The sequence below is a fragment of the Pinus tabuliformis genome, chromosome 2_1 (genome assembly GCF_031772625.1).
Source record: "Pinus tabuliformis cultivar Carrire ecotype Pingquan chromosome 2_1, CPIR1, whole genome shotgun sequence".
Classification (NCBI taxonomy): Eukaryota; Viridiplantae; Streptophyta; class Pinopsida; order Pinales; family Pinaceae; genus Pinus; species Pinus tabuliformis.
In genome coordinates, this window is record NC_142299.1 from 366,209,009 (window position 1) to 366,353,187 (window position 144,179).

Genomic DNA, 144,179 nt, shown 5'->3' on the forward strand with positions numbered 1-144,179 from the left:
TAGTTTATCAGAGTGATGAAGTATTTCAGGTTGTGAAAGAATAGTCCTTCAAGGAGAAAGAAACTTCACATGAAATATATTTGCAGCAAGAGGTTTATCTTTGTGATGTTAGCATGCAAGGGTTGACAAAATTGCAAAGTGTAGAGACACCAAGGCTTCTTTGCCTCTTATTTAATCTATTGATCATAGGAAAAGTAGAGAACTCTTTAAACTGTTGTTCTAGACTTAGCTACTAGTCTAGGGGTTTAAGTTTTTATCTGTAGACACTAAAACTTCCCAAAACAATGCCATTGTTGATTGGTCAATGCCCAAGATCGTCATTTTGATAAGAGGTTTGTTGGGAGAAGTCCAATGTTGGAGGAGAGTTGTTGTTAACATTGCTTCTTTCGAAGCTCCTTGGCATGCATTTTCATGTGTGTGCAAAGTATTCCAGTGGGGAGGAAAAAAACCAAGAGGCATGTGTTGCTTCAAAGCAAAAGATTAGTTCAATTAATTTTTATTCTCTTTCAAAATTGAAAGGTTCATTTGAGTTTCAGGTTTTTGCAAACAACTTCACCATCTTATTTCATCCAGAAGATTTTCATGGTGTAAAGATTAAGTTGCAGCGATCCATGCACATTCATTGGATGGATACTTGTCAAAATTTTCACTTGGTGTGAAGGTACAAAAGAGGTATAAGCATCAAGTTTATTGTTATACTTTCAAGATGTACAATCAGGCTTGAGTCATGTAAACCAAGTAGTGAAATTTGTCATCCATTTGCATTGTATTTTTTTTGTCGTCATGGTAAGAAGGATGTTTCTTTTGATGGCAACATGGATAAAACCATGAGTTTCTATGAACAACTGAAAATGGTGCAACAATTAGTGCAAAATCAACTTGAAAAGGGTAAAGACAAGTACATGTATTATTTCAATTACAGGTTTCAAGTTGATGGTGCAAGCTGGTGTCAGTTTTGAAAAAAGAGGCTTCAAGTTGTTGAACAAAGAGAGAATGTTCAGATTTCACATTTTGAATGCATGCCTATAGAATTTCTGATTCAGTTTCAACAAGACGCCATCCATGACAAAAGAACGGGGTCCTCAAGGCAAGTGAATATTGATTTCCTTATGGAGGATCTCAAGGAAACAAATTCATCAAAATCTAATTGGATCGAGCTTGGAAAGGTGAGGGAGTTGTACCCTCATCTACTTGTCAGATAATAGTGACCTTTTGGGGTCCAAAAGGCCTATAGTGGGGAGGAATGATCAGGTGCTCAGTATTTAGCTCAAAATTAAAAGTTCTCATATTGGCTCGAAATCTGTATGACTGTGTCTGTCTCATCAAGACGATCACAGCGTAATTCTTTTCATTGAAAACCAAGTCTGGACAAAGGAGAAAAGGCCTACTATTTGTTTTCCTAAACATCTAAAAAAATTGCAAAACAGGACAGAATGATGACATGGTAGTACAGTCAGGATGATGGGAATCTTCTTCAATTTTTTCCCAATGAGGCTGTGACAAGTGTCACTTCAAGATTCGCTAGTTTGGTTGTGTGAAGGTGAAAATTGCCCAATGTCCTCCAAAGTGGAATTATGAGTTCATTATGAATATTATGTGGAAATTAATTTTTTTTAGATATATATATATAAACCTAATAAATATTAAATTCGCATATATCTAAACAAACCATAGTTTCGAACTATATTAAACACCATGAAAGGTTTGAATATGGCATAGTTATAAATCTGCATACATATTAAAGACCATGAAATATTTGAATATGGTATAGTTATAAATCTGCATACATAAATATTTGGTGGGCAAAATGTGTAAGGAATGGGCGTAGGGTGGGTTGAACTCGTGACCTCCCCCTCCCAACTCCACTACAATACCATCGAACCAAGCACGTGTCTTGTTAAACCATAGCCACTAAACCATATTTAATGCGACAATGTATGATGAAGGTGGGAGAGGAGGGAGCCATCCCTGCGGGCCAACCCCCTCTCCATACGAACATGCTTTAAAAACCAACGGCCAGCGCAAACCATTAAGTGGGATTAGCACCCCTAATCATGCTTAGCATTAATTAAACCATTGTTAAGGTTGGCGACAGATTCGGAAGAGCACCAAATTTGGTGGGACTTCCAGTTTTGGTGGTGCTAACTAGAGTCTTCTCCAGTTTTAGCTTGGTTTCCTAGGGAAAAATTGAATGAAGCATATATTGAGAAATTTTTCAACCAAATTGAGCTCAAAAGGAGGTGTTCTTGGCTAATTTGTACCTTCTAAACTCATTGGTACAGGTTGTAGAGATAATAGAAGACTTCTACAGGTGATTTTTCCACAAGGAAGTTCAGGGAAGCCGAGGGCCACCAGGGAAGGAGGTCATGCCCAGATGAGCGAGAGTCAGTTTTCAAAGATCTAATAATCATTTTTGGCTAATTGGGACATTCTAAACACATTGGTGTAGGTATTAGGAGCCATAGAGCTTTGTAAACAACATTTTTTCCACATTGATCTAATACAGAGGCCCAGGCCATGGAAGCTAGACCAATGAGATGTAGCCCAAGAGGGGTGAACTCCTTCATCAAAACACTATGTTATTGTGTCTCTTTGATGGTTTGTTGCACTGTACATGTTTGTTGTTTAGTATTTGTTTTTGAAGCTATTTTTCTCATGAATGTCTTTTAAAACTTAAGGAAATTTACCTGAATGTATGCACAACAGCTCATGAAACCTCAGCACAAGGAGAAATAAGCATGCACATATTTATAAATCTGTAATTGTTATTAGCACAAAAAAACTAATTATACAAAAACAGATCAAACACTCCCTCGCAACTAGGGATAATTCCACTTGTATCATGTTAAAAAAAGTTACCAATCAAATGAAAACTATTACCTCAAAACGAGAACTCTAGCCATTAAAACACAAAAAAAACATGAAAAAATAAGCTGAAAACAAAAAGTGTTGATGTTGGAATAACATTTTTTTTGAGGTAAATTTTCAACATTTCTTAAAAATGGTAGAAAAAACCATTTTTTTTTGTGCTAAAGACACCTTGAAAACAAAAAGTGTTGATGTTGGAATAACGTATTTTTTTTCACAGTAAATTTTCCACATTTTATTTTTTTCAGGTTAATTTTTCAACATTTTTTAAAAATGGCAGTAAAAGCCATCTTTTTTTTTGCAAAAGACACTGAAAACGAAAAGTATTGATGCTAGAATAACATTTTTTTTATTTTTTTATTTTTTTCCATGGAAATTTTTTAACATTTTTTAATAATGATGTTAAAAATAAAATATCATGACACTAAAAAACTTTAAAGTTCCAACAATTTTCAAGCATGACATTAAAGATAAAATATCATGTCTTTAAAAAGCCTTAAAATTCCAAGAATTTGTAGGCATGACATTAAATATAAAATATCACGTCTTTGAAAAACCTTAAAATTCCAAGAATTTTTAGTCATGGTGTTAAAGAAAAAATACTTATAATTGTTTTCAACAATACCATTTGATGAGCCTCATCATTGGGCAATTATATGGGCCTTAATTCACCTCCTAACTTAGTCAAACCAGCTATTATCACAACTTATTGCATACTTTTGATTATATTTTGCTTATGAGATGAGTTAAAGTTGGATATGTTGCTTTGTGGTCTAATGTGCATGTAATGCAGGATTAAAGGATAAAAGAAAGAAGTTTTAGCAAAGACCTTGGTCAAAAATCGAATGGGACAAGGGAGAGGAATTATAGGAGGTAAATCCTCCTCATTTACTACCCCTCCATTCAAATATTCCTTCATCAGCTCGGAGTGCAACCAGCCAAATCATGAGGACTAGAAGGCAGTCGAGCAAGTGAAAGTCAAAGCACCAATTATCTCGAGTTTGGGAGCCAAGCATCCCTAATTTTAAGGAATTCATTGGATACTTCAGTCGTATAAGTAGAGAGGCCTAGGACCTAAGTAGGATTCGGGCTTTTGATTGTAAAATGCTACTTTAATTTCGAGCTGCAAGACTTGTCACAGTTTTTTATGTAATCCACTGTTTTGATAATAAGAATGAGTTTTGTTTTGAGCCAGCAATGAGTTAACTCAGAGGGTTGAAGCTCTTGGGTTAGGGCCCAAACCTAGCAGTTAAGGCTTCTCTTTACTATACATGTATGCTAGCGTAGATTCATGGTTTAATCGTTCATTTGCTTAAGTAGTTGCATTTCCATTATAGCAGTGTAGAGTAGATTGGTTATGTTTCAGATTTCTAGTTATCGCGTGAGGTTTGGAGTTTGCTGTCTTGATTCAGTACTTCGTTCATTTCATTGTTATCGTCTTCAATCGCTCTCTTTTTGTAATAGATTGCACTCATACTCTCATTTCCTACAGCACGAAATGCTTAAACGCGAGCTAATAAATCACATTGTAATCGGATTATACCTGTAGATCTCCTTACCGTCTGATCCACAACAAACCTGACCAATCACCATCTGATTCATTTCAATGCTTAACCTTATGAGCTCCAGATCTCCACTGTCAATCTATCTAGCTTGATCCAACGACTATCATGAATTATTCCACCTACTTTATGCACTTCAAATCTCCACCGTCGATATGTTGTGCCCTCAATCCAATGGCTACTGTGTCACCTGATCGTCAACTAGTGTGGCCAATCTCCACTATTGATCAAACCCGCATGATCTGACGGCTATCACGCAATCTTGCATGGATTCTTGCATGACCGATATCTGCCCGAGAGCACGTGAGAAAAGTGGTTTTCTCGTGCTACGTTTCACCCAGTTAGGCTAATCGCGCAAAATTTTGGAATTCCTCCTATAGCCTTGAAGGCACGCGAGAAACTGTTTACCACCTATGGAAACCCGCTCCATCATTCCGCACATTGTTTTACCCTTCTGTCACCACGTGACTTGATGATATCCACCCATCTATTCACTTCATCTCCCCGATAAGATCTCCGTCATTCATCTCTCATTTAACCCTGTTCATTCATCTACTCACTTAACCTACGCGATAAGATCTTCGTCACTCATCGTTCGTTAACCCTGTTCGTTCATGTTGGACACCTAATCCTCTATGGGTTAGTGTGGAAGCGGAAAAGACTAAGGAAGTCCAAGAGACCTTTGGATGTGGAACCCAACGGTCAAACCATGTACTATAAGTGTATATCTCTTGTTAATAAAAAAGTATTCTCATGTTTTATCCTTCAGATTATGTTGCTTCCCATGTGTGTTTGACATGGTATCAACGCAAGCATATTCCTGCCCTGCATAATTATTTTGAGCCATTTGTTTTATGGCTTTTATGTGTAGATCATTTCTACCATCAATTCTGCATTTCATGAATATTTTCTCAGCGAAATTTTAGCTGCAACCTGTCATTTCTCCAGCGCCATTTTTATTCACCTGCATATAAAAGCACTACTCCTACTTTTCTCTGACATATAATACCCTGCTGGTATGCTGCCCATAACGCTACTGGTATTTGCTCTTCTCTGACCGGTTTTTTATAATCCTGATACATATAACGCTGTGCTGCCCTGATGCTGTTTCATATAATCCGTTGTTCATTACTATTCCTATATTGTCCAGCGCTACCTCCTAAGAATGCCTTGAATGCCTCTCCTCCCAGGCTGCGCTGCTCACCTCTGCCATATGACTGTGTTTAATACATTTTTATACCGGTTTCAGAGAATTTGTCAGAACAGAGCATTATATGCATAACGCATCAACATTCCCTTCATCGTAAGTTACTCCTCTCTGCCTCAAAAATGCCCATCAAGTACTTGATTGTGTTGTAAGGATTGTTCATATTCTTCTTTGACTGTAATGTATTCCTGACTATGACCTCTGCGCATTCCTGAATTCAAATGTTCTCTCTGCCCCTATTCCTTCATAAAAAAAAAAAAAAAAAAATCTTCCATCAAATAAAATATTTGAGAATTGGGGTACAAAATCCGATGAACGATAAGGAATGACGTGATCAGATTCCATCGAGGCGGCCTCAGATTTGGTCTAAGCATCCAAGGATTCCCATTTCAAGCTCCTGTTCCTTCGTCAAGTTTGCTTCGACCCATGTTCGAAACCTGTGGCGGGTCAACTATGGTTTTACAGACAGTAGCAAGTGCTATCTGGGCAAATTTGTTTTGGAGCTTCAAACAGAGCTCCGACCCCATTTAGGTATAACGAATAAGTTTTCTGCTTCATTTGGAATCGAGTTTCAGTATTTTTATAAACCGTTTGGGAACCGTCGAAATGATTTACGGACAAAGTTTTTCTATGTGCCTGACTGTGCGTTGAAATGCTAGTTGTGCATTAAAATTGTAAGTCATTCTCTTTACTGGTGGATTTCCAAGTTAGCAGAAGTCGAGTTTCCTTCCTCTCTGTACATTCAGAGTTTATATGTGGATTTAAGAGTGAGGTTATGGTATCTCTTCATTGAATAATGGCATGTTGGAAACTCATTTAGGAATATCGTTATATGTTGACTGATGTACGTTGGAAATCGTGTGTGAAAATTGGGTGTGCTGTCACGAAAACATATTCCTAAAAGGCCGATATATGCAAACTCTATTGAAGCTGTGAAAAATAAAAATAAAAAAATTGCATTATATACAGATCATTTGAAGCATTGAAAAGTTTGAATTGTGCATTGGACTATGCATATGCCTGAATGGTATGTTAAAGTCGAGTTTTGTATGCCTCTGCACAGAAAATAATATACGTTGCAGGTAAATATATTATGAAAATCGAATGTTTTGAAAAAAAAAATACGGTGTTGGCTGCCATCGAATGCACATAAAAAAATTTCGTTGGATTGTGGTACTGGAAGGTGTATGCTCTGTGTTTGGGAGAAGACCGTTTGGTATTCTATGATGAGATGAGTTTTGGGCATGAGTGATTGATGAAGTCATCGATGAATGAACTTCAACAATATTGCATGGCTTTTCTGAACATGGTCACTATTTCAGAAGAAGATGTGTTGGTTATATGAAACCCATGAGGCCGTGGTTTCTCACTGCTGAACTGAAGATCTATAGTTTCATGATTATTTCCTAGTTCCGAGGTTTATGAGATTATGTAGATTATCTTCCGGATACATTGCATTAGGTTTCTTTTTTTATCAACGTTTCGAACCAGAAACGGTGGTTCATCATCAGGATGTGAAATATTATTGAAAGATCGTTCTCATTGTTTAAATTCTGAACATGTATTTCAGTGAAGAGTGAAGAAGTTTGTGGTTGCTACACTTGTTATTAGTATTATTTATGTTTGTTGGGTCTAAATTTGAAATTAAATTAATATTTTGAAGTTCTTCCACAATTATTTGTCCCAGCATATTATGTATTTACATGAGCCAACAACAAGGAATGCACCTACAGCATTTGATACACAAATTGTTTTTCAAAATACTACAGTGGACCAAACCATACAAACTCAGGACTCTTTGTGGTTTTCTCTTAGTTATTCCGATTGGGTTTCTTACAGTGGACTATTGTTTTCTTTGAAGAAAGTGGAAAGATCAGAGAATATTGATATATGAGCATTCAAGTCCTGTCCATGACATGGTGCTATAGTTGTCGAAGTTTTGATAGCCATCATTTCTGCTTTGAAAGTGAAGGAGTATTTGAAGGATCCAAGCAAGTTTGTAGTTGCTGCTGCCCCAATTGTGGCATTGTATTTAAAACTCATTATAGTTTCTGTCTACATATATATGCATTGATTCCTTGATTCGACTGCTGCATAAGAGTTTGGTGGGCTGTATAAAGGCTGTGATTGTTTTGACAAATAAAAGTAATCTTTTGTGGAGAAAAGTTTAGTCGGTTGTATTGTCAGAACATAATGTTGGTCATGAGTAAACTCTTATTTTTATGTAATTGATTGTAATTGGTGCTTGCTGGTTGCACATTGATCATTTGCTGCACATTTATAAAGGATATTGATGTGTACTATGTGTGGGTATTACTTTTCTGCATTGAGTAGTAGTCATGATCAGTTTTTTAAGGTGTAAATCTGACATTGAAGAAAAAATGGCCAGAATCAATGAAGTATTAGAGTTCCTCAAAACTCTCATATTGTCTACTAATCATGATACATTAAAAGTTAGAAAAGTTTCTCTCATAGACATTCAGGTCTGTCTACAAAATGCATCAGAGAAAATTGATTTTTTACAGCTCGAAACTCAGCTACAGCAAGAAGAATTAAAGCAGAGGAGACATTCTGAACATGTTTCTGTTCAGAACATTGAGACTGCAACCCATCAGAAGCAAGTCAATAATGTTACAGTTGGTTTAGATTTAGTACCCAATAAAGTGGCAGCTGTACATGCAAATGCAGAAACACAGTCTGCACTTCCCAAGCCCATCATCAGACCTTGGAAACAACTTGTCCACAACAAGCACAGAACTGGTCTTGGATATGACAAGGATGTGTCCTTTCATATTCCAGACTACTCAAAGCCCATTATGTTTCAGAGTGCTGGATTCCTTCATGACAGTTCACCTCCCGCTGTTCTAGATTCTGCCCCTCTTCCACAGCAACAACAACAACAATAGATTGTGAAATGCCAACACTGTGACCGAGTTGGCCATTTGAAAGATCACTATTTTGATCTTCATCCATGTAAGCACTATCATAAAACTAGTCATTCTTCAAATAGCTGCTTCAAAAACAAGTCTCTTGCAAGAACAAAGATTCATCCAGGATGGATCGCTTCTTGGCAATGGGAATCAACAGCCAAGAAGATATTTCAGTCACATGTCAGAACTTGTTCCAGAGTATTGAACAGTCTTGTAGTTGAGTTTTCTCCATCATCTCACCTTGTATCTGACAGGGGGGAAATGATGCTCATCTACAAGCTTCAAAGCCACATCAAGCGAGCCTAAGCCACAACCTGTCACACCAGTTCAGAGTTGTAGCTAGAAACAAAGATGCCCCTAAACATGCCTTCAGTTGGTAATCTAGGGCACTTCCTCTAGCAGAAGACTTCAGCTTCTTGTCAGTTTCAGAAGAATTCCAAGAACAAAATTGAGAACACTTCCTCTAGCAGAAGACTCCAACTTCTTTCCAGTTTTGGAAGAGTTCTAGGAATTGCATTAAGCATTCCAGAGTTGTTGGTCATCCTTAAACCATCACAGGTTGAGACTTCCCTTTTCAAGTTGAAGTTCTCCCTTTTATGCGGGGTGAGACGTCCCTTTCATGGTTGAATGTTTCCCTCTTCAAAACAATAGGAGCACTTCCTCTAGTAGAAGACTTCAGCTTCTTGCCAGTTTTGGAAGAGTTCCGGGAACTGCACTAAGTGTTCTAGTGTTGGCGGTCATCCTTAAACCACTGCCCTTTATACCAACATTTCAGAGAGCACATTCAGCCTAGTGCTACCATGCATTTTTGCACATTTTTCATTACAACTCTCTTCGTGGACGCATACATAACCCTTCAGATTAAGGGGGGGATTGTTGGACACCTAATCCTCTATGGGTTAGTGTGGAAGCAGAATAGACTAAGGAAGTCCAAGAGACCTTGGGATGAGGAACCCAACAGTCAAACCATGTACTATAAATGTATATCTCTTGTTAATAAAAAAGTATTCTCATATTTTATCCTTCATATTATGTTGCTACCCATGTGTGTTTAATAGTTCATCTATTCACTAAATCGCCTGCTATAAGATCGTCGCCATTCATCTTCTGATTAGTCCTTTTCATCAATCTCTTCACTTAACCTCCCACGATAAGATCTCCGCCATTCATCTTCTGATTAGTCATGTTCGTCCATCTCTTCACTCAATCTCACGCGATAAGATCTTCGCCGCTCATCATCCGTTAACCCTGCTCGTCCATCCATTCATGTAATCTTTTGTGATAAGATCTTCGCCACTCATCTCTCATTAATACTGTTCCTGATCGATCCAACAGTTCCTATGCACTTCTATTTCGTTACATCTTCCTTTCACTGATTTCGATCTTCATTTGATCTTCCACTTGACTCCTTGCATGCTTGTTTTACCAAAACACCAAAAACGTGAAAACAGACTTAGTTTAGTCTCCTTGCTTACACATTAGTTTGGTTTAATGCTCTTTACTTCTGTAATTTAGATAGCAGCATTAGGGTAGTGTTGATTTAGCAATTCTGCTTAGTTTAGCTATTTAAATGGTTAATTAGGATATAGTGTGATTTAGCATTACATGTTGTTTTCTTCATTACTGCAGTAGAGTGAGCTCTCTTAGAATAGATTTGCTCTTCTTCCATCAAAGAATCAAGCTTCTTCTAACTCTATAGAAGTCTGGCTTGGAACCCCCGGGGTCTCTTGCCAGATAAACAAGTGACAATAGCCAGGACCTTCACCTCTACTTGTACATATAACATTGTCACCTCCAAGTTTGTACGAACCCTGAGTTGATAGGTAAAGTTGGTAGCCCATGAGTTGCAACATCCTTACTGCAATACTGGCACTCATCACTTTCTGGTGTTTTTTCCAGGGAGGTGTCAGAGTAGAATGTGATTACTGCTTTCTTTTCTTATATTTATAGTCTGCTTTCTTTTCTTCTATTTCTAGTCTTCAACTTTCTTCCATTAGTTTATTTCTACAAAAGTAATCTAGTAGCTTCCTTCCTTTCATTTGTCATTATCTGCTTTCCTTTCCATTCTGCAAGTAGAATTTCAATTCAACAAGTAACTTTTCTTTATGTCAGTAGTTTTTATTCAATCAGCAATTTCATTCCACTTTCCTTTCCATTCTGCAAGTAGAATTTCAATTCAGCAAGTAGTTTCCTTTTGTCAGTAGTTTTCATTCAATCACCAATTTCATTTCTGCAAAGTACTTTCTTGCTAAAAAATAAAATCTTATAAAAGCCCCCAAAAACATTTCCTTTCATGCCTCGTAGGAGTAGGGAAAATTTAAGGAAATTCTTGCCAATTACCCCCACTGCATCCAATAGCCAACCTTCTCTCTTCTTCGGTGGATGTGAACTGGAGGAAACCTTACGTGAGCAACCTGACATATTTGAACAACCTACAAGGGAAGAAGAAGAAGAAGAGTAACCCATTCCTACTAAAGCAATGGATGAAAACCGAAATGAAAGAGGGAATAGAGAGAGAGTTGAGGGTGCCTTCCCCATTAGGGAAACCAACGGGGACACTAAGATGAAGAATATAAGCCCCTCTGCTCTACATCATTTCCATGGCCTGACCACAGAGGACCCTGACACTTTCCTATTTGAGTTTGTTGTTATATGCCAAACCTATCACTATAAAGATCATGAGAAAAAGTTAAAATTGTTTCCATCTACCCTCAAGGATGCAACATTGCACTTGTTCATGGGTTTACCAAGAGATAGCAACACAACTTGGGCTTAGATGTAGCATGAATTTAACAACAAATATAGGGACTACTGTAGGTCAAAAGATACTAAAGAAGAGATTTTCAGGATGACCATGGGCCAGAATGAATCCTTAGAAGTCTATGAAGAAATATTCCAGCTCACTTACAAAAGGGCCAAGTGCACACTTGACCCTGAATCACTAAATTTGGTCCTGCTCAGAGGAGTAAGGGAAGAACTTCTGGATAGCTTACACTTGTTAACCAGAGGAGATATCTACCAATTACCCTATGAGGATATCAAGACTGTCTTTAGAAACCATTATTGGGAAGCCAGAAAGAAGGGTAGGAGAAGTCAACCTATGGCCAGTACTGTTGGCATTATGACACAGGTTTGGAACAGGTTTGGCTCTATGACATAAGTGTTGTCCTTGATGGCAACTCACTCAAATGGCAGATCACAGTTCAGGCTCTCAAAATGAAAGAAAATGAGGTATACGCAGGTTCCTCGTAACAAAGTCGCGTATACACGTGGGTGTACCAATCAGAAGGCGCGTATACGTATGCACGCACTTTCATGCAAAGAAAAGCACGTACATGTGGGAAAACTTATGGTTGGTCCATGGTATTTAGTCTGACATATTTGAACCTATGGTTTTGGTCCTTGGTATTGCATTTAAAGTGTTGAACCCAAGTATTGGGTCCCTAGTATTAGTTCTCAATGGTTTTGGACCATGGTTTGAGTAAGGCCTAAGACTATAAAAAGGGAAGGAGATCATTTGGCAAGGGCATTGACTTATGTGTTGAATATCTTGAGAGGAGCAAGATCTGGAATACTGGTGATTGGTTGGTGAGTTACAACTGGATCTGAATCAAGGAGGAACTTGAGCATTACACGATGGTTAAGATCTATTGATGGGTCGAGATCTCAAGGCTTGAATAGTAGTATCATTGTGTGATTTTGATCTATTATATTTGGCGCATGATTAGATCTATAAATCTAATAATCTGGGTATAACTGATGTCTAATTAAGTAAAAGGATAAATTATCTTTTATAGATCTGTACGCAGGTTCGACACAGCGGAGGCACATATACACGCAGGTTAAGCAAGTGAAGACTGCGTATACACTGGTTGGCTTTGGCATAGCTGTGTACGTATGCAGGTTTCTATTGGTGAAGTAGCGTACGTCTCTTGAAATATGTTTTAGCTGCTTCTATTTATTGCTGCAATGTTCTGGGTTCAGAATTGGTGTCTGGTTACTGGTACTGTTTTATGGTTATAGCATTCTGAGAAGTTATTGGTTGATTCAATATTTGTGCAAAGGAGATTGGTTGTTGCGGATCTACTTGATGTTTGATTGATATTCATGGATCCAGTCTGAAAATTTATGAAACGTGGTCCCTAGAAGAATAAAGAAGGTTGTAGCCTTCTGCAGGTTGAATCCTACGTGCTGGTATAAGACTGCACCAGTACAGAATCATTGTGAAAATAAGTTTCTAATTGAAAGAAGATAGAGACATATTGTAGCAGGTGGTTTTCACCCACATTGGGTTTCCACCTTATATCTTGTGTTCTTTTGTGTGACTGTCTGCTCTACTTTTCTGTTCCTGCTTACTGTTATATGGTTCTGACACACAGATTAATGATCAACATCTGAAGAATAAATTAAATTCTAAGTCTGGAAGTTATACGCGAGTTTAATTAGTCAGAGTTGCATATACACGCTGTTTTAATTAACTGAAGTAGCGTATACAAATCTTTGTATAAATTGAAAAAGAATTTTACTTAATAATACTGATTCACCTCCCCCCCCTCTCAGTATTATTTTCAACAATTGGAATCGGAGCAGGTCCTTCAGGAGAAGATTGATTGCTTGAAGGAAGATCTATCATCATGAGCAACTACGAAAAGGAAGCATCAATCAGGCCACCAATTTTTGATGGGAGCAACTTCATCTATTGGAAGGTAAGAATCACTGCCTATCTTCAATCTCTTGGTACAGAAGTTTGGGATATTGTGGAAACAGGATACACATTTCCTTCAGTAACTCCTACAAATACGGCTGGTAAGAAGCAGTATGAAACAAATGCAAAGGCTATCAATACCCTTTTAGGGAGTCTATCTCAATCAGAATTCGTCAAGGTTATGTAGCTCAAAACCGCAAAAGAAATATGGGACAAGATCGTTTTGAGCTATGAAGGAGATGATCAGGTAAAACGAGCAAAACTTCAAACTCTCAGAATTCAGTATGAAAATCTTAGAATGTACAATGATGAAAGTGTGGCTAACTATTTCCTTCGTATAGATGAGATTGTTAATTGTATGAAAAACTTGGGTGAAGAAATAAAAGAAGTTGTTTTGGTTGAAAAGGTTCTAAGATCTTTGTCTCCTAAGTTTGATTCAAAAGTTTCTGCCATAGAAGAAAAGAAGAATCTACAAAGCCTTACCATGTCACAGCTGCACGGAATCCTAACTGCTTACGAAATGAGAAAAGGTGGACCATCAGACAGGAGAGAAGTTGCATTCAAAGCCTCAGGAAAAGGAGATTACAATGAGTCAGAACATATGTCAGAAGAAGAGGAAGAATCTAATTTTGTCAAGAACCTTCAACGGGGAACTGGAAGATTCAGAGGTAAGCTGCCTTTCAAATGCTTTGCTTGTGGGAGAGTCGGTCATTATGCTGCCAAATGTCCTCATAAAGATAAACTTGACAAAGGTAAGGAACCAGTTAGATGGAACAGAAAACAGAATGTAAGTAAGAAGAGCTATTATACACATGAAGACAGTGATGGATATTCAATTAGTGATGAAGATGAACAATGTAATGATTATAGACTTTTGATGGCTTTTGAAGATGATGATTTCTTGGATGCTATAGATGAAGAAGGTCTCTATGAAGAAATTTCTAAACTCAAAATTTGTTTAGAGGAAAAGAATATGATTATAGATACTCTGACATTCCAACTTGCTGAAAGAGAAAAACACAATGAAAAGTTAGAATGTGAAATTGTGGGACTTAGAAAAGATATTGAGAAAACAAAAGCTCTTAATCTTAAATTTGCTAAAGGATCTGAAACTTTAGATGAGATTATCAAAGTACAGCGTTCTCCTCTAATCAAGACAGGTCTTGGATATACTGAAGAAGCATCTCAAGCACAGAAGCAAGCACAAAATCCATCCACCTCCAAAAGTTATCTTGATGCAGCAAGGAGAAGTGAACAGGTTGACAATCCACAACAAAAGCATAATGCAGATCACCACGTAAGTCAGGGACAATTTACCTCAAGAATGAACAAAGACTACAAGGTAAATTGAGGTCAATCTACTTCAAGGATGAACAGAAGCTACAACCAACCACAGGTAAATCATTCTCAAATTGCCTCAATAATGGATGTCAATAGAAACTACAATCATTTGGTTGGTAGATTTGATAATCGCAAGAGCTTCTTCAATGGCCAATGTTTCTCTTGTCATAACTTTGGTCACAAAGCAGCTCAATGTGTTGCCTACAAGACAATCATGACTAGAGAAGCTCAAAAACAAAGGAGTATGACTGGGATCATGAAAAGGACCTACAATAATTTTTCTGCTCTTGAGAATGAAGTAGAATGTTCTATTTGTAACAACTTCGGTCATGAAGATTCTGAATGCAGGAGCAGGTTTCGGCAAACAACTCAGAAGGAGCAAGTTTCATTGAGTCCCAAAACATGGAAAAAGAAAGAATCACAACTAGAAAGATGTGGGATAGCCTTATATGCAGAAGGACAGGAAAATTAGTGGTACATCGATAGTGGATGCTCAAAACATATGACAGGTGATAAAGATAAACTTCAGTCATATAGTGCCTTAGAAAAGGAAAAGAAGGTCTCATTTGGAAATGACACCCCTGCACTCATAAAAGGTAAAGGTTCTGTTCTTTTGAAAGAAAAGGTCAAGGCTGGAAATGTTATGTATGTTGATCGCTTAAAGCATAATTTATTAAGTTTTAGTCAAATGTGTGATCAAGGAAATGAAGTAATATTTCGATCAAATGGATGTATTGTTCATGAGCTTGATACAGGAGAAATAGTGATCAAAGGCATAAGAACTCAAAATAATTTATATATACTCAAGGGAGGACAACAACAATGCTATCTAAGCAAGAATGATGAACACTGGCTATGGCATGGAAGATTGGGGCATCTAAGCTTCTCACAGATAAGGAAAGCATGCAAATATCAGGCGGTTCGTGATCTACCTGACATCAGAATTCCAGACAATACAATATGAAAATCATGTCAATTTGGTAAGCAAACTAGAACTAATTTCCCTGAGAAGGAAGGATTAGCTAGCAGGCCAATTGAACTTGTCCATACTGATGTATGTGGTCCATATAGGAAAAGGTCACCTCGAGGAGAAGAATACTTTATATTGTCCATTGACGACTTTTCCAGGATGTGTTGGATAGGACTTATGAAGCATAAAGATGAAGCTTTCGAAAAATTCAAATCATTCAAAGCCTTGGTGGAGAACGAATCAGATCGCAAAATCAAATGCCTCAGGTCGGATCAAGGAGGAGAATTTACCTCAGATGAATTTTTTTATTTTTGTGAAGAAAATGGAATAAGAAGGGAATTCTCTACTGCGAGGACTCCTCAGCAAAATGGAGTAGTGGAAAGGATGAACAGAATGGTTCAACAAATGGCTTGTGCTATGCTTGATGAGTCTGGAACTCCCGCAACCTTCTGGGGTGAAGCCGCATTTGCTGCAGTTACTATTCTCAACAAGAAAAATATCCGGGTAAACAGTGCTCAGACTCCTCATGAACTTTGGTATGGTAAGACTCCCACGGTAAAATACTTCAAAATTTTTGGAAGAAAATTCTACATCAAGAAGACTGATGAAAATCATGGCAAGTTTGAACCTAGAGCAGAAGAAGGCATTCTCCTTGGTTACTCTCCCCACAGCAAAGCATACAAGTGTTACAATAAAAGACTTGGAAAAATTGTTGAAAGTATTGATGTAGTGGTTGATGAAGAAGGAAACACTCCTAGGCAGGTAAAATCTGAAGATTTCGAAGATGATGAGGACAATCCATCAACATCAAATCAGATTCATGATGAAGAAGAAACCCATGAGGCACCAGAAAAATAGATAAGGATAGAAGAAAAGACTCCATCCAGGTACGTTCAGAAGAATCATCTAGAATCTCAAATTTTGGGGAAGAAAGAGGCAGGTGTACAGACAAGAAGAACCATTTCAGAAGCTTCAAGCTATCTAGCATTTATCTCCTCCATTGAACCACAAAATGTAATAAAGGCATGCAAAGATGAATGCTGGGTCAAGGCCATGGAGGAAGAGCTTGAGCAGATTGAAAAGAATAACACTTGGGAGTTGGTTCCTAGACCAAAAGATAAGAATTTCATAGGAACAAAATGGATATTCAAAAATAAGCTGAATGAAAATGGAGATGTGATTAGAAACAAGGCCAGACTTGTTTGCAAAGGGTATGCTCAACAAGAAGGGATAGACTTTGAAGAAACTTTTGCACCAGTTGCTAGACTTGAGGCCATAAGAATGTTCCTTGCTCTTTCTAGCTTTCAGAAGTTCAAAGTATTTCAAATGGACGTGAAGTCTACCTTCCTGAATGGAGACTTGGATGAAGAAGTATATATTGAACAACCAGATGGGTTTATTCTTGGAAATGATCCAAAACTTGTATGCAAACTCAAAAAGGCTCTCTATGGCCTTAAATAGGCTCCAAGGGCTTGGTATTATCGGTTGGATAAGTACCTCCATCAACAAGGTTTTATAAAAGGATCAACTAATAGCAATCTATATATAAAAATTGACAATGATAAGTTGCTAATACTTGTTGTGTATGTTGATGATATCATCTTTGGTAGCAATGAAGAAGACATGAGTCAAAATTTTTCCTTGGTGATGCAGAAAGAGTTTGAAATGTCCATGCTTGGTGAGCTCACATATTTTCTTGGTTTACAAGTCCAACAAAACAAAGACGGAATTTTTCTATCACAAACCAAGTATCTCAAGCAGATCTTGAAGAAATATGGGATGGAGGATTCGAAACCAGTATGTACCCCTATGGTGACAGGATGCAGCCTCAGCACAAATGATGAATCGGCAGCAGTACATCAACCAACCTAGAGATCCATGATTGGTAGTCTGCTCTATCTAACAGGTACCCGACCAGACATTATGCATGCAGTGGGAATAGTTGGAAGGTTTCAGGCAAATCCAAAGGAAACTCATCTTCAGGCAGTTAAGAGAATTTTCAAGTATCTTCAAGGAACTCAAAACTATGGCTTATGGTATCCTAGAGGTACAGATCTCACACTTCATGCATATACAAATGCGGATTGGGCAGGAAGCGTGGATGATAGAAAAAGCACTAGTGGTGGTGCATTCTTCATGGGTCCTAGATTAGTATCTTGGTTCAGCAAGAAACAAAGTTCTATTGCATTATCTACAGCTGAAGCAGAATATGTAGCTGTTGCATCTTGTTGTACACAACTCCTTTGGATGATGCAAACATTGCAAGAACTTCAAATCACTTGTACTCCACCTATCTCCATTTTTTTTGATAATACAAGTGCAATCAGTATTTCAAAGAATCCTGTCATGCATTCAAAGACTAAGCACATACCGATCAAGTATCATTTTCTCCGGGAACAAGTGCTTGAACAAAAGGTCAAATTGGAGTATGTTCCCTCTAAGGAACAAGTTGTTGATATCCTCACCAAACCACTGCCCAGGGAGACATTTGAATACCTCAGACAGAAGCTGGGGGTAGTTGATGCATCATCTTGCTTTTGAATCTTGTCTGTTTCATAAAAGAGTGGTGGTATGCGAATTGAATGAGGAGGATCCTCATACATACACCGGTTTATTAAGGTACAGTCGCGTATATGTTGGTTTGAAGAAAAGTAGTGGGGCCAGGCTCAGGATGAAAAGAGTCTGATATGGGTCTGACAGAGACCATCTAGCACAGGTTCAGGGGGAGCATATATTCTTCTAATAATGCATTGTTGGCATTATCTTAGAAGATCTTGGTTCAAATTCACAGTTGGTTTGATTTCAGGTGGAACAGGTGCAGAAGGAGAACATGGGTGCTGGTCTGAATAATGATTGACAAATGCTGCTGATGTTTGTTGTTGATAACTGTCAAAGTCTTGCTGTAGATATTTTGTCTCTATGTCTTATATTTCTTTTATCAAGGTCATGTAACGGCCTATTTTGGTTTCCCCACTATGCCTGGGATGAATGATGTAATGTTCTTATTTTATCATGTATCCCCACTTGGTTGGGTGGATGAGTCAATACTGGTATATTCCCATTTGGATGGGAGATGGATGTATGTATGAGTCTTTGGTGATAGGAAGGTCATTATAAAGTCATGTTTCTTTTATAGAACATCTTCTTGCAGACCTTGCCTACAAGTCAGGGGGAGCTTGGACAGCACAGCAGAGTAGAAATTTCAGCATGGACTCAGGGGGAGCATAACCCTTTGCCCTTGATGTCAAAGGGGGAGAATGACTTTGAGTGACTTTGGGTTGCCATCAAGTCCAAAGGGGGAGATTGTTGGCATTATGACACAGGTTTGGAACAGGTTTGGCTCTATGACATAAGTGTTGTCCTTGATGGCAACTCACTCAAATGGCAGATCACAGTTCAGGCTCTCAGAATGAAAGAAAATGAGGTATACGCAGGTTCCTCATAACAAAGTCGTGTATACACGCAGGTGTACCAATCAGAAGGCGCGTATACGTATGCACACACTTTCATGCAAAGAAAAGCACGTACATGTGGGAAAACTTATGGTTGGTCCATGGTATTTAGTCTGACATATTTGAACCTATGGTTTTGGTCCTTGGTATTGCATTTAAAGTGTTGAACCTGTTATCACAAAATCACACACTGAAGGCTGCCAATCAGCAAGATTATGTGTAACTATTTCAAACCAAGCTTTGGACTAAGGCTTAGCCTCCTTAGTCTGAGAGGGCTCTCTCACAGATTATGAATATTGATTAATGACAAAGAAAGATGGCTAACTCTTATAAGACACATGAAGAAAATATGCTGGCTGGACAGAATTGCTTCCCATTGGGCTTATGGAGTCACTAATATCTCAGTAAACAACAACACTATCTTTCATAGAAGTCAGGGCACTTTACATCTAAATGTTCAAACAAAACTTACATGAAACCACAGTTTGCAAAGGCATACAGGAAGTCAGAGCATGATCCATGAGTTCTGAGTGATTATGCATTTACCAAACTGTAAAAGAACATCAAAAAAACTATACCATCACACATTTGAACAAGAAGATCCATTGTGAATCCTAAGAAGAAAAACAGTCCTCTGTATTACTAAAACTCTGTTTACACACAAGCCAAAACAGTCTTCAAAATATCCAACCCCTTTTACATTCATCTTTCAGCTCTATATAGAATGCTTACTCTACCTGATTCGAGCTCCCTCCTCCAACGTGAAGGGAGCTCAATAATTACTTATGATGACACCTACTAACTTTTAACTAACTAATAATTACAGCTGACCACTAATTGGCAGCGCTGGAATCCTAAAACAATTAAAACTCTAATTCTTCATCATGCTGGAAATAGCATTTATTACAACCAGGATGGTGCTCCTACGAAAAGAAGGAGAAAACAGGCTCATTCTCTGACAAATGGCTTCTTTTAGTTTGGCTGTGATAGGTGTTCGTAGTTACTTACTGGCCTTTAATGTAACATGTTTTCCAATACCCTGAAATATAGGAAACTGCTCCTGTTTGTCGGTCCTTGGTTTGCCTTAAAATATTCGAATCCAAAGAAGTACGCTTTTATCCTTTAATTACCAGGTTTCCATGTCCATGATGTGCTGGCCATTTTTATGTGTGAAGACAACACCTTTTAAAGATTTGCTGATTTGTCAATCATAATGATTGGCTCAACTGAAACATGCAGCTACAGCAGTTTTGTAGCGCGCTACGAAACTGCTGTGTAATTTCATCATACACAGTCTCATCACTTCTCTGCATTCTTGTTATCTTCTCCCCATAGCAGCTGCTTCTAACAACACTGAAACCACTACTGTATAGCTAATGCAATGACCAAGATACCAATAATGTACTCTAAAGCATATTAAGAAAACTCTGTATATCTCAGTCACAAACAAGACAGCAAATCGACTTTTGAGAAGCTCAAAGCCATATAATCATGCTTCAATACCCACTTCAATACCATCCACATAAGCAAACTTATAAGACCTCCGGACATACTCATCTACCTCTAGGCCTGCTCCATGAAAAAAAACAATCCATAACATGTGTGTCTCTGTCCATTTTCAAGAGTCCTTCATCAAAAGTCTTTAGATGTTTGATCTGTACATTTGTACCATCTTTGCTATAAACTTCAGGAAAGGACATGCCGAAGCATGTTATAGACAAGGCAGTAGAAGCTGTGAAGCTGGATTTAGTTGCATAAAATGATGCCACAGATAAAAGGTCTTTGATTACCAACATGGCATCCTTCAACTCACTGATATTATATTTATCTGCAGAGCCAACCTGTGTGCAATATAAATCTTATCATCTTCGCCCTCATAGATGTAGTTCATGGCTAGCAAGCGATTTTGACCAGCATTCTGAGAGTCTGGATCAATTTGCAAACACCGTTTATATGCCTCTATCGCAAGCATGATATTACCTGCATCCCTGTGCAAAATCCCTAGATTATTATAAGCTTCTGCATATGCAGGATTTGCCATTATAGCCTTTTCAATCATGCTTGCAGCAGCATCCATTTTACCCTGGACAGTGTAGACCACACCAAGATTATTAAGAGACTGTGAAAAACTAGGTTTGATCGACAAAGCCATCTGGTAGCACTCCACAGCTTTGTCAAGATTATCCCTGTCTTTATAAATGACTCCTAAATTATTGCATGCTTCCGCACAATGTGGATTGAAGTGCAGGGCAAGCTCATACATCGCAATTGCCATGTCAAATTTTAGTAGTTCACCATATGCGACACCAAGATTATACATAGCATCTGTATAGTGCCAATTATAAAGCAATGCCTTCTTGTAATGAGCTATACCCTGATGTATATCTCCTTCAAGCTTCACCTTTATACCAAGGTCTGTAAGGGCTATAGCCATGTTATTCTTAGCAATTTCAAAATTTGGAGATACAGCCAAACACCTCTCATAACACGCAATGGCTGCATCCAAATCTCCACGGTTCTTATATATCACACCCATGTTGCAATATGCTTCAGCATACATAGGCCTTTGCAATGCATCTTTTTCATAGCAATTAAGTGCCATATCATATTGCATCATTTCCGAATAAACCACCCCCAAATTATAATAAGCAAGAGCATAGCGGCTATCTACTTTTAGAGCTTCATAGTACTTCTGAATTCCTTCATGGACATTTCCTGCAAGTTTCGAACTGGTCCCAAGATCTGTCAAGACAATTGCCAAGTACTCCGCAGCAAGCTTGTATGTAAGATCCACTACAAGAGCCTTCTGATATGCCTCTGCTGCTTCTAGCAAGTGCCCTTCATCCTTGTACAAAACTCCACAGCGCGTGAGAGCACAAGCATTCTGAGGATCAAGCGCAATAGCTTCTGCAAAGCATTCAAATGCCTTCGGAATAACACTTTGCATTTGGAGACAAATTCCTTTTCCAATGTGAGCCTCGACATTGGTAGGCTTCGTTGTAAGATTTCCTTCAAAAGTTTTATAGATTGTGATACGATACACATTTATATCATCCACAAACCATATAATTTGGTTGTTGAAAATCTCTCCATAGTTTTGAGATGACAAATACGGTTCTGTTGGCTCCGAAGAATAAGGTTGCAGGCCCTTTCTTATGCGCTCCCTTAACACATACAAGGCAGGATTTGACTTCATTATTTTATTCATAGCTTGGGCCAAAAGAGGCTTTGAACCAGGAAACCAATTACCAAATGCAGAATGTAAATTGTAAGCAAGATCGATTGCAATCATAACACCAGTGGGTGATGTATAAATTGACATATTATCTGTTGTATAGTCTAAGAATTTGGCTCTCGTATACCGTTCACGGTCATGAGAATCATAGTCTTCCCACCGAAGTTGCACATCAATCCAATATTTATTACTTGCCTTCTGATCAAAAACATCCTTAGACTCTGCCACAAGGCTGGGCTTGCATTCTCCAGAAGACCGAAGGAATTGTCAATCAAAACATGCCACTACGCTCCCTGCCAATCATTCTGCGCACTAAAATTAGCACCATTTCCATTTCCTTGAGGATCCAATCCATCAAGATACCGACTATGTGGATGCATATAGATCAACCAAATGGGAAACCCTATCTCCTCCAGCGCCATTTGTATTATCACTTATGTTGGTGCCATACAAACGACCTGGAATTGCGGTTCCTATTAAAAAGTGCATTATGTCCACTTCATGACCACCGCAACTTTTGCTTGTACAACTGTCAACCGTCTCTTTGTAAGCACCCATATTATGACATGTTGCATTACCGCCACCTTGGTACATGAGTGATACAGAAGGGCAACTCATTTCCATTCCTTACACATAACGATATTCCCCGGTACTTTTAGCAGAAAATGTTGGCCGAATGCTCTTCCTTTCCTGGAATATCTTGCTAAAAATCTTGATCTTGGAAGTACTTTCTCGAACTGCATATTCTCCATCTGAGGCCCAAACAAATTCGAGTGCAGATCCAAAGGATCTATTCCTCCATGCCAGTGCCGTATAAATTATGTATTCACCATCACCACATACAACAACAAATCTTCCATTTGGATTAATGTTACCAAAAGGGTCTAAATTTTCCCATCAGAGATTGGAGTAAGGCGAAATATATCATTAAGGACACTAGACCTGTTCTTCCAGCAATTCCAAACTGCTCACATGCATTTATAGTAAATGACACTGCTCGCAAGGCTGGTGGCAAAAATGGCATATATCTCAACATAACTTGGTTGAACTCAATGAGTCTTTCCATTGGCCAGTTTGGATCAACACAGGAATGCCCCTCCAGTTTTTTCGGAAAAATATCCATGTACTGTTGTACTCTCTCAACTAAAATCATTTCCTTCTTTACCTTCAGATATTTCAGTTGCACATTGAACTAACAGCTGTTTGGAAGAGCTCCCTGTATGAACATTATCTTGCCGGTGACCAATTGATGCGTATGCTTCTTGTGAGATTCTCACTAGATGCTGATTTCTTGAGTGTAATAGAACTCTTTTCAATAGGCATGCTAGGATTTTGACCTCTACTGAAAACTCGAACAAATCCCCAATTTCGTAGCACGCTACGAAACCACCTAAACATGTAGCGCTGCGAAACTGCTAAAAAGGATTCATGCGCTGCGGAAACACTTTGTCCTTAAGCTAGTCTGAAAAATTTTGGCAACAGAATTTTCAGTGATAACAGTGGCTCCACTTGGGATAGTGTGCCCTTGTGGTACACTAAGAACCTGCAGTTCCAGTGTCTTATAAAATTTTTTTGACAAACAGAAATTTGCTTGACCAGCATGACTGTAGGAGAAAGAAAGCTATTTCTACTGAAAGATGCTCAGTTGACCTTGAGCTTATTTTGCATTTACCTCTACCTACCTACCCTAACAATTTCAACTTCTTTCTGCTCAATCAATATGAAATTTCCAATGTAGCCAATCCTCTGTTTTATCTGATATTTGATTTCTTTGACTGCATTGGAGTTCAGAGCCAATCTGATAGTGTGATGACCGCTGCCACTGAAATTGTCTCTGATCTTTATAGGAAAACTGAAACACTGAAGAGTAAAACTCTTCCATGTAATCAGCTATAGGATCCCAGAATATATGATCAGCTTGATGATTCTTGTAACTTTCAGGTTGTGCAAACTGATCTTCAACAACAGTGTTCAGTTCCTCAATCGTGAAAGAGAAAGGAACCAGCATTGTCTCCTTGCGTTCTGCCATAGAAAACTTCTGAAAATAATGATCATGATTATGAAAACTGTATGCCTGAATTTGACCTTCTAAACCTTCAATTTCTTTCTCAATGTCCTCAGCAACTTCATCCAAAAATCTCATCTTATCCTCTGCTTTACAGTCAAATGACTTTAGATACGAGGACAAGGACAAAGAAAAATTTTCACCTATTTCTTCATTAATATGATCACCATTCCATTGTTTGAAACCCTCAACTGAAGGAGAGTTTACCACCACCTCTGACCTATCTATCCATTCCTCCAAAAACATAAGCCATAAGTCTTGAAATGACTTAACGGATTTGATAGGAAAACTTTCAATCCATTGTTTGCATTTCCCTTGAAGTGAATCATAAAATAACATAATGCAAACATCCTCATGTTTGACTCTAAGAAGCTCAGCAAAATGACAGAAATCTGAGATATGCTTCAGAGTTAAACTCAAATCTTCTCCATTAAATTTGGGACCATTCCTTAGAAAATATGCATCCTTGGGAAAATGATTTGGGAAACCATGAATTCCTGAAAAATCTATGCATGCATACCTTGAACTAAGAATGGTAGCATCTGGGTCCCTCATAACTCCAGTGGAATCACCATGAATCTATGAATTTCAAATTCTTCAACAATGGAGTCTCCAAGGTAGTTTTGCAGCCTCAAAAACCTTTTGAGCTCCTGCTACCTTCAGAAGTTCAGCTTCATAATTTCGGGAAAGAATAATCTTCAGGCTCCCGGCAGACGCACCAAAATGTTATCACCAAAATCACACACTGAAGGCTGCCAATCAGCAGGATTATGTGTAACTATTTCAAACCAAGCTTTGGACTAAGGCTTAGCCTCCTTAGTCTGAGAGGGCTCTCTCACAGATTATGAATATTGATTAATGACAAGGAAAGATGGCTAACTTTTATAAGACACATGAAGAAAATATGCTGGCTGGACAGAATTGCTTCCCATTGGGCTTATGGAGTCACTAATATCTCAGTAAACAACAACACTATCTTTCATAGAAGTCAGGGCACTTTACATCTAAATGTTCAAACAAAACTTACATGAAACCACAGTTTGCAAAGGCATACAGGAAGTCAGAGCATGATCCATGAGTTCTGAGTGATTATGATGTTGGCATTATGATTCAAGTATTGTCCTTGATGGCAACTTACTCAGAGGTTGGTACAGGTGCTCAGAGGTTGGTACAGGTGATGGCAACTTAATCAGAAGGCAGATCTCTGTACAGCATGCCAAGGAAGCTCATACACGCCGTTTCGTTAAGCCCAAGTCGCGTGTACACGCTAGTTCGATTCAGAAAAAGCGCGTGTATGTGGAAAGGTTCCTTTGGTCCATGGTGGTTAGTCCTTGGAAGTTGTGCCTATGATTTCGGACCATTATGTCTCGACGGGCGTGTCGATCCCTAGTTTTAAAGTTGATGGTATTGTGTTACTATGGTTTTGGCTCTTGGTATTAAGCTAGGCCTAAGACTATATAAGGAGAAGAAGATCATTAGGCAAAATCATCTTTTCGACAAGGCTTGAATATCTAAGAGAGAAAGAGATCTGATATGCAGGGTTCGGGTTGCTTGATATGAGCTAAGGAGAGATCACATCGGTTGATGGAAGACTAGATCTAAGGATAGATCGGGATCTAATGGTTTGAAATGCACTATCATGATATGGTTGATTATGCGTATTTCTAGATCTGCATATTGTCGCAATGTTACGTTCTGGGTCTAACTAATGTCTGGTACAGCTGCAAATTGAGAAAGTCTATTTTTAGATCTGTACGCAGGTTGGCTTCGGTAAAAGCGCGTGTATACGCGGGTTTTGCTCATTGAAGTAGCGTATATCTTTTGAAGCTTGATTTTGGGTTTACAGTGGGGTCTGACTGTTATTGCAGAGTTCTGTAGTCTGCTCTGTGTTCTGGTAACTGGTGATTGACAGGGTTCAGTGGTTCAGTGATTCAAAGTTTGGTTGTCTTATGCTTCAATGATCTGTTGTGGAAATTGAATGAATTGTGGTCTTCAGATTGTAATGTTGTGCTTCAGGAATATCCAAGTCTGAAAATGTATGAAAAGTGATACTTGAAAGAAGGAAGATTGTAGGTCAGCATCTACGTACTAGTATCTTGGCTAGTACAAGAGCAAAGGGGGTTGGAGCTCCCTTCCAAGGAAGTTTGGAGAACGAGAGAAGGTTGTAGCCTTCTGCAGGTTGTAGCCTGCATACTGGTATAAGGCTGCACCAGTACAAAAGATTGTAAACTGAAGTTTCATATTAAAGAAAGATAGAGACAACTTGCAGCAGGTGGTTTTCACCCACATTGGGTTTCCACCTTATATCTTGGTGTTCATGTGTGTGGCTTTTTATCTGTTCTGTTATACTGCACATGTTTACTGTTAATGTGGTGAATAATGTCCTGATGCACTTAATTGAAGAATAAGCTAACTAAATTGTGAGTTTTCTTCTTATACGCTGTTTTACTTCGTCACAGTAGCGTGTACACGCTGGTTCACTTAACTGAAGTAGCGTATATGTTTCTGAGCATTTAAAAAGTTTGATTAATCTGATAATACTGATTCACCCCCCCTCTCAGTATTATTTCCAACAATTGGTATCAGAGCAGGTCCTTCAGAGAAGCTTGATCGCTTGAAGGAAGATCATTCATCATGAGCAACTACGAGAAAGAAGCATCAATCAGGCCACCAGTTTTTGATGGAACAAATTTCAATTATTGGAAGGTAAGAGTTACTGCATATCTTCAATCTCTTGGTACAGAAGTTTGGGACATTGTAGAAACAGGCTATGCTTTTCCTTCAGCTACTCCTACAGATCCAGCTGAGAAAAAGGCATATGAAACAAATGCAAAAGCAGTCAGTACTCTATTAGGAAGTATATCTCAAACAGAATTCATGAAGGTCATGCACTTCAAATCAGCAAAAGAGATATGGGACAAAATGATCACTAGCTATGAAGGAGATGAACAGCTACATGGAATTCTAACTGCTTATGAAATGAGAAAGGGAGGTCCATCAGACAGAAGGGAAGCTGCTTTTAAGGCATCAAGAAAAGAAGATTACTATGAAGCAAGCCATGTTCCAGAAGAAGAGGAAGAAGAATCAAATTTTGTCAGAAATCTTCAAAGGGGTGCTGGAAGGTTCAGAGGTAAGCTACCTTTCAAATGCTTTGCTTGTGGAAGAGTAGGTCATTATGCTGCAAAATGTCCTAATAAGGATAAAGGAAAAGAACCTGCTAGATGGAATAAGAAACAAAGTGCAAATAAGAAAAGCTACTACACCCATGAAGATAGTGATGGCTTATCAAACAGTGATGAAGATGAACAAGGTAATAAATATAAGCTATTAATGGCATTTGAAGATGATGATTATGAGGATGCTGTAGATGTGGATAATCTCTATAATGAAATTACTAGACTCAAGAGATGCATAGAAGAAAAGAGTGTGATCATTGATACTTTGCAATTTCAAATTGATGAAAAGGAAAAACATCTTGAAAAACTAGAAGGTGAAATTGTTGGTCTCAGAAAAGAAATTGAGAAAACAAAAGCTATTAATCTTAAGTTTGTCAAAGGATCTGAAACTTTGGATGAGATTATCAATGTGCAGCGGTCTCCTCTAAACAAGACAGGTTTGGGCTATAATGGAGAAACCTCTCAAGCATCCACCTCAAAAAGTTATCTTGATGCAGCAAGAAGAAATGAGCAGAAGAACAATGAAGATAATCAGGTAAAGCAGGGACGAATTACAAACAGAAACTATCAGGGACAATCCTTCTTAAGGGTGAACAAAAGCTACAACCAACCACAGGTAAAATCTTCTCAGTTTGGCACAAGAATAGATGAAAATAGAAATTACAATCAGTTGGCTGGTAGATTCAATAACCGCAGAAGCTTCTTCAATGGACAATGCTTCTCTTGCCATAACTTTGGTCACAAAGCAGCTCAATGTGTTGCATATAAAACAATCATGACTAGGGAAGCTCAAAAACAAAGAAGTATGACAGGGATTACAAAGAGGACCTATAACAACTTTTCGGTTCTTGAAAATGAAGTTGAATGTTCTATTTGCAATAATTTTGGTCATAAAGAATCTGAATGCAGGAGCAGGTTTCAGGAGAAAAAGGAACAAGCCAAGAGCACCAAAAAATGGAGAATAAAAGAACCTCAGACAGAAAGATGTGGGATAGCGTTTTATGCAGAAGGACAGGAAAATCTATGGTACATTGACAGTGGATGTTCGAAACATATGACAGGTGATAAAGAAAAACTTGAATCTTATTCTACTTTAGAAAAGGGAAAGAAAGTTTCTTTTGGAAATGATACTCCTGCAACTATAAAAGGAAAAGGTATTGCTCCTTTGAAAGAAAAGGTCAAGGCTGGAAATGTTTTGTATGTTGATGGATTGAAGCATAATCTTCTAAGTGTCAGCCAGATGTGTGATCAAAAAACCGAGGTTATTTTCAGATCGAATGGATGTCTTGTTCGTGATCTTGATACAGGTAAAACAGTTCTCAAAGGCAAAAGAACTCCAAATAATCTGTACATATTTGAAGAAGGACAACAACAATGCTATCTTAGCAAGGATGAAGAGCACTGGTTATGGCATCGAAGGTTGGGACATCTAAGCTTCTCACAAATAAGGAAAGCATGCAAATATCAGGCAGTTCGCGATCTTCCAGATATCAAAATTCCAGACAACACCATATGCAAATCTTGTCAGTTTGGAAAGCAAACCAGAACTAACTTTCCAGAGAAGGAAGGATCAGCTAGCTTGCCTCTTGAGCTAGTCCATACAGATGTATGTGGTCCATTTAGGAAAAGGACACCTCGAGGAGAAGAATATCTGATATTATTCATTGATGATTTCTCAAGGTTTGTTTGGTTAGGGCTTATGAAGCACAAAGATGAAGCATTCGAAAAATTCAAATCCTTCAAAGCATTGGCTGAAAATGAATCAGGACACAAAATTAAGTGCCTCAGATCTGACAGAGGTGGGGAGTTCACATCAAATGAATTTTTTGATTTCTGCGATGAACATGGGATAAGAAGAGAATTCTCTACAGCTAGAACTCCTCAGCAAAATGGGGTTGTGGAAAGAATGAACAGAACTATCCAACAAATGGCTCGTGCTATGCTCGATGAATCAGGTACTCCTGCAACCTTCTGGGGTGAAGCTGCACATGCTGCTGTTATCATTCTTAACAAAACAAATGTCCGAGTAAACAGCACTCAAACACCTCATGAGCTTTGGAGTGGTAAAACTCCTTCCGTGAAGCATTTCAAAATCTTTGGGAGCAAATGTTATATTAAGAATACTGATGAGCAACTTGGCAAACTTGAACCTAGAGCAGATGAGGGCATTCTTCTTGGTTATTCTCCACATAGCAAAGCATACAAGTGCTACAATAAAAGACTTGGCAGAATTGTTGACAGTATTGATATAGTGGTTGATGAGAAGGGATATATTCCTAGGCAAGTTCATCATGAAGACATTGAAGAAGATGAAGGTTACTCTCAAAGGCGAAATGATGAAGAAGAAGAACCTCAAGAAGAAGAAGAATCTCAAGAAGAACCAGAGGAGCAGACAAGAATAGAAGAGAAGACTCCATCCAGATATGTCCAAAAGAATCATCCAGAAACTCAGATTGTGGGGCAGAAAGAAGCAGGAGTACAAACAAGAAGGACACTTGCAGAAGCTTCAAGCTACTTGGCTCTACTCTCCTCCATTGAACCACAAAATGTGAAAGAAGCATGCAAAGATGAATGTTGGGTCAAAGCAATGGATGAAGAACTTGAGCAAATCGAAAAGAACAACACTTGGGAATTAGTTCCTAGACCAAAAGATAAGAATGTAATAGGAACAAAATGGGTCTTCAAGAATAAGTTAAATGAAAATGGAGAAGTAATTAGAAACAAGGCCAGACTTGTTTGTAAAGGGTATGCACAGCAAGAAGGAATAGATTTTGAAGAGACCTTTGCTCCTGTGGCAAGACTAGAGGCCATCCGAATGTTCCTTGCTCTCTCAAGCTTTCAAAACTTCAAGGTATTTCAAATGGACGTGAAATCAGCCTTCCTGAATGGAGACTTAGAAGAAGAAGTATATATTGAGCAGCCAGATGGGTTCATTCTTGGGAATGATCCAAACCTTGTATGCAGATTGAAAAAGGCACTCTATGGGCTCAAACAAGCTCCAAGGGCTTGGTACTATCGGTTGGACAAATATCTTCACCAACAAGGCTTTTCAAAAGGATCAGCAGATAGCAATCTCTATATAAAAGTTGAAAATAACAAATTGCTAATTCTTGTTGTTTATGTAGATGATATTATTTTTGGCAGCAATGAAGAGACCATGAGTCAAAACTTTGCCTTGGTTATGCAGAAAGAATTCGAAATGTCACTTCTTGGAGAATTGACATATTTTCTTGGATTGCAAATCCAACAAAATGAAGGAGGTATCTTCTTGTCTCAAACCAAATACCTCAAGCAGATCTTGAAGAAGTATGGCATGGAAGAGTCAAAGCCAGTATGTACACCCATGGTTACAGGATGCAGCCTCAGTGCAAATGATGAATCAGCAGCAGTTCACCAACCCACTTATAGATCCATGATTGGGAGTTTGCTTTATTTGACAGGTACTCGACCAGATATTACACATGCAGTAGGAATGGTTGGAAGATTTCAAGCCAACCCAAAGGAAACTCATCTTCAGGCAGTCAAAAGAATCTTCAAATATCTTCAAGGGACCCAAAACTATGGCTTATGGTATCCTAGAAATACAGATCTCACTCTTCATGCTTACACAGATGCAGATTGGGCTGGAAGTGTGGATGATAGGAAAAGCACAAGTGGAGGTGCTTTCTTCATGGGTTCCAGATTAGTATCTTGGTTCAGCAAGAAACAAAGTTCGATTGCCTTATCTACAGCTGAAGCAGAATATGTGGCTGCAGCATCTTGTTGCACACAACTTCTTTGGATGATGCAGACCTTGCAGGACTTTCAAATCACTTGCACTCCACCTGTCTCTATCTTATGTGATAATACAAGTGCAATCAGCATTTCAAAGAATCCAGTCATGCACTCAAAGACCAAGCACATACCAATCAAGTACCATTTTCTTCGGGAACAAGTGCTTGAGCAGAAGGTCAAGTTGGAGTATGTTCCTTCTAAGGAGCAAGTTGCTGATATTCTCACAAAACCACTGCCCAGGGAAACTTTTGAATATCTCAGACAAAAGCTGGGAGTAGTTGATGCTTCATCCTGTTGTTGAAGTTTGTTTGTTCTACAGAAAAGTTGGTATACGCAGGTTACGGAAGGGATATGCGCGTATACACGCGGTTTCATGATGGGTAAGTCGCGTATATGTTGGACGCTTGTTGCAGAAAGTATATCCGCGTACATACGCTGTTCTATACAGGAAAAATCGCGTATATGATGTTCTGAACAGCAATGGGAGTGTCAGAATTCTTCAGGCACAGTTTCAGGGAGTGCAACAGGCACAGGTTCAGGGGGAGCAGATAATCTTCAAATGATGCATTGTTGGCATTATCTTAAAGCTTTTGGTTCTAGTTCACATTTGGTGTTGATTTCAGGAGGAACAAAGGCGAAAGGAGAACAGAAGGATCTCTTGGTTGCTGATCTGAATGGTGATTATCAGATGCTGCTGGTGACTTTCATAAGTCTTGGTCTAGTTATTTCGTCTCTATGTCATATATCGCTTTTGTGGTATCTCTTTCATGGTGTCAAGGTCATGTAACGGCCTATTTTTGGTTTCCCCACTATGCCTGGGATGATTGATGCAATGTGATTGGTTGTCATCTGTAAATTTTTGATGTATACCCACTTGGTTGGGTGGATGAATCAATTTTTTGTATATCCTCACTCAATTGAGAGATGGATGTATGTATGAGTCCTAAGTGATAGGAAGGTCTTTTATGATGTATAGAGTCATGTTCTTCTTGAAGAACATCTTTTGCAGATCTTGCCTACAGTCAGGAAGAGCATGTACAACACACCTCAGCGGTACAGAGACTCAGCATGTACTCAGAGGGAGCATGGACAGATTGGTACACCTTGGCATATACAAAGGGGGAGATTATTCAGAGATTTCAGCAGGTACTCAGGGGGAGTATGGGCAGTGTGATTCAGCAAAGGAAGAGAATATCTTGGTCCACCCTTTGCCCTTGATGTCAAAGGGGGAGAATGACTTGGTGTGGTGGTTGCCATCAAGTCCAAAGGGGGAGATTGTTGGCATTATGATTCAAGTATTGTCCTTGATGGCAACTTACTCAGAGGTTGGTACAGGTGCTCAGAGGTTGGTACAGGTGATGGCAACTTAATCAGAAGGCAGATCTCTGTACAGCATGCCAAGGAAGCTCATACACGCCGTTTCGTTAAGCCCAAGTCGCGTGTACACGCTAGTTCGATTCAGAAAAAGCGCGTGTATGTGGAAAGGTTCCTTTGGTCCATGGTGGTTAGTCCTTGGAAGTTGTGCCTATGATTTCGGACCATTATGTCTCGACGGGCGTGTCGATCCCTAGTTTTAAAGTTGATGGTATTGTGTTACTATGGTTTTGGCTCTTGGTATTAAGCTAGGCCTAAGACTATATAAGGAGAAGAAGATCATTAGGCAAAATCATCTTTTCGACAAGGCTTGAATATCTAAGAGAGAAAGAGATCTGATATGCAGGGTTCGGGTTGCTTGATATGAGCTAAGGAGAGATCACATCGGTTGATGGAAGACTAGATCTAAGGATAGATCGGGATCTAATGGTTTGAAATGCACTATCATGATATGGTTGATTATGCGTATTTCTAGATCTGCATATTGTCGCAATGTTATGTTCTGGGTCTAACTAATGTCTGGTACAGCTGCAAATTGAGAAAGTCTATTTTTAGATCTGTACGCAGGTTGGCTTCGGTAAAAGCGCGTGTATACGCGGGTTTTGCTCATTGAAGTAGCGTATATCTTTTGAAGCTTGATTTTGGGTTTACAGTGGGGTCTGACTGTTATTGCAGAGTTCTGTAGTCTGCTCTGTGTTCTGGTAACTGGTGATTGACAGGGTTCAGTGGTTCAGTGATTCAAAGTTTGGTTGTCTTATGCTTCAATGATCTGTTGTGGAAATTGAATGAATTGTGGTCTTCAGATTGTAATGTTGTGCTTCAGGAATATCCAAGTCTGAAAATGTATGAAAAGTGATACCTGAAAGAAGGAAGATTGTAGGTCAGCATCTACGTACTAGTATCTTGGCTAGTACAAGAGCAAAGGGGGTTGGAGCTCCCTTCCAAGGAAGTTTGGAGAACGAGAGAAGGTTGTAGCCTTCTGCAGGTTGTAGCCTGCGTACTGGTATAAGGCTGCACCAGTACAAAAGATTGTAAACTGAAGTTTCATATTAAAGAAAGATAGAGACAACTTGCAGCAGGTGGTTTTCACCCACATTGGGTTTCCACCTTATATCTTGGTGTTCATGTGTGTGGCTTTTTATCTGTTCTGTTATACTGCACATGTTTACTGTTAATGTGGTGAATAATGTCCTGATGCACTTAATTGAAGAATAAGCTAACTAAATTGTGAGTTTTCTTCTTATACGCTGTTTTACTTCGTCACAGTAGCGTGTACACGCTGGTTCACTTAACTGAAGTAGCGTATATGTTTCTGAGCATTTAAAAAGTTTGATTAATCTGATAATACTAATTCACCCCCCCTCTCAGTATTATTTCCAACATATGCATTTACCAAACTGTAAAAGAACATCAAAGAAACTATACCATCACACATTTGAACAAGAAGATCCATTGTGAATCCTAAGAAGAAAAACAGTCCTCTGTATTACTAAAACTCTGTTTACACACAAGCCAAAACCGTCTTCAAAATATCCAACCCCTTTTACATTCATCTTTCAGCTCTATATAGAATGCTTACTCTACCTGATTCGAGCTCCCCCCTCCAACGTGAAGGGAGCTCAATAATTACTTATGATGACACCTACTAACTTTTAACTAACTAATAATTACAGCTGACCACTAATTAGCAGCGCTGGAATCCTAAAACAATTAAAACTCTAATTCTACATCATGCTGGAAATAGCATTTATTACAACCAGGATGGTGCTCCTACGAAAAGAAGGAGAAAACAGGCTCATTCTCTGACAAATGGCTTCTTTTAGTTTGGCTGTGATAGGTGTCCGTAGTTGCTTACTGGCCTTTAATGTAACATGTTTTCCAATACCCTGAAATATAGGAAACTGCTCCTGTTTGTCGGTCCTTGGTTTGCCTTAAAATATTCGAATCCAAAGAAGTACGCTTTTATCCTTTAATTACCAGGTTTCCACGTCCATGATGTGCTGGCCATTTTTATGTGTGAAGACAACACCTTTTAAAGATTTGTTGATTTGTCAATCATAATGATTGGCTCAACTGAAACATGCAGCTACAGCAATTTCGTAGCGCGCTACGAAACTGCTGTGTAATTTCATCATACACAGTCTCATCACTTCTCTGCATTCTTGCAATCTTCTCCCCATAGCAGCTGCTTCTAACAACACTGAAACCACTACTGTATAGCTAATGCAATGGCCAAGATACCAATAATGTACTCTAAAGCATATTAAGAAAACTTTGTATATCTCAGTCACAAACAAGACAGCAAATCGACTTTTGAGAAGCTCAAAGCCATATAATCATGCTTCAATACCCACTTCAATACCATCCACATAAGCAAACTTATAAGACCTCCGGACATACTCATCTACCTCTAGGCCTGCTCCATGAAAAAAAACAATCCATAACATGTGTGTCTCTGTCCATTTTCAAGAGTCCTTCATCAAAAGTCTTTAGATGTTTGATCTGTACATTTGTACCATCTTTGCTATAAACTTCAGGAAAGTACATGCCGAAGCATGTTATAGACAAGGCAGTAGAAGCTGTGAAGCTGGATTTAGTTGCATAAAATGATGCCACAGATAAAAGGTCTTTGATTACCAACATGGCATCCTTCAACTCACTGATATTATATTTATCTGCAGAGCCAACCTGTGTGCAATATAAAGCTTATCATCTTCGCCCTCATAGATGTAGTTCATGGCTAGCAAGCGATTTTGACCAGCATTCCGAGAGTCTGGATCAATTTGCAAACACCGTTTATATGCCTCTATCGCAAGCATGATATTACCTGCATCCCTGTGCAAAATCCCTAGATTATTATAAGCTTCTGCATATGCAGGATTTGCCATTATAACCTTTTCAATCATGCTTGCAGCAGCATCCATTTTACCCTGGACAGTGTAGACCACACCAAGATTATTAAGAGACTGTGAAAAACTAGGTTTGATCGACAAAGCCATCTGGTAGCACTCCACAGCTTTGTCAAGATTATCCCTGTCTTTATAAATGACTCCTAAATTATTGCATGCTTCCACACAATGTGGATTGAAGTGCAGGGCAAGCTCATACATCGCAATTGCCATGTCAAATTTTAGTAGTTCACCATATGCGACACCAAGATTATACATAGCATTTGTATAGTGCCAATTATAAAGCAATGCCTTCTTGTAATGAGCTATACCCTGATGTATATCTCCTTCAAGCTTCACCTTTGTACCAAGGTCTGTAAGGGCTATAGCCATGTTATTCTTAGCAATTTCAAAATTTGGAGATACAGCCAAACACCTATCATAACACGCAATGGCTGCATCCAAATCTCCACGGTTCTTATATATCACACCCATGTTGCAATATGCTTCAGCATACATAGGCCTTTGCAATGCAGCTTTTTCATAGCAATTAAGTGCCATATCATATTGCATCATTTCCGAATAAACCACCCCCAAATTATAATAAGCAAGAGCATAGCGGCTATCTGCTTTTAGAGCTTCATAGTACTTCTGAATTCCTTCATGGACATTTCCTGCAAGTTTCGAACTAGTCCCAAGATCTGTCAAGACAATTGCCAAGTACTTCGCAGCAAGCTTGTATGTAAGATCCACTACAAGAGCCTTCTGATATGCCTCTGCTGCTTCTAGCAAGTGCCCTTCATCCTTGTACAAAACTCCACAGCGCGTGAGAGCACAAGCATTCTGAGGATCAAGCGCAATAGCTTCTGCAAAGCATTCAAATGCCTTCGGAATAACACTTTGCATTTGGAGACAAATTCCTTTTCCAATGTGAGCCTCGACATTGGTAGGCTTCGTTGTAAGATTTCCTTCAAAAGTTTTATAGATTGTGATACGATACACATTTATATCATCCACAAACCATATAATTTGGTTGCTGAAAATCTCTCCATAGTTTTGAGATGACAAATATGGTTCTGTTGGCTCCGAAGAATCAGGTTGCAGGCCCTTTCTTATGCGCTCCCTTAACACATACAAGGCAGGATTTGACTTCATTATTTTATTCATAGCTTGGGCCAAAAGAGGCTTTGAACCAGGAAACCAATTACCAAATGCAGAATGTAAATTGTAAGCAAGATCGATTGCAATCATAACACCAGTGGGTGATGTATAAATTGACATATTATCTGTTGTATAGTCTAAGAATTTGGCTCTCGTATACCGTTCACGGTCATGAGAATCATAGTCTTCCCACCGAAGTTGCACATCAATCCAATATTTATTACTTGCCTTCTGATCAAAAACATCCTTAGACTCTGCCACAAGGCTGGGCTTGCATTCTCCAGAAGACCGAAGGAATTGTCAATCAAAACATGCCACTACGCTCCCTGCCAATCATTCTGCGCACTAAAATTAGCACCATTTCCATTTCCTTGAGGATCCAATCCATCAAGATACCGACTATGTGGATGCATATAGATCAACCAAATGGGCAACCCTATCTCCTCCAGCGCCATTTGTATTATCACTTATGTTGGTGCCATACAAACGACCTGGAATTGCGGTTCCTATTAAAAAGTGCATTATGTCCACTTCATGACCACCGCAACTTTTGCTTGTACAACTGTCAACCGTCTCTTTGCAAGCACCCATATTATGACATGTTGCATTACCGCCACCTTGGTACATGAGTGATACAGAAGGGCAGCTCATTTCCATTCCTTACACATAACGATATTCCCCCGGTACTTTTAGCAGAAAATGTTGGCCGAATGCTCTTCCTTTCCTGGAATATCTTGCTAAAAATCTTGATCTTGGAAGTACTTTCTCGAACTGCATATTCTCCATCTGAGGCCCAAACAAATTCGAGTGCAGATCCAAAGGATCTATTCCTCCATGCCAGTGCCGTATAAATTATGTATTCACCATCACCACATACAACAACAAATCTTCCATTTGGATTAATGTTACCAAAAGGGTCTAAATTTTCCCATCAGAGATTGGAGTAAGGCGAAATATATCATTAAGGACACTAGACCTGTTCTTCCAGCAATTCCAAACTGCTCACATGCATTTATAGTAAATGACACTGCTCGCAAGGCTGGTGGCAAAAATGGCATATATCTCAACATAACTTGGTTGAACTCAATGAGTCTTTCCATTGGCCAGTTTGGATCAACACGGGAATGCCCCTCCAGTTTTTTCGGAAAAATATCCGTGTACTGCTGTACTCTCTCAACTAAAATCATTTCCTTCTTTACCTTCAGATATTTCAGTTGCACATTGAACTAACAGCTGTTTGGAAGAGCTCCCTGTATGAACATTATCTTGCCGGTGACCAATTGATGCGTATGCTTCTTGTGAGATTCTCACTAGATGCTGATTTCTTGAGGGTAACAGAACTCTGTTCAATAGGCATGCTAGGATTTTGACCTCTACTGAAAACTCGAACAAATCCCCAATTTCGTAGCACGCTACGAAACCACCTAAACATGTAGCGCTGCGAAACTGCTAAAAAGGATTCATGCGCTGCGGAAACACTTTGTCCTTAAGCTAGTCTGAAAAATTTTGGCAACAGAATTTTCAGTGATAACAGAACCCAAGTATTGGGTCCCTAGTATTAGTTCTCAATGGTTTTGGACCATGGTTTGAGTAAGGCCTAAGACTATAAAAAGGGAAGGAGATCATTTGGCAAGGGCATTGATTTATGTGTTGAATATCTTGAGAGGAGCAAGATCTGGAATACTGGTGATTGGTTGGTGAGTTACAGCTGGATCTGAATCAAGGAGGAACCTGAGCATTACACGATGGTTAAGATCTATTGATGGGTCGAGATATCAAGGCTTGAATAGTAGTATCATTGTGTGATTTTGATCTATTATATTTGGCGCATGATTAGATCTATAAATCTGATAATCTGGGTATAACTGATGTCTGATTAAGTAAAAGGATAAATTATCTTTTATAGATCTATACGCAGGTTCGACACAGCAGAGGCGCGTATACACGCAGGTTAAGCAAGTGAAGACTGCGTATACGCTGGTTGGCTTTGGCATAGCTGCGTACGTACGCAGGTTTCTATTGGTGAAGTAGCGTACGTCTCTTGAAATATGTTTTAGCTGCTTCTGTTTATTGCTGCAATGTTCTGGGTTCAAAATTGGTGTCTGGTTACTGGTACTATTTTTTGGTTATAGAATTCTGAGAAGTTATTGGTTGATTCAGTATTTGTACAAAGGAGATTGGTTGTTGCAGATCTACTTGATGTTTGATTGATATTCATGGATCCAGTCTAAAAATTTATGAAACGTGGTCCCTCGAAGAATAGAGAAGGTTGTAGCCTTCTGCAAGTTGAAGCCTGCATGCTGGTATAAGACTGCACCAGTACAGAATCATTGTAAAAATAAGTTTCTAATTGAAAGAAGATAGAGACATATTGCAGCAGGTGGTTTTCACCCACATTGGGTTTCCACCTTATATCTTGTGTTCTTTTGTGTGGCTGTCTGCTCTACTTTTCTATTCCTGCTTATTGTTATATGGTTCTGACACACAGATTAATGATCAACATCTGAAGAATAAATTAAATTCTTAGTCTGGAAGTTATACGTGAGTTTAATTAGTCAGAGTTGCGTATACACGTTGTTTTAATTAACTGAAGTAGTGTATACAAATCTTTGTATAAATAGAAAAAGAATTTGACTTAATAATACTGATTCACCCCCCCCCCCCTCTCAGTATTATTTTCAACAAGTACATCATCTTCCAACTCATCCATCAAGGGTGAAATTGGAAATATGCTGGAAGATTTCAAAAGTGAGATGTTGCAAACCCTTGCCTTGCAATTGGATACCATGAACATCAAAAGGAAGCAAGAGGAAGCAGAGAGAGCCTTGGCCATCTTTTGTCCTAGGTGCACCAGGAGGCATCCTAGGAATGAATGTCCATTGAACTACATTGAGATTTGCTCGGTCTATGAAGAAAACCACTCCACAAACAAGTGTCCTTCTTTACTCAGACTCAAAGATGTATATCAAGAGCTGAAGGGTTCACTGAGCAGCTTTGTTACATCAACCAAAGGAGACCTCCTGGGCCTAGACCACACCAGCAGGGTATGCAAGGGTCATCCCATGCATATTACAACCCCAACCAAACCTCAGCTATACCTTCTTAGGGACCCCCTGCTCATCCTTCCTGGTCTACACCCCCTCCTTGGTCCTATGCATCTCAGTATCATTCCCAGCTAGCCAACCAGTCATTTCAACCTTATGTTCCACCACAACCTCAGTGGAATACCCCACACCAGGGGTGGAGGCCCCAATACAACAATGCTCCAGCTCTATTGCCTCCACCACCTACCCAACCACAACTCCTACACTCTGCTCCACCCAAGCAACCCCAGATGCCTACCCAGCCAAATCCAAACCCAAACAATAGGCAGGCTCAACAAGTATACAGTGGAGAGACATCATACCCAGCTTATGTTGTAGAAATCTAGGAGATCAACCTAAGATCTGGGAGAATTCTCCCAGATAACCAACCTCCCTCTCCACATAGGGAGGTTGAGGAAGAAAGAGAGGAAAGCAACCTTAAAGTAAATCCACCCTTTCCTGAGAGATTAGCCCAACCAGTCCAGCCTACCCAAAAGAACTTGAACTTCTAGGAGAATTGAAAAATCTATGTGTAAAGATCCCCCTTCTCCAAGCAATAAAAGATGTTCCCATTTACAATAAGTTGATTAAGGAGAAATGCTTCAAGCATCTAGGAAGAAGAAAAAGGGATGCCCCTACCATTAATTTCATTGGGCAGCTGTCTGACTTAATGCTGGGGAAGGTAATATGTCCAAAATATTTGGACCCTGTAAGCCCTGTAGTAGATGTGCACATCAATGGCACATTTGTCCCACACACTCTGATTAATCTGGGGGTTGCCATTAATGTGATGACCAAGGATACCATGCTCAAGCTCAACCTCCAAGGATCATTGAGAAAGACCACAACAGTGCTACAACTTGCAGACTGTTCCATAGTCACCCCTGAGGGAATTGTGGAGGATGTGATGGTCTCCATCGACTCCTGGGAGTACACTACAGATTTCCTAGTTCTCTAGCCTAAGGCTAAGCTTACTGGTTACCCTCTCATCCTTAGGAGGCCATTGTTGGCCATCGCTGATGCTTACATTAGCTGCATAGCTGGTAATATGACCATCAAGAATGGGCATATGTCCAAACAGTTAGTCCTATACCCTCCTACTCAACCTTCTCTAGAGCATGATTTTCCTTTATGGTTGGAGGAGGAGGAAGAAGACGAGGCTTACTCAACCCAACTTTATGCTTTGGAAGTAACCATAGGAGGAGGACAGCAAGATGAGGATGACTTAATTGAACACCTACTCCAAATTCCAACTCCTAGATCGTTACCATTAGAAGAAGAAGTAAAGGAAACCCAGAACAATCATCCAATTGACTTATGCTTGGCCAATTCCAACCCAATCTGTGTCAAAACCATAGAATTTGGCTGAGAGAAAACTTTGAAAATTAATCCATCTCTTCTGCTCTTGAATAGAAAAAGCTATGCAACATGTTGAGAGAAAACCTAGAAGCCTTTGCTTGGAGTTACTTTGAAATGAAGGGAGTACACCCCTCAATGTGTACTCACCACATATACATCAAAGAAGGTTGCAAGCTAGTCCGGAAACCACAAAGGAGGATGATTCCAACTCTTAAAGATATAGTCAAAGAAGAACTGCAAATACTGCTAGATGCAGGATTCAGTTACCCTATCTCCGATAGTGAGTGGGTCTCTCCTTTGGTGTTAGTTCCAAAGAAAAATGGTAAGTGGAGGATTTGTGTGGATTATGGGAGTTGAACAAAGCCACAAAGAAGGATCATTTTCCCCTACCCTTCATTGACCAAGTGCTAGATGGCCTGGCAGGGAAGAAGTTTTTCTCTTTCCTAGATGGATTCAGTGGGTACAACTAAATCCAAATCTGCCCAGAAGACCAGGATAAGACCACACTCAGCTATCCTTAGGGTAATTTTTCCTATAGGGTCCTTCCTTTGGCCTATGAAATGCTCCTACCACTTTCCAGAGATCAATCTTGAGTATTTTGGTCTATATGGATGATTTTACACCTTATGCCTGTGATTTTCAAGAAGCCCTGACTAACCTGGGCAAAGTATTGCACAAATGCATTGAAATGAACCTATTTCTCAGTCCAGAAAAATGTGAATTCTTAATGACTAAAGGGACCGTGCTAGGTCATTCAATATCCCAGCAAGGACTGCAGGTGGGCCCAGACAAAATAGAAATCATCCAAAGGGTCCCACCTCCTCAAAAGTAGAGGGATGTCAGGAGTTTTTTGGGGTTAGCTGGATACTACTAAAGGTTCATAAAGGACTTCAACAAGTTGGCCTCTCCTTTATTTGGGTTGTTGGCCAAATATTCTGAGTTTATATGGTCAAAAAGCTATCAAGAGTCCTTAAACATCTTAAAGGGTAAGTTAAACATTGCACCAATTCTTTGAGGCCCAAACTGGGCCCTCCCTTTTCATATTCATGTTGATGCCTCACACAAAGCAAAAGGAGCAGCCTTAGGCCAGGTAGAGGATAAATTGCCCTATGCCATCTATTTTATCAGTAAGAACCTGTCAAAGGTTGAGCTAAATTATACTGTGACCGAAAAGGAACTCCTGCCTGTTGTGCATTCATTAAACAAATTTAGGCATTACATTACAGGCTACCAAACATTTGTGCATACTGACCATAGTGCAATCAAATATTTAATGAACAAACCAGATGTGAATGCTAGGATTATAAGATGGTTGCTTTTATTACAGCAGTTTGATCTAACTATTGTTGATAAGCTTGGTAAGGAAAATGTTGTTGCAGACTTTCTATCTAGGATGAATCTGCCTGCAGGTGAAGAAGGAATGGTGGATGACCAATTACCAGATGAGAATTTGCTTGCTATTTCAGTTCTCTCCCCATGGCTTGTTGATATAGAAAACTATTTGGTATCAGCACAGTTCCCACCAAACTTTCCCTCCAAAGAAAAGAGCAAGATAGTCAGGAAAAGCACCCCTTCACCTGGATTGAGGGCAATATTTTCAAAATTGGCACAGATCAAATCTTAAGAAGGTGTGTGAGGGAAGAGGAATTTTTTGACATCCTTCTAACATGTCACGATGGGCCCTGTGGAGGTCACTTTGCAGCAAAGAGGACAGCATTCAAAGTGTTACAACTAGGTTATTATTGGCCCACTATTCATCAGGATGTGAAAAAGTACATTAGTCAGTGTGATCAGTGCCAAAGGATGGGAAAGCCTACTCCAAGAGATGAAATTCCCCTACAACCTCAAGTGACTTTCGAGCGATTTGACAAGTGGGGCATGGACTTCATTGGGCCTATCAACCCTCCTTCAAAGCAAAAACAATACATTATTGTGTGCACTGATTATTTGACTAAGTGGGCTAAAACAAAGGTGGTTAAGGTAGAAACAAAAGAGAAGGTGGTTGAGTTCCTAAGGGAGAATGTATTCTACAAATTTGGTACCCTAGAGAGCTAGTCATAGACCAAGGTAGCCAGTTTACCTCCAACATGATTGAAGAACTGCTCAGCCATCAAAAAATCAAGCATAGGACCTCCACTCCTTATCATCCACAATGGGTAAGTGGAGGTGACCAACAGGGCACTGGAGAGCATCTTAACCAAGGTAGTGAGTAGCAGCAGAAAGGATTGGGCAGAGAGACTAGTTGAGGCCACCTAGGTCTATAATACAACATGGAATACCACCAATGGATTTACACCCTATGAGCTGGTCTATGGGAAAAAGGATTTGTTGTCCATTGAGTTTGAATATAACACATTGAGGATGGTAGCCCAACTAGATTTGGAACTCAGTCATGCATAGAAAGAAAGATTGTTCCATTTGAATGGCTTGGATGAATTCAAAATGTAGGCCCTCCTACATACAGAGATAGTTCAGCTTCAGAGGAAGATCTGGCATGATAAACATATTAAGGAGAAACAATTTCAATAGGGCGATTGGGCATTGTTATATGATTCGAGGTATAAATACTTCAAGAGCAAGCTAAGGACAAGATGGCTCAGACCTTATGTGGTGGAAAGATGCCATGATAATGGTTCAGTCCAAATCAGAACTATAGATGAAGAAACCATTCCATTGCTTGTTAATGGACACCGACTAAAAATGTACAAGAGGCCTTTATAAAAACAAGAGTTCATTGACAATATCAATAAGACAGTGATGATGGTGGAGCAAGTTCTAGCTCCTGCCTCATCAGTTCACTGAAAAAATAAAAAAGTAAAAGAAAAGAATAAGGATTCAGGTGAAAACCTCCATGAGGCACCTGAGTCCCATCTTTGGGTTGAAAACCTCGTGAGGCGGCCCAATGATGAAAAAAAACAAAAATGAAAAAAAAGAATAAGAATATCCCTAGGTGAAAACCTTCCTTGAGGTGCCCAGGGAAAATATCTAGGGTGAAAACCTCTCTGAGGTAGCCTAGGTGTTTCTCCAAAAATAAAAAATAAAAATAAAAAAGGAGATAAAAAGATTTAATTTTTATTTGCAGGTGGATGAGAAAGATAATCAAGGAGAAAAAAGAGGATCTAAAGGGCACCCTGCCTCACACATATCCATCTCCTCCACTCCTTACCATGCATCACTCCATCATTTATATCGTTTTCCCCTCCATTGTTTCTATTTAGGAAAAGACTATGTTTTCTACAGGATCCCCTGTATTCTTGTAGCAGCCTATTCCATAGAATATCAATCATCAGCTACAAGTCTTCACTAGGATGATCCAGGGGCTCCAGACAACAGACAATAGATAGCAGAGGAGGAAGAAGAATGACCATGCAACAAATAAATAACGCAGCACATCTAATCTTTGACAACTGCAGCATGGCATTGAGACCACGGGTAAGTATCCCGCCCACTCACTCATATGCATCATTTGATCAAAAGTTGTAAAGGTTACGAGGTAGTTGGTTTATAGCGAAAAGGTGTCCAGTTAACTTGGCCACCTTCATTCAATCATCACATACAAAATTGGGTGTCCTCTCACACATGGCCACAATCAACTCAAAGACAGAGGAGGAGTAGGACAAGAATTGGTTAACTACGTGTCATGCGGAAAGAGTCATTTTTGCGGACAAAACCGACCTCCCTAGAAGCTAAGGCTTTCTAGTGACAAACAAAACAATCAAGCACTATCTTTCCCTAAATATGCATTTAAAATACAAGCAACCAGGTGTTTAAAGCATACCTTTAGTCCAACGTTGTTTGTAGCAGTCCAGCCTCTCCGATTCAGATGAGCTCCTCCTTCTCTTTGAAACCTGCATTCACAAACAAGCAAACGATTACATAGCACCTAAATAACTCATATAATAAAACATATTCATCATAAAGACCAAGGAGTATATGAAACAAATTATATATAACAACTTGTTGAGAAAAATGAACTTAATTGTATTAATTGGAAACAAAAGAAACCATTACAACCAGTGCCTTGGTGTTGTGCAGGTCCCTCCCAGGGTCCAGCAAGAGTTCTCCTTTACTTTGATCAGCTCACCCACTTCCAAATGAAGCTAAGAAAGGATGGGAATCTCTCCTCTCAAGCTCTATAAGGGAGTCCTAATTTCAGCAGCATCTACCCTTAGGAATGTTCAGCTTTCAACCTCCTCTCCCTCTGGCCCAATGCCTGTATTTATAATGCTTTGGAGGAAGTTAATCAGGTCCACCATGAATGGGATAAGCCCCTCTTTCAATGGGATAGCTCCCCTCTTCATGGGATAAGTTCCTCTTTCATAGGGATGCATGAACCATCTGGAGGCGCTCAATACACGTCAAACCATCTTCTAGAATGCTCTAGATTCGACCACAAGTAACTTTTTTGAAGTAAAACTCGCGCCTTTTGACCTTTACAGGAGTACGCACCCACCCCTTTACAGACAGAGCGTACAAGTACGCAGGTATTGTGAACTTGAGGTGCGTACACGCAGGTAAGGTTAAGAGAAACTGCGTAACCAGAGTTAATTGACTTTTTAAGGACTTTCTCTCTTTCTTGGAGTTTGACATGAGGAGCAGAGGTATAAGACTTGCCAAGGAGGACAGTATGACAGTTGATGGAGCCATACTGACTGCAAATAGTCATGGTGACAAATTTTAGTGTAACAGATTGCCCCCTAAAGTGCGAAGCCTGTAGTAGATTAGGGTTTTATATCATCTAGGAAGGGTGAAGCACTTTATCATTTCAAGGATTATCTTGTGGAGAGCCCAGTCGGAACCTGCAAATATTCAACACAAAATACATATATAAGATCATATCATCGCTGAGGTAGGCATTCCCATACTCAGATTGAAAACTTTAACTAACAAACTAACTACTGCTCTGATACAGGAATGATTTCGCAGTACATCATAATCATAGACTCATGTAGACACAGTATGGACGCAGCCATCTGTTTATGATTAGTCTACTATATAATGAATACAAAACTCCTCGCAGCCTGGATGGTGGAAACTAGATCCAGGGTCTTCATTTCTACTTCCCGAAATAGTACGATTCTATCCATGCGAATAAATGAGTTGATGTCGAACATGGTAGAAACCACTTGATTACCAGTCGATGATGTAAACTGTTAACAAGTGTGAGAGAGACCACCAGTGATGTCAATGGTTCTCAAAGTACCCAGTACAATCCATGAGATGTGAATGAATGTGTTGATGTCGAACATGTCACGGAATCCTTCGATCGAAAGTCAATGATGTAAACTGTCGTCAAAGGCGAGAAACCTGCCATTGATGCATGCAGATTTCAAGGTACTGACGATTTCTAGGTCATCTTTCTAGATAATGTGCTGATGTCGATAGAAAGCGACCCGTTGCAGGCAAGCCCACAACACGAAATCATAGATCAAGTTGAAGAAATGTAGCTGTAAGGACTGACTCAGGGATGGTCAAAATGGATGACAGGTATTTTGCAGATGAATGGTTTATTTGCAGTGACCTCTTGAACACATAACGACACAACAGATGGCTTGGTGACAATTGACCCAAAGTTAATACCTGGAACCGGCTGAAGATTTTCAATGTGGTTTGATCAACTGTTAGGCAAAGGATTTCCCAACCCAGGTGAATGAAAAGTGTCGTGTTCAAGAGTGGTGATAAGGTTTCTTCTGAGACAAAGGATAACAAATAGGCTCATTTTCTCTCTTTTCCCCCACCATTTCTGGCAAGTACCTCTTTATTTTTTACAAGCTTGAGGAGGATAACATATGCTTGATTATAAGCTCATCCTTCGGATGAGTCCAACTTAGTTTAGATTCGAACCCTAAGAAGGAGTGGTTCGTTCCTGTTTGTAATCGAACAGGTCCTTTACTGTGAAATTTTAACGAGTCCAGTATAGGAGAAACTCGGCGTTTTTCAATTTTAGAGAGTCTGAAAAAACTTAAGAAGACTCCAGGGTTGACCTTTTTCGTAAATTTGTGTCTCCCAAGCCCGAAAAAGTATAAAATAATACTTGAGAGAACCGCTTGATCTTTACGACCAAGGAGTACTTTCATGATTAGTGTCTTTGACCTGAAAAGTAAAAAGCGATCAAGGACACGTCGTTTTATTTCCAATATCGAATTTGAAACGACAAAAATCCGGCAATCTTTTCATGTTTTTACGGTCAGAAAAGGGCTATAAGAGGACCGTCTTTTAATTCCGTTTTAACGAGTGTAAAAGAAACGCTCGGCAATCTTTTCATGTTTTAGGAGTCAGAAAAGGGCTTAAAGATGACTCTGATGTTTTTGTTTGTAAAAAATGACAATTTTCCCTGAAAATCCTTTATCCTGCACAAAAACCAACACATTACTCATACCTGTTTAAAGATAGATAAAAATACTTTGAAAAATACCTTTTCATGGTGAAAAATAAACAAATTTACCATTTATTTACCCAAAAAACCTATAAAAAGGGCTTTTACCAATTCATTTTTACCATTTTACTGTTGAGGAGAGAAAAAGGGCTTTTGGCAAGAAACTTCCCGTGGACATTGCGGAGAATCCGACCGTCGAAATCGAACGCCGTCTCTTTCAGGTATTCTACAACATCCTCCTCTTCATTTTCATCCATTTAGAATTTGTTTTTAGGCCCTAGATTTCATTTTTTGGAGGCTTTGGGGTTTCAAGATCCGCCTTTCGGGGTACGCAGGTGCCACACTAGGGACCTGCGTACCCCGACATTTTCTCAGTTGGGAAAATGGTGGGCGTACGCACCTTGCCTTAAAGGAACCCGCGTACCCACGCTCTGTTCCTAAAGGCGGGGTGCGTACTCCGCAAAGGGTTTACAAACCCCAAATTCTCCAAATTGGACCAAAATTTTTGATTTCATGGATTCTAATGGATGTTTTCTGGTGTGTAGATTGCCCACCATGCTTGATTGGCGCGAGAGAGAGCACGAAGATGTTGATTTGGCCGCCATTAATCATCAACCGTCCATTGATGCTTTGAAGGCATGCGGCCTTTACAAATACTGGGCCATACCTGGCATGAGGGCCCAGGTGCGCTTTCTAGAGTGGCTGGTAGAAAGATGGAACGTTCAGGACCAGTGCTTTTACATTGGAGGGCACCAGCTCGAGATAGAGCCCTCAGATATTTACTTCCTCACTGGTTTGCCCAAGAGAGGCGAACACTTGACTCTGTTCGGGACTAGGCCGGGTGGCCAGTCCATCGCTAGTCTCCGACTAGAGTGGTGTAACACTCAGTCTCAGGAGAAGGGGATAGAGATCAAAACTATATCCCGACCTGAACTTATGGTGATTGCTTTTACAGTTACCAGACTTTGCGGGGCTGCCGCTTTACACATTGCCACTGGATCCCAGATGCGGATGGCGATTGATTGCTATCGAGGCACCATTTTCAACTGGTGTGATGCTGTGTTGGCCAATTTAAAGGGCCAACTGACTAGAACCAAAAACGGACAGCTAAAGACTTTTGGTTATGGGCCTTTAGTTGTGAGTTTTGCCTTAGAGAGGGTTCCGATGCTGATCCCACAGCAGCTCACTGTTGAGGTTGGGCTTCCCGAGAGCCTAAATTGATGCGATGGGTTGCGGTTATGGCCCGTCATCCTGATGAGGGCACGGAGGTTGTCCGATTTACTCCGGAGTACTTTCACTGGTTAGAGGACCAGGTCTTTTCTATACAGGATTTTCCTTATGCCGGAGTTGATTTTCGTGGAGATCCGGACATGGTTCTTCCACCGGGAGAACAATGGGATGACACAGGTAATTCATTTTTCACAAGTTTTTAAATTATCTATTTTTTTGTTTTTTATATCGTCTCAAAACTGACAGTAATAATTTTCAAAATGCAGATGTAGGCCCACGTCGTCCAGCCAATCTCCGGCCTTTCGAGAGGAGACTACCAGTTGCAGCGGCACCGGCCCCACAGGACGAGGCCACAGAGACCTTAGCTGAGTTGGAACAAGACCTAGAGCGTCTTACAGCAGATATACCAGAGACTACTATAGATGATATTCCTATCAGGCTTCAGCGCTATGTAGTCGCAGTCCCAGGACCTTTTAGGAGGTTCTTGTGTAGGGTGGCTCGTGCAGTGGTGTCGTATAGAGAGCATCACCAGTGATTGGATGGTCGTTTTGTAGACACATGTGACATTTTGGTTTTTTGTACTTATCATTTTTGCCGATCATAAGGTGTTTTTCAACCTATGATCGAAGACGATGTATTTTTTGACACACTCCTATCTATATATATCATTATTACCGGCTTATCTTGTTAAACATGTGTGATGAAATGTTTTTAAATTTACATGTATGATTATTGCAAATGTCTATTTAACATTCGAGAAGCAATTGCATCTGCTAATGTATTTAAAGACCTTGGAATATGCTGATATTCAATGTAATCAAATTCACGTTCCAAGAGACGCACTCTCAAAAATAACCTTAATAACACTGGATTTCTAATGGCATACACTCTATTAAGCTGTAATACAACGAGTTCAGAATCTAACCTCACTATCAAACTCCGAATCCCAAATGAAATAGATTCAGACAATAACTCAATCACTGCACTGTATTCTGCAATGTTGTTTGTTGTTTGACCGAGGCTCACCCCATGCATAGAAACTAACTCGTCAGAGGGCGAATAGATAACCCAAGCTGCGGAAGAGATATTCCGTGTACTACGACAAGCACCATCAGCAAATCCAATGTATGTTTGGAGAGGCATCGACATCTGCAACATCAAGAGTAAAACCAAGATAAGCAGAATAACGACGAAAAACACACTCTCTAAGCTAAGCACACTGTCTAAACTAACAAACACACCAGCTAGAAAGAAAAACCTAACCTAACTAAAATCTCCATACCCATCATTTAAGCATAATACCTCTTTAGGTAAAGTCCATTTCTGGGTTTACCCAAAGAGTCCCCGTCAAAGTCTACCAGCTCATAGGCCCCTTTTGCTAGCTTTCGCTTGACAATATAGGGCCCATGCCACATAGGAACGAATTTTCCAGCACCTAATTTATCATTAGCTTGATCATATAATAGCACTAGGTCTCCTTCCGAAAAATTTCGAGGGGTCACATTTCGATCATACTGAGCTTTCATACGTTTTGCGTGAGTCTCGATCGCCAATGCAGCATCACGTCGAGTCTCATCTAATTGAGCTAAGTATAATAAACGCTTCTCCTCTTCGGAAGTAGCTGGAAGTAATTCGATGGCCATTTGCAGTGACGGGATTTCGCATTCAATGGGCAGCACAGCTTCCAAACCATAAACTAGTTGGAAAGGAGTGAACCCTGTTGATGTTTTCACTGAGGTTCGGTACGCCCAAAGCGCTGAAAATAACATGTTGTGCCAATTCGACCGATGAATACCAATGATTCGTCGGATCATGATAACTAAAACTTTGTTGATGGACTCAACCAGACCATTCGCTTGTGGATAATAAGGAGTTGAGCTATCGTGACGCAAACCAAGCTGGCCTGTAAGTTCTGTCATCATAACGTTTCGAAAATGGCGCCCATGGTCAGTGATTATCGCTTGTGGGACACCAAACCTAGCAATAATGTGATTGAATACGAAAATTGCAGCTGTCTTGCCGTCTGCCTCGAATGTAGGCATCGCCTCGGCCCACTTAGTAAAATAATCTACCGCAAGGATGATATACGCATGCCCCCCGGCCGAGTGAGGGTTACATGTAATAAAATCGATACCCCATTTGGCAAAAGGACCAACGGCAATTATAGGGTGGAGAGGAGCAGGTGGAGCGCGCATCTTGCGATCAAACACTTGACAGTTGTGGCATTTCCGGACCGCAGTAATACAATCTTTAAACAAGGACGGCCAGAAGTAGCCAGCGCGCAATATCTTTTGGGCTGTGGCATACCCAGACATATGACCGCCACACGCTCCAGAGTGACAGTCATTCAGAACCCTTTCAGCTTCCTCGTGAGTTAAGCAACGTCGAAAAACCAAGTCCGCCCCACGGCGATAAAGAGTATCTCCAATAATTTTGTACTGTTGGGACTGGAATCGAATTTTCCGACGTTCCGACTTTGAAACTTCGGGCCGAAAGGATTGGGTCTGGAGATAGACGATGATATCCCCATACCACGGATCTAAAGTGCTGATTAGAAACAAAGATTCGTCCGCAATGGGCTCCTCTGCCACAGTTTCCGTGTCAGCACGCGGGAAGTCACACATTAACTCTGCAAAAACTAAAGATTTCTTAGACTTAGATTTCTCAAACTCCAAGTCGAACTCCTGCAGGATAACAATCCATTTAGAGTACTTGCCCCCTAGCAATTGTTTAGTCAAAATGTAGATCATAGGGTTGCAATCCGAAATGACTGTAGTTTTACGGAGTAAAATGTAGTGACGAAAACGTTGGACAGCTTGAACGGCTGCCAATGCCAATTTCTCCACATGTGAATATTTGAGCTCAGTTGGATTTAACGTCCGACTAAGGTAATATATCACATGTTCCGTTCCGAATTCATCTTCCTGAACTAAGACCATTCCAATGGTGGAATGAGCGGCGGCGAGGTACAAAAAGTAATCCTGGTTGTAGTTGGGAGGATGCAGCAACGGTGCATGGGTCAACGCGTGCTTGAGTGCATCAAAAGATTTCTGAGCTATCTCATCCCAAGAGAATTGAGCGTTCTGTTTCAACAACCGGGTAAAACCCTTTGTAACCTCGGCGTAGTTAGGAATGAATCGTCGTAAAAAGTTTGCTTTCCCCTGCAAACTTTGGAGTTGGCGAAGACTCGAAGGAGGAGGCAATTTGATGATAGCTTCTACCTTCGAGGGATCGACGCGAATGCCGGCTTTCGAAACTACAAATCCCAGCAATCGTCCCACTTCTATACAGAAGACACATTTGTGTGGGTTCAACCGAATACGATAATGCCTACACCTCATGAAGATTGCTCGTAAATGGACAAGGTGATCAGCTCGATGTAATGAATGAGCAGGCAAATCATCGAGATACGGTTGCACAATGTGTTTGATGTCATGAAACGCATAAGACATCGCCCTTTGAAAAGTGGCTCCGGCATTCTTAAGCCCAAAAGGTAATTTGCAATAAGCAAATGTCCCCCATGGACAAATGAAAGCCGTTTTTGGTTGATCGGCAGGTAGAATATTGATTTGATTGTAACCGGAAAAACCGTCCATAAAGGAAAATATTTCACTGCCGGCACAATCATCAATTATTTGATCGATATAGGGTGTTGGGTAGTTGTCCTTTGGACAAGCTCGATTAATGTCCCTATAGTCGATGCATATTCTTATTGTTCCCTGTTTTTTGTTAACCGGAACAATATTCGATACCCAATCCGTTAACGGGATCGGATAAATGAAACCTGCTTTCAACAGCTTCTCAACTTCTGCTTTAATTGCAGCCGCTTTTCGTGGGTGAATCTGACGCAAACGTTGCCGGACGGGTTTAGCGTCCGGGTAAGTCTTGATCTCATGGACAACAATCGCGGGATCAATTCCTGGCATTTCCTCATAGGACCAGGCAAACACGTCGCGGAATTCTTGAAATAGGGCCTTGTATGTCTGAATTTCGTCATCTGTACACGAGGCACCTATATGAATGTGCTCAACAATTCCGGGCTTGACTGAAATGTCAATGGGAATAGTTCGAGAGATGTTTCCCAAATTCAGCTCTGAATCAGGATGTTTCATTGGATTCTGAGCTTCTTTGACATATTCAGCTGTAAAGATTGATGAGAAATCATTTTCAAAACGATCATCCTCAGGTAAAAACGAAGATCTGTGATGGAGATCTTCCCATGGTAAATCGTCTACACACAGGACTTCACGAAGTTGCTCGTCAGATGACACAACTTCGGGAAACGCTATTAACTCCGAGGTTGACGTGAAAAGTGATTCCTCACGGACCACATTCATTTGGTCGATTTTGGTTGAACGCGGGTCGGTAAAAGACTGCACGGCTTCATAGGCAATTTCATATGGACTCAAAGGCATAGCATCACCAAATGAGTCTATCTCAGATTCAGAAGGAACGATCCAAGGATCGTCATAAACAATGGTGTCTGATGTAATCATATGAATGGATGCAAATGAAGACAATGCGTTGATTGGAGGAAAAGGAAAAGTTCCCAGTAAACCGGCATCTTTAACTAATCCTACTCCAACATCCTTATAAGGGATAGTCGTTTTACCGACATGCTGAATACTCTCTGAAGAGGCTGGGTCGGATGAAAAGTAAGCCAGCTGGTCTATTGTTACGATCTTGCCATTATGTGGAAACTTTATTACTCGGAAGACCGATGAAACGACCGCTGTCATAGCGTAAGACCAACTTCGACCCAAGAGAAGGTTGTAGTCTAGAGGGGCATCAACCACCTCCACATCTAGACTAACGGTTTTTCCTTCAACCCCTATAGGCAAATCCTGTAGAATGCCAAACGGATGAAACCCACGGCCATCAAAGGCCTTAAGAATTGTCGGGGATTGATTTAGTGAAGGAGAACCAAGCGATCTCCAACACTGTATCGACATAATACACGTGGAAGCTCCCTCATCAATTACAGTCCGATGAATAGGCCTGTTTTTGACTATCACTGGGATCTGGAAAGCCATTTGATGAGGTAAACGCGGTGTACTATTTTCTAGATCAAAGATTATTAGGTTCGGGTCCTGAACATCAACAGCTCCTATAGCCGACAAAAGTAATTTGCGTTGTGCTGGGCATGATTGCAGCACTTCCAAAGCCGACATTGCTGAGGGTGAAACAGCTAAGTCCTCAACAATGTTGTAATTCTGGGCCGCTCTCGCATGTGGATTGAAAGCAGACCTTCGAAGTACACCCTTGGCGGGCGGTTTGATTACTAAGTCCGGGTTAGGTTTCTCGATCTGTAGTGGATCGGAACCGGGAGCTGAGGTTGATGGATTAGAATGAGAAGATTCTGCTTCTTTGCCATCAACAGGACTTTTACTACCATAATCTTGCGATCGAGTCGCAATCCTTACATGAGACATCATCAATATGGGTTCTTCACTGGCACTCGAGGAAGAACCTATCATCTTACTCTCCTGCTTTGGAAATGGATCTTTCAAAACAGCAGGAGTTGGGGAACCCTTGACGATTTTCACAACCTCTGCCCGATGAGGGCAATCTCTTGTAAAATGATCCTCTTCACAAATAAGACAAGGATATCGAGGTTTGCGCTTTTCGTCATTGGTTTCCGACTTTTCAGTTTTCTCCTTTGGAGTTTTGTCTGCTTTATTCTTCTTCTTACCTTTCTTTTTCCCACCGGATTTTGATTTAGCCGTAGATGACTCTACAGCGTGAATATCGGCGGAAACTTCAGCAGAAGAATCTCCTGTCGGGGAGTCTGGTAAGGTTATAATAGGAGAAGAATTCTTTGAGGACTTCTTCTTACTTTTAGTATTCACCGTACCAATCATGCCATCAGCGGCATGAGACCCCGAAGGAGCAGCAGCGATTTGATTTGACTTAGGAAGATCTGGGATCTTTTCGTGTAACGTACCTGACTGAGTATAAACTAAGTCAAGGTACTGCGCTTGAGCAATCACTTGCTCCTCAGTAACTACTCCGGCCTTAGCTACGTCTTCAGTAATCTTCGGTAACAATGATTTAACAAACCATTCAGCTAAGATTTGGTCCGGGATAAAAACTTTCACTAACCGCCTTCGACGTCTCCATTCATGAATATGATCGGAAATATAAGTGGACGTCGATTGTTTTAATGAAGTTAGTAACTCCGTGCCATTATCATATCTGACCGGCAACTGAAAATGAGTTAAGAACGAGGTAGCTAACTGGCTAAAATTATAAAAAGAGGCCCGTGGTAACTCAATGTACCACTTGGCCGCGAGACCAATGAGAGTACGCTGGAAAAGACGTAAGCGGATCGAATCATCCGAGATGGAATTAGAGGCACACCAGAGGTGGTAAGTCATCACATGATTCGACGGGTCCTCTCCAGACTTACCTTCGAACTTGGGTATGTCACTGGGCAACTTATTTGGCATTGGCGGCCAAAACGGAAGATAATTTATTGGATCGTTCGTTAGGCGCGACAAGTCTGGTAAATCCAAAGTTGCGATAAACGGTAATTGCCGATTAGGATCCCTAAAACTCTGGGTCACGAGACCAGTCCCAGGAGGAGGATATCCAGGATAACTTGGAATAGGAATCGCGTTCGGGATATTGTATCCTCCCGGAAAACCAGGATTAACCGGACCGTACTGGGGTTGTTGTGGTTGTTGATAAGTGTACCCAGGATACGGTTGATACTGGTAAACTGGCTGCTGGACAGCAGGACCGTATTGGTACTGTCCCTGGTACGGTTGATAAGTGAATTGTGGTTGACTTGTGACAACCGTACTTAAACCAGGTTGTCCTACAGGCATCTGAACCGTAGTTTGAATCGTGGATCCAGACGATGGTAAAGATGTCTGAGGAGTAGTTACAGAGACAGTAGAAACCGGAGCTGTCGATACTCCAGAAGTAAGTGGGGTAGATTGAACAGATGTTGCGGTAGTTGCAGCAGTCGTTTGAGATGGAGTACTAGGTGCAATAGGCCCAGACTGAGAAACTACCGAAGGTACAGAAGTTTGAACATTAGACTGGACTGGTTGCTGGGGTGAACCAGAAACTAAGGGTTGTCCAGTTTGAGATGACAACTGTACACTTGGCTGCAATACCTGTTGAACTTGCGATGGATCCCACACTATGTTCATTCCGGGGTATTGACCCATAACAGGTTGAGGATATTGAGATCCATAACCGGATTGAGGGTAGGATTGATAATTGAAAGGTACATTTCCCGTACCTTGAACATAAGATTGACCTTGGGGTGGTTGGTAACCTTGACTCGAGTACTGACCTTGGGGTAGATACCCTTGAGGTAGGTACTGATACTGGGGTTGACCTTGAGGTATAAATTGATACTGAGGTTGACCTTGGGGTACATATTGAGGCTGGGGTTGACCTTGAGGAATGTATTGCACCACGGGTACATACTGTCCTTGAGGTTGCCCCCCAGACGCAATTTGTGTACCTTGAGGTTGCCCCCCAGGCGTTAATTGAGGCTGCCCCCCAGGCGGTAACTGGCCACCTTGAGGTTGAGAACTGGGAATTGAACCTGACATCATGTAAATGTCTCCTACGCTCAACGGTTTATTACCATTGTTTCCAGTTAATAACCCATGTTCAATGGGTTGAGGAGATGCTCCCGCAAAAGTACCAGAAAGTGACTGATACCCAGAGGGAACAGAAGGACCGCCGTACAAAAAAGATTCAGGCGATTGAGTAAACATGGACGACTGACCTGACATATTTACAGGAGTATAAATACCTCCAGGTGGATAAGGAGCACGAGGTGGAGAAAAACTTAACCCTGAGTTGTCCAAATAATTAGTTAAAGAAAGATACCAAGTAGTACTTCTAGGTGGACTGTAAAAAATGGATTCACGCTCCCTTAGATCAATAGTAGGTTGATTTTCAGGGATAGGGACGCCTATTTCTTCTTCTGGAGCAAGTTCTTCAATAGCTATCAAACCAGAAGGAAGATTTTCGGTGATGACTCTTTCTACCCTAGGTGAATCAGGAGCACTAGAAGTTGGAGTAACAGGTTCAGATATCTCAGGTTCTTCGCCTATATCACTAGTAGATGAAAAACTACCAGCAAGCTCGGAAACTGCAATAGCTTCAGGATTATAACCTGTTTCTAGACTTTGGTAATCAGGATGAACTACCAACGAAGACTCTCCTTCTTCAGGTGAACCTACTTTACTGCCACTAGGAGTTACAAGGACTTTCAAACCTTCGTAATGACCCGGGACGTCTTCAGGAGGTTGGCCCCGAAGTCTACGGGACTTCCTCAACAAATCGGCCACGGTTACAATCTCAGGAGACTGGCCCCGAAGTCTACGGGACTGTCTCGGTAATTCAGCCACAGTTAAAAACTTTTAACTACTGCACACGCAAACAAAGTAAAATCTCAAAGCAAACCGCCTAAAGTCTCTAAAGAACCAAACAAATTCGAATCACACGCCTAAAGAATCTAGGGCGTCAAACCATACACAAACAGTAGCCTTCCGGACCGAAAACACTAGTTGGTGATGAAATCCAACATCGCCGAATTCAGTACAGAAGTGGCGGGTGGAACAGTTACCCCGGCAACCTGCTTAATGAATAGACTGGCACAAGTTCCTCCACTTTAACCGTCTCGAGTGAAGTGAACCCCCCAGAAAATCCAAGTGAGTCTAGCCGACGTCTGCTCCAGGTACAGTGGGATCTTCCCTCCACCGTCACCTTGGGTAGAACCCTAAAGATAATGGTCACTAAGGTCACCAACAGCAACAAATATACCTGGGGGAACAGTCTACGATCCGATAGCACGCAAGGGCAGAGTATCAAGCTCAATCCCCTTGCCGGCTCCTTGACAATAATCCAAGGTTTACCGACAAGTGACCCCAGGCTCCTCGACAATGGTCAATCCGAGGTTTACCGTTTGTAGTACGTGCGTATCTGGCGTCGTTCCCAATGAAGGAGGATTGATCCCCTCACTGGTTCGGACACGATCTCGTGCTTCTCCTTTAAGAGGAGCTTTCCCAGAGCATAAATGTAACAGTTGGATTTATCCTACCACAAGATGAGCTACTTGTTTGGTTTTGCTGTCTTGGAGAGTTAATTACTCTCCTACTCCAAGACACTAGCCTGATCTATATTGGTGTTTCAGAGCCCTAGTAAATAAAAAGTTACTAAGTAAATTTTACTTTAAGCGTTAATTTTTATGGCTTTTCTTTAGGACAAAAGGTAGTGGAGATGAAACTGATGGTGTGTAGACTCGACTCAAATCCACTAAAAAGATGCACCTAGGATGATTTATACTATCTTTCCTTTTCAATGAATTCCCTAGCTAAGAGAGTTGGAGAATGCAAAATTGATATAAAGACAACTTTCTTGGCAATGAAAATCAAAGAAACAATCTCTTTATCTTTTCCAAAGCATACAACACATGACCACTAATTATTTCACGAAAATTCCTTTCTCTTTTCAAAGACTTCAAACGCTACTAAAACAAACTTTTTCAAAAGAGATTTTTGTATTTTTCCCTATATTAACAAAGCATGTAAAACTACTTAACAAAAATCAATTTAAAAAATCTATGAAAATCAAATCAATTTTACCTAAAAGCAAATCTAAGAGAAATTTACCTAAAAGCAAATCTAATGAGGTAAAAGCCTACAAAGTATAATTCCAGGATGTTTTACTCAGTTACAATTCAACCAAGGACTAGTTCATGCAGAATCATAAACCAGTCAAAAACAAAAATCAAAATCTTTTGTTCTTTTTCTTAAGAATGAAATTCACAGCTTAACCAACAAGCTTTCTCGAAATTCCGCAAAGAGACAACACAAAGGTAGGTTTCTCACAAAGGTGGATTTTATGAAAGGTCCGACTCCTAAGAAGACTGAAAAGACCAGGGATATCCAAGGTTTTACAACTTCTAAAGCCAAAGTCACTACAAGACCAATGCAAAAATCAAACCTAGGGCTAGAACTTCTATGAACTTCACTAAAACCCTTGATACTAATGAAACAAGCTTAGATGAAGACTTCTGACAGGTAACCAGTGGATCTGGGCAGCAAAAAACAAATTATAAACAAAATCTAAGAGGCAAAAAGGAAAAAATGGAATTTTCTCAACTTTTGACAGGGTACGCAGGCAGCCTGTTTGCACAGGTGCGGCCACGCTCTGTGTACAAAGCTGCAGTGCGTACAGGTACGCACTGTGCTTAACGCAGAGGGTGCGTACTGCTAGCAAAACCAAGAAAAATAAAAACTAATTTAACCCTAAGCTATTCCACCCAAATTCACAGTCAATCAGTCAAAAACCAGAAAGAAATCGACTTTTCTCAAATCAAAGTATCAATCAAAAGAGAAATCAATCAAATCCATGGATTCCCCAGTATGGTCGCCATTTTGTCATGCGGAAAGAGTCAATTTTGCGGACAAAACCGACCTCCCTAGAAGCTAAGGCTTTCTAGTGACAAACAAAACAATCAAGCACTATCTTTCCCTAAATATGCATTTAAAATACAAGCAACCAGGTGTTTAAAGCATACCTTTAGTCCAACGCTGTTTGTAGTAGTCCAGCCTCTCTGATCCAGATGAGCTCCTCCTTCTCTTTGAAACCTGCATTCACTAACAAGCAAACGATTACATAGCACCTGAATAACTCATATAATAAAACATATTCATCATAAAGACCAAGGAGTATATGAAACAAATTATATATAACAACTTGTTGAGAAAAATGAACTTAATTGTATTAATTGGAAACAAAAGAAACCATTACAACCAGTGCCTTGGTGTTGTGCAGGTCCCTCCCAGGGTCCAGCAAGAGTTCTCCTTTACTTTGATCAGCTCACCCACTTCCAAATGAAGCTAAGAAAGGATGGGAATCTCTCCTCTCAAGCTCTATAAGGGAGTCCTAATTTCAGTAGCATCTACCCTTAGGAATGTTCAGCTTTCAACCTCCTCTCCCTCTGGCCCAATGCCTGTATTTATAATGCTTTGGAGGAAGTTAATCAGGTCCACCATCAATGGGATAAGCCCCTCTTTCAATGGAATAGCTCCCCTCTTCATGGGATAAGTTCCTCTTTCATAGGGATGCATGAACCATCTGGAGGCGCTCAATACACGTCAAACCATCTTCTAGAATGCTCTAGATTCGACCACAAGTAACTTTTTTGAAGTAAAACTCGCGCCTTTTGACCTTTACAGGAGTACGCACCCACCCCTTTACAGACAGAGCATACAAGTACGCAGGTATTGTGAACTTGAGGTGCGTACATGCAGGTAAGGTTAAGAAAAACTGCGTAACCAGAGTTAATTGACTTTTTAAGGACTTTCTCTCTTTCTTGGAGTTTGACATGAGGAGCAGAGGTATAAGACTTGCCAAGGAGGACAGTATGACAGTTGATGGAGCCATACTGACTGCAAATAGTCATGGTGACAAATTTTAGTGTAACACTACGGATCTACGAGGTGGGAGCGGATTATGAGGAGTGGGAAACAAAACATCGTTTGCATGCATTCCACCTCCTCGAAACTCCCTCACTCAAATCGCGCTTGTAACTCTGGCCACCCACCGGAAGCAAGGATCCATCGTTCTACAAGAGAATTTCTACAAGAGCATGCACAGGAATTCCTACAGGAACAATCTACAGGAGCAGTCTACAGGATACACAGATGCAGTCCACAAGATAGGCAGAGAGGGGTTCAAGAGGGAATATCACAAGAACTGTCCACTGCCACCATTCTAAAGAGGTAGGATCTGAAAATCCATCCCCATTTACAAGAAACCTCTCATTTCCTCCTCAAGCCTCACAAGAAATATGACAGGGGGATTTAATAGGAGAGAACCCACAAACACTGTGAGGATGCAACAACACCCCTAAGTGCTTGAAACCTTTATAAGACACCAATGGATGGGGTTTTTCGAAAAATTCACAGGGTATGATGATGAGGTGGCTCAAGAATTTTCTCATTCCCTCACTCCACATAGTAGAATCCATGCCACTTTTATAGTTAGAGGGCTCACTATAGATCTCACCCCAGAGCTCATCAGTAGGGTCACCACATTTCCTCTAGGAATTCCATGGAGAAAAGAACACAAAGGAGACAGTCAGGTGGAAAAAGGGAAATTCTTTTTACAAGGTGAAGAACCCATAGAGGATAAAAATGGAGTAAGGAGGGATAGTATGCCATACCCATGGAGTGAGGTAGTTTATCAACTCATCAAAGATATCTCATGTGAGGGTAGATATAGTGATGTTTATGGCTACCATTTTACAATGCTTGAAGAATTAAGATTTGGGGTAGAAACACCAGTTCACCAAAGACTCAGCATACCCTATTTCTTGATGCAATCACTGATAGACTCCAGTAGCAAAGTAAAGGAAGGGAATTCCCAACAATTAGCTCACTATGGGTTGATCAGGATCCTCATTGAGGATGCCCTCCAAAACCTTAGGATCCCTATAACATGGTTAGTCTTTAGAGACTTACCAATAGAGGATGACATCAAAACCCTCACCTATGATGTTAGTCCTTCTATCAGTGAGGAGGAGGCAAAACAAAAAGAAGAAGATACAGAGCTAGATGGGGATGAGATGGATGAAGAAGAAACTAATGCAGAGGAACATGATGAAGGAGAAGAGAAGGAGGATGATGCTGAAACAGAGGAGGAAATGAAGGAAGAAACTGATGGAGATGAGAAAGAATAGCAAGAGGAAGAAGATAAGAAAAACAAAGAGCTAAGTGGCTTAAGGGATAGAGAAGCAATAATGAGAGATCAACTTGAGAGGGAAATTGCATGGCTGAGAGTTAAATTGCAGGAAATGGAAAACCAACTAGCATGTATGGCCAGCCTCTCCTTGGAGGCCATCCAATGTAGGATGCTAGCTAAATCCTATGCTCTTTACCTTAGAGAACAATGGCTGCAATTTCAGATTAAAACACTAGCACAAAGGGGCACCATGCCATTTCAGGACTACATGCAGTTTATTGATCTTTGTGATCAAAGTACACTAGAGGATAGGGCCAAAATGGCTGAGTTTTACTTGCACAACATGGCCCTCACAGACATGAATGTTTGGGATCCTAATGTTGAGCTAGGAGATCTGCAATTAATGGCTTTGGCATCATGGATGAACCATGAGGAGTCAAGGGTTGCAGAGATGAAAATAATATTGGCCAGAGAGCAGAATGAACCTCTTTTCATCAGAGTTGAAAAATCAAATCCCAAGGCCCTAATCAACACCCATAATCTAATTGCAAATGATCCTCAACTGGCACCTAGATATCTTTCTGCCCAAGAGCAAGAAATTTCACATTTTGAGGATATGTTTAGGCTGCTAGGAGATGATAGTATACATGCCTGCTCAAGGAGATGGAACACACTGCCACACAGCTTGAAGATCAGAGAATATCACTCCCCTCAAAGGTTGAGAGAGGCACTCAATAGGACACCTATGTATAAGCAATCAATGCAAAGGTTTAAGGTCAATTGGATAGGCCTAAAACTCATTCCACCACTACTACTAGGGATGCTAGAAGGGAGAAAAGTAGAGGAGGAAAAGAGGTAGTGGGAAGAAGTAAAAAAGAAAGTAGGCTTCTATGCACAAGAAGAAGATACCACAATAGAGGCATGGTATGTCAGAGAGGCTACCAGAGCCATGAAGGACATGGACATTGACTAAGTTTCTCAGAGGATGAGCAACACTTTCAATAGGGGGGTGATGATGAGCCTCATCATTGGGTAATTATATGGGCCTTAATTCACCTCCTAGCTTAGTCAAACCAACTATTCTCACAAGTTATTGCATACTTTTGATTATATTTTGCTTATGAGATGAGTTAGAGTTGGATATTTTGCTTTGTGGTCTAATGTGCATGTAATGCAGGATTAAACTATAAAAGCAAGAAGTTTTAGCAAATACCTTCGTCAAAACTCGAATGCGACAAGGGAGAGGAATTATAGGAGGTAAATCCTCCTCATTTACTACCCCTCCATTCGAATATTCCTTGATCAACTCGGAGTGCAACCATCCAAATCATGAGGACTACAAGGCAACTGAGCAAGTGAAAGTCAAAGCACCAGTTATCTCGAGTTTGGGAGACAAGCCTCCCTAATTTTAAGGAATTCGTTGGAGACTTCAGTCGCATAAGTAAAGAGGCCTAGGACCTCAGTAGGATTCAGACTTTTGATTGTAAAACGCTACTTTATTTTCGAGTTGCAAGACTTGTGATAGTTTTTGATGTAATCCATTGTTTTGATAATAAGAATGAGTTTTTTTTTTAGCCAGCACTGAGTTAACTCAAAGGGTTGAAGCTCTTGGGTTAGGGCCCAACCCTTGCAGCTAAGGCTCCTCTTTACTATACATGTATGCTAGCGTAGATTCATGGTTTAATCATTCATTTTCTTAAGTAGTTGCATTTCCATTGTAGCATTGTAGAGTAGATTAGTTGTGTTTCAGATTTCTAGTTATCGCATGAGCTTTGGAGTTCGCTGTCTTGATTCAGTACTTGGTTCATTACATCATTATCATCTTCAATCACTCTCTTCTTGTAATAGATTGCACTCATACTCTCATTTTCTTCAGCACGAAATTCTTAAACACGAGCTAATAAATCACGTTGTAAGTGGATTATACCCGTAGATCTCCTTACCGTCCGATCCACAACAAACCTGACCAATCACTGTCTGATTCATTTCAACGCTTGACTTTATGCACTCCAAATCTCCACCATCGATCTGTCTAGCTTGATCCAATGGCTATCGTGAATTCTTCCACCTACTTTATGCGCTCCAAATCTCCACTATCAATCTGTCGCGCCCTCCATCCAATGGTTATTGCGTCACCTGATCGTCAACTATCATGGCCGATCTCCACCGTTGATCAACCCCGCATGATCTGACGGCTATCACGCAATCTCGCGTGGATTCTTGCACAACTGATATCCGCCCGAGAGCATGTGATAAAAGTCATTTTCTTGTGCTACGTGTCACCCAGTTAGCCTAACTACACAAAATTTTGGAATTTCACTTACAACCTTGTGGGCGTGCGAGAAATTGGTTATCGCCTACAGAAACCTACTCCATCATTCCGCACGTTTGTTTACCCTTCTGTCACCACGTGACTTGATTTGATCCACCCATCTATTCACTTCATCTCCACGATAAAATCTTTGCCATTCATCTCTTGTTTAACCCTGTTCGTCCATCTACTCACTTAACCTACGTGATAAGATCTCCACCGCTCATCGTTCATTAACCCTGTTCATTCATCTATTTGCTAAATCGCTCGCAATAAGATCTCCGCCATTCATCTTCCGATTATTCCTATTTGTCCATCTCTTCACTTAACCTCCCACAATAAGATCTCCGCCATTCATCTTTCGATTAGTCCTATTCATCCATCGCTTCACTCTATCTCACGCGATAAGATCTCCACCGCTCATCCTCCGTTAACCCTGCTTGTCCATCTATTCCCGTAGTCTTTTGCGATAAGATCTTCATTGCTCATCTCTCGTTAATACTGTTCCCGATTGATCCAATTGTTCCTATGCACTTCTGCTTCGTTACGTCCTCCTTTCACTGATTTCGATCTTCACTTGCTCTTCCGCTTGACTCCTTGCATGCTTGATTTTACCAAAACACCAAAAATGCGAAAACAGACTTAGTTTAGTCTCCTTTCTTACACATTAGTTTGGTTTGATGCTCTTTACTTCTGTAACTTAGATAACAACATTAGGGTAGTGTTGATTTAACAATTCTGCTTAGTTTAACTGTTTAAATGGTCAATTAGGATATGGTGTGATTTAGAATTACATGTTGTTTTCTTCATTACTGCAGTAGAGTAAGCTCTCTTAGAATAGATTTGCTCTTCCTCCATCTAAGAATCAAGCTTCTTTTGACTCTATAGAAGTCTGGCTTGGAACCCCTGGGGTCTCCTTCCAGATGAACAAGTGACAATAGACAGGACCTTCACTTCTACTTGTGCATATAGCATTGTCACCTCCAAGTTTGTACAAACCCTAGGCTGATAAGTAAAGTTGGTATCCCAGTAGTTGCAGCATCCTTGCTGCAATACTGTCGCTCATCACCATTAAAGATAAAATATCATGACTTAGAAAAACATTAAAATCTTGACAAATTTTTAACTATGGAATTAAAACCAAAGATTATGACTACAATTTTTTTTAAGTTTTCAAAATATCTCAAACATGACATTATGGAAAAAATTTATGACTAAAAAAACTTTAAAAATGAACACTTGAATGAAAGAGTTATTATACCAAGAGTAATCTATTTTTTAAATGCTAAATGTATAGTGATTTTAAAATCTTAGCCTAAGACAACTTGATACATTGCAACAAAAAATTTTAAATCAACCATCAAATTGACACGCAGTGTAGGTGAGCTCGACCCACTCTAATGAAAACTTAAAGACCAATCATGAAATTGACACATTGTGGGGGCAAATCGATTCATTATAACAAAATGTTAAACTCAACTATCAAATTGCACATAATGGGATCGGGTTGTTAGTCGAGCATCGACACAGACATTGCCAAATAATAATAATAATAAATAAATAAATATGAAAAAAAAATCAAACATTAAAAAAAACAAAAACAAAACAAAAAATTCAATTTTTTTTAAACAATAACAAGTAATAAAACATCAAAAATAAACTAAAAAACATGACAAAAAAAAAATAAAAAATAAAAATATATATATATATATATAATCTTTCAAGTGTGGATTTCTCTTTTTAAATATTGGTGATTTTCATGTTGGTAATAAAAAATTAAAATTAAAATTAAAAAGCATGACAAAAAAATGCCATAAAAATGTTAAAAAAAAAAAAAATACTTGTAAATAGATATATATATAAAGTTTTTTTTTTTAAACACGTAATTTAAGGGAAAAAAAAAAAAGTTAAAAAAAACTGACATAATTAAAAATAATAATAATAATAATTTAAAAAAAAAAAATTGGGCTTGGCGGGACCTAGGTCGATTACCGAAATCGACCTTGTTAGCCTCGGCCATGCTTGCCCAGGCCGAGGGGCCTTGGGCCTGGGCAGGGCGACGGTGCAGCGCCGCCCCACTAAGGCCCGAGGCCCAGCGGCCCGAGGCAACCATTACCGAGCTCGGCCATGGCTGCTGAGGGCCTCAAGTCACGCTGCCTTGTGGCCCCTGGGCAGTTGAGGCCGAGTGCGGCCTAAGTTGTCCAGGGTCGTGGGGCCTCAGGCTTGAGCGAGGTGGCCCTAGGCGGCCAAGTAGATTTCGAGAAACAACCTTGGCCCGCCAAGGCCAAAAAATTTAATTTTATATATATATATATATATATGAAAATTGAAATTTTAAGTATTTTGAATTGATTTTTTGAATTGATTTATTTATTATATATTTTTTAATTTTAATTTTTTTTTTCAATTATGTCAGTTTGTTTTTTTTATGTTTATTTTTTGTTTAATTTTTTTCCCTTAAATTATGTGTTTTCTTTAATTATTTCTCCATTTTTATTTTTTTTTATATTGTTTAATTTTTTTTATTTTTACAAGGTAATTTTGTTTTTTTTACATTTTTATGGGTTCTTTTTCATTTTTAATAAATTTTTTTATATTTGATTTCTTTTTGTCATGTTTAATTTTTTTTATGTTTTATTACCAACATGAAAACCACCAACATTAATCCACTGGGCTTTGGATTGACAATGAATGGGAGCACTGTTAAGGCACTCCTTGTAATAGGCCACTGGTTCAAATCCCCATATGGGTGCTTACCTACCAAAAAAAAAAGAAAATCACCAACATTAAAAAAAATTATCCACACTTAATACATTAGAAAATTTAAAGTGTAAAAAATAAGCCCTTTAAACAAAAAGGGTTTATGTTGCATCAATAGTTTTCAAAATGAGCGTTCAAATCACTAAGATTTTAAAACAAATGTTCATACTTGACACATAAAAAAATTTAAAGTGTCAAAAATAAGCCCTCTAAAAAAATAGGTTGATGTTGCATTAACACTTTTCAAAATCAAAGTGAAAATCACTAACATTTAAAAAAAAATGTTACATAAGAAAATTTATAGTTGCAAAAATATGCTCCAAAAAAGGTGTATTTTGAATAACCATTTTTCAAAATTGGGTGATTTTGTTACCTCAAAAAAACGGATAGTCCGTAATTTTCTCGTTTGATCAGTAACTATGTTGTTACATGTATACAGTCATCAAATCATATCCAATCTCAAGTATCTTATCATCATTGAGCATATCAATTCATCTCTTGATTATTCTTGCTTACCTCTTGATTGTCCATGTTCATATGTTGAATATTTTCCAATCTAAAAGAAGAAGAATTTGTCATAGGAGAGGAGCCTAAGCTACCACCCTCTATTCATCGGGCTACTACCTGAAGTCTCTTCCAATGGGCTACTAACCATGTTATTGACGAGGAGTTGGATCTACAGCCCGCATCATCATCGGAGAGCATATCATCAGGGAGAAAATCTCAACCTAGAACCACATCGGGGAGCTCAATCTCAACCCATAATATCATGGGGGAGCCACTACTATGACCACATATCGAGCAATAGGTGATGTAGGGGAGCTACTACTCAACCCATCCTATTTCCTATCGATCTTACAAATAATGACCCTCAAGAGTCATGTGGTAATACACCTGCATCATAATTGGATCTTGGACAACATGCTTGACTTACCAATGGGTAATGATCACACACCTCCAAGCCTCCTCAACCTATTGGCCAGGCGAGGAGGGACAATACCAACAAGCCCATCTTGTGGGTATGATGCCAACTGGGGTCTACTCTACAAAGACCAAGATAGGGTGAGATACTACTCCAATCCTATGGGTAACAGATAGGGGTGATACCCTATTGTCTAGAGTTCTGTTGTAGCGGCTACAACAACCGTCCAAAATTTTGCTTCACTTTGTTTTGGATCCTCCCTCCTTAAATATTAGCAGCTTGTCTTGCACGGCTCAGGTACTTATGTTTCATTCAAGTTTATCTTTCACTTTGCAGCTTGTGTTCACTAACTTGCTTTGCTTCCTAACCATAAGCTGACCCCATGACTTGGTTTACATTCGGTTCTTGCACTGTCTTGGAAAATTGCGCAGTCCTAGAGGGCAGATTTCCTTGCTCTCAGGAGTTGTGCACAACAGCCTAACAGTCAGCCTTACTCTCCAGAATTGTGCAAAACATCCCGACAGTGAGCTTAGGCTCTAGAACTTTGCAGACCCAGCTAATAACTTATCTTTAGTCGGGGAACTTCATAGATCATAAGAGGCAACTAGAGCCACTCAGCTCAGGAATTACGCAGAAGCATTCCATCAGCTATTGTCAGATGCATGTGTCAGCAAGTTGCCAGGTTCCCTCCGAAACTGCACAATTTATCCATGCATGCAAGGGAGCCTTACCAAAAAAACAAAAAATCAAAAAAAAATCATCCCACCACTTGTTGTTTTTTCCTAGATCCTTGGCATGCATGTCATAAACCCTAAATCTACCAAATCTATTTAATGGATGCCTGAGAGATCATTCTACACATTTGATCTTGGATCTTTGGCATTCTCGAGGCATCTAGGAACCTTTGGCACAGTCGGCGCAACTTTTCTGAGTAAGTTTTATTTTTCAAGGATTTTTCTGCTTTTTCAGTCGCTTTTGTTTAGGTCGCTTGTGTAAGCATTATTTTCCATGTTTTACTAATGACCACTGGCGTTTTATTTTGTTTTAACATGTAGAAGTGTTGTTTCAAGTTTTTCATTATCTTTCTTAAGCGTCACATGCATAACATTGTTTTTGCACTAACGGTCGTTGTTACGGCGACTCTCCCCATCAGCTTCATTGTTCATCCGTTTGACTAATTCCTGCATTGGTTTTGATTTCATGCATGATCATTCACTCCTATCTACGGCACCCTTCACTCATCCATTCATATCTTCTCATTTTCAAGTTTCACTTGGGAAGATCAAGGCTGCCTTAGCTCAGATCTACCTTTTCCCGGCATGCACTGTGCATTCCTGAATCTCAAGGCTCTGCCTTGGCTCCAGGAATTGTACAAAATCTACCTATCACTGACTTCCAACTATGCTCTACACAATTCTGGGAGACAATGCCTAGTCTTTCCCACTAGGATTGCACAATGCGCAGTCTCAGCCGGCAATCAAGCTAGACTAAACTGTGCATTACACAGTTCCAGTGTACAACTAGCATCACTGGACTACACTTTGCGTAGTTCTAGTCAACATCACATCTCACTGGGATCTGGGACTATGCAATGCGTAGATCCAACTAACAGTCTCCCCCCCTCTAAGACCCACTACTGCGTAATCTTGCCAAGCAGTCACCCATCTTATTGCATGATCTATCCCTGAAATGATTTGTGTTTTTAAGATGACATTTTCTTGTCATTAGTGTCTTCTCTATCTCTAGGTACATCAGTTGTTGAGAAGTCTCTCAGCAGTACATGCATCATGGTTTCCAAGAGAGTTGGATCAAAGGACAATGTAGAGAGAAGCATTGGGTACGTGGTTGAATAGGTGTTAATGAACTTGCACATCTATGCAGACACGTAGCTATTCATAAAGAAGGACATGAAGATCACATGGCAAGAAATAAAGGACATATTTGTAGGAAGATCTAGAAGATCGACAAGTCTATGTCAACATTCACAAGTCAGGCTTTTACAGGGTTGCATGCAGGTACCCCGCCTTCCCATGCACAGATATCATTCATTGGGTTGTCTCACGTACTGATCCTAAGACGATGACATTGAGAAATACCAGTGGGACATAGCTTTCCACCTTCATGTTAGAAAACTACCATCCGATGTATCACTTGTCGTAGCCAGCGAACTACATGGATGCAATGTTCTTCACTCCCAACAACAATGTAAACACAATAGATTTCATGAAGCATTAGGTAAAAGAGCCATTGAAGTTCAGGACGACACCCAAGTAGGTCTACAATATGAAGTCACTCGGGAAGGCTTACCAACTCCTTGTCATCTTCGCATGTCGCCTGTATGGTCAAGAGAGCATGGAGTCCTTCTTGCAAAGTTGGGTTGTTATGTTAGATCAGTTGGAAAATGAAGGAATTCCTTTCAACTAATCAGACATGTTGGCTCTTCAACTAAAAGTGCATGTGTCTAATGCCTGAAGTTCACCTAAGGATGGATAAGCAAGATTCTTTATGTCCATGTACCTTCTTGATGCAATTTGTACCCAACAGAAATTCCCTTGCATGGGTTAGACATGGACACCATCAGAGAATGTTGTGAACGTCTATTGCAAGTTTCTCTCTGAATGCAGCTAACGAGGTGTCATGGTGAGGTTTTCTGACCACTTCATCGCCTCGATGTAGAGGATTATTTTCAAACAAGATCCACCTTGCATTTCCCAAGAAGTGATGTAGGAATTTCTTAACATTACAGATTGGTATGCCTTACCTGGTGGCACCTTCATCAGAATGTTTGGCGTGGACAAGCCTCTACATGAGCTACTAAGGTTTTCCATAGACAAGCTGGTCATGCAAGAGGTTGTATACCACATCTCCACAGGGTTATCAGTAGGAATGCACAGGAGGAAGAAGGCACCATGGCCTACTCTTCCTTTGCACATTGGGTTGTATGAGATCCATACCTTGAAAGATGCAAATGTCAAGGTCGAGGACTTGAAAAAGTTTGGGTTCGACACCAAGAGATTCAATCTATATGACCCCCACTTCATATGAAAGAACCACTATGCGAAGGTGTACTACCCATGGATCCACGAGGCATGTCATTGGCCAAAGGAAGATATTTGGAGGTATTGCTACAACTCCCCCATGCCTAATGAACCAATCAGCATAGTCGTAGAATGGAAAGAAACACTGTAGGTAGCAACACTATAGGAAGCAACAAAAACAACAATAGTAAGCAACGAACTAGCGCAAGACAAAGGTAAGAGGAAGATTTCCGAGAGCGCAGAGGTTGAACAAAGCTACAAGTTAAAACAATATCCACTTGTTGAGAGAGTAGCTTTGGAGATAGATGTGAAGAGGTGACAATGCGAAAGGAGAGTAGAGCGGAAGAAGAGAGAGAAGAAAAGGTTGGAAGATATAGAAAGGATATTGCAGGAGATGAAGAAGAAGCTGAAAGTAGAACAAGAGCTCAGGAGGATAGAAAGTGAAGAAAGGAAGAAATAGGAACAGGAAGAAGGACAAGATGCAGTGATAGAGAAAACTACGCAGATATAGGTTGAGAAAACAGAGCAGCCAACAGATGATGAACAGGGTGAGCAGGTGTAGGTTTCGGTACTTGCCCAGCAAGTTGAGAAAGTAGTTGAGGTGACAGACATGGAAATGGAACACGAGCTGCAGGACCAAGATACCAATCTCATGCCGAGAGCATCTGAGGTCACACCACAGTCTCTGCCACCTCTAGAATCACAACCAGTCCTGAGTGAGAAAGGAGAAGTTGTTCTCTTTGATGATGATCTGGATATGAATGTGTACAATTTGGCATTTGATGAGTCACAATAGAGAATTGTACACGAACGAAGAAAGAATCTCTTGGATGATCATACATAACCTATGAACATAGAAGAAAGGGTGATTGTACCATATGTTAGAATACAACCAGTTTCCATGGCCGAGGTTTTTAAGGCCTATGCAAAAGCCACAAGTTCAACGGTCAAGTTCTTGATAGAAGAGAATGGTCGAATGGCGAAGGACTTGCAAGAGGCTAGGCAGAGAATAGAGAACTCCATAGAATCTTCCATGACAGAGATGAAGAAAGAAATAGTGGCGGAGATATAAATTTTGGAGGCCACCATGCAGACAATGTATAACATATTTGTCACCATGCACAAAGCAGTTGTCCATCTATACATATTTTAGTAGAAGTGCATGTAGATAGCCCAAACTCTCAAATACATTCACATTTCTATTGCGCACATGTAAGAATGGACAATGAGGTACAAGGGAGCCCCACTTTACTTGCACAAGAGGATGAAGCTAGAGGTTGAGCTAGACAAAGCATGGATTCAGAAGTTGATCCGAAACTATGAGAAACTCCCTCATCTCATCACTAGCATTGAGGATTCCTATGCACAATTGTTCAAAAGTCAGGATGTCATAGTGTGAACACACAAGATCCCTTCCATCAGAAGCCTCACCCAAGTCATGAGGAAGAACCAAGTCATGTTGGACGTCGACAAGTACATAGAGCAGTTGATGCATGAAGCCACCGGTGATGACTTGTAGCTCAACGCAGAGAACATGAAGAAGTATATCGGTGGTCCAGCCACACTCAGGACAATGTTGTGCGTGCTTCAAGATGAGATAGATAGAGGTTTCATAACCATATACCCAGAAGCCATGGAGGCAATAGTTTGATTTGACAAGGAAATCACCAAACAGTACGGGGACACAATAGCACAGTACCAAGCTTGGTATCAGTTTGTCGCCAGAGACTATCGCAAGGAGATTACTAAGTTGGTATTTCCCCAAGAACCCGAGTGATGTTGTTTGTCTTGTTAGGCTGACTCAAGCCTATTTTGTCCCACATGGGTATATGTGGAAATTGTATTATTGTAAATATATTGTGAGTGAAATTCCAAGTGTCATTAGTGGAATGTGAAAAGTCACTATGTCATGTGAAGACTCATGAGGATAGTCCAAGATTCAAAGGGAATGTCAAGGGTCACCCCACCCTTTATTATATATAGAACCTCATAGCTCATAGTACAGGATTTTGGGAGCCAATATTTTGGCTAGGCGTTGCTTAGAGAAGGCTTAGAGAGTCTTGTGATGAGCCTTGGCTTCTCCACAGTGGAGAGCGAGTACATCTCTTTGGAGGAGCAATCAGGGTTGACTATAATGTTCCACTATTTTGGCTAGTGGTTGTCAATGGTGTTTGTATGGATGGAACTTTCACTTAATATATATAACTGAGCCAACATGTTTTCATGCATATGTTGTTATTGTAGCTGGACTATTCTGGTTGCTTTAGCAATGTATGTTATTTAACTTATGCATTTGTGTATGAACTATTTTGTATGCAATTGTATGAATCTTGTTGCAAATGTGTTGTTGGTTTAACTTATCACTTTGGATTGTGGATTATTTTTCTTTCCATCTTGGGATTTCATTCAGCTCGTGTGTTCCTTTTAGGCTATGTACTATTACAGACTTCTAAGGGACACACTTCATTTTCCCCTCCATGTGTTAGAACCCCCATGCATCTTACTTGACTCCGACAAATATATCACACTTACATATGTGCGTTATCACATTCAAGGCATTGGTTTACTACCGACTGCTAGAACTCCTACTCCAAAAGGTTTTAGGTCTAGTTGGGACTTCTTACCTAGGAGATCCCCTGACTTGTTGGCGGGTCCAGCACCGTCAACATATTTGGCGCTAGAAGGAGGGCCAGATGACAAGATGAGTCCTCAAAGTCTGTTTTGAATCTCTACATATTCTTCATCACCTACATTATAGTTAAACCTCCGACATGTCTGTCTCATGGATGTGATTTTTAAGTGTCAAAGGATCTCCTTAATGACTTGTCATGTAACACATATGATGGTGAAGGTGGAGTAGCTTTTCTTAGTCATGGAGTTGCCTTCATGGGTTTCCATGAAAGGAATGAAGTACTCAAGTATGACATTACCTGCTCGTTGTTCGCTTACACATTTAGAGGGCACACACTACAATGATGTTTCACATTTCCCATAACCTCCATTCACTCTTATGATTAGATGATCAGAAAGTTGGCTCGTGATTTCTATCATTATGATCGCAAAGCACTCAATACAAAAAATTTGGAACTACAGAAAGCACCCGATGAATCCCTTTTGTAATTTTGGGATCACTTCCGCAATCTCACTTTTCAACTCTTAGAAGATGAAATTGATTGGAAATTTATCAAATGAAATATTTGAGTATCTTCTTCACATATCTGAAAATTGTTGGGTTGTGTTATATTCTTTCCACAACTAGCCCACGTAGTGAATCAAGGGGTTAGAGGGGGGGCAAAGCTCCCACTTCGTTGTGTCAAATGCACAGTGGGGGGGTCACAGGGGGGGTGGAAGCCCCCCCTATCCGGGGGGTTTGAGGGGGGCGGGTAGCCCCCCTCTATGGGGTCCAGGGTAGTGCCCCGAGAAAAAAAAATTGGACCCTATATTAGGTTGGGCAAACCTACCTATGGTTTTGTGCATGATTTTCACACATGGTGGACACGATGGTTTTCGGTCCATGGTTTTGGACGCGGTGGTTTTTAGTCCATGGTATTGGATGCTTCGACATGTATAAATATATATTGTAATATTGAAAGGAATATAATGAAAAATCAATCTGGTAGTCCCGGTTTTGGGATCCAGGGGAAAATCTTTGTGTATATGTGCGATATGCTCTCACATTGTTTATTTTCTGTGTTTTAGAATTCGTATGCAGGTAATTTCTGTATGGGGTTAAAACCTACATTTGGTATCAGAGGTGTTTTGGCTTCAAGGGGATGCCTTTGCTGCTAAGGGGTTTCACTCAGGCCTGTGGTAGACCCTGTACAGTGGGAGATCTGCAGGATCTATTCTGGTGGTGAAAGAAGATGGCGAGCGGTGGACAGATAGAGATCGAGAAATTTAATGGTCAGAGTTTTGAGTTATGGAAACTGAAGATGGAGGATTTGTTGGTGGATAAAGATCAGTGGATCGCGGTAGATCTAGGTACTAAACCAACGGGAGTGTCTGATGAATAATGGAAGAAGTTAGATCGAAAGGCAAAGAGCACAATATGATTGCGTGTCTCAGATTCAGTATTGTTGAATGTATCAGGGGAAGCTATGGCGAAGGCTTTGTGGGACAAGTTAGGGACTTTGTACCAATCTAAGTCTCTCGTGAATAAATTGTTCCTACGGAAAATGTTGTATAACCTAAGGATGAAAGATGGAGACTCAGTGACAGAACATTTGAACGCATTTAATACTGTGGTAAGTCGGTTATTATTTGTTGATATTAAAATTTTAGATGAAGATAAGCGCATCAGTTTGTTGTGTTCTCTACCAGATTCGTGGGATAGTCTGGTTATTGCAATAGGTAGCAATGCAATTGCCTTGTAGTTTGATGAAACAGTCTCATCCTTGCTGATGGAGGAGATGAGACGGAAAAATATGGAGAGACAGAATGGTGATGCCTTGTCTATACAAGGACAGTCCCAGAACAAAAACAAAAATAAGTCATCAAGTGGGAGATCTAAATCTCCATGAAAACCTGTAAAGGTGGTGTGATGGAAATGCGAAAAGGAAGGGCACTACAAAAGGGACTGTAAATCTAAAGCTCCTGACAAAGGAAAGGGATCTGATGATGCTCCTTCTACAAAGGTAAAAACCACCTCAGATGAAGGTGGGGATGTGTACTTGGCTTTTTCAAGTACACATGTAGATCATGAGGCATGGTTGATTGACTTAGGTGCATCCTTTCACTTCACTCCTCATAGAGAGTGGTTCTGCGAGTATGAGAAATACGATGGTGGTGATGTCTTCTTAGGGGATAATAGGAAGGCTAGAATCGTTGGTCACGGAATAGTAAAGTTGAAGTTGCAAGATGGAAGGGTTAGAACACTTCCGGGTGTTCTGCATATTCCTACATTGGCCAGAAATTTGATTTTTGTAAGAAAGTTGGATGATGCAGGTGTAAAAACAGTTTTCAAGAAAGATACCTGCAAGATGGTTCAGGGAGCACTGGTATTGATGCGAGGAGTTCATATTGGAACTCTGTACAAGCTGCAAGGTAGCACTGTTATTGATGGCTGCAACAGTTCTGAAAGTGGAGCAGAAAATCTAGTGATCTCTGGAGAAAATACCATGCTATGGCATCAAAGGCTTGGAAATATTGGAGAGAAGGACCTTCGAATACTTCATGGTAAAGGTATTGTAGAAGGTATGACTAATAGCTCTCTGGATTTTGATTTCTGTGAAAATTGTGTATATGGGAATTAGAATCGGGTGAGTTTCCCCTTTGGTGGTAAGAGGGCGAAACAAATATTAGAGCTTGTGCACAGTGATGTGTTTGGACCAGTGAAGGTTCCATCACTGGGTAAGTCTGTGTACTATGTATCATTTACAGATGACTTCTCAAGGAGTACATGGATATATTTCCTTAAGAATAAATCTGAAGTCTTTGACAAGTTTTAAGAATTTAAGGCTCTGGTGGAAAACTAGACAGAGAAGAAGATAAAGGTGTTGAGGATAGATAACAGTGGAGAGTTTTGTAGTAAGGAATTTGAAGAATTCTGTAAGAAGTGTGGTATAGCACAATAGAATACTACTCCATACACACCTGAAAAAAATGGAGTTGCAGAAAGAATGAACAAAATGTTGATGGAAAGGGCAAGAAGCATGCTCAGTGGTGTCGGGTTAGGACAGGAATTTTGGGCAAAGGCGGTGGAGACAACATGTTACCTGGTCAACAGATCACCTTCATTAGCATTGGAGGATAAGACTCCACAAGAGGTATGGACTGGTAAGAAGCCCTCTCTTTCACATATGAGGGTATTAGGATGTGATGCATATGTACATGTTCCAAAGGAGAAAAGAACCAAGTTGGATAGTAAATCTGAAAAGTGCATCTTTATTGGGTATAAGGATGGTTTAAAGGGTTATAAGCTTTGGAACCCAGTAACAAGGAAGGTTGTGTATAGTCAAGATGTGGTGTTCAGAGAGGTAAAAGATGTTATTAAACATGAATTCCGACCAAAGGAACCTGAAAAGATAGAGTTTGAGCTTAAGGAGGAAGAATCAGACTCTACAGCAGAGGAGGAATCAGAAGATGAAGAGCCACAAACTCCGAGTGTGAGAAGATTAGTTTGAGATGAAGGTAGCTAGAAAGCTATAGTCCATCTGCTTTCTGTTCAAATTTTGCTTTATCTATTACTGACGATGATCCCAGAAATGTGAAGGAAGCAGTAGATTCAGAGGATGGCAAACTCTAGAAAGAGGCCATGGTTGATGAAATGGCATCTTTGCACAAAAATGAGGCTTGGGATCTGGTGTAGTTGCCGGCAGGAAGGAAACCCATTGGTAGCAAATGGATGTTCAAGAAGAAGACAAATGCAGAAGGAAAGGTGGAGAAATAAAAAGCTCGATTGGTAGCAAAAGGTTATTCCCAGGTGCCGAGAATTGATTTTTGTGATATTTTTTCTCCTGTTGCCAAGGTAACTTCTATTAGATTTCTTTTATCTGTTGCTGCTGCTTTTGATTTTGAGGTAGAACAGATGGATGTGAAGACAACATTTCTTCATGGGGATCTGGAAGAGGAGATCTACATGAACCAACCTGAAGGCTTTGCGGTGAAGGGTAAGAAATAATTGGTATGCAAGTTAAAGAAGTCTTTGTATGGGTTAAAACAGTCACCAAGGATGTGGTATCAGAAATTTGATACATTTATACGGGGACTTCGCTTCACCAGAAGCAAAGCAGATCACTATGTGTATTTTAAATTAATTGGTGACTGTGTTATTTATTTGGTCTTGTATGTGGATGATATGTTGCTGGTTGGAAATAACAAAGAAATTATCCAGGATTTGAAGACCCAATTGTCCTCCAAATTTGACATGAAAGATCTTGGTGCTACAAACTATATTCTGGGCATGGAAATTAAAAGAGATCGGGCAAAGAGGAAGCTCTGGTTAAACTAGAGGAAGTATGTCGAGACAATACTACAGAGGTTTAATATGCAGGATAGTAAACTGGTGAAGGTTCCTATTCCTGTAGGTGTGAACTTATCTGTTGAACAGTGTCCCAAGACACAAGAAGAGGAAGAGGACATGTCCCATGTTCCATATGCAAGTGCAATGGGTAGCCTAATGTATACAATGGTCTATACTAGACCAGACATTGCACATGCAGTGTGAGTATTGAGCAGGTTTATGTCAAAACCAGGGAAGGAGCATTGGACAGTAGTGAAGCGGGTTTTTAGGTATTTGCGTGGAACTATTTATTATGGCTTGTGCTACCATGGAAGACCAGGATTGGACAGAGTGTTGGATATTCGTGGCTTTGTTGATGCAGACTAGGCTGGAGATCTAGATCAGAGAAGATCTACAAGTGGGTATGTGTTTAACCTATTTGGAGGTGTAGTCAGTTGGATGAGTAAGAAACAATCTATAGTGGCACTATCAACTACAGAGACAGAATACATGGCAGCCACTCATGCAAGCAAGGAAGCAGTTTGGTTGTAGAGATTGTGTTCAAGTATGGGGTTAGTACAGGGAGCTATAAGGATAGACTGTGACAGCCAAAGTGCAATTTTCTTGGCAAAGAACCCTGCTTATCATTCAAAGACAAAGCATATTGATGTTCAGTGTCACTTTGTGAGGGATATGATAGAAGACAAAAAGGTGTTGCTAGTAAAGGTGGACACTTTGAAGAATACTATAGATGCATTGAAAAAATTTGTGAGCTTTGAGAAGTTCTCTTGGTGTAGAGAAACAATGGGCATTGTAGGCATGGATAAATGACTAAGCTCTCCTGTGGCCCCCTATGGAGAGAAAACAACAAGTGGGAGAATGTTGGGTTGTGTTATATTCTTTCCCCGATTAGCCCATGTAGTGAATTGGGGGGTTAGAGGGGGGCAGGGAACCCCCCTATATGGGGTGTAGGGCAGCACCTTGGGAAAAAAAAATTTAGACCCTATATTAGGTTGGGCAGACCTACCTATGGCTTTGTGCATGATTTTCGCACATGGTTTTGGACGCAATGGTTTTCAGTCCATGGTTTTGGAAGTGATGGTTTTTGGTCAATGGTTTTGGACGTGATGGTTTTCGGTCCATGGTATTGGATACTTCGGCATGTATAAATATGTATTGTAACATTGAAAGGAATATAATGAAAAATCAATCTGGTAGTCCCGGTTTTGGGATCTAAGGGAAAACCTCTGTGTATATGTGTTTTATGTGTTATGCTCTCGCATTGCTTATTTTCTATGTTTTAGAATTCGTATGCAGGTAATTTCTGTACGGGGTTAAAACCTACAAAAATCCTCATGTGTTAGAATCATTCAAACCCCTCCTAGCATACCTTGGTGTTAGAGCTGCCAAACCCAGGACAGATAAGGTTTCTATCACAGGTGACCTGTCGTCCGCTCCTCATCAAACAGCTCTAGCTTTGCAGTGTGAGGTGGGAGAAGTTGTGAACCCATCTTTTGAACTATCACATCCTCCCACCCCACCTACTCTGGATATCTACGCAGATTTAGATTGCAAGCTTGTTGGTTTTCATGTGAACTCGTTTCCTCAACCTCTATCCTCTCATCCTGTTGATCCTCTAGATTGTACTGTGTTGTGTTCTCCCATTCCGAACTCGACATTTGTTGTTCACAACGATCAATTTGTCGACAGATTTGGTGTTGAGGAGCCAATCTGTCCTGTCATTTTTTATGAGTATGTGTGGGAATCTGAAGAAAAACTTGTGGTGAAGGATGACCTCCTTCCATCCATGCCTCATCTGCTTTTTCTTGACGTCATTTGTGATCCTCCCATTTTTTATTTGTCTTACGAAAATACATCCTCAGATGTTTTTACTTCTGATCATTCACAAAACACATTTGAGTGTCATATTGTCATTTGATTGTGGGGAGGACACATCTTTCTTTCTAAATCTACCCAATCTGTCATCTTTTCTTTCTGAAAATTCAAAGGGAAAACATTTTTATTTCTCATCAACCCCTATGTATGATTCGTCAAATCATGAGGATGCTGATGAACATCTCAAATTTTTTTATCATGGTTGTCGTGATCTCTTTACTCTTTCATTCGATCACGATGATGATTCACTTATTGATGATCTTTCTAAGCCACCGGTCTTTGACGATCTACCTGATGATGAAGTGGAAACCCCTCAAGCTGTCGATTTACTTCAACTGGAGCTGATGGTTATGCCAGGTCCTTATTGTCTTGAGGTCAGTTCCACCTCCAATCAGAAATCTATTGAAACACCTGAGGCTCCTCATCACTCTCTCGTTTACATTCAAAATCAATCTGATCCGCAGATTTCACTTCCTCCACTACAATCATATGACCCCATTGCTCATGCATTGGAGGAATCATACACAACAAGCACTCTTGCTAAGCAAAAGTTGCCTTCCTTTTTCATGTTTTCTCATTCATCATAGTCAAAAGTGTGTACATGCTCATGATCTGTTCATAGAGTGTTCCAACACCATGATACATCCACAAAGTGTTTGTCTTGCGCTTTTACTCTTTTCTTTTCTGTGGACACATTCAAACTTCGAGCATGTTGGTTTTCATTGTCTTATCTTTCTTGTGTGCTGGTTTACTTGTATATATTTCTTGTCAACCATGCCTTCACCAACATGGGTCAACCAATGCGTCAGTGGTTGCATTGGAAATATCACTTCACGTGAGTAGGCCCATGCACTATTTAGTTTAGGAGTAGGAGTAGTGTTTTCTTTCTTGTTTTCTTTGCTTGCATGTTTTTCTTTCATTTACTTCTATTCTTTGCTTGTTTGTTTGTTTGCTTGTTATGCATCCATAGGTTTATCTTCACATAAAACTCTGTTTGGCTCTTGAGATAAGTAGGGTGAAGTACAAGAGGACTTGTACAACTATCAACAATTGGTTATCTGTTATTATTTATCTTTATGAATATCTTATTGTCTTCAGTCAATGATACCATGATGGAAAACAAATTATGTTCAGAGTGAGTCTTGGTGAAAACACAATGCTTGCACTTTTAACTAGTACCATTTACTCTAATCAATTTTTCTATATTCGGTTAATTCTTTTCAACTCAGTCAAGTATAGTAAGGTGAGGGGGGAAACCTTAACAAGTATATCAAAGGTATATATAACATACTTCTTTGAAGGGACAAACTATTATGCTCTCAATAAGTCGGGATCACTCTTCTGCCTCATGAAATAAATAAGTGCCTATGCAAAGTTCTTTGAAAAATAAAAAAAATGAAAATGAAAAATAAAATAAAGGCGAAAGAAGAGAAAGGATTCCTACGCAGAGAGGTGAAGAAAGTAACTCCACTAGGGTATTTGATGAGCCCCAATTTTGGTACAATTTGGGCTCATTTTGGCCTATTCTACTTGCTCAAACCATTCATATTTTATTGCTTATGCATGCATTTCTTAGTTTTTCGTGTTATTTGTAGGAAGAATGGTAGACATATTATCTACGTGACTAATGCATGATGCTTTCAGGTTTTTTGCATTTAAAGGGAGAAAAGACACGAAAAAGGAGACAAGGAGACAATGAGGTGGCACTGCTGGTTTTTAGGAGAGGATGTCCACAGTCTTGGGGACCTTCCTCGTGATTCCCACCGTAGCTCCGAGCTCCAATCAATCTCCCCACCGAGCATAGAGCACCGAGCATAGAGCACCGAGCATAGAGGCAACCAATTGTTCTACAGGAACAGCAGTCATAACTGTTCTACAGGATCACCAAGTTAAACTTCAGTTGGACAGCCGAGTTCCTAAAATCAAGGAGACCTGTTGGATGATCGTTTTGCATAAGTATAGAGGCCGTAGCCTTTGATAGGTTGTTGAAACTTTCGCATTACTATTGTAATTTTTGAGCACAACTCGCTGTTAGTTCTTGTTGTAAGCCAGTTTTGGCATAACATCAGATTATGAATAAAGAAGGCAGATTTTGATCTAGCTCTGAGTTTTCTTAAGGAGACTATAGCTCGGGCCCAACCTGAGAGCCATAGATCCCCTCTGCTGTAGTGTTGTTTGCATTTCGTTTCAGCACTCTGAGTTTTCATTTTCACATGCAATTTGAATTACAGGTTGTTGAATTAGTCTTTTTCATGAGTTTAGATAGGATTTGCTTATGGTAAATTTGTTTCCAGTTGCTTAGGTTAGCAGAGGATAGATATAATCTATTGGAGCTCCATCAAAAAGGTTGAGAAAGTCTCCACTGCCATCTCTATTTGGAGATTGGAGTGCAGCCTATACCAGCCACAAAAACACGCAGTTCTTCACTTCATACATGCTGCAACATAGTCTCGTTTATGATAGATCTTTCCACATGATTCACACCTGCCCACACACCTTCATCACAGCTTCATGCACATTCTCCTTCGCGTTTTGGATTGCTGTTCATTGAGTTTATACGCACAGGTAGTTTAGGTTGATGCATTTTCGGTTTGGTGACAGTCATAAGCATTTGTTTCACTTACACTGCTCTCTCTCGTTCCATTACCTCATTCTCCATCTTGATCATGCATGCAAACACATCTTTGACCCCTGCTCCGCTCTGTTATCTCCCAAAGTCTTTCACTCCTCACATAGCTTCATTCTCTAGCCCTTTTTGTTGACCTAGTCCTCTATCTTCCAACCTACTTCCTACACTCACTCCCTATCCTATTCCTCCACTTCTGAGCCATCACCAGCCCTATTCCTACCTTACACATCTCCCCCTACCATTCCATCACTCCTCCATCACTTCAAACACTCACGGTAGGTCATCCTGTAGCAATTTGTAGACATCTTGTAGAAATCTCTGCGTATCCTGTAGGATCCCCTGCAGACATCCTGTAGGAGGCCACTCACTCGGTTGCTGAGCTTCTGAATGTGAGGAACCTCTGTGGATGGATGCTAAGGATCCCTAGGGACCTCTCCTAGCCTCCCCAACCTGTCCCACGCTTTCCTTCCTTCTCCATCCCATCTGCACAACCAAACCCTAGTTAGCACAAAATCACAATCATTCCATCCACTTAAAGGAAAAATACAAAAACATGTCTTTTATGATGCAAGTAGCTTAGATCCATGCATTTCCACTTATTAGAGGTAACAGCAGCATTGGTAGAGGTTTCATTCACATTCTTTGCATTATAGAGGTTAGACTAGTTAAATTAGGGTTTCCTAGGGTTACATGCTTTGATTTGCTTTCAGTCCATTTTGTCAAGTAGAGTAGTTTTCCTTTGAGAATAGCTTTCGTCCATCAATTAGCAAGCTTCTTCTGAGAGCCTATAGAAGTTGGCTTGAGCCCTAGCGGACTTGTGCCAGCTGACCAAGTGACAGCTGCGACAAGAGCTAGTACTTGTGCATATAGCACCGTCACTTCCAAGTTTGTACGAACTACCGGGTTGATAAAATGAGAGACAGGAAGCCCCAGGAGTTGTAGCATTATTGCTACAATACTGGAGTTCACCATCTTTTTAGCGCCGTTGCCGGGGAAGCGTCAGAGTATTAGTAATTGTTGCTTTTCTTCTACTTTCGTACTCTTACTTCTGCTCAGTAGTTTATTTCATTTCCATTCTGCAAAAGTAGCTTAGTATTTCTTGCTTTCCTAGCTTAGTATTTCTTGCTTTCCTAGCTTAGTATTTCCTGCTTTCATAGCTTAGTATTTCCTGCTTTCATAGATTAGCATTTCCTGCTTTCCTAGATTAATATTCCTTGCTTTCCTAGATTAATATTTCTTGCTTTCCTAGATTAGCTTTCCAATTCCGCAATTTCATTTGAGCAATATAGTTAGTTGTAGATCACTCTGTTTCAGTTTTGCAGGTACCAAAGAAAAAGCAAGAAAAAAGAAAAAGAAAGTCTTTTCCATTTCATGCCTCGTAGGAACCGAGATAGATCAGGCAAATTCCTACCCAACACCCCCACCACATCACTAAGTCACCCTTCTCTCTTCTTTGGTGACAGTGACCCAGAGGAACCTATAGGTGAACATCCTGAGATATACCAAGACCCTATAGAAGAAGAAGAGTTAGAGACCACTCCATCTGAAGCCATGGCTGATAACAGAAGGGAAGATGAGAGAATAGAAGGAGCTTTCCCCATCCGAGAGACCAATGGAGAGATGAAAATGAAGAACATTAGCCCCTCCGCCTTGCCTCACTTCCATGGACTGACCACTGAGGATCCTGATACCTTCCTGTTTGAGTTTGCTGTCCTTTGTAGAACCTATGACTATGCTGAAGATGAGCAAAAGTTGAAACTTTTCCCTTCCACTCTCAAGGATGCAGCACTACGCTGGTTCATGGGTTTACCTGGGAATAGTATCACTACTTGGGCTCAGATGCAGCAAGCTTTCAACACCAAGTACCGGGATTACTGTAGGTCTAAGGAAACCAAGGGAGAGATCTTTCGGATGACCATGGGGAATGATGAGTCTTTAGAGGATTATGAGGAGAGGTTCCAACTTAGCTATAAGCGGGCCAGGTGTACACTTGACCCTGAATCCCTCAAGTTGGTCCTACTCCGAGGAGTCCCTGAAGACCTCTTAGATACCCTTCACATGTTAGCTGGGGGGGACATTTACCAACTGCCTTATGAGGACATCAAGACTGTATTTAGAAACCACTCCAGGGCAGCTCGGAAACGAGGTAGAGGAAACCACCTCTCCACTAGTGTCCCTTTCTCCAAACATGAGTTTACAAACCAATTAGAAGATCTTAAGAGTGAGGTGAGACAGACCATTGCCATGCCGCTGGACACATTTAGGATCCAGCAGAAGAAAGAAGAAGTTGAGAGAGCCTTGGCTGTCTTCTGTCCTACGTGCACCAGAAGACACCCTAAGAACGAATGTCCATTGCATTCAGTTGAAGTGTGTTTCGTTTGTGAGGAGGACCATCCCACAAATCAGTGTCCAACCTTACCTGGGTTTAAAGCCATGTACCAAGGGACCGAAGCTCCCACAGAGCCTCTCTATTACCTCAACCAAAGGAGGCCACAAGGATCTAGACCTTATCAGCAGGGGATGCAAGGGGCATCTCAAGCTTATTACAACCCCAACCAGTCAACTCCTATGCCTTCCTGGGGTCCCCCTGCTCATCCTTCATGGTCCATGCCTCCTCCATGGTCTTATCCACCTCAGTACCCCACTCAACCTACTTCTCATCCATATCACTCACATACCCAGCCATAGCCTCAATGGAATGCACCTCAGTCGGGGTGGAGGCCTCAGTACAACACTCCACCCGCCATTCTGCCTCCACCTCCAGTTCAACCACAACCATTACCTCCTGCTCCTCCAAGGCAACCTCAAATGCCTGCTCAACCGAACCCGAACCCCAACAATAGACAGACCCAGCAGGTATACACTGGGGAAACCTCATGCCCTACCTATGCTGTGGAGATCCAGGAGATAAATCTTAGATCTGGAAAGACTCTTCCAGATCGCCAGCCTTCTCCCCCAGAGGATGAGGAAGACCATCAGGAGAGTGAACCAAAGCCTATTCCACCCTTTCCTGAGAGACTAACAGCCACCACACAACCTAACCCAGAAGAAGATGAGCTTTTGGGTGAGCTCGAGCAGTTGTGTGTAAAAATCCCACTTCTCCAAGCCATCAAGGATGTGCCAATATATAACAAGCTGGTTAAGGAGAAGTGTTTCAAACACCCAAGCAAACGGAAGAAAGATGCCTCAACTATCAATGTCATAGGACAACTGTCTGAACTTATGCTAGGACAAGTCATCTGCCCAAAGTACCTAGATCCTGGAAGTCCTGTAGTAGATGTTCACATCAATGGCACCATTATCCCCCACACCTTGATTGATCTGGGGGCGGCCATCAATGTGATGACCAGGGATACCATGCTTAAACTCAATCTTCAGGGTTCCTTGAGGAAGACCTCGATAGTACTGCAATTAACAGATCGCTCCACCGTGACTCCCGAAGGGATTGTGGAGGATGTCATGGTCTCCATTGATTCTTGGGAATACCCTGCAGACTTCCTGGTTCTGCAACCAAAGGCCAAGCTTACTGGATATCCTCTCATTTTGGGAAGGCCTTGGTTAGCTACTGCAGATGCTTACATAAGTTGTCGGGCAGGAAACATGACCATCAAAAATGGTCCCATGTCCAAGCAGCTAGTCCTATACCCTCCTGTCCAACCTTCTTTAGAGCATGATTTACCACTCCGGTTGGAAGAAGGAGAAGAATACGAGGTGTACTCAGCACCTCTGTGTACCTTAGATACCACTAGAAGAAACCCCCCAACCGAGGATGACTTGATCGAGAACTTGATCCAAAACCCACCTACCAGTGCACTACCCTTAGAGGAATTGGTGGAGGATGCCCAAGCTAGCACCTTAGTGGATCTTTGTACAACCAACCCTGTCACTCCCAGAGTTAAGAATGTGGAGTTCGGCCCTGAGAGAGCATTGAAAATCAGCTCCTCCTTATCTCCTTCCCAGGAAAAGGAGCTGTGTAGTCTGTTGGCCAACCACCTAGATGCTTTTGCTTGGAGCTATAAGGAGATGAAAGGAGTCCATCCTTCGGTCTGTACCCATCATATATACATCAAAGAGGATTGTAAACCGGTTAGGCAACCTCAGAGGAGAATGAATCCAGCCCTTAAGGACATTGTCAAGGAAGAATTGCAGAAACTGTTGGATGCCGGATTCATCTACCCCATCTCAGATAGTGAATGGGTGTCCCCTTTAGTGTTGGTTCCCAAGAAGAATGGGAAGTGGAGAATCTGTGTGGATTACCGAGAGCTGAACAAAGCTACCAAGAAAGACCATTTCCCTCTACCTTTCATAGATCAAGTGTTGGATGGACTGGCAGGAAAGAAGTTCTTCTCTTTCCTGGATGGGTTTAGCGGGTACAACCAAATCCAAATCAGCCCGGAAGACCAAGATAAGACCACCTTCACTTATCCTTGGGGTACCTTTGCCTACCGAGTCCTTCCCTTTGGGCTATGCAATGCTCCTGCTACTTTTCAGAGAGCTATCTTGAGCATCTTCTCGGAGTTGGTCCATGATGCAGTGGAAATATACATGGATGACTTTACTCCTTATGGGGCCAACTTCCAGGAAGCATTGTCCAACCTGGGGAAAGTCCTAACCAAATGCACCGAGATGAACCTGTCCCTCAGTCCTGAAAAATGTGAATTCCTGATGACTGAAGGGACCGTGCTAGGCCATACCATTTCTTCCCAAGGATTGCAGGTGGATCCTAACAAAATTGCTCTCATCAAGAGGGTTCCACCTCCTCAAAAGGTAAGGGATGTTAGGAGTTTCTTGGGATTAGCAGGATACTACAGGAGATTCATTAAGGACTTCAGCAAGTTAGCCTCACCATTGTTTGGTCTGTTGGCAAAAGATGTGGAGTTTAAATGGACTGACGATTGTCAGAGGGCTTTAAATGAGTTGAAGGACAAGTTAGTGTCAGCCCCAATCCTGAGAGGTCCAAACTGGGCCCTACCTTTCCACATCCACACTGATGCCTCGAATAAAGCCATAGGTGCAGCTTTAGGACAAGTTGAACAGAAACTTCCATATGCCATTTACTTTGTTAGCAAAAACTTGTCCAAAGCTGAGCTGAATTACACTGTAACCGAGAAGGAATTCTTGGCTGTGGTCCATGCATTGAACAAGTTCCGACATTATATTACTGGTTACCAGACCTTTGTACATACTGACCATGCAGCTATTAGATATTTGATGAATAAACCAGATGTGAATGCTCGTATTATTAGATGGTTACTTTTATTGCAGCAGTTTGATCTAACCATTGTTGATAAACCAGGTAGAGAAAATGTTGTTGCTGACTTTTTGTCTAGATTGGATTTGTCTGCAGATGAAGATGGGACGGTGGATGACCAGATGCCTGATGAGCATCTATTTGCTATCTCAGTACTCTCTCCATGGTTTGCTGATATAGCAAACTACCTTGTTTCAGCTCAGTTCCCTCCGCACCTCTCTTCAAAAGAGAAGAGCAGAATCATCAGAAAAAGTGCCTCATTTACTTGGATCGGGGGCAACCTGTTCAAGCTTGGCCCCGATCAGATCCTAAGGCGTTGTGTGAGGGAGGAGGAAGTCTTTGATATCCTCCTCACTTGTCATGATGGGCCTTGTGGAGGGCATTTTGCAGCAAAGAGAACTGCCTTCAAGATCCTGCAGGCAGGCTACTATTGGCCCACACTTCATCAAGATGTCAGAAGATATGTCAGCCAGTGTGACCAATGCCAAAGAATGGGGAAACCGACCCAAAGGGATGAGATGCCTCTCCAACCTCAAGTGACTCTTGACCCATTTGAGAAGTGGGGCATGGACTTTGTGGGTCCAATCAATCCCTCTTCGAGGCAAAGATCCTACATCATTGTGTGTACTGACTACTTGACAAAGTGGGCAGAGACCAAAGCAATCAAAGCAGCAACAGAAGAGAAAGTGGCTGAGTTCCTAAGAGAGAACATCTTCTACAAGTTTGGCTACCCAAGAGAGCTGGTGACCGATCAAGGGAGCCAGTTCACATCCAACTTGGTTGAAGATCTCCTAGCTCATCACAAGATCAAGCATAGGACTTCCACCCCCTATCATCCTCAAGCAAATGGGCAGGTGGAAGTCACCAATAGAGCATTAGAGGGGATCTTGACCAAAGTGGTGAGCAGCAGTAGAAAAGATTGGGCAGATCGCCTGGTTGAGGCCACATGGGCTTACAACACCACTTGGAAGACCACCACCGGCTTCACACCTTATAAGCTGGTCTATGGGAAGAAAGCTTTGCTGTCCATTGAGTTTAAGTATAACACTTTGAGGATGGCAGCTCAGCTGGACCTAGATCTCAGCCATGCACAGCAAGAAAGGTTACTGCAACTGAATGGCCTGGACGAGCACCGCATGCAGGCCCTCCTTCACTCAGAAGTGGTTCAACTTCAGAGGAAGGTGTGGCATGACCAACATCTCCATGACAAGCAATTTCAGCCGGGAGATTGGGCTTTGTTGTATGATTCCAGATACAAAGATTTCAAGGGGAAGCTGAGAACCAGATGGCTAGGACCATATACAGTGGAGAAATGCCATGACAATGGATCTGTCCTCATTCGAACTATTGATGAGGAAGCCATTCCCATGCTTGTCAATGGGCATCGATTGAAGATCTACAGGAGACCTCTCTCGAGACAAGAGTTTATCAAAACTATGGAGAAATCTGTATTGGTCATAGAGAAGGGTTCTGCCCCTGCTTTGGGCACACCCTGAAGAATCTAAAAAAAAATAATAATAATAATAATAAATATCCTTGGGTGAAAACCTTTCTGAGGCGCCCAAGGCAGGTGGTAGGGGTTAAAACCTCATTTGAGGCGCCCCTGCTATCTTTCAAAAAAAAAGAAGAAAAAAGAGATAAAGATCCTTGAGTGAAAACCTCTCTGAGGCGCTTAAGGCAGGTGGTAGGGGTGAAAACCTCATTGAGGCGCCCCTGCTATCTTTCAAAAAAAAAAAGAACAAAGAAAAAAACAAGATCCATAAGTTATTTGCATGCAGATTGCAGGTGTTCTATGGAGGAGAGGAAGCCTCTCAACTCAAGGTCAAAGGTCCTTATCATGCAGCCCGGACACCTCACCAGCACCTCCTCCAAGAATGCTTATGTTCTTCAAGGTATATGCACTTTCATTATAGATTGAGTCTTCTACAGGAAGACGCAGATTTTCTACAGGAAGGTGCGAGTTTCTACAGGAAGGTGCCAGTTTCTACAGGAAGAGCTGCCTGTCTACAGGAAGCTCTGTATTTCTACAGGAAACTTCCTGTAGAAGCTCAGAACGGGCCAGAATGCATTTCATGAGCAGATCTGATGACTACGGGTTGGTGTGGACGCATGCAAGCCTCTTTTGGGCCCATGCACGACGCTGTTACCTTGCTCCACCATCCTCGTCAACATGCATCCAAGTCCCCTGCACCAGCAAAACAGATCAATGAGTTCTCGCGGAAAAAGGCATTTTCAAAGATAAACAAGCGCGGAGATCTTATACCACAGGCATCAGAAGCTCCGGAAGTGGGATTGAAAGACCAGATCCTCCGCCGTGCAGCATACACCCAAGGAAGAAGAACTGGTACGAGACACCCGCAGGAATCCTGTAACAGTTCAACCTGCTGGAGTGGATACCGTTCACAACACCGCCATCTCCAAGGTAATGCGAGCGCATGCAACCACAGCATTCCCTCCATCGTCAACAACCTGTAACCATGAGCCTCCGGGTCTGTGTGAGTGCGCATGCAGCAGGTAGATCCACTCACCATCATCGAAAAACTGAAAAAATCGTGTGCAGCCGCGCAGGTAAGCGTCTAACCCCTTCCTTCCATCAAATCGCATGAATATTACTTTGATTTGTTTGCATGGCATAAAGGTGAATGGTTGAGCAGCCGTATGGCCAAGTAGACTGGCCACGTCGGCTAGTTATGGTATAGTTGAATGTTCGGCTGGCGGCCACGAAAAAAATCAGCAGCACGCACGTGAGAATCCGTGGGAATGAGTTCAGAAGAAAAAGGTGGCGGCAGATCTGTGGGAATGAATGCGGTAGCAAGTGAATACGCCGGTGAGTGGTTGATGACGTCGCTCAACGGTCCGGCGGGGGATGAGCTGTCCCCCGCGCCACGGATCGCGCCAATTCAAAATCTAATCGGCTAGATTTTGACATGCATTTAATCAACCACCACTTCGAACTCGAGTGGCTATTCCGATCGTCTCTGCACCTTGATACGCCGAGCTGTTGGCTACCAGAACACCAGTGAAGCGCACCTCAACCGCGGTCCAATTGCAGTCCTCTCGGAAATTTGCGCACTGCTCCTACAGGAACACAGTTCTACAGGAACGCAGTCTACAGGAACGCAGTCTTCTACAGGAACGCGGGTGTTCACGTAAAAAAGGTGGCCGAGTAACGAGGTAACCCTGGACTTCTCATGCAAATAGTCATGTAAGGTGGTAGAATTGTCAGTTACTGTCTGGGTATAGAGAAAGTGGTGAAATTGCTGTCTGTAGGCCTATACTGTCATTCTACAGGATTGTTGAAGTAGTTAGACTGTGTTGTAAAATTTTGTGGATTATACGCGTTGTTCTGCACTCTGTCACCGAAACTTCACACTCCTCCACCATCACCACCTCCGGTTAAGAAAATTGTGCATCATGCCGGGTGGATTTATCAGGCGAGAACCCACAGATTCAGAAAAATTGAGGAGAAGTCAGGCAGTGGTAGAGCTTTTTACACAAGCACAGTGGATGTCTTTTTGTGATAAGTTGCAGGGGTACGATGAGGAAGTGGCCGAGGAATTCTTGCAGGCCCTGAGGCCAAAATCCAAGGTGCTGGCTGTCACACGGAATCAGTCAAGGGTGCGGACACAACTGACCTTCCTAGAAGTCTAAGACATTCTAATGACAAACAAAACAAACTGGAGCTATCCTTCTCTAAACATACATTATGATATGAGAAATCAAGTGTTTCGTTCTTACCTTTGTCCAAACGCTGTTGTAGAAGTCCAAGCTTTGTTGATCTGGATGAGCTCCTCCCTTTCTCGAAAACCTGCAATCACCAACAGTCAAACAATTAAATAGCACCTGATTATAACATAAAACAAAGCATATTCAACACATAGACCAAGGAGTACATGAAATAACCCATTAACAACAAGTTATTGAGAAGAATGGACCAATTTGCATTAAAGGTAATCAAAAGGAACCATTACAACCTGAGCCTTGGTGTTGTGCAAGCTCCTTCCAGGGTCCACAAGAGTCTTCCTCTACTTTGACAAAGCTCACCCACTTCCAAATAGAACAAGTAAAGATGACAATCTCTCCTCACAAGCTTCTAAATGGGAGTTCTAATTCCTGCAGCATTTACCCTTAGAAATCTATAGCTTTCAACCTCCTTCCTTCTGGCCCAATGCCTCTTTTTATAGTGCTCAAGAGGAAGTTAATCAGGTCCACCATCAATGGGATAGTCCCCTCTTTGGATGGGATCACTCCCTTATTGATGGGATAAGTTCCTCTTTGATAGGAGTGCATGAACCATCTGGAGGCGCTCAATACACATCAGACAACCTTCTAGAATGCTCTAGAAATGACCACAAGTAAGTTTTTGAAGATAAAACTTGCGCATTTTAACCTTTTCAGAGGGACGCACCTGCCCCTTTAGATACAGAGCGTCCTTGGACGCAGACCTTATGAACAAAAGGTGCGTACCCGCAGGCAAGGCTTGAGAGAACCTGCGTACCCAGAGATAAACATGTTTATAAAGACTTTCTCTCTTTCTTGGAGTTTGACATGAATAGCAGAGGCATAAGACTTGCTCAAGAGGGTAGTATGACTGTTGATTGAGCCATACCGACTGTAAATAGCCATGGTGACATTTTTTAGTGTAACAGATTGCCCCCTAAAGTGCGAAGCCTGGAATAGATTAGGGTTTTGTATTATCTAGGAAGGGTGAAGCGCTTTATCATTTCGAGGATTATCTCGTGGAGAACCTGGTCAGAACCTGCAATTTTCAACACAAAATACATGGATAAGATTATATCATCACTGAGGTAGGCATTCCCATACTCAGATAAAAACTTTAACTAACAGACTAACTACTCTGATACAGGAATGATTTTGCAGTACATCATAATCATAGACTTTTGTAGACACAGTATGGACGCAGCCATCTGTTTATGATTAGTCTACTTAGATAATGAATACAAAACTCCTCGCAGCCTGGATGGTAAAGATTTGATCCAGGGTCTTCATTCCTACTTCTCGAATTGGTACGATTCTAGCCATGCGAATAAATGAGTCGATGTCGAACATGGTAGAAACCACTTGATTACCAGTCAATGATGTGAACTGTTAACAAGCGTGAGAGAGACCACCAGTAATGTCAATGGTTCTCAAAGTACCCAGTACAATCCATGAGATGTGAATGAATGAGTTGATGTCGAACATTTCACGGAATCCTTCGATCGAAAGTCAATGATGTAAACTGACGTCAAAGGCGAGAAACCTGCCATTGATGCATGCAGACTTCAAGGCACTGACGATTTCTAAGTCATCTCTCTAGATAATGTGCTGATGTCGATAGAAAGTGACCCGTTGCAGGCAAGCCCACAACACGAAATCATTGTTCAAGTTGAAGAAATATTGCTGTAAGGACTGACTCAGGGATGGTCAAATGGATGACAAGTATTTTGCAGATGAAAGTTTTGTTTGCAGACCTCTTGGACACATAACGACACGACAGATGGTTTGGTGCTGAATAACTCAAAGTTAATCCCCGGAACCCGGTTGAAGACTTTCAAAAGTGGTTTGATTGACTGTGAGGTAAAAGATTTCCCAACCCAGGTGAATGAAAAGTGTCGTGTCCAAGAGTGGTAATAAAGTTTCTTCTGAGACAAAAGGTAACAAATAGGCTCATTCTTCTCTCTTTTCCCCCACCATTTCTGGCAAGTACCTCTTTATTTTTAACAAGCTTGAGGAGGATAACATATGCTTGATTATAAGCTCATCCTTCGGATGAGTCCAACCCAGTTTTGATTCGAACCCTAGGAAGGAGTGGTTCGTTCCTGTTTGTAATTGAACAGGTCCTTTACTGTGAAATGTTTAACGAGCCCAGTATAGGAGAAACTCGGCGTTTTTCAATTTTAGAGAGTCTGAAAAACTTAAGGAAACTCCAAGTTGAACTTTTTCGTAAATTTGTGTCCCTCAAGCCCGAAAAAGTATAAAATAATACCTGGGGGAACCGCTTGATCTTGCGACCAAGGAGTACTTTCATAATTAGTGTCACTGACCTGAAAAGTAAAAAGCGATCAAGGACACGTCGTTTTATTTCCGTATCGAGTTTGAAACGACAAAAACACGGCAATCTTTTCCTGATTTTACGGTCAGAAAAGAGCTATAAGGGGACCGTCTTTTAATTCCGTTTTAACGAGTGTAAAAGAAACGCTCGGCAATCTTTTCATGTTTTAGGAGTCAGAAAAGGGCTTAAAAGATGACTCTGATATTTTGTTTGTGAAAAAATTACAATTTTCCCTCTAAGTCCCTTTGTCCTGCACAAAAGCGACACATTACTCATACCTGTTTAAGATAGGCAAAAATTCATCGAAAAACATCTTTCCATGGTGAAAAATGAACAAATTCATCCAAAAAACCTATAAAAAGACTTTTTACCATGTCATTTTTACCGTTTGACTGTTGAGGTTGAAAAAAGAGCTTTTGACAAGAAACTTCCCGTGGTCGCTGCGGAAAATCCGACCGTTAGAATCGAACGCCGTCTCTTCCAGGTATTTCACAACATCCTCCTTGTCAATTTCATCCGTTTAGAATTTTGTTTTAGGTTTCATTTTTTATTTTTGGGGGGTTTTAGGTTTTGGAAACCGCCCTGCGGGGGACGCAGGTTTCCTAAAGGCTGGCCTGCGTCCCCCGACTTTTTCCTACACAGGGAAAAGGTCGGGGGACGCAGGTTACCTTCAGGCCACCTGCGTCCCGGCGCACTGTGCGCCAAACGCGGGGTGCGTCCTCCGCAAAACGCGGGTTTTGAAACCCCAAACTCCCAATTTAACCATTGAAATTTCCCAAAACTAATTTTAATGCCTGTTTGTTCATGTGTAGGGCACTTATCATGCTGGATTGGAGAGAAAGAGAGCATGAGGAGGTTGATGAAGCTGCAATCAATCATCAACCTTCCCTCGATGCCCTAAGAGGATGTGGATTATACAAATACTGGGCCATACCCGGTATGAGAGCTCAGGTAAGATTCTTGGAGTGGCTGGTCGAGAGATGGAACGTTCAAGAACAATGCTTTTATATCGGCGGGCAACAACTCGAGATAGAGCCTGCTGACATTTACTTTCTCACTGGCTTGCCGAACAGAGGTGAGCAACTCAATCTGGCTGGGACTAGGCCGGGTGGCCAATCCCTTGATAGTCTCCGAGCAGATTGGTGCCTACCTGATCGAGAGCATAAGAAAGGCATAGAGATCAAATATGTCTCTCAACGTGAACTCATGGTCTTAGCTTTCACTGTGACCAGGATTTGTGGCTCAGCCACTTTACATATTGCTACTGGGTCTCAATTTCGGATGGCAATTGATTGTCTCCAAGGCACCATTTTCAACTGGTGTGATGCACTGTTGGCTAACTTGAAAGCCCAACTGACCAAGGCAAAGACCGGGAGACTAAAGACCTTTGGATATGGGCCTATAGTCGTGAGCTTTGCCTTAGAGAGGATTCCAATGCTGATCCCTCAGCATCTCACTGTTGATATTTCGGGTCCTCAGGAGCCAAAGCTGGTACGATGGGTTGCGGTGATGGCCCGGCATCCGACGAGGGTGCGGCAGTTGTTCGATTCACTGACAGTTATTTTCACTGGTTAGAGGACCAGGTGTTCGCGATTCAGGACTTTCCGTATGCCGGAATAGATTTTCGAGGTGATCCGGACATGGTTCTTCCACAGGGAGAACAATGGGATGACAGAGGTACTTTATTTTTCACGAGTTTTCAAATTATGTATTTTTTTTTGTTTTTTATATATATCGTCTCAAAACTGACAGTAAAATTTTCAAAATGCAGATGTTGGTCCACAGCGTCCAGCCAACCTCCGGCCTTTTGAGAGGCGACATCCAGTTGCACCGCTACCGGCCCCACAGGACGCGGCGGCTGCAGAGGTACTGACTGAGTTGGAGCATGATCTACAGCGTCTGACGGCGGATATACCAGAGACTACTATGGATGATATTCCTATCAGACTTCAGCGCTACGTAGTCGCGGTCCCTGGACCGTTGAGGAGATTTTTGCGCAAGGTAGCCCGTGCAGTGGTGTCGTATAGGGAGCACCACCAGTGATTGGCTAGTCACTTTGTAGACACATGTGACATTTTGACTTTTTGTACTTATCATTTTGCCGATCATAAGGTGTTTTTCAACCTATGATCGAAGACGATGTATATTTTTTGACACACTCCTATCTATATATATATCACTATTACCGGCTTATCTTGTTTAACATGTATGATGAAATGTTTTTTAAATTTACTTGCATGATTATCGTAAATGTCTGTCCAACACTCGAGAAGCAATTGCATCTGCTAATGTATTTAAGGACCTTGGAATATGCTGATATTCAATGTAATCAAATTCACGTTCCAAGAGACGCACTCTCAAAAACAACCTTAATAACACAGGATTTCTAATGGCATAAACTCTATTAAGCTGTAATACAACAAGTTCAGAATCTAACCTCACTATCAAACGTCGAATTCCAAATGAAATAGATTCGGATAATAATTCAACCACTGCACTGTATTCTGCAATGTTATTCGTTGTTTGACCGAGGCTTACCCCATGCATAGAAACTAACTCGTCAGAGGGTGAATAGATAACCCAAGCTGCGGAAGAGATATTCCGTGTACTACGACAAGCACCATCAGCAAATCCAATGTATGTTTGGAGGGCGTCGACATCTACAATATCAAGAGCAAAACCAAGATAAGCCAGAATAACGACGAAAAACACACTCACTAAGCTAAGCACACTGACTAACTAACAATCATACTAGCTAGAAAGAAAACCTAACCTAACTAAAAATTCTCCATACCCACCATTTAAGCATAATACCTCTTTAGGTAAAGTCCATTTCTGGGTTTACCCAAAGAGTCCCCATCAAAATCTACTAGCTCATAAGCCCCTTTTGCTAGCTTTCGCTTTACAATATAGGGTCCATGCCACATAGGAACGAATTTTCCAGCACCTAGCTTATCGTTAGCTTGATCATATAAGAGCACTAGGTCTCCCTCCGAAAAACTTCGAGGGGTCACATTTCTATCATACTGAGCTTTCATTCGCTTCGCGTGAGTCTCGATTGCCAATGTAGCGTCACGTCGAGTCTCATCTAATTTAGCTAAGTACAATAAACGTTTCTCCTCTTCGGAAGTAGCTGGAAGTAATTCGACAGCCATTTGAAGTGATGGGATTTCACATTCAATGGGTAACACTGCTTCTAAGCCATAAACTAGCTGGAAAGGAGTGAACCCTGTTGAGGTTTTCACTGAGGTTCGGTATGCCCATAGCGCCGAAAATAACATGTTGTGCCAATTCGACCGATGAATACCAATGGTTCGTCGGATCATGATAACCAGAACTTTGTTGATAGACTCAACCAAACCGTTGGCTTGCGGATAATAAGGAGTAGAGCTGTCATGGCGCAAACCAAGCTGGCTTGTAAGTTCAGTCATCATGGTGTTTCGAAAATGGCTTCCATGGTCAGTAATAATTGCTTGTGGGACACCAAACCTAGTTATTATATGATTGAATATGAAAACTGCAGCTGTTTTGCCGCTTGCGTCGAATGTAGGCATCGCCTCGGCCCATTTAGTGAAATAATCAACCGCGAGGATGATATACGCATGCCCCCCGGCCGAGTGAGGGTTACAAGTAATAAAGTCGATACCCCATTTGGCGAATGGACCAACGGCAATTATAGGGTGGAGAGGAGCAGGTGGTGCGCGCATCTTTCGATCAAACACTTGGCAGTTGTGGCACTTCCGGACTGCAATGATACAATCTTTAAACATAGATGGCCAGAAGTAACCAGCGCGCAACACCTTCTGAGCTGTGGCATACCCAGACATATGACCGCCACATGCTCCAGAGTGACAATCATTCAAAACTCTCTCAGCCTCTTCGTGAGTTAGACAACGTCGAAAAACTAAGTCTGCCCCCCGGCGATAAAGTGTATCTCCAATAATTTTGTATTGCTGGGATTGAAACCTAATTTTTCGACGTTCCGCTTTTGAAGCTTCAGGCCGAAAGGTTTGGGTTTGGAGATAGATGATTATATCCCCGAACCACGGATCTAAAGTACTGATAAGAAACAAAGATTCGTCCGCAATGGACTCTTCTGCCACAGTCTCTGTGTCAGTACGCGGGAAATCACACATCAATTCCGCAAAAACTAAGGATTTCTTAGACTTGGACTTCTCGAACTCCAAGTCGAACTCTTGCAGGATAACGATCCATTTAGAGTACTTGCCCCCTAGCAATTGTTTTGTCAAAATGTAAATCATAGGGTTGCAATCCGAAATAACTGTAGTTTTACGGAGAAGAATGTAGTGACGAAAACGCTGGACAGCTTGAACGGCTGCCAGGGCCAATTTCTCCACATGCGAATATTTTAACTCAGTGGGATTTAAGGTTTGACTGAGATAATATATCACATGTTCCGCTCCGAATTCATCTTCTTGAACTAACACCATTCCAATGGTGGAATGTGAAGCTGCGAGGTATAAGAAGTAGTCCTGGTTGTAGTTGGGAGGATGCAACAACGGTGCATGGGTCAACGCGTGTTTAAGTGCATCAAAAGATTGTTGGGCAATCTCGTCCCAAAAGAATTGAACGTTCTGTTTCAACAACCGTGTAAAACCTTTAGTGACCTCGGCGTAGTTTGGGATGAATCGACGTAAAAAGTTCGCTTTCCCTTGCAAACTTTGGAGTTGGCGCAAACTCGAAGGAGGAGGCAATTTGATGATAGCCTCGACTTTCGAGGGATCGACGCGAATGCCGGCTTTTGAAACAACAAATCCCAGCAATCGACCTGTTTCTATACAGAAAACACACTTGTGGGGATTCAACCGAATTCGATAATGCCTACACCTCATAAAGATTGCTCGTAGGTGGTCAAGGTGATCAGCTCGATGTAAAGAATGAGCAGGCAAATCATCGAGATACGGTTGCACAATGTGCTTGATGTCGTGAAATGCGTAAGACATCGCCCGTTGAAAAGTGGCCCCGGCATTCTTAAGCCCAAAAGGTAATTTGCAATAAGCAAATGTCCCCCATGGACAAATGAATGCCGTTTTTGGTTGGTCGGCAGGTAGAATATTGATTTGATTATAGCCCGAAAAACCATCCATGAAGGAAAACATTTCACTTCCGGCACAATCATCAATAATTTGATCGATATAAGGCGTAGGATAGTTGTCTTTTGGACAAGCTCGATTGATATCCCTATAGTCGATACAGATTCTTATTGTTCCTTGTTTCTTGTTGACCGGAACAATATTCGATACCCAATCCGTTAACGGGATCGGATAAATGAAACCTGCTTTCAACAGCTTTTCGACTTCTGCTTTAATCGCAGCCGCTTTTCGAGGGTGAATCTGACGCAACCGTTGCCGGATGGGTTTAGCATCCGGGTAGGTTTTGATTTCATGAACAACAATGGCAGGATCGATTCCCGGCATTTCCTCGTAAGACCAGGCAAACACATCGCGGAATTCTTGGAATAGGGCCTTGTAAGTTTGGATTTCTTCTTCTGTACATGCGGCACCTATATGAATGTTCTCCTCAATTCCGGGCTTCACTGAAATATCAATGGGAATAGTACGAGAAATATTCCCTAAATTCAACTCTGAATCAGAATGTTTCGTTGGATCCTGAGCGTCTTTGACATATTCAGCGGTAAAGATAGATGAAAAATCATTTTCAAATGCATCATCCTTAGGTAAAAACGAAGATCTGTGATGGAGATCTTCCCATGGTAGATCGTCTACACTTAGGATTTCGCGAAGTTGTTCGTCAGATGACACGACTTCGGGAAACGCTATCCGTTCTAAGGTTGAGGTGAAAAGTGATTCTTCACTGACCACATTCATTTGGTCGACTTCGGTTGAATGAAAGTCGGTAAAAGACATGAGAGCTTCATAAGCAATTTCATATGGACTCAAAGGCATAGCATTACCGAATGAGTCTATCTCAGAGTCAGATGGGACATACCAAGGATCATCATAAATAATGTTTTCTGATGTAATCATATGAATTGTTGCAAACGAAGGTTCTACGCTGAGTGGAGGGAGAGGAAAAGTTCCCAGTAAACCGGAATCCTTAACTAAACCTACACCAACGTCCCTATAAGGGATTGTCGTCTTACCGACATGCTGGATACTCTCTGAAGAGGCTGGGTCGGATGAAAAGTATGTCAGCTGATCAATAGTCACGATCTTACCGTTATGTGGAAACTTAATTACTCTGAAGACCGATGAAACGACCGCTGTCATAGCATATGACCAACTTCGACCCAAAAGAAGGTTGTAGTCTAGAGGGGCATCAACCACTTCCACATCCAGACTAACGGTTTTACCTTCTACCCCTATAGGCAATTCCTGTAGAATACCAAACGGACGGAACCCACGGCCATCAAAGGCCTTAAGGATGGTGGGGGATTGGTTCAACGAAGGAGAACCAAGGGATCTCCAACATTGAATGGACATAATACACGTAGAAGCTCCCTCATCAATCACAGTCCGATGAATAGGCCTGTTTTTGACTATCACTGGAATTTGGAAAGCCATTTGATGGGGGAGTCGTGGTGTACTATTTTCTAGATCGAAGATCATTAGATTCGGATCCTGAACATCAACAGCTCCTATAGCCGACAAAAGCAATTTTCGTTGTGCTGGGCATGATTGCAGCACTTCTAACGCCGACATTGCTGAAGGTGAAACAGCTAAGTCCTCAACAATGTTGTAATTCTGGGCCGCTCTCGCATGTGGATTGAAAGCAGACCTTCGAAGTACACCCTTGGCGGGCGGTTTAATTACTAAGTCTGGGTTAGGTTTCTCGATCTGTAGTGGATCGGAACCAGGAGCTGAGGTTGATGGGTTAGAGTGAGAAGATTCTGCTTCCTTACCATCAACAGGATTCTTACTACCATAATCTTGCGATCGAGTCGCAATCCTCACATGAGACATCATCAAAATGGGTTCTTCACTGGCATTCGAGGAAGAACCTATCATCTTATTCTCCTGCTCCGGAAATGGATTTTTTAACACAGCAGGAGTGGGAGAACCTTTGACTATTTTCACTACCTCGGCCCGATGAGGGCAATCTCTCGTAAAATGATCCTCTTCACAAATAAGACAAGGATATCGAGGTTTGCGCTTTTCGTCATTGGTTTCCGACTTTTCAGTTTTCTCCTTCGGAGCCTTGTCTGCTTTAGCCTTCTTCTTTCCTTTCTTCTTTCCACCGTTTTTTGATTTGGCCGTAGATGACTCTACAGCGTGAATATCGGCGGTAAGTTCAGGAGAAGACTCTCCTGTCGGGGAATCGGGCAAAGTGATAATAGGAGTAGTTGAAGCCTTGGAAGACTTCTTCTTGCTCTTTGTATTCACGATACCAATCATACCATCAGCGGCATGAGATCCCGAAGGAGCAGCAGCGATTTGGTTCGACTTTGGAAGATCCGGAATCTTCTCGTGTAATGTACCCGACTGCGTGTAAACTAAGTCAAGGTATTGTGCCTGAGCAATGACTTGCTCCTCAGTAACTACTCCGGCCTTAGCTACATCTTCAGTAATCCTTGGTAATAATGATTTAACAAACCATTCAGCTAAGATTTGGTCCGGGATAAAAACTTTCACTAGCCTTCTTCGACGTCTCCACTCATGAATGTGATCTGAAATATACGTGGAGGTTGATTGTTTTAGTGAAGTTAATAACTCCGTACCGTTATCGTATCTGACCGGTAACTGAAAGTGAGTTAAGAACGAGGTAGCTAACTGGCTAAAATTGTAAAAAGAGGCCCGTGGTAACTCAATGTACCACTTGGCCGCGAGACCAATGAGTGTACGCTGGAAAAGACGTAAGCGGATCGAATCATCCGAGATGGAATTTGAAGCACACCAGAGGTGGTAAGTCATCACGTGATTGGACGGATCCTCTCCAGACTTACCTTCGAACTTGGGTATATCGCTGGGCAACTTATTTGGCATTGGCGGCCAGAACGGAAGATATTGAATTGGATCGTTCGTTAGGCGCGTCAAGTCTGGTAAATCCAAAGTTGCGATAAACGGTAACTGCCGGTTAGGATCTCTAAAACTCTGGGTCACAATACCGGCCCCAGGAGGAGGATATCCAGGATAACTAGGAACAGGAGTCGCATTTGGGATATTATATCCTCCTGGAAAACCAGGATTAACCGGACCGTACTGGGGTTGCTGAGGTTGTTGATAAGTGTACCCAGGATACGGTTGATACTGGTAAACCGGTTGTTGGACAGCTTGCCCAGGTTGATACTGTCCCTGGTACGGAGGTTGAACAAATTGAGGTTGAGTAGTAACAACCGTACTTATACCAGGTTGGCCTACAGGCATCTGGACTGTGGTTTGAATCGTAGATCCAGACAACGGTACAGATGTCTGAGGAGTGGTTACAGAGACAGTAGAAACCGGAGCCGTCGATACTCCAGAAGTAAGTATGGTAGATGTGGCGGTAGTTGCAGCAGCCGTTTGAGATGGAGTACTAGGTGCAATTGGCGGCTGAGTAACTACCGAAGTTACAGAGGTTTGAACACTTGACTGGACAGGTTGCGGTTGCTGGGGTGGACCAGGAACTACAGGTTGTCCTGCTTGAGGTACCGACTGTATACTTGGCTGCAACATCTGTTGACCCTGTGACGGATCCCACACTAACATTCCAGGGTATTGACCCATAACAGGTTGAGGATACTGAGATCCATAGCCGGATTGAGGATAGGATTGATAGTTGTAAGGTGCAGTCCCCATATTTTGACCATATGATTGACCTTGAGGTGGTTGATAACCTTGACCTGAGTATTGACCTTGAGGTTGATAACCTTGAGGTAAATACGGGTACTGGGGTTGACCTTGACCTTGAGGTTGGTATCCTTGAGGTTGATACCCTTGGGGTTGATACCCTTGGGGTTGCCATCCTTGAGGTTGCCATCCTTGAGGTTGATATTGATACTGAGGTTGACCTTGGGGTACATATTGAGGCTGGGGTTGACCTTGAGGTATGTATTGCCCCATAGGAGCGTACTGACCTTGAGGTTGCCCCCCAGACACGAATGAAGTACCTTGAGGTTGCCCCCCAGGCATTAACAAAGGCTGCCCCCCAGGCGGTAATTGGCCACCTTGAGGTTGGGTAATGGGAACTGAACCTGACATCATGTAAATGTCTCCTACACCCAATGGTACATTACCACTGTTTCCAACTAATAACCCATGATCAACGGGTTGAGGAGATGCTCCCGCAAAGGTACCAGAAAGAGATTGATACCTAGTAGGAACAGAAGGACCGCCATGTAAAAAAGATTCAGGACTTTGTGTAAACACAGATGACTGACCAGACATATTTACAGGAGTATGAATACCTCCAGGTGGAAAAGGAGTACGAGGTGTAGAAAAACCTAGCCCAAAGTTGTCTAAATAATTGGTTAACGAAAGGTACCAAGTAGTACTTCTAGGAGGATTGTAAAAGATGGATTCACGCTCCCTTAGATCAAGGGTAATTTGATCTTCAGGATCAAAGACGCCTATTTCTTCCTCTGGAACAAGTTCTTAGATAGCAATCAAACCAACAGGAAGATTTTCGGTGATAATTCTTTCTATTCTCGGTGAATCAGGAACACTAGGAGTCGGAGTAACAGGTTCGGATATTTCTGGTTCTTCGCCTGTATCACTAGCAGACGAAAAACTACCAACAAGCTCAGAAACTGTAACAGCTTCGGGATTATAACCTGTCTCTAAACTTTGGTAATCTGGATGGACTACCAAGGAAGATTCTCCTTCTTCAGGTGAACCTACTCTACTGCCACTAGGAGGAGTTACAAGGACCTTTAAACCTTCTAAATGACTGGACTCGTCTTGAGGAGGTTCACCCCTAAGTCTACGGGATCTTCTCAACAATTCGGCCACAGATACAACTTCAGGAGACTGGCCCTGAAGTCTACGGGACTGTCTCGGTAATTCCGCCACAGCTAAAAACTTTTAACTACTACACACGAAAACAAAATAAAATTTCAAATCAAACCACCTAAAGTCTCTAAAGAACCAAACAAATGTGAATCACACGCCTAAAGAATCTAGGGCGTCAAACCAAACACAAACAGTATTCTTCCGGACCAAAAACGCTAGTTGGTGATTAGGCCCAACCTCGCTGGATTCAGTACAGAAATGGCGGGTGGAACAGTTACGCCGACAACTTGCTTAATGAATAGACTGGACCAAGTTCCTCCACTTTAACCGTCTCGAGTGAAGTGAACCCCCCAGAAAATCCAAGTGAGTATAGCCGACGTCTGCTCCAGGTACAGTGGGACCTTCCCTCCACCGTCACCTTGGGTAGAATCCTAGAGATTATGGTCACTAAGGTTACCAATGGCCACAAGTACACCTGGGGGAACAGTCTAAACTCCGACAGCACGCAAGGGCAGAGTAGCAAGCTCAATCCCCTTACCGGCTCCTTGACAGTAATCCAAGGTTTACCGATAAGTGACCCCTGGCTCCTCGACAATGGTTAATCCGAGGTTTACCGTTTGTAATACGTACTATCTGGCATCGTTCCCAACGAGGGGGGAATGATCCCCTCACTGGTTCGGACACAAGCTCGTGCTTCTCCTTTAAGAGGAGCTTTCCCAGAGTGTAAATGTAACAATTGGATTTGATTCTATCACAAGATCGACTACTTGTTTGGTTTTACTGTCTTGGAGAGTTAAGTACTCACCTACTCCAAGACACTAGCCTGATCTAAATTGATGCTTCAGAGCCCTAGAAAATAAAAGTTACTAGTTCAATTTTACTTTAAGCGTTACTTTTAAGGTTGTTCTTTAAAGTCACAAGGTGATGGAAGTGAAACCAATGGTGTGTAGACTCGACTCCAACCACTACAAAGATGCACCTAAGATGATCTATGCTACTTTGCTTTTTCAATGAAATTCTTTAACTAAGAGAGTTGAGAGAATGCAATTTTTAAAGAAAACAACTTCCTTAGAAAAGACAATCAAAGAAACAATTCTCTTTTTCTTTTCAAGCACACAAACATAACCACTCTTTATTTGCACGAAAAACTCTTTTTCTTTCAAAACTTTCAAAGCTACTTGAAACAAAACTTTTCAAAGGAGATATTTTTGTATTTTCTCTTTTTAATAAAGCATGTAAACCTATCTTTAACAAAAAACAATCTCAAAAGCTACAAAACTATGAAAACTTGACTCACAAGCAAACCAAAAGAGAGATTACTCTAAGCAAATCTAACAAGGCAAAAGCTCACAAAGACGATTCTAGGATGTTTTACTTGATCAAAATCAAATCAAGGACCAGCTAATGCAGAATCAAAAGGCTAGTCAAAACAAAACTCAAATCTTTTTGTTCTTTTCGTAAAATGGAATTCAAGACTTAAACAACAAGCACTTCGAAATTGGCCCAAAAGACAACTTGATGGTAAGTTGCTCCTACAGATAGACTTTATAACAGGTCTGACTTCTTAGATTGTTGACAAAACCAGAGATATCTAAGGCTTGACAACTCCTACCGCTAAAGTCGCTACAAGACCTACTCAAAAATCAAACCCTAGGGCTTACACTTCGACGAAATCCACTAAAACACTCAATGCTAATGAAACCAGTTCAGGTGAAGATTTTGGACAAGGGACTGATGAATCTGGGCAGAAGAAACTAAAAAAAAAACAAAATCTAAGAGCAAAAAAGGCAAAAAGTGGATTTTTCTCAAATTTTGGCAGGGGACGCAGGCAACCCGTTAGCACAGGTGCAGGCCCGCTCTGTGCACACAGCAAAAGTGCGTCCAGGGACGCACTGTGCAGCACTCAGAGGGTGCGTCCTACTGAAAAACTCAAGAAAACCCAAAATAAAACTAATCCTAAGCTAACCCACCCAGAGACAAGATCACAGAGCCAAAACCAGAAAAATAAACCAATTTTCTCAAAGCAAAGTTCACACAAAAGAAAAAACTCTTTTCATCAATGGAATCTATCCCCAGCGGAGTCGCCAATTTGTCACACGGAATCAGTCAAGGGTGCGGACACAACTGACCTTCCTAGAAGTCTAAGACATTCTAATGACAAACAAAACAAACTGGAGCTATCCTTCTCTAAACATACATTATGATATGAGAAATCAAGTGTTTCGTTCTTACCTTTGTCCAAACGCTGTTGTAGAAGTCCAAGCTTTGTTGATCTGGATGAGCTCCTCCCTTTCTCCAAAACCTGCAATCACCAATAGTCAAACAATTAAATAGCACCTGATTATAACATAAAACAAAGCATATTCAACACATAGACCAAGGAGTACATGAAATAACCCATTAACAACAAGTTATTGAGAAGAATGGACCAATTTGCATTAAAGGTAATCAAAAGGAACCATTACAACCTGAGCCTTGGTGTTGTGCAAGCTCCTTCCAGGGTCCACAAGAGTCTTCCTCTACTTTGACAAAGCTCACCCACTTCCAAATAGAACAAGTAAAGATGACAATCTCTCCTCACAAGCTTCTAAATGGGAGTCCTAATTCCTGCAGCATTTACCCTTAGAAATCTATAGCTTTCAACCTCCTTCCTTCTGGCCCAATGCCTCTTTTTATAGTGCTCAAGAGGAAGTTAATCAGGTCCACCATCAATGGGATAGTCCCCTCTTTGGATGGGATCACTCCCTTATTGATGGGATAAGTTCCTCTTTGATAGGAGTGCATGAACCATCTGGAGGCGCTCAATACACATCAGACAACCTTCTAGAATGCTCTAGAAATGACCACAAGTAAGTTTTTGAAGATAAAAACTTGCGCATTTTAACCTTTTCAGAGGGACGCACCTGCCCCTTTAGATACAGAGCGTCCTTGGACGCAGACCTTATGAACAAAAGGTGCGTACCCGCAGGCAAGGCTTGAGAGAACCTGCGTACCCAGAGATAAACATGTTTATAAAGACTTTCTCTCTTTCTTGGAGTTTGACATGAATAGCAGAGGTATAAGACTTGCTCAAGAGGGTAGTATGACTGTTGATTGAGCCATACCGACTGTAAATAGCCATGGTGACATTTTTTAGTGTAACACTGGCCACAGTCAATTTCAGAGGCCTAAGCCTCACGATCACTCCGCAGTCTATCAGCAGAATCACTGAGCTTCCTATGGGTCTTCCGTGGGATAAAGAAGAACGAAAGCTAAGCCAGCAAGCCAAGAAAGAGTTCTTCCCACCTGAAGAAGAATTCACAGAGGATAAAAATGGGGTGAGAAGGACAAGCCTGTTGCCACCATGGAACGAAGTCAGTTTGCAAATCATGAAATATATCACCTGTGAGGGTCGTTACAGCATCGTGTATGCATATCACTTCAGGCTACTCACCGAATTAAGACACCGGATCAATCTTCCTGTAGAACAGAAATTAAGCATTCCTTATTTCCTGTTACAATCCTTGATTGAGTGCGCTACAAAGCTCAGAGAGGGCATACCAGATCAAGTCGCACACCATGGGCTGATCAAGCTTCTTGTAGAAGACGCGCTCCACTCACAAAAGGTTCCCCTCTCATGGGAATCCTTCCGGAATTTAACACGAGAAGGAGACATAAAAATGTTGATGGAAGAAACGGGGTCGTCTAGCAGTGAAGAACAAGAAGCAGAGGCCGAAGAAAAGAAGGAAACTAGCCCAAGTACCCCGACTACCATGCAGGTGAAGCAGCACGAAGAAAAAGATGCTGAAGAAAAAGCTGACTCCCCCATCCTGTCAGCAAGGGAAATAAGGTCAAAGAGCAGAAGGGACAAAGTTGGGGCGGGCCATGTCAGCCCAATTACCTCTCCAGCACTCACAAGCAAACAAAAAGATAAAACCCCTGCAGCAAAGCAAGCGAAAGTGAAGACACCTGTCACTACAGGAAAGGAGAAGCGGGCTTCTACAGGATGCCCGAAAACAGCTTCTACAGGAAGCACAAAAGCGCAAAAACAGGCTTCTACAAGAAGCCATGCAAAATCAAAATCAAAGGAGCAGAAGGTGGATGTTTTGGCCAGGGAGGCAGCGGCTGTATTAGCTGGCCTCAGTACGCCGCCTAAGCCAAAAGGAAAAAGGAAGAGGGACCCTCCTCTCTACTTCAAAGCCCGAAGAAGTGTTCGGATAAAAACAGGGAAACCGCAGACGCAGTCCAGCAGCCCAATTGTCATCGAAGACACCCCTGCTTCTCCCAAAGAAAAATCCCCCTCAAAGATTACAGTTACCTACGAAAAGGGAAGTCCAAAGAAGAGCACATGGCGAGAAAGGTTAGACCTGTTGGATGAAAAAACCAGGCTACAGGAAGCCGAAAATGTCCTACAGGACACCTTGGCTCGGCTACAGGAAACCGAACAAAGAGAAGAGGAAGGACCCTCGTCACCAAAGGAGGGTGAGCTAGCACCTCCTGGAGAGGAAGAAAGAGAACATATCCCTGAACCTAGCCCTTCACCTAATCTGAACTCCTACTACACCTTCTTGGAGGCGGGAAAGATCATACCGCAAAAATTTACTGTACCTCTATTTTTCGCATTAGAAGAGGAGAGGGTCCGTTCCCACACATGGATGCAAATCGCCAAATCCAAAGGTGTGGCGGACATAGGTCCCCTGCAAGAACAACTTAAAGAAGTCAGGAGTGAGTTTGCATTGGCTAAGCATGTGGCTAATTGTCAACGTGTGCTTCTACAGGAAGAAAACCAGAAGTTGAAATTGTAGCTACAGGAGCTAAGGGCAGGGGTAGGAACATCCTCCAAAGACACCACAAATGAGCAGCAAGGAAAACAAAAGCTGACCACCCATCTTGAGGAGCCAATTACACTTCTACAGGAAACAAGACAGCAGGGCCAAATTGAAACACAAGCTCTGAAAGAGCAGCTGAAACAAAAGGAAACACAATTGGCCTGCATGGCCAGTTGGGCCATGGAAGCCCTGCAGTGCAGACATCCTGCAAAGTCTTATGGGTTGTACTTAAAGGATCAGTGGCTATAGTTCCAGATAAACACATTAGCACAAAGAGGTATTGCACAAATCCATAACCCACAACAATTTGCCGAATTATGCAATACTAGCTCAGCAGAAGACAAAGCCAAGCTAGCAGAATTCTACATCCACAATCTGGTTTTGCCTAATGAAGTCTCTTGGGATCCCAATATCGCCTTGGGTGATATGCAGTTGATGGCCTTCGCTTCATGGCTAAATCATGAGGATCAGAGAGCAACCGAAGAAAAATCGGTTATGAGCCGAGAAGTGAGGGAGCCACTGTACATTCGGGCAGAACCAGAGAATCCGGTTGCCCTCATCTCAGCCCGCCAACAGTTGTCTAATGATCCCACAGCTTCCTTGAGATTTATGGACCAGCAGGCCCAAGCAATAGCCCACTTTGAAGACATGGACAGATTATTGGGAGAAACTGCTGCCCAGGCATGTGCACGCAGGTGGCATACCTTAGCACATAGTTTGAAGATCCGGGAATACCATACCCCGACCCGGATGAGGGAAGCATTCGCAAGAGTGGACCTTTACAAGAAATCCATGCAAAGACTTCAGGCCAGCTGGATTGGCCTTAAACTCAGCCCCCCATTGCTGCTAGGATTGGCTGAAGGAAGTACAGAGAAAGATGACAATGCACAATGGGAAAAGGTGGACAAAACAGCCGGGTTTCATATCAACAAAGAGGACATCACCACAGAAGCTTGGGATGTAAGGGGAGCAGTGCAAGCCATGAAGGATGAGGATCTTGACTGAGTTGCTCAAGGATGAGCAAATGGTTCAGCTGGGGGGTGATGATGAGCCCCAATTTTGGTACAATTTGGGCTCATTTTGGCCTATTCTACTTGCTCAAACCATTCATATTTTATTGCTTATGCATGCATTTCTTAGTTTGTTCGTGTTGTTTGTAGGAAGAAGGGTAGACATATTATCTACGTGACTAATGCATGATGCTTTCAGGTTTTTTGCATTTAAAGGGAGAAAAGACACGAAAAAGGAGACAAGGAGACAATGAGGTGGCACTGCTGGTTTTTAGGAGAGGATGTCCACAGTCTTGGGGACCTTCCTCGTGATTCCCACCGTAGCTCCGAGCTCCAATCAATCTCCCCACCGAGCATAGAGCACCGAGCATAGAGGCAGCCAACTGTTCTACAGGAACAGCAGTCATAACTGTTCTACAGGATCACCAAGTTAAACTTTAGTTGGACAGCCGAGTTCCTAAAATCAAGGAGACCTGTTGGATGATCGTTTTGCATAAGTATAGAGGCCGTAGCCTTTGATAGGTTGTTGAAACTTTCGCATTACTATTGTAATTTTTGAGCACAGCTCGGTGTTAGTTCTTGTTGTAAGCCAGTTTTGGCATAACATCAGATTATGAATAAAGAAGGCAAATTTTGATCTAGCTCTGAGTTTTCTTAAGGAGACTATAGCTCTCAGGTTAGGGCCCAACCTGAGAGACATAGATCCCCTCTGCTGTAGTGTTGTTTGCATTTCGTTTCAGCACTCTGAGTTTTCATTTTCACATGCAATTTGAATTACAGGTTGTTGAATTAGTCTTTTTCATGAGTTTAGATAGGATTTGCTTATGGTAAATTTGTTTCCAGTTGCTTAGGTTAGCAGAGGATAGATATAATCTATTGGAGCTCCAGCAAAAAGTTTGAGAAAGTCTCCACTGCCATCTCTATTTGGAGATTGGAGTGCAGCCTATACCAGCCACAAAAACACGCAGTTCTTCACTTCATACATGCTGCAACATAGTCTCGTTTATGATAGATCTTTCCACATGATTCACACCTGCCCACACACCTTCATCACAGCTTCATGCACATTCTCCTTTGCGTTTTGGATTGTTGTTCATTGAGTTTATACGCACAGGTAGTTTAGGCTGATGCATTTTCGGTTTGGTGACAGTCATAAGCATTTGTTTCACTTACACTGCTCTCTCTCGTTCCATTACCTCATTCTCCATCTTGATCACGCATGCAAACACATCTTTGACCCCTGCTCCGCTCTGTTATCTCCCAAAGTCTTTCACTCCTCACATAGCTTCATTCTCTAGCCCTTTTTGTTGACCTAGTCCTCTATCTTCCAACCTACTTCCTACACTCACTCCCTATCCTATTCCTCCACTTCTGAGCCATCACCAGCCCTATTCCTACCTTACACATCTCCCCCTACCATTCCATCACTCCTCCATCACTTCAAACACTCACGGTAGGTCATCCTGTAGCAATTTGTAGACATCCTGTAGAAATCTCTGCGTATCCTGTAGGATCCCCTACAGACATCCTGTAGGAGGCCACTCACTCGGTTGCTGAGCTTCTGAATGCGAGGAACCTCTGTGGATGGATGCTAAGGATCCCTAGGGACCTCTCCTAGCCTCCCCAACCTGTCCCACGCTTTCCTTCCTTCTCCATCCCATCTGCACAACCAAACCCTAGTTAGCACAAAATCACAATCATTCCATCCACTTAAAGGAAAAATACAAAAACATGCCTTTTATGATGCAAGTAGCTTAGATCCATGCATTTCCACTTATTAGAGGTAACAGCAGCATTGGTAGAGGTTTCATTCACATTCTTTGCATTATAGAGGTTAGACTAGTTAAATTAGGGTTTCCTAGGGTTACATGCTTTGATTTGCTTTCAGTCCATTTTGTCAAGTAGAGTAGTTTTCCTTTGAGAATAGCTTTCGTCCATCAATTAGCAAGCTTCTTCTGAGAGCCTATAGAAGTTGGCTTGAGCCCTAGCGGACTTGTGCCAGCTGACCAAGTGACAGCTGCGACAAGAGCTAGTACTTGTGCATATAGCACCGTCGCTTCCAAGTTTGTACGAACTACTGGGTTGATAAAATGAGAGACAGGAAGCCCCAGGAGTTGTAGCATTATTGCTACAATACTGGAGCTCACTAGTATTTTCCAAGCTCACTGGCAGCAGAGCATTTCTTGTGTTCCTAAAGTGACTCTACTGGGGTACTATCCATGTCTAATGGCAGCGGAGCAACACCAGAGATGAAAATAGAAACTCCGACAATTATATTACTTGTACATCAATATACTCCTCATCCCCAATCAAAACAACTCAATTGACTTGGCTTGGTATGTTTGTTGACTGATCAAAATAATGGCAGGGACTATATCTTTAACTCAAGCTAGTGAAGAGACCATGATGATCAAAGAATTGAACAATACTTCCAGAGGAGCTAGACTTTCTTTACACTAAACAATGTCCATACAGAGAGATGGAGTTCTACCGATGTGTCACCAATGTTGTAGCGGCTACAACCACCCTCCAAAAATTTTCCTTCACTTTGTTTTGGAGCTTCCCTCCTTAAATATTAGTAGCTTATCTTGCACGACTCAGGTACTTATGTTCCATTCAAGTTTATATTTCACTTTGCATCTTGTGTTCACTTACTTTCTTTGCTTCCTAACCACAAGCTAACCCCGTGACTTGGTTTACATCTAGTTCTTGCGTTATCTTGAAAAACTATGCAATCCTAGAGAGTAGCTTTCCTTGCTCTCAGGAGTTGCATAGAGCAGCTCAATAGTCAACCTTGCTCTCCATAATTGCATAGAACATCCCGGTAGTGAGCTTAGGCTCTAGAAATGTGTAGACCCAGCTGATAGCTTGTCTTCAGCTGGGGAACTACGTAGAGCATGAGAGGCATCCAGATCCAATCAACCCAAGAATTGTGCATAAGCATTCCATCATCTATTGTCTGATGCATGTGCTAGAAAGTTGCCCAGTTCCCTCCAAAACTATGTAAGTCTCCATGCATGGATGCATGGAAACCTTTCCCAAAAAAGAAAAAAAAAGAAAGAAAAAATCATCCCTAAAAAATGGGGATCTATTTTTAGCATTGGTAGTTACACTCAAGTCAATTTTAGAAACTTCCCACCACTTGTCACTTTTTCCTAGATTCTTAGCATGTGTGTCAAGAACCCTAAATCTACCAAATCTATTTAATGGATGCCCAAATCTCATTCTACACATTCGATCTTAGAGCTCTCGCATTCCTGAGGCATCTATGAACCCTCGGCACAGTCGGCGCAACTTTTTTGGGTAAGTTTTGCTTTTCAAGTCTTTTTCTTCTTTTTCTGTCGCTTTTGTTTCCTCGGCTTGTGTGAGTGTTGTTTTGCATGTTTTACTGAACAACCATTGGCGTTTTATTTTGTTTTAACTTGTATAAGGTTTGTTTCAAGTTGTTCATTGTCTTTCTTAAGCATTGCACGCATAACATTGTTTTTTCACTAATGGTCGTCGTTGCGGCGACTATCCCCGCCATCTTCATTGTTCGTCTATTTGACTGGTTTCTACATTGGTTTTGATTGCATGCATGATCATTTACTCCCATTTGCACCACCCTTCGCTCATGCATTCATACCTACTTGTTTTTAAGTTTCCCTTGGGAAAATCTTGGCTACCTTGGCTCAAATCTTGCTTTAGCTGGCATGCACTGTGCATTCTTGGATCTCAAGGATCTACGTTGGCTCTAGGAATTATGTAGATGCTACCTATCACTCGCCTCCAGTTTTTCTCTATGCATTTCTGGGAGATAGTATCCAGTCTTAACCATTGGGATTATGCAATGCGCAGTCTCACCCAACAATCAAGCTAGACTGAACTGCACATTGCACAGTTCCAGTCCACAACCAGCCTCACTGGACTGCGCTCTGTGCAATTCCAGTCAGCAACACATCTCATTGGCTGTTGAGAATTCACAATGCACATATCCAGCTGAGAGTCTCTCTGCCTCTGAGATTCACTACTACGCAATATTTCCCAGCATTCACCCAGCTTGTTGCATGATTGATCCTTGAAATTCTTTGTGTTTTTAAGCTAATAGTTGCTTTCTGTGAGTGTCCACTCTGTATCCAAGTACATCAGTTGTTGAGCAGTCTCTCAGTAGTATAGGAATCGTGGTTTCCAAGAGATCTGGATCAAAGGACACTGTAGAGAGCGTCACTGGAGACATGGTTGAACAAGTGACAATGAACTTGCCCAGCTATGCAAACACATAGCTATTCATAGAGAAGGACATGAAGATAAGATGGTAAGAAATAAAGGACATATTTGTAGGTAGTTTCAAGGTAGATGGGAAAGATCGACAAGTTTATGTCAACATTCATAATTCAAGCTTGTACAAGGCTTCATGCAGGTACCCCTTCTCCCCATGTGTGTATATCATTCACTGGATTGTCTCACATACCAATCCTAAGACGATGACATTGAGAAATACTAGTGGGACATAGCTTGCCACCTCCAGGTCAGAAAACTACCATCAGATGTATCACTTGCTGCAACTAGTGAACTACATGGATGCACCGTTCTTCACTCCCAACAACAATGTAAACACTATAGATATCATGAAGCATTGGGTAAAAGAGCCATTGAATTTCAGGACGACAGCCAACTTGGTCTACAAGACGAAGTCACTCGGGAAGGCTTACCAACCCTTAGTCATCTTCGCATGTTGCTTGTATGGTCAAGAGAGCACAGAGACCTTCCCACAGATTTGGATTCTTATGTTAGATCAATTGGCAAATGAAGGAAGGCCTTTCAACTGGTTGGACATGTTGGCTCTTCAGCTAAAAGTGCATGTATCTAATGCCCGAAGTTCACCTAAGGATGGACAAGAAAGATTCTTTATGTTCGCGTACTTGCTTGATGAAATTTGTGCCCAGCAGTAGTTCCTTGACGTGGGTTGGACATGGACACCATTAGAGGATGTTTTGAATGTCTATTGCAAGTTGCTATCTGAGTGCAGCTACCGAGCAGTCATGGTGAGGTTGTCTAACCACTTCATCGCCCTATTGTACAGGATGATATTCGAACATGATCCACCTTGCATATCCCATGAACCGAGGTAGGCATTGCTTAACATTGCAGAGTGGTATACCTCACCCAGCGGCACCTTCATCAAGATGTTTGGCACGAAGAAGACTCTGCATGAGCTAACAAAGTTTTCCACGAACAATCTGGTCATGCAAGAGGTTGCATACCACATCTCCACATGGTTATCAACAGGACTACACAGGAGGAAGAAGGCACCATGGCCTGTAGAAATTTTGAATAATATGACACATATTCAATGGAGATTATCCGGATCATGTACTATTGCGGAATACATACACAATACATAAGCTCCTCTACGTTGATCATCAATTTACAGAAGCAGAAACATTCACAGGCGCACATAGAAGCATCAATCAAACTCATTAACACAGTATGTATCCCAGGGAAAGCATCTCGCTAAAAACCCCAACTATCTTTATATTATATTGATTGAATCATGTAACATTACAAAGTACAATGCTTATCACAAGCAATCCAGTACCAGCTCCACCTGTTACACACAATACAGCTAAGATCTGATCTCCAAATCTGTTCCATTGCTTGCCTGCCTCCACAGCTCAATACCTGCTCAAGAATAAATGAGAATGGTTTACCAAACTCGTATTTAACCTCCAAAGAATCACTCACACTGGGAAAGATGTGAGAAGAGGCTATAATACTTGGTATTGGCCAATTCATTGGCATACTCAATCCCTTTGATTGTGCAAATCCTCATGCACAACTATAGTCACAACTGATAGCAATCTTATCCTCTAACACCTATCCCTGTTGAACTGAACATGCACTGACATGCAACTGAGTTAACTGATGTATTTTATAGTTGCATTATGAGTTAATAATTAGTTTAACAACTCATCATTAGTCTATTTGTAGTTAGACTAATTACAACTAGTTTAACCAAGTCAAACTGAACACAACTCCATCAACTCCACAATCAACTCCACCAAACTCAACTGATTGATTTCTAACTGAAGTCATGCATGCAACAACTCAACTGACCCACAAAGAAAGCATACTTCCTTCTGACAGCTGCATGTGCCACATCTATAGCTCAAACTGAAGTGCTCCAAGAGAGTAAGATCAAGTTTATAGTCCAAATATTATTATGAGACAATAATATTTGACTTTTCTATTTTTGACAGCCAGTCTAAAAATAGACTTTGATCACTCCTGCTGTGATCACTCCTGTTGTGACCACTCCTGCTGTGATCACTCCTGCTATGATCACTCCTGCTGTGGTCACTCCTGCTGTGATCATCCCTGTTGTGGTCACTCCTGTTGTGATCATCCCTGCTGGGATCCAAAAATAGAACTTGCGCCATAATTTACCTGCGGGCCCACTTAGTTAAGGCGACTCTTTTCACTAAGCTCCATCATCTTGTTGCATTCTCAACAAGCATTTCTTGTTGCACACTTTTCAACATGGCCTACTATTCCTTTGTGGATTAGGTTGTACAAGATCGTACCTTGAAAGATGCAGATGCCAAGGCCGAGGACTTGAAGAAGTTTGGGTTCATCACCAAGAGCTTCAATTTGTATGACCCCCACTGTGTATGCAAGAACCATTGTGTGAAGGTGTACTACCCATGGATCCAAAGAGCATGTCATTAGCCAGAGGAAGATCCTTGGAGGTATTGCTACAACTCCTCTAGGATCATTGAACCAATCATCATAGTTGTAGAATAGAAAGTAGCACTGTAGGCAGCAACACCACAAGAAGAAACAAAAATAGCAGTAGTGAGCATCAAACTAATGCAAGACAAAGGTAACAGGAAGATTGCTGAGAGAATAGTGGCTGACAAAAGCTACAAGTTCAAAGAAGATCCACTTGTTGAGGCAGTAGCTTTGGAGATAGATTCAAAGAGGCGACAGCATGAAAGGAGAGTAGATCTGAAGAAGGGAGAGAAGCAAAGGTTGGAAGATACAGAAAAGAGATTGCAGGAGACAGAGAAGAAGCTAAAAGAAGAGCAAGATCTCAAGAGGACAGAAAGGGAAGAAAGGAAGAAACAAGAATAGGAAGAAGGACAAGTGAACTAACCGAGAAAACTGTGCAGATATAGGTTGAGACAATAGAGCAGCCAACAGTTGATGAGCAGGCTGAGCAGGTTTAGGTTCAGGAACTTGCTCAACAAGTTGAGCAAGTAGTTGAGGTGACTGATATGGAAACAGAATAGGAGTTGTAGGACAAAGACACCGATCTCATGCTGAGAGCATCTAAGGTCACACCATAATCTCCGCCACCTCCAGAATCACAACCAGTCCCGAGCGAGCAAGGAGAAGTTGTTCTCCTTGATGATGATCCAGAGACGGATGTGTACAATCTGGCATTTGACGAGTCACAATAGAGGATTGTACAGGCATGAAGAAAGAATCTCTCAGATGATCATACATCACCTACGCACGTAGAATAAAGGGTGATTGTACCATATGTTGGAATACATCTAGTTGCCATGCCCAAGGCTTCTAAGGCCTATACAAAATCCACGAGTCCAACGGTCAAGTTATTGATAGCAGAGAATGATCGAATGGTGAAGGACTTGGAAGAGCCAGGTAGAGAACAAAGAAATCCACAGGATCTACCATGACAGAGATGAAGAAAGAAATAGTGGCAGTGATATCAAATTTGGAGGCCACCATGTGGGTAGTGTATAGAATATTTTTCACCATGCACAAAGTGATTGTCCATCTATACATATTTCAGCAGCAGTGCGCGCAAACAACCCAAACTCTCAAAGACATTCACACTGCTATTGCGAACATGTAGGAATGGTGTTACACAGTAATTTGTCACCGACCCCGCATTCCCTGATCCCGGACACTGTCAGTCCATGTTATTGACATCTCCCTTGTGTCATGTTGCAAATTATGTGTCAATGTATTCCTTTTCATCTCAGGAAGAATACCTCAGTTCACTATTCCGGGAGCAAACCCTTTTTTACCAATGTTTTTGGATTGTTGCGGGTTGACAGTTGTTCCACCTGTGAAGATGGCCAAGATTGCACTAGCCCTAGCAACGTCATCACTCTATCTATGTGTTACACTCACGACGAGCTACTTTTGGCGAGTTTTTTAAACAAGCTGTCAAAGCTTCGAAGTGTAACAGTTTCATGGGTGGTCCTAAGGTTGTTTGTTGGATCAGATGAGGTCGCCTCTCTCCTTTTGGATGGTTGTTCCACCTTTTATGCAACCTCTCAAAGGGATAAGCTCTTTCTTCCATTTCTTATGGAAGCTACTCCTCCTATAAATACTTCCTCCATGGCTAAGATCATCTAGCTTCAGAGTTCAAGATTTCAATAGTAAAAGTAGAGAGTTTTGCTAGAGTATGGAAGTAACCTCTTATATAACTTAGCCTGGGATAGTTTTGAGTGGAGTTGGCTTGATTGTAAGAGTGTTCTAGCATCAACCTTTTGGGTAGGAGAGAGAGTTATTTGTCCTTTTGGGAGATAGTTCATGAGTGAATTCTTGCAGAGACATGCTGACAGGACCCTTCAAGGAGACTTACGACGTCAAGGCTTGGTTGTAAGTTTTACTTCAGTTTATATTAATACAAATCAATGGCTTATTTCCTATATCTTATGTCGAATTGCATATTGATAGCTTGAAGCTCCTTGACTCTTTAAGTAGATCATTTTTGTTGTATTCTATTATGTTCGTGGTTGTTCTTTGTATGTTATTTTTAGGGACAAGTGATTAGAAGAATGAGAGCTAGAGCAACACAACAGGGACTTCATCAAATGATAATTTGAAGGTAAGCCTTCATGACATCAACTATTTAAGGAAATTTGCTTTGGTATTATCTTTGTTGTGACTAGACCCACTCTAGGGCTAGAGGGGTTTCCTCTTTCCACATAGGGAATTTGCCTACATCACAATGGACAATGAGGTACAAGGGAGCCCCACTTTACTTGCACAAGAGGATGAAGGTAGACACTGAGCTAGACAAACCATGGATTCAGATGTTGATCGGGAACTATGAGCAGCTCCCTCTGCTTATCACTAGAATTGAGACTTCCTATGCAGGATTGTTCAGGAGTCTGGATGTCATAGTGCGAACACACAATATCCCTTCCATCGGAACCCTCACCTTGGCCATGAGGAAGAACCAAGTCATGATGGATGTTGAAAATTACATAGAGCAGTTAATGCGCAAAGCCGCTAGTGATAACTTGCATCTCAGCATAGAGAACATGCAGAAGTATATTAGTGGTCCATACACACTCAGGAAAATGGTGTGCATGCTTTAGGATGAGCTGTACAAAGGTTTCAGAACCATATACCTGGAAGCCATGGAGGCAAGCATTCACTTTGACAAGGACATCACCAAATAGTACGGGGACACAATAGCATAGTACCAAGCTTGGTATCAATTCGTCACCGAAGACCATCACAAGGAGGTTACCGAGTTGGTCTTCCCCAAGACCCTAAGTGATGATGTTTGTCTTGTCAGGCTGACTCAAGCCTATTTTGTCCCACATGGGTATATGTCGGAATTGTATTATTGTAAATATATTGTGAGTGAAATTCCAAGTGTCACTAGTGGAATGTGAATAGTCACTATATAATGTGAAGAGTCATGAGGATAGTCCAAGAGTCAAAGGGGAATTTCAAGGGTCACCCCACCCTTTGTTATATATAAAACCTCATAACTGATAGTACATGCTTTTGGGAGCCTATATTTTGGCTAGGAAGTTCTTAGAGAAGGCTTGGAGAGTATTGTGATGAGCCTTGGCTTCTCCACAGTGCAGACCAAGTACATTTATTTGGAGGAGTAGGCAATGTTGACTGTAATGTTCCACTATTGGGGCTAGTGGTTGTCAACGGTGTATGTATGGATGGAACTTTCACTTAATATATATAACAGATCCAACACATTTTCATGCATATGTTGTTATTGTAGTTGGAGTATTTTGGTTTCTTTAGCAATATATGTTATTTAACTTATGGATTTGTGTATGAACTATTTTGAATGAAATTGTATGAATCTTGTTTCAAATGTGTTCGGTTTAACCCGACACTTTGGATTATGGACTATTCTTCTTTCCATCTTGTGATGTAATTCAACTTGTGTGTTCCTTTCAAGATGCGTAATATTACAAGATTCTAAGGGACACAGTTCCTTTTCCCCTCCATGCGTTAGAACCCCCATGCATCTCACTTGACTCACTGTAAGGTCACACACTTTCTTCTGACAAAGATATCACACTTACCTCTACACACTATCGAAGTCAAGGCATTGATATACTACCCACTGTTGGGACTCCTACTCCAAATGGTATGAGGTCTATTTGGGACTTCTTACTGGGTAGATCCCTTGACATGTTGGCAAGTCCAACACCGTCAACAAGTTCCCTCAACCCAAGGAGCCCTGTATCTCAATTCCTCACCTTGGGAGCTCAAATAAGGGGGAAGATTTAGCTCAGTGTCATCAATCAATGATTATCTTTATAGATCAACATATCATCCTACTCATATATGGTAATAAACATGTATGAATAACAGTTATCTCCTATTCTTACAGGTAATAAAATAAAATATCATATTAGAACAATACACACACACACACACACACACACACATATATATATATATATATATATATATATATATATATCAAAAAAAGGATATCATAGTCATCCTCCCTCTCAAGGAGGTGTCAACCAGAAGCCTGAGCTTGTCTTGGATAGAAACATTGCCTCAATATATAAAGGGAACTCAATCCCAGTTATATGCAGGATTCTCTACCAATCGGTTCCCACTCTTTGTAATCATGATGCATTCATGTCATATCCATAACGTGCTCAAATGACTCTTCAAAGAGCTTATTCATCTTGCCTCATAGGTAGTCATGCTAGAAACTATCGTACTAAACCTTGGTCATGCTTAAAGATATGGACCTCTCATCCAAAACATCATGGCATATCTGATACTAAGGCAACACCTAGATGTGCTCATCAATAATAATCCCAAACATCATCAGTTCACCCACATAGTTAGATCAAAGATATATAGTTCCATGCAAGTATCTCGAAGGGTGTTTGGTGGCAACTCAATATGTATGAAGAGGATCAATCATGAATACATTTAGGTTCTATGCACATCATATATATATGGAAGGGTGTTTAAAATGGAACATCAATGCTTCAGTCAACTATCGGTTTCCAAGTCAAGTTCAACAATATCCCTTCACAACATCTTGAAATTCAATCGGATTGTCTAATGATTTGCATCAACCCTTATTCAATAGCTTCACAATATATATTTCCTTTCCTCAACTTCACAAATCGATTCTTCATGCCATCATTCATTATTTTGAGCTTCAGAAGCCATCTCCTTCTTACTTTGATCACCAGTGGCTCATTTCCTGTCAAGAATAGACCATAAATATATAAAACCAAATTCAAAATCAAAGTCATACCTTGGTCCACTTTTGAAGTAGAGGGTTGAATCGATACATCTTCTTGGGTTCACCTGATAACTATCAATGTCAACATATCAAGATTGGGGATCTTTCATCATACAAATCTTTCTGCAAACATAACACTTTACCAATTAAATATGCTTAGCTTTACACGAATAAATGTTATTAGATCAAAACTAATATCAAAACTCATCAATATCATTTGTATCAAATTATTTAGACCAGTTAATAAGTAGAGATTTCATCAAGTCATGACTTCATCTATTATCATGCCAAAAATTTGTCATAAGCAATATCAAAACAAACGTCATCAAGTCATCCTCATGGTCATAATATAAGTCACTAGATGCAAATGCATATACTAAGAATAAGTTATGCAGGTTCCATCTTCATATTGAATCACAATTGTCAATACTTTAATCAAGCAGGCCAATACAAAACCATTATCAGATACCCATATTAGTCACTGAAAGTCATTATGCCCACATAGCATTGTCGTCATGGAAAATCATTAGTCATCAAATCAAATCATTAGTCATCAGGTCAAATCCAAATTTTCTATCATAGAGAGATCTATAGTCCATAACATATCTCAACATCAAGTCAAATTTATACATTATTATCAGGCATCATGTCAAACTCTTGTAGCACAAACTTCAAACATAATGACATATCTATACGCATGCCCCGATCATCTCTAAACACAAGTTCAATCTATATATTCATGTTATAGTAAACATTCAGACTTTCTTGCTCACAGATCTTTATGTTTTCTTCTCCACATCTGTAGGACTGACATCTTACAGGTCTACTTCTGATTTTAAAAATAGAAATTCATTATTATGACTTGCAGGCATAGTCGTACCCATGGGCCTTCCTTGAAAGAAGTTGGGAGACTATAATCACACCCTTGAGCTTACTTCCGTGTGGTTGAGAGGCATAGTCACACATGTAAGATTGCTTCCATGTGACTAAGGCTTAAAGTAAGGGAAAACTCTCTCTTCTCAAATCAGATCTTTGTTGCAGATCAACAATGTTAAGTATTTGTTTATTCATCCCCATAAATCATACTTTAACAATAAATAATATACATATAATGCAAATTATAATATTAGGGATATTATGGAGAGATTCTCCCTCTAGATGGGAATACACTTCAGCCATATTTATTCAAGTCATCAACCTATCTATAATATTGTCATGCATCAGTAGATCTATTAGATCATAAATTTAGACTATGTGATATATGTTAGCATCATCATGACATCAATATTTCATCAAGGTTTAGATTCAAATAGCTATACTTTAAGAGTCCTGATCATAACATTACTTCTTTTTCACATAACTCAATCAAGTCAGGGCATTCGATATTTATCATATTCCATAATTACTAAGCACATCAAAGCATAACCATGGTTAACAAAAGATCATGAATATCAATCTCATTGTTACACTTCTATCATCATGGCTATCATTATTTTCACAAACAATATCAGTAGCATCAAGTTATCATCTCTTAGAATCAAGGTGTTAGTCTTCTTCATGGGATCAAGATATCAAAAAAATGATAGATGTTAGCCAAACATAAAGTATACCAATATATCAGAAATCAATATTTCCAAGTAGCTTCATAGAATCAAGAAATTCATTATGTCTAAAAGGTAACATACTTGTTCAATATCAAGTGCACCATTTCATCATAAGAACCATGAATCCAAATCATTTTCATATGCATGAGCCATTTGTGAAGGAGACATTTTCATCATACCTTAGGGCTTACCTTGTCATCAATATTGCAGCTGAAACATACCATTGAAACAATATACCATGCATACCTTGTAGTATTCAAATACCTATGCACCTTCTTATTATACATAGGCAGTTTGTCACACTTTGTCACCATTTCATAAGATCCCTCTTCCTACACTATCCATGATCCTCAAGAAGGATCCACTTATCATATCTATTCAAGAAATTAGAGGCATCAAATATACATGCAAGAAGTAGTGATCAAAACAATAATTTGATCTATAAGTCTAAACAAAAGTAAGGAAATAAAGGAGTACAAAAAATACTTATCTTCAATGAGAGGTGACCATCTCTCTCTTGATCCAGCCTTCAAGAGCCATCACTTTATATTATCCATATGACAACGTTACCTTCACTATTTCAATCAACTTTATCAACAACCAAGCCTACTGGAGACTATCCCATCCAGGGCTTCATCAAATCTATCACGAGTGCTTGAGCATCTTCACATTGACCATGCTAGGCTTCCTATCTCATATATTTTCCATAAACCAGGGATTCTCTCAAACCCTAACCTCAAAATATCCATCAAACCCTAATACAAATTGCTTAAGGTTTTCTTCAAGCCCTAGAATTATTTTAGGTCTCCACCATCCTCTTCTTACTTCCATCAATGGTGTCATCATAGGAGTAATCTCCATAACTTTCCTTTAGCCCAAATCTAATACCATGTTAATTTTTCATAGGGCTATATTGTTCTTTCCTTTGATAATTGCATTTCTTCATTAACACATTAAGTTCACCCCATAACATCATAACATTATTCAGATTTACATCATTATTCAACAGCATATGAAACTATATAGAAATAAAAATATTATCATCGTCAATGCATTGAACATAAAGGAACAATAAAAGCAAAGCATTCACACATAGAGACACCAGGATTGGTCAGAGACCAGGGAAAAACCCATTATGGGGAAAACCCTTTCAAATTATTCTTCTTCATAGATTGTCATCAAATGATTAAGCAAAAGAGAGTACAATTATTATATCTTTATCTATGCAACTAACCAGCAAAAAAAACTACGACATCCATAAATGAACCCAACAAATCTTATACTAAAAAATCTTATTCTGAAGTTTGTAATGAACTCACTATCTACAATCAACTGTCAAACCCTGTGGTCACTGAGCATAATAGTCAAACAATTGAGATTCCATCATTTAAGTCTCAGCCACACATAGGAGGAGTAATGTGAGTGATTATAGAAGCCCAGTCACACCCTTAAGCATAGCATGTGAGTGACTGGGGTCAGATCTGGTCTGAGGGAAGCGAGCGACTACAATTTTAATACCCTAACTCCTAGTCACATGGATGGAGAGTTATCCATGCAGATGGAAGGCTCCAATCACATGCATGAACTTTTTTACAAGTGACTATGGTCGAATTCGTCCTATGTTGTTCCTGCAACTGTGGCCCAAAACCATAAAACTAAGATGCGAGTTTCGGACCCTACAATTTCACCTCAGAGCAAACTTCTTCCTCTGCAAACAAACCTCAGACCTGTGCAAGCCAAAAGCCAAGATAGAAGAGTGTCTCATGATCGGTGTCCAAATTAGGTAGAGGTCACTTGTATTTATAGCCTTCAAATTGGTTTCCACTTTTCTTTAGGGTCGACCTTATCAAATATGCACATGTGGGCTTTTATTCATAAGTACGCTTTCCCTTATCTATTTTGAGTGATTTTTAGGTCAAATTTGATCCTATCGAAAAGAGGAATTAAATGCAATCATTATCTCCATTAGGCTATATTTCCAAAGTGGAATTTTACCGCATTTACATATTTTAACACAATCTTCATTTCTTACTTTCATATTACTAAGTTATCAATTAGAAACGATTAGAAAATCCCTTCTTTAAAAAACCTCGTTGAAGCACTCATACTAGAGAAAGATAAGTTCATAAAGATGGGTGCTCTCAATAATTCCAAATCCCATGCACTTACAATATATAACAGCATCAAGACAAATAATAAAAACAAGGAAAAATCAAAAGGAAAGAAGGATCATTATCACAAAAAGGGAGCAAAAAACAAACCTAATGAGAAGTTTTCTAACTCCAAAGTAGGAAAGTCAAAGAAGGAGAAAGAAGAGTGAAACTATTGTAATAATGAATTTCATCTAAAGAGTTCATGTATGAAGAAGATTTTCTATCAATGTTACAATTTCTATAGAAATATAATCTTGAAGATTACATACCAAATAATGCCAAAAAGAAGCCTAAAGATAAGCCATTGGAAGATTGTTTTAAGGGCCATATTTTGATTTATGTTTCTTGCTCACCTAATACATGGATTTTATATTCTAGAGCCTCAGATCATACGACTACCTCACATGATACTTTTCCTCTTTGGAATCTTTCACTATACCTCCTATTGTCCCTGGAGATTACACTCATGTGCCAATATGTGAACAAGGCAAAGTGGATCTAAATAATGGATGTATCTTTTCAATGTTCCAAATCTAACCATCAACCTAATCTTGATCTATCAGATCACAAAGACCTCCATCAATTTGAAGTTTGCAATTGTGCGAGATCTCTTGGGGTGAAGGACACAAGTGCATAACAATTGACATGGTATGTATTTTCTTTTGAGTGGGGCTATTCTTCCCACTAGGCTTTACCTCTTTACCTCATCTTTTGTCATATTTTGCTTTGCACAATTGTTTTGTATCACTTCTACTTAAAATGGGGGAGTATTGGTGTACATGCACATTTTTCTACTGTTTTGAATGCCTGCTATTTATAGCATGTCTACTTTTAGTAATTGGTTTATTTATAGTAGGTCTATTTTTAGGAGGTTGTCTTTTTATAACTAGTGTATTTTTTGCAAGTGTTCTATTTATAGTAGTGTTATTTTTAGTATGTGATATATTTAGAAGAGATCAATTTTTAGTTACTTCAGTAATGGAGTCTAATTATATATGCATGAGTTGCATGGCACTCTAGCTTTGCTTGCATGAGTTTTCACATATGATGGCTAGCACCATTTATGGATAACTAACTCTATTTTAGCGTAGTTAACTAACACTAAGGAGCAATTATTTTTAGTCTTAAATGTGCATGCACTTAGTGTTGGGAAGGGGTCCCTGGGGTCATTTTGGTCAAGTTTTGGGTAAATTTTGAAGTATCTTTTTGTAACGATTGTAAAGTCTTTGCGAAATATGGAAGCGGAGCATGAAGCTAGTAGAAGTCAAAGGGGCTTTAGTACCTTAGGTGTGTAGGTGATAAAGTGGTTTTGAGACCCTCCCATGGTTCGCAGACCATGGTATTGTAAAGAAAATGCTATATATAGATGAGTCATAGAGAGTCTTAAAAAGGTATCTAATAGTGAAGAATCATTGTAAGGGAAAGGGCTAACACAAGAAAGGTTTGTTTCATGTACTTAGGCGAAAGGGGAAGACTCTTGTAGCTAAGTGCACATAGACCTTGGTAAGTTTGCAGGGTGAGTGTGCGGGCCCTTGCGGCTGAGTACGCAGGGAAGAGAAGTCTACAATTCAACGATTATACTTAATAAAGATTGTTTTGAGCTGAATCTGGTGCATCTGTTTCTTGTTATTTACTTCTACAAAGTTTATGTATCTTCACTTTGTGTTATGATTTACATGAATTAATGCTTGTGTAATGCGCGAAAGTAGTAGATCTGTAATCTTTATGCATGATAAGTATAATTAGGAACCTTTGAAAAGATCTGGGAGCTGTTTAGATATGTTTACAGTAATTATCTGTTCATAAAGGTTAAAGGTGCGCGAAGGTAGACCTAAGCCATAAGGACCTGAAGAACACATCACACAAGCCTCTAGATGTAGAAACCTAGTTCTAGCATCCCCCAATAGTGCTTCAGGTGAGACTGCAGCCTACGCTACATGTGTTGTTTCCGAAAGGGCCAGCAGTTAGGGTTCTGTTGGTTGGTGCAGATAACGTTGAACCTAGGTCAGGCCCTATCAAGCCAAAAAATGGTATCTTGTATTAGGAGGATTTGTCACTAATCTCGTGATTAACACAACCATCTGTTATAGCAAAGAAAAGCGCAAATTCTTCAAGGGACCACAATGTAAGTACTTAAAATCCATGAAAACTTGGATTAAGATGTTTTTGTGTGAAAAAAGGGTTATGCCATTACCTTAGTGTTTGGGACTATGCGAAGCAGAAAACCCTTCAGAAGGAACAAAGAATCAGGCTTTGAATACAGTCCGCTATTAGGACCCTCTTCTAGTGACGACAAAGGAATTATTATGAGTACACCGCGAAGTGCGCTACAAATAGTAAGTCAGGGGATCCCAAGGATACCTCACCCATCCACTCCACCTTCACCTCCACCTCCGTCACATACACCTACACCTTCACCTCCACCTCCATCTTTGCATCAACCATTCAATATGGCGAGCACAATGAAGATGCCGATATTTAAAGGGGTAGGGAGTGAACACCCCAAACAATTATGGTTCGTTTCAAATGTTGTGTGGAAAACACAATAGATATTGATGATAATATAAAGAAAGTGCAGTTGGTAACTGCATTGCAAGATAGGGTGATGACTTGGTATATTAATTTCTGTCAAGATAGACCTAGCATGACGATGGCAGGGACTCAATAGGTGTTGAACAATGAGTTTAAGAAGCCTAAGTCTCATGCGCAGTCTGTAACCAAGTTTAAGGAAATATAACAGAGGGTAAATGAATCCTCATGGAATTTCGATCAGAGGCTAAAATGCCTAATCCGGCAATATGAAGATCACAAATGATCATCACAGAGACTGGTACAATGCTTCATTGTTGCCTTATCTGAGATTACCATTATCACATCAGAAGATAGGAACGCAAGCAGAAGTTGTGAAGATGGCGATGAGGTTGTAAGCCTCACAAATACAAGATACAAATGTTGGAGTGCAATAGATTCAGTCGCATTTGGCAAGTCTGCACATGGAGTTGTAGAGTTTGAAGACAAGAAAGGATGCTCAGACCGAGGTGCGCGTTGAAGTGTGGTGCATAAAATGTAAGGATAAGGGACATGATAAGGATCATTTCCTTGTTTATCATAATTATTTGATCAGAGGAGGTCCTATGCCTTTGAAGCCTGAAAACATTGCGGGGCCAACAACGAGAGTACCATTATGGTGCGCTACCTGCCAGATAGCCAGGAAGCACGCAACTAACAATTTTCACCTCTTACAAAAGTGTATACAGACTCCAAAACAATTGCTTTGTACTTTCGGTAAATCGGTCGGGCATGATGAGAGAAATTGCCAAAGCTATGAATTGATGACGGAGTGGACCCCTACATATCAGATGCAAGTATAAAATCAGCCTTAGGATCAAGGCGTAGGTGCGACATGTAGAGGATTACAAGGTCGTGGAAGAGGAGGAGGAGGAGGGGCTAGAAGAGGTCATGGACAAATAATTTGTTATAATTGTGGCGAAGCAAGACATTTTTCGTGCGATTGTCAGAACCTAACACATCCATCTTATCAATATTGCAGACAGTTTGATCATGTGATAGAGGCCTTCCCAGTGCTAATAGCCAAAATGTAGGAGAAAAAGATGCAACAACCTACGCAAAACATACAGATGATGAGGGTGGAGCCTTGCAAAGAGGACCATAGCATCAATATCATAACGTGAAGTGGTATGGCCACAGGAGAAGATAAAGGAGAGAAGACAGATACCGAAGGATGGGTGCGCAAGGATATTGAGAAGGAGGTTGGATTTGATCTAAATAGGGCTAGAGAAACTTTTATGGAGGCCAAGAATAATTTTGCTGAAATTTCTATGTCAAGGAGTCAAGAGAAATCAACTGAAAACAGTGAAGTACAAGACATGGATCCCTCGCTATTGGCTATTTTTCTAAAATCTTGTATGAATTTGTTGTAGGATAAGAAGGTGGTACAAGGACTTCAGGAGCTAATTGATAATTGTAACAAAAAAAGTAAGACTCATTCAAAACAATGTGTTGTAAGGAAGCTGGGTAAACATAAGAAGTGGACAGGGTGTGAGATGAGGCTGACTGCACAGATTACAGAATATGAAATGGATCAAGTCATGTTACATCTAGGATCTAATGCAAATGTACTACCTAGGAAGTCGTGGGAGAGAATGGGGATACCTGTGCTACAATGGTCTCATATACAGTTGCACATGGATAAACAACAGAAAATCATTTCAATGGGGCACCTGTATGGGGTAACAGTCGATATTGAGGGAGCGAGCACTCTGGTCGATTTTGAAGTAATTGAAATAGTAGATGACAACAATCCTTACCCTGTGCTACTAGGAATTGATTGGACCTTTGACATGGATGTTTTAATTAATCTAAAGAAGTGAAGGATGACATTTGAGAAGAAGGCTCTTAGGGTTATCGTGCCACTGGACCCCACTGAAGGAGTGCACTACACTGAACTGATATGCAACTATGAGGAGGATGATGATCTAGATCAGATATATAAGGCAACTGCATGCGATGAAGATTGGATCAATCCCACTGCAGATGGGTGAATCAGGTGGGATAAAGATGAAGAACTTGAGCACTGACAAAACAGGTTACACGAAGTTTCTACACTATGTTGCAATGATGACGAAATCATTGCGGTGTGTATCCACGGAGGTAATAAATCTTCCACATTATGATGGTTTAAATGATGTTAAATTATTTTTGGATGAGTTTGAAAGGGAGGTGCCCGAAGAACATCGATTCCAAGCACTTGATCTAACACTGCATGATACACCTGCCCATTGGTGGGGTACGCACAAGGATAGCTTCGCTGACTGGAAAGTGTACAAGCGAATGATGAAGCTAAGGTTCAGGTACACGAATACCCACCTGACAGAGAAATATTTAGGCAAGGATGCTCCACACAAGAATTTGGTGTGATGGACTAAAGCTTGGGGGGAGGAACCTCAATTGGAATGGGTACATATCTTTTGTCACACCCTAGATACTATTCCGATGAACTGGTACTTGGAAACGGAGCTCTACCATGGGATGACCGACTGGGATATCTTGAGGGAAAGTTTCTTGTTAAATTTCAGCTTTGAGTATAGGTTTGAGTGTATTGATGAAGTGCTCCAGAAAATCAAGGTTGCAATATTAAGGACGCCTGAGGCGCCAATAGAAAGGGTTCAACTGGACTGAAACACACAGCTGCGCCATGTGTTGGAATGCTACAATGTGACTTTAGAAGAAGAAGAAGAGGATTTGTGGAAGATCAACATTCCAGAGACTGAGGGGTAGCGTGAGGTTGAAGGACCCAAAGCAGCGAACCCTAATATAACAGAACCCCTAAATATTAGGCAAGTAAACATTGGGTCCGACACGCAGCCTAAGTTTGCAAAGATAGGTGATTATTGGGATGAAGATATAGTTGATAAAGTGGTAAAACTATTTCGTGAATACAAGGGCTTGTTTCCTACCAAATTCTCAAACCTGAAAGGAATAGTAGGGGATCTGGGAGTGATGAAGATCACCTTAAAGCCCGATGCAAAGCCTGTGAAACAGAGACCCTACCATCTAAATCCTAAGTATAAGGAGAAGGTGCACAAAGAGTTGGACAAAATGCTGGAAGCTGGAATCATTGAGCCAATATAAGAGTCTGATTAGGTAAGCCCTATTGTTGTCGAGGAAAAAAAGCAATAAGGTGAAATCAGGATATGTGTAGATCTAAGAAAGCTTAATGATGCGTGTGTTCATGGGCCATTTCCAACCCCATTTACAAATGAAGTTTTGGAGAATGTTGGAGGGTAGGAAGCTTATTTGTTCACTGATGGGTTCTCAGGTCACCATCAAATTAAGATTGCGCCAAAGGATCACAGCAAGACCACCATTGCGACATAGTGGGGATGATTTCAGTACACAGTGATGCCATTCAGGCTAAAGAATGTGCTCATGATATTCTCAAGGGTTGTAATTGCAACGTTTAAAGAATTCATCCATAAGTTCTTAGAAGTGTATTATGATGATTGAACTGTGTTTGGATTGATTAAGTGCCCCGTTGAAAGTCTGCGCCTTACGTTGGATACTTGTCGCAGATACCCGATTGCCCTAAATATGAAGAAATGTATCTTTTGTGTGCCTTATGGGATATTGCTAGGCCATGTATTGTGCAAGCATGGATTAATGGTAGACCCTGCCAAGATAGTTGTGATTGTCAATTTAGAATCTCTGAAGAATGTAAAGTAGTTGTGCGCAACGCTGGAGAACACAGGCTACTATAGGAAGTTTATCAAAGCTTATGTGTAGATAACTGTGCTGATGGAGAAATTACTGAAGAAGGACATGACTTTCTGCTAGGATGAGGGGTGTCAGCATAGTCTGGATGTGTTAAAGCAAAAGATGGTGAATGCGCCCATTTTGGAGTTTCCAGATAGGAAGAAAGAGTTTCATGTACATGTAGATGCCTCCTGTATTGCGTTGGGTGCGGTATTGACCCAACCATGAGAAGGCGAAATTGACCATCCTATAGTCTTCGGAAGAATAAAATTTTCAAAGGCCGAGAAAAACTATTCAACTACAGAGTGTGAAGGACTGGCGATGGTATACGTGATGCAGAAATTTCAACTTTACTTGTTAGGTGCGAATTTCAAAATGTACACAGATCACACTACTCTCAAGTGCCTTGTCAACAATCATGTGTTGGTGATCTGAAATCACTCGTGAATGATCTCAGTTAATTAATGAAAGTATTACAGACTTATGTGCTAGGGGGTATCTATGTTATTTTATGGAACGAATCGATAAGATTGTGAAATACACAGACACTGAAACAGTAAGAGAACACAACAATCAAACACATAATCACAACAAATTTAATAAGGAGTTCACCCAATCCTCCTGGCTACGTCTCCTGTTCCAGCCTTCAGTGGTGGCCTTTCTGTTGTGTCTTAAAAAGCAGAGTTTTACAATAGTGAGCTCAAATTGAGCCTCACTTAACAGATAATGATTAGTAGGACTGTACTTGGATTCCCCAAGTCTCTAGAGTACACAAACTCCCCTTACTAAATATCGACCTCAACTGGTCTCAATGGTATGAGTCCAATTTGGTACTCAATACCTGATAGGTATACACAGAGGAGTTGCTTGAACCTCTCAAGCCTTCTCTGTAGTTCACAGACTCTCGGACTCTCTTTATCTATGTCCATCGATGCTACCTTTGCTTTGCAAATCAACTCGACTTCTCTGTTCTCTACAATTTTTGCTTCTCTCTCCTTTTTCTCTCTTTTACTTCTTCCTCGCTTTCTTTGTCTGTTCATGGCTTAAAGCCAATCTGCTCCCTGACTGTTCGTTTCTGCTTCCCGACTCTCTAGATCTCCTACCTCTGTCCGTTGGAATTCCCCTGCTCTGCGTCATCATTACTGTAACACTTCAGAGAGAGGTGGCCACCTGTTTCCTCGCAAACTGAGTGTCAGTTCTCCGTGAACGGTCGGTTTTTTTGTTGCTCCAAGATCACTCGCGAAACTGTTCCCTCTGCCAACTCATCGGTCATGCCGGATCTCAAATCTTATTCGCCTCAGCCTATTTCCCTGTCGAATCCGGTCATCCATCGGGTTGCTTCTCCACCATTGATCTGGGGCCTCCAGATCCTACGGTCTTCGTCCATATTGCATGGGTAAGTTGCTCAACCGTTACTCACGCGATGTAAGTGGTTTTCTCTCAAATCCGCTAGACACGTGTCACCCGGTGTATGGCATCATACTGAACTCGGCCAAACCCACTTACCACTTGACGTGCACACGATATCCTGCCGGTTTTGGGCGCGGGACCCGCCTTCTGATGGTTTCCGCATGGTTTCTTGTTTTCCTCGTGACCGAGTGCTCGGGGCTTTCCTTCACTGAGAGTTTTTCCCTGCGATAGCGCTAATCGCGTATTAGAAACTGCCTCTGTTTTTGGATTTGGGATTCTGATTGCCAATTTGCATCCATGCGCAGTCTCCATGGGCCAATGGTCAGCGCACTTTGACCGAGGGTCCTCATTGTTCCGTGCTAGCCACAAATTTCCATTGTCTAAAGGTCATTTCTGGTAAGCTCGTCATTCATAAGATTTTGAGGCCTGACATAATTTGAAACAGTCATGGAAATGTTTAAGGATCCAATTCGGATCACGGCCTTCCCACTGAAAAAAGCTTTTGGACCACCAAAAGTTGGTTTTCAAGCATCGACTAAGTGAGGGTATAGCTGTCTCACTTGTCCAACCTCTATCCATTTTGTGCTGCTTAGCTTTGAACCCTTAAGTCCAATCCTGAGGTACTCAACATCTCCCCTGCGCGTCGTCCTCACCTTCCTGTCCAGAACTATGTCTTCCTACAGTTCATTAAGATATTCAAGTAACAAATCATCAATAGAAGGCAATTGACTTTACTCTTCGAGATCTTCAATTAATGAAGGTTCAAATAGTCTCAAGTTGTCTGCATTAACAACTGAGTAGATGTGCATGTAAGCTGGTAAATTCTCACCAATTTTCTCAAGTATCTTGAAAGGTCCATACCTTATTGGCTTTAGCTTTTTACCTTCACCTTGCATTCTGTCTTTGCTGATATACAGCCATACTTGATCACCAACTTGTAAACTATGCTCCATCCGATGCTTGTCATGCCTTGCCTTGTATTTGGCTTGGCTCTTTTCCAGCTATTCCTGTACTGCCTGGTGAATCTCTTGGATTTGCTCAATGAATTTGGTTTCCTTTTCCACATCATTGTGTCCATCAACTGCTATGTCTTTACCAAAGACAAAATCCAAGGGAGACCTTGGTGTGAAACCAAAACAGGTCTCAAAAGGAGATCTCTGTGTAGAAGAATGTTTTGCTCAGTTGTAAGAATGTTGCACATAACACAAATGTTCATCCCAAAGTTTGGGATGCTTGCTGCAATAGCCTCTGAGCAACTAGATCACTGTCCTGTTGACCACTTTTGTCTGGCCATCTATTTGTGGATGAAAGGTTGTGCTTTTCTTCAGTTTGGTGTCCATCAATTCCCACGGACTCAACCAAAACTTCCCAACAAATCGGGTGTCTCGATCAGATACAATGGAGGTGGGTAATCCAAAATGAACCCATACATGCTGAAAGAACAACTTTGCAATTTGTTCAGCTGTAATCTATTTATTACAAGGTATCAAAATACACATTTTTCTGAACCTATCCACAACAACATATAAATAGTCATGACCTTTCCTAGATTTAGGCAGTCCTCCAACAAAGTCCATGGAAACACTTTCCCAAGGATGAGAAAGAACTAGTCGGGGAGTGTACAAGCTTGGTTTTCTATTTTTGGGCTTGCTTTTAGCACACATGGTACACCCTCTTACACATGTAGAAACTGTGTCATTCATTTTTGGCCAATCACAAAATCTTTGCAGCTATGCAACCGTTTTACTTACCCCAAAGTGACCTAATATTAGAGAAGTGTGTGCTTCTCGAATTATCTTTACTCTTTCAGTTTGTGGAATGCATAGCTTCCCACAATGATACAAAAGCTGGTCCTTAATGTGATAATCCAATTCTTCTACTCGTTTGCCTTGACTTAAAGTTGCATATACATCTTTGAAATCTATATCTTGAGCATATTGTTCAATGTAGCTCTCATGCAGTACTGAATTATGCTTAAGTATAGTGGATGCATTTATAATAGGTCTAGATAACATATCTGCAACTTTATTGTGTATGCCATTTTTATATCTGATGACTAAATGGAATTGTTGTAGAAAACCCATCCATCTGTAATGTCTTGATTGTTGCAACTTAGTTTGGGAGTGTAAATATTGAAGTGGTTGATGATCAATATGTATAACTGTCTCTTTGCCCATTAAGTAATTTTTCCACTTTTTCACACTCTGTACTAATGCATACAATTCTTTATCATATGTGGGATAGTTAACTACTGCAGAATTAAATGTCTCAGAATGATAACATATGGGTTTACCGTGTTGTATCAACACTGCTCCCATGGCATAGTCATTGGCATCTGTTTGCATCTCAAATGGTCTTTGAAGATCAGGCAATGTTAGTACTGGTGTTGTACTAATCTTTTCTTTCAAGGTGTCGAAGGCTTTCTGTTATTTGCATCCCCACTGAAACACCTTTTTCAATCCTGTTAAAGCATGTAAGGGAGTTGCAATTAAGGAAAAGTTAGAAATGAACTTTCTCCAATATTGTGCTACTCCTAAGAAGCTTCTAACTTCTGTAGCAGATTTGGGTTAAGGCCAGTTTACAATGACTGCCACCTTAGAGGGATCTATCTTCAATTAAACACCCCCTACTATATGACCCAGATAATTCAAAGATATTTTGCCAAATTCACATTTTGAGAGTTTAACATAAAGTTTTTCTCTTTTCAAAATATCTAGTGTCTGCTTAACATGCTTTAAATGTTTCTCCCATGTTTTGCTAAATATAAGAATGTCATCCAGGTATACAATAACAAAATCATCAAGAAAAGGTCTGAGTACATCATTCATTATTCTCATGAAAGTAGCAGGGGCATTAGTTAAGCCAAAAGGCATAACTAGCCACTCATATAATCCCTACTTTGTTTTGAAAGCATTCTTCCATGCATCTTGTTCTGCAACTCTAACCTGATGATATCCACTATGCAAGTCTAACTTGGAAAAATAAACAGCTTCTTTCAATTGATCTAATAGATCATCTATGCGAGGTAGGGGATAACGATTTTTTATCGTTATCTTATTCAGTGCTTGGTAATCAATGCACATTATCCATGAGCCATCTTTCTTTCTTACCAAAATGATTGGAGACCCACATGGTGATGTGCTAGGTTTGATGAACCCCTTCTCAAGCAACTCCTGCCCCTGCTTCTTGATTTTTGCATTCTATAAAGCGGAAAACCTGTACATTCCGATGTTAGGCAATGGAGCATCTTGCTGCAAATTAATATCATGCACTATTTCCTTTTTGGGTGGTATACCTTTAGGTTCTTGAAACAAGATATCATATTCTAAAACAAGTTTTTCTAAATCAGCTTGTTGTTTAGCGTCACAGCCCTCAAATACATTGGTTTTATCAGGTTTCTTCTCCTTTACAACCAACATCAAAAAATTGTTTGCATGAATTTACAATTCGTTTCATGTGCCCTGAGTTTATGAGAGTATAATTATTCTTGAGCTTATGAGCCCTTACAAAGTATTTGATCCCATCTTTAACTATTAGATACTTGTTCTCAGCTCTATAGAAAATATCTTTTCTATCATACAAGTAGGGAATTCCCAAAACAATTCCACATATATCCAAAGGAACTATATCTAACTCAACCTCATCTACAAATGCTAACCCAAAAGAAAACTTAAGTTTACATCGTATAGTCAATTTTAGTTGTGCTTTATCACTTAACCAACCTAATGGGTATGGTTTCTTGTGAGGTGTAGTCAGTAATCCCAACTTCTTTACAATTGCTTCAGAAATTAAATTTACTTGTGAGCCACTATCAAACAAAGTATCAATCTTTTGATGTTTGGAAATAACTCGAATATGGAAAAGCTCATGTCTTTTTCTCTCATTTTCTTCGTCATTAATAGATTGTGCAGAATTACTAGTAGATGCTTCAAAAATTTTACCTTTTATACCTGTGGCTACAATGGTTGTTTCATCTCTTGAGTCTGACCCCAAATCTTTCTGAATAGCTGTAGCAGTCTTCTTATTCTTGCCCTCAAACTTCTTAGGTCTTAGCTCTGGATGTGGAATCCAATAGTGCTCATCATCATGCCCATCCTTCTTACAGTGAGTGCATGAAGACTTTTTTTCTGTGCAGTGTTGGCCTTCCTCTCTTTCCATTTCTATTTTCTTTTCTCCTTATTCTTGCTTGCAATGGGCTTGGATGATCCCCCAACTTCTGGGTTCCCATTCTTTCCTCTAGCTTCTAGATGCGTAGCTTGAACAAATACCTCATCTATACTAGTGGGATTAAACATGAGGATAGTGTGCCTCATGTAGCTGTGTAGACCACCTATGTACTTCAACAGAGTCTCAGGTGAGTCTAATGAAATTCCTAGAATCAAAGCTCTTTTCCTAAATTCTTGGGTGTAACCTTGTACACTTTTCCCTTTCAATTGGCGAAGAGTTTGCCAGCTCATCATGGCTTGCTGCATGTAAGCTAGTGGATAGAACTGCTTTTTGATTGCAAAAACAAATTCACTCCAAATAGAAAGAATCTTACCATGTTTCTTCATGTCAGCTTGTGTCCTGCCTTCCCACCATACCAAGGCAGTGCCTCCGAGGCGTAGGCTGGCCAGCTGAATCTTACTCTTGTCTGAGTCGATACTTTGCACTCTGCAATAAACATCAATTTGTCTGATCCAATTATCCAGCTTCTCTGCATTCAACTCTCCATCATATATTGGTAAATCAAATTTAACATCTAATTTAATCAAAGATGTCTTCTTTTTACTTTCAGGGCTATTAGGAGGTGTGAGAAATTTTTCTTCTTTCCCTTTGCCTTTAGAGTGGTCATGGAGGAGAGACTCTTCTACTCCTTTGTCTTGGTTGGAGCCTGATGGGTCTTCATCTTTATGTTTCCTAAAGTTCCCATACATTTCTTCCACCATTGATTTCAAGGTCATAAAACTATCCATGAACTGGGGATCTGATTCCAAGGGATTTTCTTCTGACATTTTCTTCTTGGAATAGACTCTTCCAATTTACGGATTAGTTTCAACCAACTCTCCTTCTCCTAATTTAAGCTTTGATCTAGTTAGCATTCAACAACAAAATCCAGCACAAGCTTGTCTAACCATAAACAACCTAGAAGCTCTAATACCACTTGATCTGAAATCATTCGTGAATGATCTCAGTTAATTAATGAAGGTATTACAGACTTATGTGTTAGGGGGTGTCTATGTTATTTTATGCAACGGATCAATAAGATTGCGAAATACACAGACACTAAAACAGTAAGAGAACACAGCAAGAAAACACATAATCACAAAAAATTTAATAAGGAGTTGACCCAATCCTCCTGGGCTACATCTCCTGGTCTAGCCTTCAGTGGTGGCCTTTCTATTGTGTCTTAAAAAGCAGAGTTTTACAACAATGAGCTCAAATTGAGACTCACTTAACAGATAATGATCAGTAGGACTGTACTTGGATTCCCCAGGTCTCTAGAGTACACAAACTCCCCTTACTGAATCTCGACCTCAACTAGTCTCAGTGGTATGAGTCCAATGTGGTACTCAATACCTGACAGGTATACACAAAGGAGTTGCTTGAACCTCTTAAGCCTTCTCTAGAGTTCACAGACTCTCAGACTCTCTCTATCAATATCTGTTGATGATGCCTTTGCTTTGCAGGTTAGCTTGGCTTCTCTGTTCTCTGCAATTTTTGCTTCTCTCTCTTTTTGCTCTCTTTTACCGCTTCTTCTCGTCCTTCACTTTCTCTGTCTGTTTGTGGCTTAAAGCCAATCTACTCCTTAACTGTTCGTTTCTGCTTCCCGACTCTCTGGATCTCCTGCCTCTGTCTGCTTAGAATTCCCCTACTCTGCATCATCATCACTGTAACGCTTCACAGAGAGGTGGCCACCTATTTCCTCATGAACTGAGTGTAAGTTCTCCTTGAACGGTCGTTTTTTCCATTGCTCCAAGATCGCCCGCGAAACTTTTCCCTCTGCCAACTCATCGGTCATTCCAGATCTCAAATCTTATTCGCTTTAGCCTATTTCCCTGTCGAATCCAGTCATCCATCGAGTTGCTTCTCCATCGTTGATCTGGGGCCTCCAAATCCTACGGTCTCCGTCTATATCGCGCCGGTAAGTTACTTGACCATTACTCACGCGATGTAAGTGGTTTTCTCTCACATTCGCTGGACGCGTGTCACCCGGTGTGTGGTATCACGCTGAACTCGGCCAAACCCACTTACCACTCGACATGCATGCGATATCTACTGGTTTTGGGTGTGGGACCCACCTTCTGACGGTTTCCACACGGTTTCCTGTTTTCCTCGTGACCGAGCGCTCGGGGCTTTCCTTCACTGAGAGTTTTGCCCTACGATAACGCTAATCATGTATCAGAAACTGCCTCTGTTTTTGGATCTGGGCTTCCGATTGCCAATTTGCGTCCATGCGCGGTCTCCATGGGCCAACGGTCAGCGCGCTTTGACCAAGGGTCCTTGTTGTTCCGTGCTGGCCACAAATTGCCATTGTCCAGAGGTCATTTCTGATAAGCTCGTCATTCATAATATTTTGAGGCCTGACATAATTTGAAACAGTCATGGAAATGTTTAAGGATCCAATTCAGATCAGTTGGGGGAGAAGATTTGTAGGTGTTTGTTTCCTTTTCAGGAATATTATTTTGAGGTATGTGAATCCTAAACGATTAAACACGAGACCAGATCATCTATCCAAGATCGAGACAAGGGAAGAACCTACTAGTATAGAAGAATGGTTTTCAGATGTGCAGCTCTTTGTTGTGCATATCACAGATGATCATTTCGCTGATATAATCTAGTTTTTTATTACTAGCATGGTCCTGGAGGGATATTTTTCTCAACAGAAAAAGGAATTGGTGGTCTACATTGCTGATTTTTCAGTGATCGCATGACACTTGTAGAAGATGGGCACTGATGAAATACTACGCCGATATGTTCCAGAGTTTGAACATGCTAACATCCTCGCTGAAGCACATGGAGGAGTAGCGAGAGGACACTATGCAGGTAGAGCAATTACGCAGAAGATTTTGCATGCAGGGTTATGGTGGCCAACAGTGCATAAGGATTCTAAGGTGTTTTGTAGTGCATGTGATGCGTGTCAACGGAGAGGAAAGCCATCACGGAGGGACAAACTACCCTTAAATACTCAAATTTCATTTCAATTCTTTGATAAATGGCCAATCGGCTTTGTGGGTTCGATACAGCCACCTAGGAAAAAGAGGGGCACACGGTATATTATTACGGCGACTAAACACTTGGCAGGATGGGCAGGAGCACAACTGATGAAAGACTGTAACGTTTCTACAACTTTGAAGTTCCTATTTGAATATGTCTTGACAAGTTTTGGATGTCTTAAGATACTGATGAGTGATAGGGGTATGCATTTTCTAAATGAAACTATATCTGCAATGCTCGAATAATTTCAGGTCTATCATCAAAAGAGTACGCCGTATCATCCTCAAGAAAATGGTACGATTGAAGCATTCAATAAAATCCTGGAGAACGCATTGACCAAGGTCAGCAATGCATAGAGGAACAATTGGGATGCGCATACCCGCGATCCTATGGGCATATAGGATGACGTGTAAAAAGTTGACAGGTCAAACTTCATTTAGATTGGTCTTTGGGATAGAGGTTGTAATGCCCATGGAGTATATTGTGTCGAGTCTGCAAATTGCAACATTGACTGATATGGAAGATCGTGAGACTATGGAGGAACACCTTGCGCAGTTGTTGGAATTAGAAGAAGACTGATTTCTAGCGGTATTTCACCAACTAGTACAAAAGGAGTGCAAGAAGGCTTGGCACGATCGACATATTAAGTTGCGCACCTTTAAGGTAAATGATTTAGTCCTACTTTATGATAGCAAATTCATGAAGTTTCCTGCAAAGTTCCAAATGCATTGTCTAGGTTCGTGTGTCATCAAGGAAATTACAGATGGTGGCGCAGTTCAGCACACGAAGCTGAATGGGGAAATATTTATGGGTAAAGTCAACAGAAGTCAATTGAAGTTGTACAAAGGGGATCCTTACCCTGCTCAATAACTATATGATCGTAGGATAGTCTTAGTACTCTAGGTAGTTGCAAGGAAGTGTGAGACTATAAATACACTGCCCAAAAAGTGGAAGATCAAAGTGAGGGGGTTGCACGATGGAAGTAAGACAAGCGCCAGAAGGAACTGCCCCATGGAGGATGGTGCCACGCAGCACCGTTGAAAAATAGTTCTTGGGTGCACTGTAGTTGATTAGATAACGAAAATCCCGTTAGGATGAGTGGCTAGGCTACATTTATGTTGCAAATATTTGGAAATCTACTACCAAAGATGCATTTCTGGTAGGAATATGGAGGGAACGGTCGGATTTGAATTTGAAATCACCCATAAATTTGGCATGTTGGCGTGCAGTAGAACACTTTGCCTTCTGAAAATTGCTTGTGAACACTCTTGTCTTAAGTTTATGAACCAAGAGGATTGGGAAGATCTTTTTAAACATCTAGGGTTAGCTAACATCCCCAAAGCATTTCGTGAGGATTTCTTGGAGAGACTGACGGCCACTAACCCCGCAGAAGTCGCAAGTTTTGAAGCCGCAGCCCCTGAAGTTGCATAAGAAATGGAAGAAACACCCTCTATACCTATAGCGCCAAGGTCGCCTAGGCCTAAGTCATCTGCTACTAAGGAGAAACAAAAGAAACAACAATTTGTTCCGATGAGGTAGTCACCAAGGAAGAACCCTACTGAGATTCGGCAGAAAGGGGAGATGGATAAGTCGAAACAGCCAAATGAGCCCCTAGATCTTGATGAAGAAGAGCTTCGCGAAGGTGTTGAAGAATTCAAAGCTGAGGAGGGAGTGCCTATCACTAGGCTCCTGAAGTATATCCCTCTGCGGAAAAGAAAAGAAAAGGTACCAAAAGACCCAAATTCCGCTAAGTTCATGGTCTCTACAATTTTGTTACCAGAGAAGGTGGTATTTGAAGGCGTGCTCTTAGGGCACATTCCTGCACTCAAAATGGAAGACTGGGATCTGGCTGACCATGAAAAATTCCCGTAGTTGGCACCGAACAAGTATTTGGCCAAGATATACTATGAGGAGACCGAAGTCACATGACTGGAGCCTATGAAGTGGGTCGTGGGGGTTGAGAAGGTTGGGTTGTTGAACATGCTATGGGTGCCACATTTCAACAGGATGAATATCAATACGGTCTGCATTCAGAAATTGCTTACCTTAGTGCACAATGGGTGTCTATGGGTGGGAGAACCCATCCCCATTACAGATATGCTAATCCACTGCATCACAAGGTTGCCATACCAAGGGGTGGATCCAGCCAAGGAGTTTGGAGGTAAGACCAAGGAAAAGCAACTCGTAGATAGAATGAAGAGTGAGTTTGGCTTAGTAAAGAAGTTGCGCAAATACTCCATTCGCTCAATCACAGATAAGGCGGTACAGTTTTCCACGCAGATTTTGGCCTGCAAGGTCATGAGAAAGTGTCACGCAAACAAGGTTCTGGCGCCAGTTATTTTGCTTGCAGCCCAATGAATGAAGGGGGTACAGTATAATTGGGCACAATATCTCTACAAGGAGTTTTTGTTGAATTGTCGCGAAGCACAGGACAATGGCAAGGCATTCCATTATGCCTAGTTATCGTTGCTAATTGCTCTAGTTGCGTGGAGACTGCCATAAGATAATCAATTCCCTCCATAGGACGATGACTTACCAGAGGCCACAAAGTTCTCTTTGCTATGGGTGACAAAGGATCCTGAGAGGGTCATGGAGTCGAAGATGTTCTGAGTGCTGGTAGAGATGGAGCTCCTCACCATGATCAACTAGAGGTCGCGACTATCACAAACACTATTTGAGCAACTGGAGGCCAATGCAGAATTCAAGGCAGATTTTCACAGTGTGTCTATCCACGCAAGGAAGGATCCAAGGAAAACATGGTACCGGTTGTCATACCTGGTGAGTGAGTCGGATGGATAGGAGATTATAGGGAAATAGCCAGGAGAGTGGTTGTAGCCATCAGATCTCGGTGCAAGTACAAGCAAGGCCAGGGAAATTTCCTCTGCGCAACCAACAGTAGTGCAGAAACAGAATGAAGCTAAGTAGGCTACAACCCAAGAGAAAGAAGCACAGAAAAAGAAGGAAGGTGCTGCCAAGGAAGTTGTTGCTAAGGCAGCTCCTGAAAAGGAGCACACCACGAAGGAGACCACAATGGAGGTTGAGGAGTCAACTTCTCAACACACTGAGGACAAGAAGGGTCCCAACGTTTAAGGAGGCAGTGGAAAGGAGCAGAGAACTCCCTTCAAACTGCAGAAGTGGACCAAGGAGACAACTTTTGGGCCTAGAAAGAAGCAGAAATCCAACAAGCACTCACATGTTGATCCATGGTCCTCACTAAGTGGGACTTGGATGAAATCAAAGACAAGGTCTGCGACACCACAATGGACCTGTGGAAACAGTTTTAACAACAGTACCTGCAGACACTTGGGAACATGTAGAAGGATCTGTGAGAGTCACAGACTCAAACAGGATGACTACAACCGAGCATGGGACAAGCAAGCGGGATTCAAGTGAGCTTGCAACAAGCAAGTGAAACTATGCTAGAGACAAATAGGACTCTGGACCTTAGAGGTATACCACTGCCAGAGGGATCACTGCGTGCACAGTCAGAAGAGGCGAACACCCATCTCACCCAAGTCAAGGATATGGGTGTCAAACTAGCCGTGCTACCTATCTAGACCCTCCATGAACTATATCAGGGGGTATTAGATGAGCTCACGGTCAAGGAGCAGCGTGCGTTGTTAGTCATCAACGAAGTAAAGATGATCCAAGTGGATCTCTAGACACTAGTGGCATGGAAAAGGCTCAAATTTCAAAGTGGTGGAAAGACAATGAACTTGACATTAGATAGAAGTGCTCATCGCCTTGATTCCAACAGTGCAAACGACACTCCAATCCGAGTCTGGATGAAGGAGATATAGGCAGTCAAAGTTGGGTTGACTTTTTGATGACTGAGCAGGATTAATGAAGGCACAATTTCAAATTTTCTAGCGGACGAAATCTAGCTAACTCCAGCCAGATTCTGGGTGAAATTGTTCCCTGTTTAAAAAGACCCCTTTGGTCAAAAACCAATTTTCAAAAACGAGCGATTGGTTTATATATAGCAAAAAAAAAGGGTGGTGAGCCACCAACCTCGCCCCCAACTCTATCCACTCATAACAAAAAAAAAAGCATGTATTGGTGGAGGGGCGGGCGACGACCCTCGGCCCCTCCCACGGAACTGTTATAACAGCAATAAAAATGGGGTGGGCAGCCATGACCCCGCCACCCCACAACCATCCCGCGGAGCCCACGGAGCACATCAAACAAACAATATATGGATTGGGTGGGTAGGCCCTTGGGGCATGGACCCAACCCCAAAATGAAACCACCAGCCATTTAATGTATGGAGCCTGCAAAGGTATGGTGGGTGGTCCACCCAAGGCGGGCCTGACCCAACCAACATTTTAATTTTAAAAAAGGATTTGTTATATGTAAAAAGGAGGAGGCGGGGTTTGACCACCCGACCTTCTCCATATTAATCGGGAACCTTAACCAACTCTGCCAACGAACTTACTGATAAATCCGCTACCACAAGTTATATTAAAACACAGTTTATCAGTGCACCCGAGGGAGGAGGCAGTGCAGGCAGTTTGAGGTAGAATTTTGCAGGAGGGCCGAATTTTCACTTTGTCAGATTTTGACAAATTTTGTATGGTTTCAGCATTTCTTGACACCACGAATGCAATGGTGATGTCTGTTTCTCCATTAGAGTTCTGCATTTTCATCCATTTTTCAGTATGGAGGTACAAAACTCCTTTTTTGTAACTAATGCTTGTACTCTTCTTTCTCATGCCACTTAATGAATGAAGGCCTCCCCATTGATCGAGCAGGGCCTAGAGACGTAGTCCAAGTCAGATGAACTCTGTTATCAAGTCTTGTTTTCTTATTTCATGCTTTATGTGTTTCTCCTCTCCTCTCATGTGCACATTAAGTTTTCTATGTTAAGCTACAATTTATGCATGTAATTCTTTAACACATCTATAAGCAAAAGATCTTGGATCAAGTGGTATCATAGCAGGTCTTTTTAGATGTGAATTGCATGTTTATATGCTAACAAGAAATAGGCTCCAAAGAGGTGTAGGGAAACTAAAGCCTTTCGATCCCGAAGTGGGGGGTG

General features: G+C 41.0%; 2 protein-coding genes across 2 annotated transcripts; both read right to left on the minus strand.

Moving 5' to 3' along the window:
• Positions 1-20,524: 20,524 nt before the first annotated feature.
• LOC149200387 (putative UDP-N-acetylglucosamine--peptide N-acetylglucosaminyltransferase SPINDLY) lies at positions 20,525-22,828 on the minus strand. Its single transcript, XM_089400935.1, has 4 exons — positions 22,661-22,828; positions 20,877-22,507; positions 20,705-20,775; positions 20,525-20,604 (listed from the first exon to the last, which is right to left on the minus strand). The coding sequence occupies exons 1-4, from the start codon at positions 22,826-22,828 to the stop codon at positions 20,525-20,527; spliced, it is 1,950 nt and encodes a 649-aa protein (XP_089257061.1).
• Positions 22,829-34,995: 12,167 nt separating this feature from the next.
• On the minus strand, positions 34,996-65,900 carry LOC149200388 (putative UDP-N-acetylglucosamine--peptide N-acetylglucosaminyltransferase SPINDLY). The gene is made up of 4 exons (XM_089400937.1): positions 65,780-65,900; positions 35,348-36,986; positions 35,176-35,246; positions 34,996-35,075 (listed from the first exon to the last, which is right to left on the minus strand). Exons 1-4 carry the CDS (start codon positions 65,898-65,900, stop codon positions 34,996-34,998), a joined length of 1,911 nt encoding a protein of 636 aa, XP_089257063.1.
• Between the last annotated feature and the right edge of the window lie 78,279 nt (positions 65,901-144,179).

What these genes read in the sequence shown, in the direction of transcription:
- LOC149200387 (XM_089400935.1), bottom strand. Translation starts at nt 22,828, where the DNA reads ATGGGTGCTTACAAAGAGACGGTTGACAGTTGTACAAGCAAAAGTTGC. An exon ending in AAGATTTATATTGCACACAG is followed by an intron (nt 20,776 to 20,876) that starts GTTGGCTCTGCA and finishes AACTAAATCCAG; the next exon opens with CTTCACAGCTTCTACTGCCT. An exon ending in TGAAGTTTATAGCAAAGATG is followed by an intron (nt 20,605 to 20,704) that starts GTACAAATGTAC and finishes TTCATGGAGCAG; the next exon opens with GCCTAGAGGTAGATGAGTAT.
- LOC149200388 (XM_089400937.1), bottom strand. Translation starts at nt 65,900, where the DNA reads ATGGTTGCCTCGGGCCGCTGGGCCTCGGGCCTTAGTGGGGCGGCGCTG. An exon ending in GGCTAACAAGGTCGATTTCG is followed by an intron (nt 36,987 to 65,779) that starts GTAATCGACCTA and finishes GGTCTTCTGGAG; the next exon opens with AATGCAAGCCCAGCCTTGTG. An exon ending in AAGCTTTATATTGCACACAG is followed by an intron (nt 35,247 to 35,347) that starts GTTGGCTCTGCA and finishes AACTAAATCCAG; the next exon opens with CTTCACAGCTTCTACTGCCT.